Here is a 144,179-nt window from a genome sequence, read left to right on the forward strand (position 1 = left end):
CCCCGTGTTCCCTTCTGCTGGGGGCAGCCCCCGGGACCTAACCCACCCTGGGGGCATAGTTGAGACGGGCGACGGAGCCCAACACGCTTTGTGGTCGGTCCACTGAGGGGTCAAAGGTCACATACTTTCAGGGGGGCATATCTCGGCCCCTAGGTGGCCGATTTGCACACTTTATGACTCTTCCTGCTCCTGGTGGCGCTCCCGAGCCACTGGGAGCACTCTCCTTTGCCCTCCAGGTCTCTGAGAGGGGGATTCAGCAGGGAGCTGTCTTCACTGGCTCCCTGTGCCAGCCTTTTGCCTGCTCTCCTCCTGGGCCTCTCTTCTCCCTGCGCAGAGGCCCCTGCTCCTGCGCACTGGTCCTGGACTCTTCTCCTGGTGCCGTTCAGGATCCTGGGGGCAGTCAGGGGGCTCCTCCTTCCAACTGCCTATTGCGCCTGGCTCTAGCACCTTCTGCCTCAGCAGACCACACCCCAGAGAGAGCTTCTCTTCCTGTGCAAGTTCTTTTTAAGACGTTGGGGAGGGGGCTGCCAGAAGTCTCTTTTTGCCCTATCACACAGCAACACATCACTTCTCTGCCCTTGCTCCCTTCTTCCTGCCCAGCCCTCTGGGTTGGTACAATATGGTGTCATCCAGGGTTGCCTGCCACATGGTCGCTGGAAAAGCCCCTTCCCCCCAGGGCTGCCTCCTCTCTGGTGCAGCCTGGTGCCTGGCACCCAATGATAGCTGCTGATGGATGAGCCTGTAGCCCCACCCATCTTCTCTTCGTGGAGAGGAGGTCTTCGCTCTGGGAAGAAAGGTCATCAATCCGGGCTACTGAGGTCAGCCCCCAGCCAGGGCCTGGTTATTGCTGACTCAGGGTAATATGACAGTTCTGGATGACCCAAAAGCAGTACAAATATGACTTTAGACTCTGCAGAATACTTCTTCTCACACCTGTTACAGTGGACTTTAGTGCCTGTCTGGAATCTGTAGGCTTAAGGAAAGTTTTTCTTGCCATGGACTCCACATCCCCATAGGGGAATAATGAAGTGACAAACACAGTAAAACACACTGCCTTTCCCTGGCATGTTTCTTCCCAGTGTATAAAGCTTATTGCATATCACCAGCCAATTCTGCATAAGTCCTGCCACACCGGTCTATCTGCACCTGCTCCTTGGCTGCGCACGCTAAGAATCTCCCCTGCGCAGCCCCTACAGATGTGCACATGCATGTACACATGTGTCTGCATGTAACCAGCCCTGTGTCCCTTACTCCAGCTGCTGCGCAGTAGCCTAGTCAAGCCAGGGCGACACCAGTAAAATCCCCATGCAGTCTCTTTCATGGTGAGTTCACTGTGGGTGAGTCCCAACTTATGAGCCTCCCCCACAGCAAAAGCTCAATAATTAGGTGCTCAAAAAGCATAAAATCTGGGCGGCCCATAGTGTCAGAACCACCTTCTAACAAGGGCCCGAAATGAAATTATGAAAATGTGGAATTGTCTTCTGCGCTTTTATTTGTGATATAGTCAGTTTCAGACATCGCTGGATTTACTATTCGCTTACATGACACACCGGATGAAGTATTTGTAAAGCACACATTCGCCTGTGGATATCTTGGCATTGAACAACAGACCATTACTGCTACCCAGCTTCCTCAAGAGGATGAAACACTGACTGTACCCAAAACAATTCATACTCCTGACCATGAGGTATGTACACTTCAAAAGTGGCTTTCAATGAAGCTTCAAATTGACTTAGGTTTATACCTACATTATTTAGTGTATAGGAGGCAAATATGTGATCAAACACCAGTTTCAGGGCTGTGACATTAGCAGATTTTCGTCCATGGTAGCCTTGACCAGCAGGCTCTGCATACCTTGGATACTAGTAGATCACATCAGCATTGTGCCTTCATTGACTTAACAGCTGCCACTGATGTGGTTATTAGCCCCGGGATGAGAGTTAAAAATGCACATGAGAGTGCTCCACCATGTCTCATTCACTTCATCCATGAGATTCATAGCAATGCATGGGTAAGGGGAAGGCAAAAAACAGGTTCTCTACCCTCGGCCAAATGTCTTTTGTAAACACACAAAGCAATAAAACACGATTTTATAAGAACAATGGAGGCTAACATTATGCCAGCAACTGAACTACTTTGGTTTGTCCCCAAATTCTTTCTGCTAGCATGAAACGTGTGGTTTTTAATAGTCTGCTTTTAAATTCATAAAGGGAGTACTGACAGGCCGATTTCTTAATTTGAGCTGATGGTTGCTGGCGGGTCCCACTCAGTAGCAGCCCATGGAGGGAGTTCCGCAGGTGGGTGGTGCGGGGTAGTAAATTTCGGCTCATGGCCGACCGGAATAATGTAAATAAATAAATAAATAAATAAAATGAACTTCATTGCGCGCACTGAAACACATTTGGTGTTTCAGTGTGCGCAATGAAATTTATTTTATTTATTTATTTCTTTACATTACTCCGGTCTGCGGTAAGCCGGAGTTTACTACCACCAACCCTGCCCCTCCACCACCCCGCCCCTCTGCCCCACCGAACTCCCTCCACGGGCCGCTACTGGTGCCAATGGCATTCTATTTTGGGGACTGCCACATATTGTTCATCATTAGACTTCAACCCAGAGCAAGAAAGAGAAAAACTCAAACAAGGGGGAAAGAGGGAGTAAGGGGACAACAGACAATTAGTCAAAAACAAAGCAGGGATGTAAAAGAACCTAAGAGAGTGAGAAAAATGTCCAGGGAGTTTCTGGAAGTGGATACAATCATGAGGTGTGTTACACCTGGCACCATTGGCGTGTGTCTCCCTCCATTTTTACTGTTGCCTCATGATTTTTTTGCTGGTGTTAGATGCTTTGGGCACTGTGCCACTGCCATTCTGTGCCACAATGCAACTGCTCCCTATTGTACATTGATGTATTAATCAGTGGTTCCATGCTTGGCTATTTTGGTTTACTTGTCAGACCCTAGTCGAGGGCACTAAGTGTGCCAGGGCGTGTAATCCAAATGCTGCTGGTGGGCCTGCAGCACTGGCTGTGCCACCCACAGAAGCAGCCTTGTAAAATGTGTCTAAGGTCTGCCATTGCAGATCCTGCGTGCAGTCTGGTATTGTCATGCTGACTGGGCAAGTGCACCCACTTGCCAGTCCCTAAACCTTCCCTTTTCTTCATATCAGTCACCCCTATGGTAGGCTCAAGGGCAGGGTGCATTGTAAGTATAAGGTAGGACAAGCCCTGATGTTTGTGGCATGTCCTAATAGTGAATTACAGCCATTTTCATTTTTCACTATTACAAGGCTACCTGTTCTTCATAGGCCAGAATGGGCTGTTAGAGTTATTACATTTTATAATCCTAACTGTCTCAGAGAACATGGTAGAAATTCGAATTTAGTATGCCTGGACTCAGGATAATAAAATACATCTTTTAGTAAAGTTTATTTTAATATTCTGTGTTTGCAAATACCACCTTTAGAAAGAAGGTATTTGCTTGTCTAACCATTCAAACCTTCCTCTGCTAGTTTGTGTATTCCTATGTCTGGTTTTGAGAGTGACAGGGCTGGGGAATTCAAGGAGACAGGCTGGGTCACCCAGTGGTGAATTGAGAGATCTGCATCTAGATGGGAGGGAGGAGTTGCACCTGAACCTTGAATAGGGCTGTGCCTCCCTTCCACAATGCTGGCTCCACCCCCTGGGGAGCGTCTGATGTCTCTGCCCTGCACACTGAAAGAAGAGAAGGAGTCCTGTAAACAAAGTGCTCCAGGACTGTACTTGCCTTCCACAAGGCTGGCTCCACCTCCTGTGGGGCGTCTGATGTGCATGCCCTGCACTGCGAAAGGAAAGGTGAAGTCTGGTAAACAGAGTGCTTCAGAACTGGTTAGGACTGTGCAAATACCCCTCTCCCCTCAGAGAACAAAGGATTTTGGGATATAAATATTGGGACCCTGATCCCATGAAATTAGATCACTTTGGACTACAAGAAGAAACCTTTACTGAGGAGAGGAACCTGAAGAAACTGGGGAGAGACTATTCCCAAGCTGAAGTGCTGCTTGGGGGATTGGCCTACAGTGGTTGCCTTACTGCCAAAGGAAGGAGAAAGGAACTTTGTGTACTTTGCTTTCAACTTGTGAAGGATCTCCAAGGACTTGGAAAAGAGTTTGCCTGCTGCTGAAGTCTCAGGGACAACAGACTTCACCCCCAGCTCCCCAGAGTTCTTGTGGAAGAGCCTGCTGCTGTTCTGGGCCTTCTGAGGAACTGCGTGTCACAAGGAGCTGGAAGCGCGACTCAATGAGAAGAAGCGTGTCGCCGTCGCTGTGCCTGCCGTCGCAACTCCGAAGGAGGGTGTTGCCGTCGCTGTGCCTGCCGTCACAACTCCGAAGCAGGAGGGTGTCACCGCTGAAACTGTCGCACTGCACCGCATCGACCAAGAGCACGTCACATCCCCGAGAAGCACGCCGCCATCGGAGCTGCTGCCACCGCATCTTGGATGTCGCTGCTGTAGTTCTCGCGTCGAGCGGAAGTTTCACGCATCGTAGAGAAGAGCGTCGCCGCTGGAACTGTTGCCGTCGCATCGTAAGGGTGTCGCCACTGCAGTCCATGCATCAAACCGAGAGCTTCTCGCATCCCCGAGGAGCGTGCCGCATCTGGAAGATCTTCACGTCTTTATTTCTTTGCACTTGACTTTGCCGCATTTCCCATCGCTGCGACATTGCTTGTTGTGGAAGCGCAACGCAACTTAAGGTACATTGACGCAGAGTGTCGCATCTAAGAACTGAACTGAACTAAGCTTAAATCTATCATCTTAAAGTAATCATAGTGTGTACTTTTGTCGTTTACGGTCTTGTGGTAACTCTATATATAGTTTACCTATTTTTGATATAAAACCTGTGGGGTGTCCATTTGTAGTCTTGTCACTGGGTGTTCACAACTGCTTAACTTACAACGCCTCTGAAGTAAGCCTTGACTGCTCACGCCACGCAGCCTAGAGGGTAAGCAGGGGTTATTTTAGGAGTGTAATCCCCTTGTCCTGACTAGAGGAGAGGGTCCCTATTTGTCACAAGCACCTACCTGTGCCAACTAGAGACCCCCCAAATCTAACAAGGTGGAATCAAGACGATGCAGCCTCAGCAACCCTGACATCTGATAACACAGGCTGGGAGCTTCTGGAAAAAAAATGTTGGGTCACAGGGTGTATTATTTTACAAATTACACACTGTACGGGACGGTGAGTTGGGACTCATAGCTGTGTCCAGTGGTTAATTTGAGCCGGTGGATGCAGGCGGGCGCACCAGCTCTCATTTTTGAGTACTGAGACTTATTTTCAATCATAGGGGGCAGATTTACAAGAAACTGATTCATCTCTGTGTCATAGCAGAGATGCATCAGTTTACTTGCGTCACTCCAAAAACCCCTTGTGCCACCATGAATGCGTAAAGGTAACGCATTGCTCGAGTCGAGTCGCAAGCACGATGCAACTCCAGCAATGCTCAGGAACGCCTATTCCTTTTGTGCTCCGTCACTCCTTATGCCTGCTTCAAGCAGGTGTAAGGTTTTGACGCAGTGGCGTCGTAGAAGTGGCACAGAGAAATCATGTAGATATCACTGCATCACTATTACGAGATTTACTTGCATTGGAACGCCCACCCTGCATACATTATACATGACGCAGGTATAATGTGGTGCAGGGATTTACAACGTGATGCATCTCCCTATATGCGTCACGTTGTAAATGTGTCGCAACATGGCACATTGATTACGTCGCCGCTGCGTCACAAAAGCGACGCCGCAGTGGTGTAAAAGTGTTGCAAGGAGCTTGTAAATCTGCCCCATGGTGCTTAGACTAAGAACAAGAGGAAAAAAAGATCAAAAAGGGGAAAGAAGAAGAAAGAGAATAACTGGAAACAATGAGAAAGAGAGAAAGCCGGTATGAAAAACAGCCTGAAAGATTAAGTTAAAGGGGCAATGAGAAAGAGGGTGGTGGAAGAAAGAGGCAGGACATGGAATGAAGACTAGTCATCATTGGTATTCGTCAACCCTGACATTCAGCAGCAACTGCCACAGGCTCCTTTGAGAAACATTGGGCATCATCACTTACTATTTTACATATTAAGCACTGACAGGCGCCATTTGGGAACAAAACGTGTAATGCTCTTTCTTTGTTTCATTTCCTTTCAGTACTTGATGGGACATGCAGGCAGCACTGCTCATGCAACTGACGCAACGCAGAGATGAAAGCCCTGAAGATTAAGGGAAATGTTTCCTCTTTAGAAAGTAATACAATGCAGAGGCCGAGGCACGTCCCTGCAGTCCTGGGCACGCGTACTCTCCATAAAATAACAATTTATTGTATTTTAAAGGCGCCCACGGCATGGATTGCCAATACATCTTTAGAGTTTTAAAGCACGCATTGCCAATGTAATCTACTGTATGTTAATCAAATGTAATGTAATTAAACAATAATGCAAATGGGCAGAGTGTTCCTGGTAGATAATGACTGTGTGGAAGAGGTAAGGATTTTGTGTTACAGCTGAGTGCCCTTCACAAAGTCAGTCATTAAGACGTAGGAAATCATTCCTCTAAAACAGCTGAAAGCAGTGTTCTCATTCTTCATATTGAAAGATGCAGTCAATTTTCCGCATTCTGCGCCAGCCGCGCCATCAGACCCCAACAACAGCAGACAAGGGATTATTAAGCAGTGAGTGAACTGTAAAAATGTCTTGTATGATAGTTCTGTGCAGGAGTAAGTAAACAGCAGAGTACTAAGTGTGATGCATTTCTACTTTTGTTCACAAGGCGTTACATAGGCTTGTTCAATAAATATAAAGCTAGACATGCAAGTTCAAGATAGATCTTCTTTCTCCTGTCCCATATTTTCTGATACCATTTTTTACTTTAACACCTCTCATTTCCATCAGATCCTTGGGTCGCACCTAAAATTCACCGATTGTGTAAAATACTGGTCAGAAGATGTGTCAGATGGTTAGTTTTTATTCTGTCTACATTGAGTAAATGTTTCCAACCTGAGGGACATCTATTTTCAATCGTAGCATTGCCAAATTGACTTCTAAAACATGATTTGAGTTGCCTTTTATCATATCACCAAAAGAGCAGCTCTTTGGTCCTCGAATAAATCAACCATTTACGGTGTGTATTCTATTTATTATCTGGGTAAAACAAACTTAACATAATATGATTTATTTGAAGGGTTCAGTTATGTTCAGAAATTAAGGATCATCAGATTCAGTCTTTGTATTGAGAGCTGTGGGAGGCTTGGTAAGGACTGCCCTTCAAGCTTTGGCTTTGTTAGCTTTGTAAGATTAAAATGTAAACTCTGAAATACCTTTTCATTTATTATTAAAATTTAGCATTTATCAGTCATGCATAAAGGTATACATTGGTGTGACAATATATCATTCACTGATTTATAGAATTCAATCCATAGTAATCTAATTTGAATGTCTGATGAAATTGCGGAACCTTTTAATAGACCTTTTAGAGGATACTTAATGTATATGCTTACATGGATTTTACTAACTGGAAATAACCCTACACTCATAAATAAATAGAGGTAAAACAATAACTGCAGGACAGCCAAAAATGTCAGTATAGCCGAAGATGAATTTTACAACTGCCTTTGTTGGATCACCTGTGGGCAAATCTTGCTTCCTGGTTATGCACTCTTTGCAAGTTTTACTCCAATTTTAATGGGAAGCCATTATAAACCAAATTAAAATAGACCATTATTGCCATTGCTAGACATCAGTCCAGTTTCACTTCACATTTCGTTAGTAGATTGATAGGAATTTACTCAAATGGAAATCTATAATTGTTCGGTCTTCTATTTTTTCATTTTTTTCCGTAGCTTTTCTTAAGTCATCCTCAACTAACAAATAACCAAATTTAAAATGCTTGCTGAATGTGTTCTTATTTATTACATCTATAATTTCGGAAGCGTTTTACACCGCTCAAAAAAAATCCTGTACTTCATGAATGGGTTGAGACACTACATTCATGACTCACATCTGGATTCATGCTTTAGATATCATTTAAACATGCTGCTAGTGGTGTTAGTAAGATTTATATTCAAGAACTAACCCGTTTTAAATTTCTGGTGCATGCACCTAGTTCAATATATGCCAAGTCCCTGCATCAAGCCTGAGGACACGTTAGCTCACTCAGAGTTCTTTAGATTTTATTCACTTGTGTCTTCCGTTGAAAATGTTCATGAACTGCATTAACCTAGCAATTGGTTAATCAAGAACTAAAGTGGCTCGCTTCAGACATCAAGGTAATTTTATAATACCATAAAATGATATTCCTTGTATAATAATGAGACTGTTTCGTACCAGTTTCAAAGATTATCATTCTTTGAATGAGTAACAATGAAAATCCCACAGCAACTCTATCATACCAGCTGTTTTTCCTTTGTCCTGAGGTTTGATTTCAGGTTTCCCTTTTATGTTCTGTTTGTTAGGCCCTATACCACAAAGCATTTTTCAAATTGCCTAACAGGTTCCCCTCATGAATACTATTAATGTAACTAGAGATTGTGTCTCCTCACCCTGTTCTTTGGAGAGAGTAGCTTTATGTAATGTATGTGTCTGGTTTGTGCAATCATGATTGTAAACTTTGTAACATATCCGCACAGAAGATAGTCCCCAATTGCCTTCAGTACCCCAGTTATTGAAGTTGATCTGAGCTGATAATTATTATTGTGTGAAATGGCGAGGGCAAAGAGAAAGATGGCAGCTGTATAAAGAGAAACAAAAATAGCAGCCCCATGCCTCATTTCTGCCGACTATCTCCCTTTTCTCCAAGACCTAACTGCTGGGTATACATGGGGTTTCTCAACAGAGCATGGCCTTAGATATTGTACATAGCCAGCTGCATTCAGCCACTGTGCAGCCTCTGTAGAGGCAAATACATGTGCTTCCAAAAGACACTCTGATGAAGGAAACTGCCAATATCTGCACAGTATCATAAAAGGAAAGCATGTACGGAGCTTTACTGACAGTGTCCTGTTGCCCAACTGTCGTGATATGAACATATGAGATAAAGCTCTTCTCCTGCTAGATGAAAAAATATATTTAATGGGCTTCTTAGAGTACAGCACCTAGAAGACGTCTCCTTTCGCACCAGATACTAGAAGAAGGATGCCTGAAGTAACAAACATCGTAAAGTGCAGGTGAGTTGAATGGTGCACCAATTGTTAGTTTTTATATCACTGAACCAGCTTTTGAGCGTAGACGTCCCACATCCAATTGAATTGTGCACTAGCCATATTGAGTGGGGGATGTGTGCCCCCCAAGTAGAGTTCATTGGCCAGACTTTAGTTCTACCCTTCTGCCATTGAGTTCAGAGGCACTAATATGGAATCTCTAGCACCTTAGTATGAACTGATCACCACTAACCATAAAGTGGAAAATATGTCCATCTTTCCTACACTTTCCCGAAATATGAGGCACTTTGGGGTATATGTACAAGCCCCTATCGCCACCACAATGTCACTTTTATTAAAGTTGTGGTGGCAATAGGAGCTGCACCATATTTGCAAGGCAACGTTAAGCCACTTAACGTGGCTTAATGCTGCCTTGTAAATAGGGTCCACTTTCATGCTATGGTTAGCGTGAAAGGGGTGGGCAGTGGGTGTTGCGGTGGGCGTTCCACAGCAACACCCATTGATTTTTACGCTGCACCCTATGTACAAGGTTGGCGTACATAGGTGGCTGTGCCAAAATTAAGACCAGGATAACCTGGTCTTAAGTTTGCGAAACAAGAAGATATCCATTATATTTCCTCGTTTTTGCTTTTTCCATGTGTGCTGGCTTGTGCAGCACACATGGAAAAAGCTAAATTTGATGGATTGTTTATGTACAGGAAGATCCCCCTTCCTGTACATAAACAATCTAAAAACAAAATGCCATTTTGTGACTTTGATGTGTGCTGCATGAAGCAGCACACATGAAAGTGACAAAATAGCATTTCAGGATTGTTTATGTGCAGGAAGGGACACCTTCCTACACATAAACAATCCTCCCGTGCACGTAAACACCTTTGCATCATGGTGCAAGGGTGCCTTGGCAGTGTAACGCCATGGCAGGGGGAAACGCAAGCTGCACCATATCCTTGTAAATATGGCGCAGCCTTACGTTTCAGAGGTGGTGGAGAGAGGCGTTAAGCCAGGAAGGCTAATGTCTCCGTCACTTCTTTGTACATATCCCCCTTTGTTTGTTTTCGTGATATTTCAACTTTTGCCACCAAAATTCTTAGCTTTATCTAGATTTCAATATTAACAATCGCTAAGACCACGAATGTTACATGTTTGTGAACCTGATAAAATGTAACCTTTATTTTGGCCCACATTTTGCAGTCTTCTATTTTAACCCCTTCCCTGCTGCCATCTGCCGTTGGACGTCGCTGGTGCTGCGAACATCCAACGGCGGACGCAGCCCCGCCCACTCTTTAAAAACGCAGCACTGCCGCGAAAAAATGCCCGCGGCTAACGGGTTGAAGTACAGTGTTCATGAATGGATAGTAATCAAGAATTATATGTTTGCAAAGGTTGGCTGAATCTTCTAACCATCGTTTATCTGAACCGTATTATGCTTTTTAAGTTCACAAACAAAGTACTGCACTTACATTCGAAGCTTGGAGTTATTACAGTATTACTTTATTTACCTTTGAATTGTGTGATTACCACTGTGTAAACTGTGCCTTTTCTGTACATGTATTTTCAGATGTTATTAAAGTGTTGTGACTTTGCATAATTTTTCAACTCTGGCTGGGATCAATCTTTATTGCTGCTGAGACAATTGTGTTGGGTCCTGTAATTCACTGCCTTACAACCTTCTTTGAACCAAGCCTTAACTGCTAATTCACAGCTAGCGAAATGAAAAGCAAGGCGTGTGGGGCTAACTTTCCATCACAAAGAATACAGCATCCTGTATAGAAAGAATACGAGTTTGCTATACCTGAGGTTTTCTGCAATAATGAGTCAAGCATAAAGCTATTAATGACAGCATTAACTTAAATTCTTGTGCTGAGGGTGTTGCCTCCCCTTGGGGAAATTAATAGTTGTTATGACCAAGTGGAATGAGGGGAAAATATCTATTCGTACCTGGAGCAATAAATCCTACCTCAATGAGCAGACACACAAGACAAATGTCCACTTTTTCAAAGTGCCTGCTTCAGACTTTGACTAAGCAGAGAAGGCAGGCAAACAATAGTAATTCATTACAGGTTTTTTTGTTGTCTGCACCAATCTTAGTGTACCATTCAGGTTTCTAATAAAGATCACTAATTGCCAGCTGTTGGGGCACAGGTTGATAAATAGTGGAAGAGGGTGAAGGCCTCTGACTTTGCCCGAGGTCAGCTTAAGCTCCCACAAAATTAAGCAGTCATGGCACCTACAAGAAAATACCGGTACTCTCTGTCCAACTATTCAGAATGTCTAGCACAACATCTGTAAATCAGTCCTGATGCTCTGATAGCCTGATATATTCACAGACTCTTCGTCCGGTATAAGGCTACAGTTTTCAGTGAAATACAGGCTTCTCATCCACTTGCTTCAGGACCACAGTAAACGTCTAGTCCTGATTGGAACTGTTATTTTTCTAAAAGGCACTCTGCTCCTGAGTAGTTCTTCCTAGCCTTGGGGAGAGTTAGGCCACAGCAGTAGCACTTCTGCATCATTCCTGGGTCCCTCATTTTCTTGACAGACAAGCAGCAGACTGTTAGAAATGGGGGTCTACAGATGGCAGCGGAATACACCTTGTCCAAGTAGGGACCCTTCCTTCTACTAGTCAGGATAAGGGGATTACACACTCAAGATGACCCCTGCTCACCCCCTTGGTAGCTTGGTAGGAGCATTCAGGCCTATCTCAGAGGCAATGTGTAGAGTATTTGTATATAACACACACAGTAACACAGTGAAAACACTACAAATGGACACAACACCAGTTAAGAAAAATAACTAATCTTTATCTAACAAAAACAAAACCAAAACGACAAAAATCCAACATACAGAGTTGAAAATATGACTTTCTTAAGGTCTATAGAACTCTATGGATGCGGTGTTTTTGCACAAAATACCTTAGATGCGTCAAAATCCACAAGAAAAAACAGCCACAGAGGAGGACAGCGTGGGAAACACAGTTATGTGTCAGTTCGTGCATGCCTTCGGAAGCGATGCAACAGTCCTGCTGCATGCAGGAGAAGTGTTGAGTCGAATACGGACTGTAAGGGGGAGAGATGCGTAAAAATCCAAGACTGTTCCGGCCTTTGGGTGATGAGTCTGAAAACTTGGCCAACAGGTGCAATGAGTGGAAATCCGGTAGCGCTGGAGGGCAATGCAATGATGGCAAACAGACACTGCGTTGATTTCTTCAGTCGCATGCCGAAGATGCACTGATTCTTTCAGCTGCACAGCAGGGCCTGCGTCAAAGTCAGTGCGGGTGTCTGGGACTTTTGAGACATGGTGCGCTGAACTCGGGCTGTTGCGATTACTTCAGCTGTGCATAGGTGCTTCATTGATTTCTGTGGCTGCACGGCAGCGGTGCGTGGAAACTTTTCCTGCACATTGTGCTGCCTCAGAAAAACAGGCGATAGAAGGGCAAGGTGTCGGTTTAGACGACATTTGTAGCTTTATGCAGCAGGAACACCATCCATGAGCCCAATATTCGAATTAGCACCACCTGGTAGGCCAAAACTCTCAGCAGTGGAGTTCTCGGATGCTGCAGGTAAAGTCTTTGATGGCCCTGGGACTTCTTAACATGAGTCCAGTCTTTTTCCTCTTCAAATCAGAAGCAGCAACTACACGCCAGCCCAGCAAAGCAACACACAGCAAAGGGGGCAATACTCCTTCTTACAGCTCTTCAGCACTTCCCCTTGGCAAAGTCTCCTCTTGATCGAGAAGTGTTCTTAAAGACTATGGTTTTAGGGTCAATACTTATACCCTTTTTGGCTTTTGAAGTAGGCATTCTTCAAAAGATTGTCTTTGTAGCACACAAGTTCTTTCCTTGCTATGTTGTGGCTCCAGACACACTCCAGGGGGTAGAGGCATGATTTGGGCGAGGCCAGGCACAGCCCTATTCAGGTGTCAGTGACAACTTCTCCCACCATTCTATCTCAGAAAGGCCCATCAGCCTGGTGATGGGCTATCAGGATATGCATGGCACACCTCAAATCAATTTGTGTGAGTGTCTAGAGTGAATGCACAAACAAGTCTCTGTCAGACTAAACCAGGTGTTGATTTTATAGGCAGGCAGAGTCACAGGATGGTTAAAGAAGAAAATGCATTTTCAAACATACAATTTAAAAACCATCTTTACTACAACATATGCTTTTAAATTCTGAGCCCAGATAGCCCAAACTCCAACTTTCAAGCAGCTGTTCACAATGGAAAGTTAAACTTGTAAAATGTTAAAAGGTTGCTCCAATGATAGCCTAAGGGAGAGCTAGTACTTGCAATAGTGAAAAACGGAATTGCCAGTATTTCACTTTCAGGACATGTAAAACACACCAGTACATGCCCTACCTTTCACATACACAACACCATGTCCATGGGGGTATGTTGAGCCTACCTTAAGGGTTCCCTACATGTAGAAAAAGGGAAGGTTTGGGCTTGGCAAGTGGGTACACTTTCCAGGTCGACATGGCAGTTTAAAACTGCACTCACAGACAATACAATGGCAAGCCTTAGACAAATTTACAGGGCTACTCATATGGGTGGCACAACCGGTGCTGCAGGCCCCTTTTGTACCACTTTGTTTTCCATAAATTGGCAGGGTATGCTCAGACGTGTGTCCCTTGCTCACTTTGCCACTGGATTCAAGCAAGCCGGGCTGAAGACGGCTGAAATGCCAGAAACCGGTCCTCGTATGCTTGTTTCCGGTCCAGGGAAGGCATGGCTTGGCAGTTCGGGCTGGACTGTTCCCATGAGGCACAGGGTCAGACTGATTTGCATATGGCCATGTCTGAACTGGGGTGGCAGAGTGGGACAAAGAACGGTGATGGATTAAACCCAGATTTGTTGACTGGGTGTGAGTGTTTGATTGGTTCAGATGCTCCGTCCATCACCACCCCCTTTTGTACCACTTTGTTCGCCATAAGTTGGCAGGGTATGCTCAGACGTGAGTCCCTTGCTCACTTTGCCACTGGATTCAAGCAAGCCGGGCTGAAGATGGCTGAAATGTCAGAAACCGGTCCTCGGAAGCTTGTTTCCGGTCCAGGGAAGGCATGGCTTGGCAGTTTGGACTGGACTGTTCCCATGAGGCACAGGGTCAGACTGATTTGCATATGGCCATGTCTGAACTGGGGTGGCAGAGTGGGCCAAAGAACAGTGATGGATTAAACCCACATCTGTTGACTGGGTGTGAGTGTTTGATTAGTTTAGATGCTCCGTCCATCACCACCCCCTTTTGTACCACTTTGCAGGCCCATTAGTAACATTTGATTTACAGGCTCTGGGCACACAGTGCTCTTTGCTGGGTCCTTCCAGTAAATCAAATATGCCAATCATGGATAACCAATCAATCAATCAATCAATCATGGTGTTGTAAAGCTCACTACTCACCCTTTAGGGTCTCAAGGCACTGGGGGGGGATGCAGTTCCTCAAGGGTCAACTGAAGAGCCAGGTCTTGAGGTCTTTCCTGAACTGGAGCAGAGTGGTACTTTGCTGGAGGTGCAGGTCATTCCAGGTCTTGGCTGCGAGGTAGGAAAAGGACTTTCCACCCACTCTGTTCCTGTAGAAGCATGGGATTGTGGCCTGGGCGAGGTTGGCTGAGCTTCTGTTTCTGTTGAAGGCATGGAAGGAGAGACGGGTGTTGAGGTATTATGGTCAGATGTTGTGGAGGGCCTAACAAATGTTTGTGAGCAGCTTGAAAGTTATCCTTCTCTCGACGGGGAGCCAGTGCAGATCGCAGAGGTGTTGGTTGATGTGGTTGTGCCAGGGGATGTCAAGGATTAGTCTGGCTGTGGTGTGCTGGGCGGTCTCGAGTTTGCGGAGGAGTTTTTTGTTCATTCCGTCATAGAGGGTGTTGCCATAGTCTAGTCTGCTGGTGATTAGGGCGTGTGTGACCGCTTTTCTGGATTCAGCGGGGATCCATATGAATGTTTTATGGACTATGCAGAGGGTGTGGAACAGGCTGAGGAGACAGTGTTGATCTGGTGATTCATAGTGAGCTATGAGTCCAGTATGATGCTGAGATTCCGTGCATTGTTAGTCAGGGAGGGTGAGATACCGAGAGCGGGGGCCACCCGGTGTTGTCCAAAGCTAAAGGGGAGGAGCCCAGGATGAGAACTTCTGTTTGTTCTGAGTTGAGTTTCAGGCAACTGTTCTTCATCGAGGTTGCAATGGCTTTCATCCCTTCTTGGAAGTTGTGCCTGGTGATGTTGGGTTCTTTGGTGAGGGATAGGATGAACTTGGTGTCATCGGCGTAGGAGACGATGTTGAGTCTGTGGTTTCTGACGATGGTGGTGAGCGGGGCCACCTAGATGTTGAAGAGGGTGGGTCTGAAGGAGGATCCTTGGGGTACTCCACATCTGCTCTTTGTTAGTAATGATAGGTAGGGTGGTGGTCTAACTCTCTGTGTTCTGCCTGTAAAGAATGAGCGTATCCAGTCTAGGGCCTTTCTTTGGATGCCAGCTACCTGGAGTCTGGTGGCTAGTGTGCAGTAGTAGACAATGCTGAAGGCTGCTGATAGGTCCAGGATGATAAGGGCTGCCATTTGGCCTCGGTCGAGGAAGGCACAGATATTGTCAGTGGTGGTGAGGAGGACAGTCTTGGTTCTGTGATTGCTGCAGAATCTGGATTGGGAGCTGTCTAGCATGTTGTTGGCTTCAATGAAGTATGTTAGCTGGGTGGTGATGGCCTTTTCAATGACTTTGGCTGTGAATGGAAGCAGCGAGATGGGCCTCAAGCTCTCGAAGTCCTATGGGTCTGCAGAGGGTTTCTTGAGGAGGGGATTGACTTAGGCGTGCTTCCAGTCATCAGGGAATGAGGCAATCTCAAGGGAGCAGTTGATCGTTCAACGTAGCTCATATACTATGGCTGTGGTAGCCCTGTAGAAGATGTGGGGCAAACAGGGGTCTGAGGATGCTCCTGAGTGGATGCTCTTCATGCTCTTTAAGGTCTCTTCTGTCATGAGCGGGGTCCAGGTGAGTAGGGTCTGTTAGGTGGTGTCGTTGGGGATAGGGGTTGAGGTGGTGCAGAGATGTTGATCATCGAAATTGTCATAGAGTGTCTTGATCTTGAGGTGAAAGAAGGAGCTGAGTCTATGACGCACAACTTTGTATAATCCTAAGAAGAACACTCTTGCGAAACATTAATTTGATTGAAGTGTATGCAATTGTTGTTACCAAAAGGCACATTGGATATACAAACTGTAGTGATAAATCTGAAGTCAGTCCCCCTTTTCTGTTGTTTTAATTATGCTGGTCATAATTGTTTATTGATTGCGTTTTATTTTGGTGAATTTTAAGTCATTGTATTGTGTAGCACAGTAATTCTATTATGTACGGGGTTTCTTGTGTTTTTTATCTTAACATGTCTTTTTTTAAGAAATTATGATTGTTATACATAATTTAGGTGTGTAGTATTGTTAAATATAGTGTTTTCTGATTAGTGTTCCAGGGAACTTTTTAATTTTTGATTTGGAGCTGAGTCTGTTGCAGAGGTCTTAGGAGGCTCGGACATCTGTTGTTTTGCTGTCTGGTTTGGCGAATTCATGTATGATGGAGAAAGGTTCTTTGGAGTTGTGGGCATTGGAGAGGATTCTGCCTTGGAGGAAGCTCTTCTTTGTAGCCTTGATGAGTTGGTGGTGTGAAAAGAGAAAGCGAGATAGTGGTGGATACACAGTCGCACTTCAAAGCCTCACAGAAAACTGGGCTGGTATGTACAATTTATCTTTACAACACAGTGTACATTTGGTGCCTCTCAGGGTCAGATACCCCACTACCAAGGTATCAGTAATACAAGCAACAAAAGTGACTTGTAGAGTGGAAATAACAAAAGAAAACCCCAACACTCCTAAAGTTTCACATAAACTCAAATATGGTACATTATTTTACACCACCAAACACTAGGATGACAAAAGATTCTTTCTTATTCAGGAAACCATGAAATGTATTCCATAAATCATTCATTTATGGATTTGTTTGTGATAACATAGAAGGAAAAAACAAGGGACTGGCACATGGATATTGCACAATACATTCATACAACAACATTTTGGTGAAATATATAATGGTCCAGTCCTTGTCGTGAGGAAAACCGATCCAGCCAACACGCATTTCATCTCCACCGTGACTTTCTCAAGGCTTCTTAGTTAGTCCTGTCGATGTTGGAAATTTCAGGGGCTCGAAAGTCACAAAACAGATCCTCTTGCAAAGGCAATCAATATTTAAAAGATGAAGTTTCATGTCATCCTTCCAATTCAGTCCAAAGATGAGAAATGTTGCCTCCGGCGAGCTCTTAAAACATGTGCACTTAACTTCAAAAAATTCCTTTTCGCGTAGTCGAAACATTATTCATATTTGAAATAGTGATCAGAAGTTAGAACATAATGGTTCATTCCTTCTTTTCCTATTCCATTTTCAATAAAGGAATTTGTCCTCCAAGATAAGGATGTAAAAACAGTAACCTCACTGATCCCCTGTGACATGGTCAGACAGTGTTCAGATGATTAGGGCACTGTGATAAGACCCTCAAAGTTTCTTGTGTAACCTCCGTAACCTGCTCCTCCACTAAAAGCTGCCGCCACCTTTATGTTCTTTAAGGTGTCTTCTGTCATGAGCGGGATCCAGGTGAGTAGGGTCTGTTAGGTGGCATCGTTGGGGATGGGAGTTGAGGTGGTGCAGAGGTCTTGATCTTCGAAAATGCCATAGAATGTCTTGATCTTGAAGTGAAAGAAGGAGCTGAGTCTGTTGCAGAAGTCTTGGGAGGGTCAGATGTCTGTTGTTTTGCTGTCTGGTTTGGCAAATTCCTGGAGAGGATTCTGTCTTGGAGGAAGCTCTTCTTTGTAGCCTTGATGAGTTGGTGGTGTGCTGTGGTGGCTGTTCTGTAGGCGGTGCGTGTTTCTTGGGTTTTGCTGTTTCTCCAAGTCTTTTCAAGTCGTCGGCAGGAGCGCTTGGATTCTTGGAGTACTGTTGTGTCACCTTCTAGTTTTCCAGAGGGGGGTGAGTGTGTTGGCGCAGGTAGTGATCCATCGGTGGAGTTTGCTTGCTGCAGTGTTGGTGTCTCACATTGTTGGGGGTGGACTGCTGGTGAGGGCAGATGTGAGGTGTTCTTCTCTGACTTTGTTACAGCTTCTGCGTGGAAGGCATCACGTGTGCTTGTGTGTGGTGGGTTTTCTGAAGGAGAAATGGATTCAGTGGTGGTCAGTCTAGGGAATTTCTGTGGTGTGGCTGAAGAAGACAATGTTTCCTCATGCAACAATGAGGTCAAGTGTGTGTACTGTTGTGTGAGTTGGGGCAGAGACAAGTTGCTTCGGTCCTATGTTGGTGGCGTTCTCTAGGAGGGCGGCGGTGTTGGGGTTGTTGTGGTTGTCCATGTCGAAGTTCAGGCCTCTAAGTAGTATGTAGTCTGCAGAGGTGAGGGCGTGAGGTCATACGAGGTCAGCGATGATGTTGGTGAACGGAGCACGGGGGTTAGGCGGTTGGTAGCCAGGGTTCAGAGTGTAAATTTGGGGTTGGTCTGGATCTGGAAGTGGATATGTTCCATGGTGGGTGAGGCATCGTCAGGGTCGGTGGTTGTCATGTGGAGGGAGTTTTTGAGGATGATGGCAATGCCTCCTCCAAGGCTGTTGGGGCGGTCTTTCCTCAGGGTCTTGTATCCATCAGGGATGGCGGTTGCGATGTCAGGTGCGGAGCTGGCATTGGTCCAGGTCTCTTTGAGGAAGTCAACATCTGGTGTGTGAGGAGGTCCAGTTTTCTACGGTGTGTCTGTGCAGGAAGCGCACATTGAGGAGGATGCAGTTCAGTGATTTGTGTGTGCTGTCATTGGGTGGGCTGGGGGCTATTCTTGGGGTCTGGAGGTAGGTGAGGGTGCAGCAGCAGTATTGCATGAGATCGCTCCTTGGGTTTTGCTCTGCGGCAAGAGTTGGTAGTTGTTGCTCTGTCCGAGAGTGGAAGGTGCTGGGGTCGTATTGGCGGTGGGTCGGGGGACCAGGGTCTCTGAGGCTGGTCGCAGTCGGGTCATGGACAGGCCCGCACGGGCTTGGCTTTGGCATGCAAACTGCACACCCGCTGTGTGTGGCCATGCAGGGGCCGCTATTAAGTAGGGGTCAGGGGGAGGGTGGTCAGTTGGGAAGTGGGAGCCGCACTCTGGGGGGGGCACAGGGAAGCAGCTGTGGAGAGCATGGGAAAAAGATCAGAAAATAGAAACACAGAAAGAGAAAAAAGCTAAACAGAAGGAGCAAAAGAGAAAGGGCAAAGCAAAAGAGAAAGAGCAAAACAACGCAAGCAGAAATAGAAAAACGGGCACAGAAAGCAGAGCTAAATATCAGAAGAGCAGAGTGCTCTTCCACTAGACCACTAGGGCTGAGGTGCAGGCAGGAGCCTGTGGGTAGAGGAGGGCCTTGAACACCTACCTGGCACTGAGCTCGGGCTCAGGGGGCAGTCCCTCAACAGTGAAGTTATGCAGGAGGAGAGCAGTGACACTGACCAGGAAGGTCAATGGTCTTGCTCTTCTTGCCATGCAGCAGCTGCCATTGAGTAAGGCTCGGGGGAGGGCAGTCAGCTGGGAGGCGGGAGAAACTTGCTGGGGGGGAGGGACTGCGGTGCCCGCAGTACCGGGGAGCTCAGGACAAGGATCAGAAAATAGAAGAAAAAAAAGAGAACAAAGTATAATGGAAGGAGCAAAAGCAAAAGAGAAAGGGCAAAGCAGAAGGGAAAGAGCAACACAGAGCGAGCAGAAAGAGAAAAGAGAAATATGGGCACAGAAAGCAGAGCAGAATAGCAGAAGAGCAGAGTGCTCTTCCACTAGACCAACGGGGATGAGGAGCAGGCAGGAGCCTGTGGGTGGAGGAGGGCCTTGAACACCTACCTAGCATGGAGCTCGGGCTCAGAGGGCAGTACCTCAATGGTCGAGCTGCACGGGGGAGAGCAATGACACTGACCAATCACAACTACCATTTACACAGACAGCATATGCACTTTAGCACTGATTAGCAATGGTAAAGTGCCCAGGGTCCTAGAGGCAACAAAAACAGGTCAGAAAAAAATAGGCGGAAGAAGGCAAAAAGTTTGCGGATCACCTTGCAAAGTGCTAGCTTCATCACATACTAGTGTTGCTAGCCTGAGAATGTAGTTCAGCACTGGTGAGTCAAAAAGAAGAAGGTTTCACTCAGTACTTCCTCAGGAGACCAGATTACACTATCCAGTCTCAACTTGTCTTTCCAGGTCACATCAGAATTTTGATTTCCAGATGGTGATAGTTCCAATTTACAGGGATAACTCAACTCTGATTGATAGCAACCCCAAGCCTGTTTTTACATAAATCCTGTGTTTTCCCCTCCCAGAATTTGCAACAATTCATGCAGTTTTTGACAAACACGGTTTGAGGAAGTACCCTTCCTGTTCTCAACATGACAGATGGGCTCCCTGAGAACACCCCATTGCCTGCCTTTTTAAATTAAATACCTATTTAAAACATCCAGTCAAACAGGCCACCGTGCTATCATGAAGTGTCGGTTCATCTATGAGAAGACCTGTTTCAAAGGAGCTTTCCTATAGTGTTTCTGATTTGACAGTTGAAGCCTGACTTTGTGTCACTCAGCTATCCACCTGTCTATTAGAAATCCCCTTTGTCTCCAGTCAGAGTACTAATTATGCAACACTTCAGATGTTTGTGCCAGTGCTCTGGGCTGGGGAACATCTATTTACACCTAATGTTGTAGGTTCCTCCAAGGACAAAACTAGTTTCGGACATACTAAAAAAAACAGAATATAACAAGACTCTGGAAATCATGTTTGTGACACTTCTACTAAAGATCTCAGTTCACCTTTAAATTTTACTATGTTGTGATAAAGAAAAACCTGTGCCTGCCTATGCAGTTGTAGCATTATGGGATTGCTACTACTACTGCTGTGTGGATGTTAGCATAATGCCCATGATTCACTTCTTCTCATCTAATATACAAGGTTCAAACTTGACTAGGAGGTGTGTTGATTCAGATGGAGACAGAGCCCGGTCCATTAAATTAGAGTTACTCTAGTTGGTGGGAAACCTTTTATAGATCACTCGTATTTTTTTTCTCAAAAATATCTGCCAAAGGATCACAGAGTTGCTGAGAGGCTGGAGTGCTCAGGAAACATGTATGAGGATTGGCCACCATTCACAGAAGCTACACAGAAAATGACTACTGAAGGCCACAACAAGACCTTTGTCAGCCTCGATATCTCTGACATCCGCAACTAGGACTCAAGGTCAGCATAGTCAGGGTCAGTGGTCCTTAATAGGCTACCTGGGTCCAGCGTAGCCGTAGTCCTATTGGGCAACTTACGCGTCCTCTCTATCCCTACCGAGAACTTAAGTCCCTGATCCATCATCACAGCTAGACTGAAATATACCTGTCACCTAGAGAATTTCCCTATCGACACAGGCGCTCTTACCAGGAGATCAGGCCAACTCAAACTCCCAAACCCGGGCCCAGAGAAACCCCTCTAAGCATGCCCCTCCCCCTCTGCTCCCCTCCTCCCGAGAAGCAAGCCTCCTGTCTCTTCAACCTCCTTCCCCCTTCTGACCTGACTACACTCTCTCCTCTACACGACATTCCATCCTATTTCACATTGGAGAGAACCCGCCTCCCTCACAATACAGAAAAATGCCACCGGACACGCAATTGGCTTCTGCCCCTCAAACACCAAACTATCTGAGTCCCCATGGGCCGAACTCATTCACTATCAAATTCCCCCCAACCTCTCTAGTAAAGCGAAGAAACTCTTCAAATATAGATTGCTCAGACAACATCCCGAGACACTATTTGTAGACACTTACCTTTGCTCCTCTAAAGGGCATATAAAAATGGAATTCATTTTCCACACTGAAAGACCTGACATCTGGTCCATCATTTTCAACACACATCTCATCATCTCCAAAACCACCATTACATCCCCCAGCTGCAAATTGACGACCTCTCTATCGAATCACCAGTCGTTGAGTGGCAAAATCTCCTTAACCATCTTCGCTAATGGCACAGTCCTGATACTGGCTAAGAGCGCTCACCTTGAAGTCTTTGACTCCCTCTTCCTCTCATTAAAAGAGGACCCAGGGTACACCTTACGAACAGGACCGACCTCATCCCTCCCCCTAGTGAGCCTTTCACGACAGGGGAGGCAGCTGACCCCTCTCTCATCTGCTACGAGATCCCCCTCCCCACCATCTTGAGACTTCTACTGTAACTCTGTACCCCCGAATAACGATCTCTCCCCTATGGTAGATGACCCGCCCCCCTCCCTTCCCCTACTGATTCCAGAATCGAGAATTACCCTCTAGCTCAACCCCACACAGCCCCCCTGTCCTCATGCCACGCGAGAACCGACACCTGTCACGAGGCAGCACCCCCTCTGCCCATGAGCCCTCCATTAATCAAACCAGGCAGCTCCTCCTCCAATAACCATCAGGACCGGGCCACACACCCCTCCTTTAACCCTTTCGCTGCGGCAGCAATTCCGCCGCAGCGCTAAGGGGCGGGGGGGCGCGCGGTGCTCCAAAGCTTGTGACGGAACCGCTCCACCACACCCCTTGGGTGGGCTGTGCTTGTGACGGAGCGGTTCCGTCACGGACCTGCCCGCACAATAGAACGCGCCGCGCAGACGCGAAATCAGCGCCGCGCAGGCGCGGCGAGAGGGCCGTGACGGAACCGCTCCGTCACCAGCACAGCCCACCCGAGGGGTGTGATGGAGCGGTTCCGTCACAAGCGTGGGAGGGGGTAACAACCATCTGGACAGGGATCCACCCCCTGCTCAAAGGGCAATGCTACCCCAGACACCCTCCCTCCTTGGACCCTCCCCCCCACACAAGGGCATTGCTGCCCTAGATACCCTCCCTCCCTCCTTGGATAACATGATGCAACGATTCATCCTCCTAGAAACTCAGCTTGAAATCCTGATCCGAGGCCTGAACGAAACTCTATCCAACTTGACCTTGTTCGAAAGCCCACACAGCCACCCACGAGCTATCTAGTCTCACCCAAACCAATCAAGGCAAGATTCCACCCTCTAGCGAGCCTCATGGTTCCCCCAGACCCAGACTCTGGTCCAACAGAAAAGGGAATGATAATTGTTACAGAAGAGCATCTACCTGACTTTCCCCATAGGAAGTGGCTCAACTAGCCTCATCCTACGACCCCCCTGGCGAATTCCTCCCCCAAATCCTTGATCCAAGTAATTACGGGATTTAGAAATGAACACCCCTCTTGGAGAGTCCCCAGACCCCAAGCCCACCTAGCCTTCCTACCTAGAGCCCAAGACACTGAGAACAAGAACAAAGAAGGCCCCCCGTCAACTGCATGCTCCTGAACTGCAGATCAGCCTCTAAACATGAAACCGAACTAGCAGAAGCCGTCCTCTCCCTTGATATAGACATAGCTTTCATAACGGAGACCTGGCTCAATAATCTCTCCTACCCTAGCATGGACATGCTGGTGTGTCCCGGATTCACAATGATCAACAAAGACAGGCAATTAAAAGGGGTGGGGGCATAGCAATCATCCACAAGAACAACATCTCCATCACGGAAACCATCAGGACAGCTCCTTTGAATAACTCTCAGTCATCATCAAAACACACAACACCCGGCCTACACTCTGCCATCTTCTATACCACCCCCCAGGCAAATCCTCAGAATTCGGGGTTCACCTTGCCAACCTGATTGCCCATTGCGCATTTGGCAACTCTTACAACATAATTCCGGGAGATCTCAATCTAAGATGGAACGAAACAAAAAACCTGCTCATTCAAACACTAAACAGCCTATTACTAGAAAACAATCAGACCCAAAACTGCTCAGAAGAAACTCATCATAGAGGAGCAATCCTCAACACAATTGTAGCCGAAAGCAATGCAATCTCCATCAACCACATCCTCCCCGTTGACTGGTCCAATCACCACATAGTTCTTTTTCACATCAACCATGCGATCTTGTCCAATCTAATCCTCAAGCAAGACCCCCCCAAACGGGCCAGGAACACAGCCCAGAACCCTCGAGCTGACCTAGAAGAAAGAATTAGCTCGCTCCTTCCCAACACCACTGACCATCTCTCATCTACCGAACTCACCTCTCTCTACAACTCCAATTTGACACGCACCCTGGATCACCTTGCCCCCATGAAACTAAAAAAATCCAGGAACATTCCCTCCAGATCATGGTTCTCCTCTGACATCAATGAGGAAAGAAGACAGCTAAGAGCCGCAGAAAGAATTTGGAGGAACAATCCCTCCGCCCTCCATGGTGATCAACTCCAAGTAGCCCACAGGATGTACAAAAAGCACATTAAGAACACAAAGACAGCTTTCTTCTGCTCTGCGCTAGATACCGCAAAAAACGTCCCAAAGAGCTTTTCAACATCATCAGGAATCAAACCTCTAAAACTATACCCTCCTCAATACAGGCATCCAAAGAACGTTGCGACAACTTCACCATCTTTTTGATGACAAAATCACCAAGATAGATCTCTCACTTGGCTCAAATCTCATCCCCTCCACCGAGATCAAATCGACAGAAACTCTTGTTAGCACCTCCTTAAACCCCCCAATCATTGGTCCTCCTTAATTTTCATCCAGGAAGCAGAGATAGTCAACTAATCTCTAATGCTATACCCTCATCCCATGCACTGGATCAGCTTCCCCCTCACCTGGCCAAAGACCTGAAGCTCGTCCTAGCCCCACTATGGTGCAGGATCATTAACAGCTCATTGTGCTCTGGAATCGTACCTGAATGCCTCAAAGTAGGCCATGTCACGCCACTGCTGAAAAAGCCAGGGCTAGACACTTAGGATCTGAATAACTTCAGAGCTGTATCGAACCTACCTCTTTTGTCCAAGATCTTGGAAAGATGTGTACTCCCTCAGTTGACCCAACACTTGGATGACATCAATCTTCTAGATCCCGATCAATTGGGCTTTAGAAAAGGCTGCAGTACCGAATCCGCAATCCTCAATTTCATAGACGATCTACTCAAGTCACTTGACTCGGATCAATGCTGCCTTCTCATCCTCCTAGATTTATCGGCCGCATTTGATACAGTTGACCACAAATTGCTCATCAAGGTTTTACAAGATAGGGCCAGTCTTCAGGAGACAGTCCTCAACTGGTTCTCTTCCTTTCTCCACAACCGTTCACAAAGAATAAAAATTAAAAACTTTGAGTCCGACCTCCACCCTGTCACCAGGGGTGTTCCACAAGGGTCAGTGCTCTCCCCTCAGCTTTTCAACATTTACATTGAACCCCTCACCTCTCTACTCAGGAATTCCAACACCCCCTTTCACTTATATGCAGACGACACGCATCTCTATCTGGAAACCACTTCAATTGACGACATCCAAAAACTTAACACCACGCTCAAGGAGATTCAACACTGGCTCACAAGTAATCACCTGAAACTCAACCAAGAGAAAATGGAAATACTCCTCATCTCCAACAAAGACGAAAACCTCCAAATCGAAGACTGCCTCAAAGCCATTGACACCCTCAATGGTAACCTCACCTTAGCGGATTTGGTAAAATCTCTAGGGATCACCCTCGACCCAAAACTGGACATGAAGAAACACATTACAAGATCCGCTAAAAGTGCCTTTCTCAATCTGAAACTACTATACAAAATAAAACCCTTCCTCCCACCCAAGGACCTTCAACAAGCCACCAAGCACTGTTGCTCTCCAGAATAGACTACAGGATTGCTGCCCTGACAGGGACAGCAAAATCTCACCTCGCCCCCCTGAAGACAACCTTTAATGCAGCTGCCAGAATGGTTACGGGAACTAAGAAATTCGAACACATCTCTCCCGCTCTCAGAGAACTTAAATGGCTCCCAGTTGAGTTGCTAGCCAGCTTTATAACAGCCTGTCTCACTCACAAAGCTCTGCACACAGGCAAATGGGAATACCTGGCTGCCAAACTCAAAAAGGCCTGCCAGTCTAGAAACCTCTGGAGCTCCAACTCTTTACTACTCATCCCGCTAAAAACTCGCAAGCAGAAAACCGCAATCAAATCATTTGCTGGAAACGCACCAACAATCTGGAACTCCACCACTCCCCCCATCAGAACAACCCCTCATTTCCAAAATTCAAGACACTAATCAAAGCCCTCTTCTTCGACCGCTCTCGAACGAACAGATAGAGCCAAGGAAGTTCCTTAGCCGAAGCTCCACCTTACCTTTATCTGTGACCGATACCACTGATTCAGATCAAGAAAACATTCTGTGTACCAACTAATTGGACAATGAATAGGCTTGGATGATCGTCTGGTTGGTCTTGCTCCCTCCTCCCCTTTGCCCCAACGCAATCCCTCATGCTCTGTTAATTTCCCGTACGGTCTATTTGCACCTAATTGTATATGCTGTAAAGCGCTCTGATACCCCTGGGTCCAGTCAGCGCTATATAAAACTCCTAAAATAAAGAAATAAAACACATTGATAAAGTCTTTGAGTACTCTATAGAGCTCTCTAGATGAATTACTGCCCTTCTCACTTTTATTTGAAATTAAGGCTTTCCTGGTCTTCCTGATAACTAAGTGCATGGTACCTTGTAAGAGTTTATATATTTCCTGCCCTATCCTCAGATGATTTAGAATGTCATCATCATATTTCCCACTTTTTGCAAGCCAATTTCGTATCGCAAAGTTCCATGGAAAACGATGGCGCATGGGGTCTGGAAGTGATGAACTTGACCTGTTAAATGGGGCTGTTTGATCAAAAGCGACTTAAGAGCATGATTATAGGTAGCCAGGGCAGAATTAACATCTGAACCCAGATCTCCAGCTGCCAGGACAAATGATTTAGAAAACGCCTCAGATAAGAGATTGTTCCAGGCTCTGTGAGCATTTTTCATTTCTTTGTTAGGTTCTCCCTGTGACTGATAGCTTTCTCCTGAACCATTTTTTTTTAAGTTGGAGGGCATTGCCTGTGCTTATGGATCGAGGCTCTTTTCAAAGTTTTTCCAGGCCCAGCTCGATCAATGCACTTTTATTCGAACCCAGCCATTTAATTTAACTCACCGTATTCGTTTTTTTAACATCCTGCAGGTCCTCCTGAAATGGGACAGTTTATAGGTGCTCAATATGTGAATCTTACTCAGCAGGGGTCTTAGTGCTGTCAAAGTCGATATTTTGAGGATACCGAGGTCCAGGCGCAGTGGGATCAGTAGCATCCCCTTCCCCAGACCAACAAGAGCTGTGAAAAAGGAGTTTTTCACCACTGTCAGGGAGATGGTATTGCACAGTTTCACTTCAGACTTGGCTGAAAAGCCAAATATGCATTTTGAAGACGTCCAGCTGGCATACTTTTGTGGTAGTACATATGCAATGAGTGTGTTTTTTAGTAGCCTCTCAATGGCAGCATTCTAGGTCCACAAATAAAAGACAATCTTGAGGGAAACTGAGAAAAAGTGGATCCCTACACCAGTTATCAGTTATTGTGCTGTGGAATGGAAGTACAAACAGTTCTGGCGGGTAAAGGAATTGTAAATAATGTTTTTCATTAAAGATTAGGGGCCAGATGTAGGTAATTCCGATTTATCTACTCTTAAATACCGAATCATACCGATTCGGTATTTCAGAGTAGGTAAAGTGGAAGTAGGCAGATGTAGGTAATTTTAATTACACAATTACCGATTCTGTAAGATTCGATATTTACCGATTCTGTAAATACCGAATCGGTATTTCCCACTGATTCCTATGGGCCTTGAAGCCCATAGGAATCAATGGGAAATACCGATTCTGTATTTACAGAATCGGTAAATACTGAATCCTGGCAAGGGGAACGGGGTGTCACTTTGACACCCTGTAGCACCCCAATTGCAGGCTTGTGTGCCATGTGGCCGTTACCGACCGGTATTAGGGCTCCTACATCTGGCCCTAAGTACTTGGAGGGCCTACAAGTGAACCCATTCAACATCTGAGGAACTTCTCCTGACTCAAGTAACACCAATCAGTGAAGAAAATAATAACTTAAACCCACTGACACAACAAAAACATCATATTATGTCTAAAAAATGTTTCCTTTCATATATCAAAACATATATATATATTAACATTACATTAACGCACAGCTGCTCCATCCGTGGGAGGTTGCACCGGTTTGTCAACGAAGGAGGTCTGTGAGACTGCCAACTGGTTGCAGTTGTTTTCCAGCGTGAGGGATTCTCGAATTGGGGGAGCGATTACGAGGACCTGAGGCCCACTGGAGGGCTGTTAAGAATTGTGAAAATGTGGTCAGTTTGAATTGTTGACGGAAAATGGACCCCACCGAAGAGGAAGAATTGGGACTTCTACTCCCAGCATGCTGTTCACCAGAAAGCGGGTTCTAAAGGATAATATATGTGGCAGTTCAGTACTGTGTTTCCGACTTGTTCACCCTATGATTAAGGTGCCTGTGGCACTGAAACACATCAGGGACTTCAATTGATTGGGTCACGTAATCGCTTCCTGAATAAAAGACTCTGTTGAACCAATCCTTTGCGGAGTGCACTTCTAAAGCTTGGAGGTTGTATATATGTTTTCATATTTCTCTTTGCAACAATGGTATCCGTTAGATATACACTATGATATCTCAGCACCCAGCATAGATTCACTCACTGTGGGGAGTGTTTCTTGTTTGTCTTGATTAGTTAACCTCCTTCAATAGTAGTCCCTTTGGCCCAAGTGGAACTTCATTTGTTTTTTAATTTAGAGTGTGATCAGCAGCAGCACCTCTCTTGCCTGCTGTCCTCTTGCATCTTTTCAGGAGGTTAACTGATCAAGACAAAAAAAAAACTCCCTACAGCAAGTCAACCCACAGCTGGGTGCTGAACTATCATGACATATATATAAGGGACACCATTCTGGACATGTCGCATTTGTCTTTCTTTCAATACATTTAAGGATGTTCTTTGTTGTGTTTTAGTTCTGAGGAAGACCCAACATGATGTACAGTCAATAACACTTGATCACAGGATCAAAACCTCAAGACATCACGTGTTTTCCAAGTCCGCTATCCTTGGAAATATGTGATGAAGATATAAGGATACACTGAACAAAACTTGTTTTGAACATTTTGATTATATGTGGTTCCATGGTCCCATGTCTGAGTATGAAATCACTGGTAGATTTTTATTTTCACTCTGTATATGTTACTGTTCTTTATGCAGCCATTGAAAAGAGAAATATGAAGAAAAAAATAAATACATATATGTATATATATATATATATATTTATATATGTATGTTTTGATATATGGATAATAATATATTTAACACATAATTTGATGTTTGTGTTGTGTCGTTGGGTTTAAGGTATTATTTTCATCAAAAATTGGTATTATTTGAGTCAGGAGAATTTTCCCAGATGTTGAATGGGTTCACTTATAGGCCCTTCTAGTATTTAATGAATAACATTATTTACAATTCCTTTACCCAACATAATTGTTTGCAGCTCATAACTGTATGTCCACGTTCTGAGGGACGCAGGCTAGTCCCATTATATTTAATGCTAGAATGGAAGTAGACATTGCATGCAAACATATTCTACTGCTTTTAAATGATGGATTGTGCTCTTGTGCTTCATTATGAAAATTTCCAAGTTCACATCGAAAATTGAACATTGAATTATTTTTTTTGCTTTACTCTCATGAATATTTCAGAACTATCCTCATGAGACACTATTTATTTTGTACTATACCTGCAAAACATACATAGTGTGGGATTGAACCAACGTAATTTTTTTGGCTGATACACATTGCAGCTGATCAATTATGTCACATGAAAGACAACTCAGTCCACTAGCACGTTGTGCAAGTGTTAAATAGCCTCAAATTGTGAATGCTAATTATTTCACATTATCAAAATCTAAATTCTTCAGCCAGATGTATTTTAAGCGAATAATATATGTTTCCTCCTGACAAACATACATTAGCAAACATATTATCAAAAATATTTTTTACAAATATATTGTTTGCTGTAAGTCTTGCCTGAGGCATGAGCATCCATAGTTGAATGTTTCTTAATAAATATGTTCAACTGAATCACTTTTGAATGTTTTGGCATCAACTGGCCTTGAAAAGAATTGTAGATAAAACCTAAATCCAAGTACAACCTTTGTTTTAACTTAACAGAAATCATTTCTACAATTCGAAACCAATATTTGAAAACACGGTACTACTCATCATCTCATGTTGTGTACAGTATTTCTTATGCAGATAGCTTAATAAATATCTACCGTGGTGATCAACATGGCCTTAAGACGTTTTAGGACATATGAAGGCTGCATTCTTTCTTTCACAATCGCCTGACTGGGGACTGGGAGCTGCTGTAAATATGTTGAACTCAAGCCATCTCCCTACGCCTCACTCCTCTCCCGCTTACTCCTTCGCTCTATCCCCTCTCTTTTTCCTCTTTCTCTCGCTCTCCTTAAGCACTTGCCGTGCCAGCAGTATTTAACCCGTGATAGTGTATAGAAAGGCTCTCTGTCTTCAAAAACCCGCCTCCAATGGCTCCACTCCTCCAGGGAATTTCCCGAAGGGCACTTCGGCCCTGATCGTCATTTTGAAACTGAATTGGTTGCTAGAAAGTCCAAACCGGACTTTAAAGCTGAAGTACTCAAACTGCAAAATAAAAGCAACAATATACAGTAGGCATATCCATAAAGTCATGAAGCATTAAGACTGATGTGTTATGCTTTCTGAAATAAAAATAAAAAGTGACAGGGAGAACGGTGCGTAGGCAATACTGCCAAAGGTGGTTCGAACGCAACACAGAGCTTCTGCCTATGAACATCTTTGAGCATTAGATATTTAAATTTCTTCTAGCTCAAAATCTCGTGTACATAATTTGCAGCTATTTTGACAGCAAATTATCAGCAGGGTGTGTAGGATTCTCGATTTCATTTGAACAGTTCAAATCTTCAAGCTCGTTGCCTGAAGGGACCCACTGCAGTGTCAATTTTCTTGCTGGCAGGTAGCTGCACAGGGCAGTAATCTTTTCTATGAATAAAAGCATATTTGTACTTCTGCTTCTTGTGGTAATTTGCGTTTGTGCTCCCCCACACTGAGAACTTTCAGGCATAATTTGAGTTCCTGAAAGGCCTTACTAATACAGTGAATCTTCACAGGTAGGTGGGTCAGCTCCAACATTATACAGTGAATTTGGGCTTTTAGAAAACATGGATCCGAAACAAGCAGTCAACGCTTTGCTGAAAATGTATTATCATTTGTGTTTTTCGTTAGCAGCCTTCCACCCAAGGGGCAGATTTACAAGCCCATTGCGCCACTTTTAACATGGGAAAAGTGACACAAAAGTGGCGCAAGGGGCTTGTAAATCTGCCCCCAAGTGCCTTCTTCTCAAATCATATAATCCTTTATGAAAGATCGTACATGTGACGTCTTAGGGGAGTTCTACAATGCTTGTACACATTCAGAATATAACACACTTGCTTATGGGCTTTATTCTGGAAGCTGGAAATGCTTCTGCATGATTTTCCTAGGATGAGTGTAAGAAAATGGATGACTGGTTGAGTAAGGTGAAACTTTACTCAAGCAGCAATCACAATCGTTGTTGGGTGAAATCACAAGCAAATTCCAAATTGACCTGTGCTTAACCATCTGGTAGCTTGGTACAAAGCAGTCAGGCTTAAATTAGAGGCAGTGTGAAAAGTATTTATGCTGCAAACAGAAATAAAGGTAAAACACAACACAAGAAAAATACCACAGCAATGTAGAAGAATAGAGAAGAATCTAATAAATAAGTTGACACCAAAATGACAAACATCCTATTTGTAGAACAGGAGATATACAGTTTTAAAGATTTAAGTGAAAATAGCGCATAAAAGCACAAAGTGCCACTCTGGGCAATTTGGTCATGAGAGCCAAGGAGAAAATCACACATTCAGGCCAACTGCAATGGAGCATGGGTTAGATACAGGGCAGACTAGTCCCGCTGAAAGAGTTACGTTCTCAGTCCAAAATCTTCTTGTCATCGTGGGCAGTCGGGTCGGAGCTTCACTGCGGGTGTCGATACTGTGTATGAAGATTTCAGTTGCTGGAACTTTGAATTTGCGGCTGGCGTGGGGTGGCAAATCTTGGTGCGAACAAGCTCATTTGTGTTTGGGAAGAACTCAAGAACTTTAGGGAAGCTGATGTGTGCTACATCAATGGTTCAGGGTCTGAGGGGAATCACTTGAGAGGAGTCAGAAGCCACTCCAGCAGTGGCCAACAGGGATCAGGCAGGCCCATTTGCAGGTCCAGGTGCAGCTCCAATGGTCCTTCTCAGCAAGCAGGACAGCACCCAGTAGAGCAGCAGAGTAGCCGGTCAGCAGAGCGGCAGTCCTTCTAGCAGCAATGCAGCACAGCAGTCTTTCTTCTGTAGTATCTATAGTATCCACAGGTCCAAGAGAGTGCTGAAGAGCTGGTGTTTGAGGTCCAATATTTATACCTGGTGCATCCTTTGAAGTGGGAGAAGCTTGAAGGGTTTTCCTAGAGGATTTGCAATCCTCTGTGTGAAGGCAGGACACAGCCTATTCAGAGTCTGTGCCCAACTAGACCCTCTCATCCTGCCAGTGATGGCCCATCCAGGTACAGTTAAGCTCTTTGTGGTGTGTGGCTGTCTAGGAAGAATGTACAAAGTCCAACTGCCCACTACACCCAATCATGTGATTCAGAGACCGGTTGCAGACACTAAATGGCTATGGCAGGAAAATGCCAACTTTCTAAAAGTGTCATTTACAAATTATAATAAAAAATCTGACTTCAACCTTATAAGATGATTTTTCATTACAATTCCAAAGACACCAAACATGAACTGTTCACCTCTTCTCATTTGAAATTTATAGCATACTAAATGGAATAGGGTAACTCCAATGTTATACTATGGGAGAAGCAGGCCTTGCAGTAGTGAAAAATGAATTAAATAGTTTTTCACTACCTAGACAGGTAAAACTTAAAAATACATGTTCTACTTTTTCAATGCAATACACCCTGCCATGTGGGCTGTTTAGGGCCTACCCAAGCAGTGACTGATATGTAAGAGAAAGGCAGGTTTGAGCCTGGCAAAATGTTTATTTTGACAGGTCAAAATGGTAGTTTAAAACTGTGCACTTAGGCTCCAATGCAGGACGGAGACAGGTTTGCAAGGCTACTTAAGTTGGTGGCACAATCAGTGATGCAGGCCCACTAATAGCATTTCATGTTAACCCCCTGGGCACATGTAGTACCACTTCAGTAGGGTCATACAGGTAAATTAAATGTGCCAATTGGTATAAGCCAATTGCACCATTTCTAGAGGAGAGAGCATGATCATTTTAAAGTGTGCAGAGTCCTGTAAGCCAAAAAATGGGGTTCAGAAAACCGGAAGGTGAAGGCAAAAAAGTTTGGAGAGGACACTGCAGAAAGGACCAAGTCCCACACTGGGCCATAACAGTACTGCTGTCACAACATGAAGGAGGATGTGATGGGCTAAAATAGAACTCTAATAACACAGTCTTGCATGCCTTGTGTACTCTGTTCTGTGAGGATGGGAATCCTAGCTTGGTGCTTGTTAGGTAGGTGAGAGATGGCACCAGTCATAAGTGTAGAATGTAGTGCCTTTCTCTAATTACCACTCAGTGTTAGACACCATTAAAGAGCAAGAATACAGATCAAGAAGTAGGATAAGGGCAGTGTTCTAGGTAGGTCAGGAAAGGTGGAAGTGTGCTAAAATGGGTGTGGTTTGAGAAGCATTAACATTAGACATGACCTCTGTAATTAATACATGTGAATTAGCACCCGTTGTTTATTAAATTCCTATATGAGGTATCACTAGACAAAGAATACTCAAAATTAGCAAAATAATAAAAGTTTATATAACACCTTTAACCAAGGCCAAAAGTATTACAAAATTAACAAGTCATGTTTAAACGTAAGTGGTGTGCATGAGTTATTTAGTTGCAATGAAATAGTGCCTTAGGAGATGAAATACCAACGGTAAACCACAGCAGCCTCTTGTCTGTTAGTCCCTGTGTCACAAAAGCGACTTATGCTGACATTTCAACAATAGCGTATGGCAGGGAGGAAGGTAGTGACTGACAGAAGTAGAGGGCTCCATGGGCCCTAGTCCAGTGTCGATTTTTTTCTTCCTTTGTCAGCGACCAGCCAACTTTTAATACTGCTTAAGCTAACACAAAGTGAAAGAAAGGATACAATTCAACACACACTACTGTACAATGAACACACATAGTGATATACTGTAGATACCGTTGAGGTCACAGAAAGCTAGTGTGAATATATATATGTATATGTAGAGTAGAGACTAGGGTCTTACCTTATTGGGATATTAGTCAAGGCCAGCCGCGGCCGGTAGTGGGAGTACCGGCCGGGCGGTGACGTGGGGAGGGGGAGGGGCAGGGTGGGGGCTAGTAATGTATGGAATCCGGACCTTTACAGGTAAGTAAACATAAAAATAAATAAAATGAATTTCGTTGCATGTGTTCATTTGTTACACCTCAACTGGAAAACAGCTAACTGCAAAAACACATCAAGGCAGGCTGTGTCTTACAACCTTCCCACATCAATAAATCGAATGTGAACCTTATCACCAAATCAAAATTAGCAACTAAAGAGGGCACAGAACACCACAGTGTAGCTGATATCAGGTTGGAGGAAGAGATAATGTGTTTAAGGCCCAGAATGAACTGGGCTTGTTACTTGTTCAAGAAAGAATTCTGTTCGGGGTGCACCATGTTTAAATGTGGCAAACATCTAGCCCACAGATATCTAAAGAACAAACCATTCGTTCCCCCCCACAAACCGAGTCAGATCAGCAAATGTTTCATGCTAATCTCATGAACCTTAACAGCGGAGGGAGCAGAGCCTTATCATCTTATGGCCTAAATTTGGAAATGCTCTGTCTCATATGTTAACGGATACTGTATTCTTGCCTTTCTTCAGAAAAGGGCTGAACACACATTTTTTTAGGTGACTGTTGATGACGGGTGCCTAGAGAACCTTGTGGGTAGTGGGAGCGTTATAAATGTTCTCATTCACATATTAATCGGTTTTTTTCCCAAATCACAAAATGAATGTTCTTTCGCCGTCATACTCCTGAAAAGCCCTGGTTCCAATATGTGAAGTTTTACCTTAAAAAACAATTGACGCTATTTATAGGAACCAGGCCTAACCGTAGAGCCCATAATGGGTGCTGCCATGTGAAAAAGCCTGCTCTGCCTCTTTAGGTACATTTTAAGGATGTTAAAGCTGGCTTGTCTTTACAAGCTATATTTATGTGATAAAAAGACGTATGTCAAATAATTGCTAAAATATTTACACGTAAAACAGAAGACAGACGTTATCTAAGTCCTGTGTTTTTGCTTACATTATTTCCTCTTGATTTTTTAGAGTCCACCCAAATGTATTCATGTAGTGCATTTGTACCGTCACATCAAATAGGAAAATGTAAAGTTCAACAATCAATTATTAAAAGACCTGGTAGTCTATATTTGTTCATGATAATAAAATATTAACTTCGTCTAGACAGTAAGACTTTTTAAGAACGATTGAGAAACAGTTAAGAGCTGTGGTTGTCCGTTCTAATTTGGCGTCTGCTGAGGCCACAAGACAAGACATCAGTTAAGAGTTGATGACTTTGATACCACTTATAGTGCAATTCCATTAATAAGGTAACTTCAGTGGTTTGTGAAGCGCTTGTTAGTTTGTTGTGGTCAATTTCCTACTAAAGACATGTGTTTGAAAGAACTTCGTTAAATACTACACCCCTCAAATCTTCTTTCTGACGAACAGTATCTATTATGAAGCCCTCCGCCCTTCTTTACTTTTGGAGAATCGCTTTCAATATGCATTGTATCTTTAAATTAGATTCAACTTAATTTTCGATTTCTAATATGAGGGATATTATTTGGTTATATATGAAATAGTAATGGGCAGTTGTCAACAATCAATTTGATGATGATGGTAAACTGACACTACAAAGCCATTTCACATTTGGAAATTAACTGACTTACGGGTGCAAATTCATGTTTTTATTTGTGAAAAAATGAATTGGTTGTAGTAAGGTAATTACTTTAAAAGTATAGATTACATCTGAGTGCTGTATAATTACCTAGGAGTAATATGCTTCCTTGAGCAGGGAGTAGACATTTGAGAGTGAGAATTCCCTGTAAGGTCAACACAACCCCTCAACCTTTTAAGATTGTGAGTATTCAGAAACCCTTTGCGCCATTTTCCTACATGGAAATAATGAAGATGTAGTCCTGTAAACAACAGGGAAAGAAAACTGTGAAGGGCACAGCTTTTCAGGAATGCTTCAAGAAACCTTATTAATTAAAAAAAAACAGTCCGAAATGTACTCTAAAAGCAGGCAAAAATCTACATGATTAAATTTACGACTGTGTTATGACAATCAGGCATACCATGTTATTCTGTAAAATATGACAGTTTGAGGAAGCAGTAGATTAATGCGTGCATTTGTTGTACATTAGTAATTTTCCGTAGGATTTTGCCAACTCCGGGCTGTGCTTGGAGCACGGAGTCTTGGCAAAACTCAGCCAACCGCCACATGGTGGAGTTTTCCTTACACGCGGCTCACGAACGTTAAGTTGGTGGGTGCGAGTGAGAATTTGCATCCCCTAGTGCGATGTTCAAGTGCTAGAACACCTCCTCAAGAGATTTCTCCATGCGGGCGGTTGCAGCAGGTGGCTTCCATTCGCAATGAGAAAGCTGATGCTCGAGTAGGAAATCTACATGAGCAGCAGAAAGAAATAGATCCCTCTGGAATGCCGTGTGGCGCTATTCACGCTAATTTAACAGCACAGAACAACCTCCCAGCACTGAAAATCAGTGCGAGCAGCATGATGTGCCAAAATTACATAGGTCGGCCAACTCCGCTGAGTTTTTAGGTAATTCTGCTGATTACGTGGAGTAACTTTCACCAACCCCTAATCTGAACTTGGACACTGAGAAAGGCTCCCTTCAGTTGTTTTCTCCAGGCTCTTCTTCATTTCCAGGGGTTTATGTTGAAAGACCTCCTCTGGTGTTCAGGATTATTTCATGAGAGAGTATGACCCAGATTTACAAAAGTCTCACGCAGCACAGCAGCCAAAAATGCTGCCCTGTGTGAGAAGAAGATATCGGGAGAGCAGCATAGAGCCTGACCCGATGTCAGTTCAAACTCGCTATGAAGCGGGAGTGAAGCATAACATGTTCCTTCATAAATAATCCCTAATTGATTTCTTTCCATGTAACTAAATGTCAGATGATGCACATGCTTCCAGTTGTCAATGATTAAGGATCTCCCTAACATAGTACATGGAAAAATAAATGTAATTTCATAAAGATCTGGTGCATTCAAATTCCTGAAATATCCTACTAGTGCCAATTTAGAGAGTTGAGTCAGGTTGATATGTAGTCCCATCAACAAATTTAATAAATTGAAAGACACTGTTCCAAAACACAGAAAGACTAAGGGCCTCATGCTGAAGAATGCTGAAAATTGGTAGTCCTTTTTCCATTAAACCCACAATTAACTGCTCTATTTAGAGTCAGGAAACCCATTGGGATACCATAAGTAGAGTCTCTTCTGTCTCTACCATTAGTAACCTCTGACCAAGTGGTCCTTCCACCACAAGACCACTAATTTAAATTGGTGACCAGCTCAGATTTTTGAGGACAGCACTGCTGTCAATGATTTTCCCTTCCCATCCCCACCATGAAAATCATTGCAGAAGCATGACAGAAATGAACAGAAATAATACTAAATAGCCTCCAAGCACATGATAAATCTTCAGTGTACTTTGTATTCACAGAAAACATTCTTCCACTCAACAGATTAATTCTTTAAAATGGCACCCAATCTGCAGATTTTTATTGTGTGAAGCAGCTACCATGAAACTAGCTACCTTCACAGCATAGAGATCCCTAAATGTAGTGGTTGTTCCTTCACTAAGGTGGTGTAGGTCATGGCTTCCACCTACCTGGCAAACTGGATAGGAATCAACTATGTTCTAAATAAGGCCCCAATAGTTATCAAAAACATACATGCCCAAGACCATGTCATTGTGACACATCTCTAACATTTAATATTTTACAAATGCTATGTGTATGCAATGGTGTATTCGTAAGCATAAATATGCTATAGTATTAAATTCTGTGAACGTTTGATCCCACTGGTATCTGATGTCTTTTGGTATATATAAATGTCAGAAATTATGAAAATGTGTTCCTGGAAAGAAATCTAAAAAGCGAATGATATTCTATATATGATATGTTAAACTAGGTCCTTGATGCCCTTTGCAGCTTTAACACTCCCCTCAGTATGTGTGGATCATCATTACAATGTAAAATTAAAGTAGTGTGTGGCACACTGTAATTCGTTATGGGTTGCTTTGTGTAAAGATTAGTCTGTCTTGTTGTTTTGGGTGCTAGTGGGTGTCTCCCTCTGACCCTCTGCAAGGGTAGAAGCTACCAATCGGGAAGATCTATTAACTCCTCATGAAAGAGAAACGACTAGCAATAGACCAGTTTTCGTGACAAAATATTCGACCAAAAGTTACCAGGTGAAAAAAATGATATTGAAAAACTGGCCCATGATAAAGAATTAACCGGATTTTAATGGTATCTTCAACTCTACACCATTGTTAGCATATCAATGTTCTAGGAACATCAAGGACCTATTAGAGGCCACACCCCAACAGAAATGAGTCAGATATAAAGGAACCAGACCGTGCCTGAATTGCCTTCACTCCAACAATATCATTCAAGGTAACACTCTAAATCATCCCACAACGAGCAAAAGCATTAAATTATTCACAAATGCAAACTGCGACACGAAGAATCTTGAATACTTACTCAAACCCCCGTGTGGGCTTCCATACATAGGAAAGACAGAAAGAAAAATGAAAGTTCGAATGACAGAACATAAGAGTACAATAAGAAACCAAGTCATGAAAGTACCAGTAGCGGCACACTTCACCATCCAAAAGCACAACATAAGTCAGTTGAGATTCCAGATTTTAGAGGTTGTCCCGGTGAAACAGGGTACAGACAATAGGAAAAAACTTTTGCAATGTGAAATGTATTGGATTAAAAAATTGGATTCCTGTCACCCGAAGGGACTCAATGAACGTATGGAATACAGCTGTTTTCTGTAACCATTTACCAAATCTTAAACATGTTTAAAACGATTGTTTCCATTACTTTATGAACATTATTTTAGGATGGTTTTATCATTCAGTCACAAACACGTATTTAATTTACCTCAAGCATGCCACTAGTATTTTTGTTATTACCAATTGTAACACCGGTAACACCGTTTTTTCCCTTCAGGGAATTCACAACACTCATATACCGCAAAAACACATTCTTTTAAATTGCATGAATCCCATATAAGGATGGCCACCCTTTAGAGCTTAATTTCCTGTTCATTCTTAGTAGAAGGCAATGTTCTTTACACATGAGGCACTTCGAATAGGGAGGAACAGCCATCACTAGACATTACAAGATGGCCAAAAACTTTTGTCTGTTGTAAATTTCCCTCAGGAGACCCATCAACATTTAGCGCGAACGTTTGATGTCATCCGACATCAGTGTGAATACACACAGGACTTGCTACCGCATATGGGATTTAGGACTTGAAAGATTTTTGGCGTTTTCATGCGGGTAAGACAAGATCTTTGTCGGCTTTTTACCTTGATGGAAACAGTACGCGATGTTTTGCACCTTATTAAAGTCACTTCCTTTGCATCCAACTTCATTTGCGAGCACACATTAATATGCGGCGCACGCCACTTTTTTTTTTTAAATACACTTGTAGCTTTGAGTTTGCACTTTACTCACGAGAACACAGTGACGTTTGTTCACGATTCCGATATTATAACTAAACGCGTAGACAACGTGCCTTTCCGTTTGCCCTTCAGAAAATAACCCTCACCTGCACAGTCAGAAATGTTAGGTTTCCATGAGCACTTGTTCTCTTCTCGGGAGCACTGACTCACATTAATTGACAACATTACTAAGCAGAAAGTACTGCATTCTGGATGTGCACAAGGAACACCCTCACCCTTGCATTTGCAACTTATGCACTAAACCACCACATCACCTTTGTTTTCACAGCTTGTCTCCCTTGATTTTGAGTCAGGTCGTGGGACAGTAAACATTCTTGGATTACAACATTGTGTTTTTTCCCATTTTTTTCCCTGAAGAAGGGCCTATTCCCAAAATGCATAGAGATGTAAAATGCACTAGTACACAAGGACCCTAATGTACTGATGTGGAATGTAATTTCAAGATGAAATGTGGCAAAATTTACTTTGGATGAAACCATTGTGACGTAACAATGAAGACGATGATGTATTAAATCATAAGACAATTGAACTTGGAAGCAAATTAAGTCTACTGTATTCATTCTACAAAGCATACTTACTTTGGATTACCACTAGAGACAGTGCCCCAAAGGAGTGCTAGATGGGAACACTGCTATTAATTTAACAGTGCAAATTTCAGATCATCATTACTACACAGGCACTTTGTCTTGCAACCAACAGGTACACAACTCTGTGCGAGAAGAAAGCTAATGTGAACACCGAATGTCTAGAATATATATATTTTTTGATCAGATAAAAACAATTATAAATAATATATTATATAAATATAATATATTAAACATATCACATACACAAAGTAAGAAAACATATCATACACATGACCACAAAAGAAAGGGAGGATTTTTTTTAAGACAAATCAATCTGTCTTTTAAAATATCCACCTCTATCATACATATCATACATTCTTTTTATTGCTCATATACGGATATCCAGTGTTGGGAGGTTGTGTCACATTTATTTGTCAATGCGTTCCAGTGGGATTTGTTTATATTTTCACCTTTTTAAGGGCTATATGATAGGCATATATATGAATATATTCGTATATATATGAAGGAACTCAACCGTCTTTCTATCGATTCTGAGAGTGGTTTCATCTGTAAATGAAGCATCAGTTCATGTGGAGGGAAAACATGCTCTATTTTCAAAATGTGTTTATATGCTACATGTCAAAGGCCTGATTTCATGTAGGTTGAAACCTCAACAGTGAGGCAAATCCAAATACTTCAGGGTGGTCCTATTTATATCGGAATTATTACAAAAATATTGTAGCTCAATCCTCATAAGTGTGTTTATTCTCACACCGATGTGTTTCAATTCTTGTTAATTCTCCCCAGCTGTAATCATCATTTTACACTACAATCTAGTTAGGCTCATTTATCTAGTTAAACATCTTCTATATAGAGGAAGACTTCAGTGTATCTATGTGACCCTTCAGCTACAATTGGGGCTGTTAAATTTTCATTTGGAGGATTCTCTGTTTGAGAGCATGCTTCTCAAATGTGACATCCTGCCGGTGTTCGAACACAAGAGAGTCGTGGGTGTCAGTCCTTTGTCTAACCAGGCCTTTTATCTTTTGTATTAGATTCTGCCAGTGGCAGGGGCGTATACCTAGACCTTTGGTGGACCATGGCAGTCCCTGTGTTTGCCGCCCCACAACGGCCACAGGTAAGAGCAGGGGGGTGCTGGCGATTCCTGCGTTTGCCACCCTGTGACAGGAACAGGGGGGCTGCTTTGAAAACACGTGCTGCCCGGGGCGGACTGGTCCCCCTGCCCCCCTCATGCTATGCCACTGGCCAGTGAGGTTATTAAGTAAAGAAGCTGTTGTTCCTGGGAAAAAGTTTCAGATCACTGGGGAGTAAAGCCAGACAGTAGACGTTCACCACCAAATTTAAATTTGGTGCTTACAAGGCAGACAGTAACAATAATTCTAAAAGCCATTCTTGTGACATAGAGAAAAATGCATTTCTATTGCTTCCAATTATTATATGTCACCAGCAGGTCATATTTATGTCATTAGATGCCCAAGTTAGAAAAGCAAGTTTTTAACACTCCACAGTTAACATGCATAAGGTTGCTGCACCCTCAAAGAGAACATCATTTTAATCTCATAGTCATTTATCTGGAACTTGCTGCCTTAACACCCATTGACAGCTGAAGCACCTAATCTCAACTTGAGTACTTAAAATAAAAATAGGCTCAGATTGCAATCCCACAATCAGGCATTGTCTCTTATGTCGCAGGGCTGTTGTTCAGCCCACGTTTTATGTTTTGCCCCATGTGTGAGTGGTAACACCATGCTCAGGCACAAATGGGATATTAGAATTTCGTACCAGATGTGCAATGTGTGCGCACATATGGCAGACTTACAGAAACGTTAAACAGTAAAAATGCATTTAGCTAAAGGTGCATTTCGGCTCAAAGGCCAAACAACACCAGTAATACAGCTAAAAACCAATTGATAGAACTATACAAATATGGCCTTTTCTGTACTCTAGAGCTGGAGGAGCCAGTACATTACAAAGACAAAAAAGTAGATCTACTTGACTACTCCACTGGGCTTTGCCACGTGTAGATATGTTGATAATCAGTGTTACAGCTGCTGAAAATGACTTTATAAAGGGGCCCGTGTTAGCCAACACCTCCTAGAAACTGCTCTATGCATTACAGTGACTTATGAAAGGGCCAGTCTACTGCAGCATGAACAATGTATAGCTATAACTTTGCGCCTATGGTGTTACAGGAAGCCACCAATTATACAGCGAACATATTAACTAATAGTTTTTAAAATTTGGCATTGATTTTCTTGTATATTTAAAATGAATGCGTTCATCAGTTATGTTGTCCTGTAACTGATTAGGACTAACAATAACGTCATCGAATTAAACACTCATGGACAAGCCTGTAACTCCTAGGGCGCATAGGGCTTTATTAAGATGGCGGTCATGTCGGGATCAGGACTGGGCAACAGGTAATACCATCCTACCACCGTGTAGGCAGTTGGAAACATGCTTTTTGCCATTGAGGCTTGTGCTGCGGGCAGGAATAGAGCTGCACAAGCTCCAATGGCAAAACGCTTGTTTACAAATATCCCTGCACCGTGTGCCAGGCACCCTGCATGGGTGTTTGGGGGGCAGCATGTGTGCTCCCTGGGCCCCATAGTGGAGCACCGGAGGGTAGCAAAGCCCTGCTATGGGCCCCCAAAGTCCCTTTCTGACAGTTTTTCTATGGCAGTCGAACAGCCATGTACAGGCTGTCGGAAAGGGACATCATAATCCCTATGGCAGTGTCAGAGCAGGCACCGCCTCTATTGGAGGGAATTTGATCCAACCGATGGTCTGACGGGCTCCTTGACCCATCAGAAGCATCGATCAGTCCCTCTGACCGATGAGGTCCGACCGACTGCATCATAATAAGGCAGTTGGACCGCTCTGCTGTACGTCGGTGGGACCGCCACCATTGGCCGGTCAGTGGTGGTCTCACCAACATCCTAATCATCCCTTTATTTATGAAACAATTGAATCATTGCATGGACATCACACGGAAGGGCATTACAAGTTACTATTAAAGGCCTGATGTTGCTTTGAAGGCAGAATCCAGATTTCTTCTTTTTTCTTCTGAATGAGGTGGTTAGCATGCATGTTCCACCTTTGCTGCCATAAGCGCTGGAAATGAGCATTACCATTACCCAATTTCATTCTATTCAAATTACCAACCTCAGAAGGATAGAAGGCTTAGTCGTCCTAGACTAGATTGAAACTCATGACCAGCGATGATACAAACTTTACTGGCCACCTAATGGCACATGGTAGAACCAGGGCATCCCTGTGAAATAAACGAGTATCTGACATAGCGGTTGAACACATGATTTCCTTTTCATATTGTCATTTAACGTACATGCACATTTATCCACTAATGGGAATATCATCAAAATATACATTCATAGTGAATAGTTATGGAGTGCTGATGATGAGGCATTCTGAAATCAGAAACCCGCTGCTTTACAGATATATGAGAGGTAGAAAGAATATAATTCCATAATAGGTTCCTTTGTTTTAGCTTCAATAGTTTCCATTAAATGAAGCATAGCGTGTACATCAACTGTGTAGTACTGTGTACTTTGTCCCTTACTTCAATTCAATGAGACAATCACAGTGAAAGTATTATAATTGTGGAAAGAATGTAGTTTATCTCTCAGTAAATTAAATGCATGGTTGTCACAATGATAATAAAACATCAGGCAAGATAAAGTCATGACTGCCCTTCTCAGGCCAATGCTTTTCCAGTGCTTCCATCATTTCACAATTCACTGTGACAGGTATTAAAAGAGCTGCTGCTGTCACACGACAGGTGTTTGGAGGAATGATTTAAGAAAATATTCGCAGTCTCCCAGCAGCACAAAAAGACACTTTGATGCCTGCGTGGTGAGTCAGTCGGTGCATAAGCACTCCATGCGGTCAACAATTAATGCAGGATTGCAAAAAGACATTACAATTTATATTTAATACCATCAGTACATTTCCTTCCTTAGGAACAGTAAAATTGTCTTTTCATTAAATAAAATACATTAAAAGTTTGGATAGTCCTACTGATGATAATACCAAGCAAATAAAAATTAAACAATCAGTTGTTGATTCCTACTGTAGAAGGAAGTTCACTTTTGAAAGTTATTTTTTCATATCAGCATTTACATATAAATAACGCTTGTTTTCAACAGACAATTTTCAATTACAGAAATTAGGGCTAGAGTGATATTAAAAAGCAGGAAATGGTTATTACACTAAGAAAAGATGATGGCAAACATTTTACATGTAGCAATTACATTAAAAGGAGGAAGAAAACATCCCTATGACACTTAACATTTCATAGGTGGTTCTTTTACAGCCTCTGGCTTGCACCAGTTCATCACACCTGTGCCATGCCATGTTTTAAGGGGTGGTAGAATGTGTATTTGAGCGGTTTATCATCAAGGCTCAGATCTTGCAGAAAAAAACACCAAATGCATCTCACTCTTACTGAGGCTTTGCGTGGACTGAAGTAGTGCAAGTTCTATCTCTTTTTTAGTTCGGAGGGCCTTATTCATACAGCCACTTCTAGGTGTCATTTGTTCATGCATAAATAGCTTCCTTCAGAGGTACTGTAAATTCACAATTAGGTGTTTGTACTTGTAAATTGATTTACTAATTATTCACTTAATGGCACAATATCACGTCTGAGTAAATTTCCTTCCAGGAGTGGGTGGGTGGCTGGGCACTCCATGGTGGCTATGGCTTCAAAAGGTAGAGAATACTCAACATATGCAACAATGTGGGTATCCACAAATCTGTCCATGTCGAATTCCACCCTGGAAACACTTGCAAAGGAGTGTGTTCACCCACTGATTCATCAATACACCTTGGTATATGTAATTAATACTCATAAACATTTTAAAAAACCCTTACAGTCACTGGATGATGTCATCCGTGATGTCACTGGCCATGTCATGAGTGATGAAATATGTGAGGCCATAAGCAGTGCATTGTAGGGACGTGAGTTATAGTCACGACAGCTTCAACCCGATGACCGCCTCGACAACCACCGCCTCCATGGACACCTCCCGCACCAACCGACTGCTCTCCTGGACCAGCACCAACGACGAGGACACCTGCAAGATCATGAACACCATCCACTCCGGATCACCGTTAGACCCATGTCCTCACCACATCTTTACCAGAGCCAGCACAACCATCACATCCCATCTCCGGAAAGCAATCAACATCCCCTTCGAGACAGCAAGCTTCCCAGAAAGCTGGAAGCATGCAGAGATCAACGCCTTACTCAAGAAACCCAAGGCGGACCCCAAAAACCTCAAGAACGTCCGATCCATCTCCCTGCTCCCATTTCCAGCGAAAGTCACCAAGAAAATGATCAACAAACAACTGACCTGCTACATCGAGGAGAACAACATCTTGGACCCAAGCCAGTCCGGGTTTTGCAGCAACCACAGCACCGAAACCACCCTCATCTCCGCCACCAACGACATCAGGACTTTGCTGGACAATGGAGAAACAGCCCCTCCTAGACCTGTCAGCCGCCTTTGACACGGTCTGCCACTGCACTCTACGAACACACCTTCACGACGCCGGAATCCAAGAGAAGGCCCTGGATTAGACCACATCCTGCCTCTCCGGCAGAACTCAGAGTGTCCGCCTCCCACCCTTCTGATCCAAGGCCACCGAGATCATCTGTGGCGTACCCCAGGGCTCATCCCTCAGCCCGACGCTGTTCAACATCTACATGGCACCCCTCGCCCACGTCGCCCGACAGCATGACCTCAACATTATCTCCTACGCCAATGACACACAGTTGATCCTCTCCCTCACCAATGACCCTCACACCGCCAAAACCAACCTCCACGAAGGAATGAAGGCCATTGCTGAATGGATGAAGAACAGCCGTCTGAAACTGAACTCGGACAAGACGGAGGTCCTCATCCTCGGCTCCTCCCAGTCTGCCTGGAACGACTCCTGGTGGCCGATCACACTGGGAACAGCCCCGACACCCACCGACCACGCACGCAACCTAGGGGTCATCCTCGACTGCACCCTCTCCATGACTAAGCCGGTCAACGCCGTCTCCTCATCATGCTTCAACACCCTCCGAATGCTCCGCAGGATCTTCAAGTGGATCCCCACCGAAACGAGAAGAACAGTCATACAGGCCCTCGTCACCAGCAGACTGGACTACTGCAACGCCCTCTACGCCGGAACCTCGGCCAAGCTCCTGAAATGGCTACAACGCATCAAGAACGCCTCTGCACGTCTGATCCTCGACATCCCCCGCCGAAGCCAAATCACACTCCACCTGAGAGACCTTCACTGGCTCCCCGTCAACAAGAGGATAATCTTCAAGCTCCTCATCCATGCACACAAAGCTCTCCATAACACCGGACCAGCCTACCTTAACAGACAACTCTGCTTCTACACCCCCACCCGCCAGCTCCGCTCCGCCGACATCGCCCTCGCCACAATCCCCCGCATCCGAAGAATGACCTACGGCAGCAGATCCTTCTCCTACCTCGCCGCCAAGACCTGGAGCACCCTTCCCACCAACCTACGGCAGACCCAAGACCTACTGGCCTTCCGAAGACTCCTCAAGACCTGGCTCTTCGATCGCTAGCAGCACCCCCCTTGAGACCCTAGCGGGTATGTAGTGCGCCCTATAAGTGAACTGATTGATGGATTGATAGTTAGCCCAGGTTACTATAATTGCTGAAATTTGTCTAGATTTGTATGTACGAAAGTCTAACTATAACATCCCTGTAACCTTTGTTTTTTTCAGTGAATCTCTAATGTTTTTAAAATTCTATTTCCTAACTATAACAGTCCTGTAACCTTTGTTTTTTTTTAAGTGAATTTTTACATTTTTTTTTTATGACCTAATCATATTGTCTGGAGTAGGCCTAGAAAATCTAATGAAGAATACCTTTGCAGAACTGATCTGGATTTTTCCTCACACTGTCTTAGTGTGTTCTAATATATAGATAACAAAGACAAAAATGGAAGTGGTCAAATCAATTCGTCCACAGATTGACACAGCCAGGAAACATGTTAATAAAACTGTTTCTGCTTTCCTCAGAGAACATGGTATGGTCTCTATCTATAACAACAATCTGCGTTTTGACATGCATGGAATATATAGAAGTGTTGGAGTTCACTTTACAAACACAGGGAACAGGGTGTTTCTATGCAACCTGAAACTCTACATACAGTCTTATCTGTAACAGTCTGATACACACTCTGAAGATAAATGCTCTTGTCAGAGACACCAAAGAGCCCAAAGTATTGTTCATGTTCTTGTTAAATAATTTTTAGTAAGAATTGTTGTTAACTTTGCGACAATGTTGTGATGATCACGATCGATCATGTTGCAAAATTGCAAAGCAAAAGCAGGCATTCAACAACCACATTACATTTTCTTAACTTAAACAATGTATTCTAACATTATAATACACAAATCACTGCTTTAAAAACATTTTTACACATATTTTTATAGTATGTTTTTTAAGAAACTGTAAACCCTACTTCCCGTTTTCATGACTACAACGAGAGTCGCGATTACTCCAGTACCTGCGACGTTCAAGCCTTTTTTATTGTGTGCAAAAATGCACACAATTTTCTGTATTTTAGACACTAGGGTTTTATTACTGCACTGTTGAAAGTCATATTTTTGAAGGGACTGTGTATAAAAACAACCTTTTAAACCAGTTTCTTTTTTTGCGGTGATGCCGGTTATCGCAATGATATCAAAAGCCCTAGTCACCGTAAATACGTCACAAAATGACAAAACAAATGCAGGCATTCAATAGCCACCACTATATTCAAAACATTTAACTGCAAAATAGATTATAACCAACACACTAAACATATTACTAACTAAATAACTTCATAACAGCATGTACAACTCCCATATTATCTCTATAACACAGGGAATAACCTTTTCAGTGTAGTCTATGACTGCATGCATCACTGTATCACTAAGTCTCCCATTCCCTGTATAAGTATTTGAGAGGATCTGTGAGACAGTGCATCAGTCTATCAATATTTTGTAACGAAATGTGGGACTGCCTCAGTACATCTATGAGTGGGTGCATCAGTGTCACAGTGAGGCTGTGATTGGTTGTGCAAGTCTCTCATTCAATCTGTGAGTAGGTGCAAGTGTGCCTTTGTGTATTTGTAAGTAAGTATATAACTGTCTTACTGGATCTGTGAGTGGATACATGAGTGTCTAAGTGGCTGACTGAGTGGGTGGTGAGAGAGTGCATGAGTGTCTAAGTGGATCTGAGAGTGAGTGCATAAGTCTCTCAGAGGGTCTATGACTGGCAGGGTCAGTGTCTGAGTAGTTCTGTCAGTGGGTGTGGTTCTGTGAGTGGATACATGAGTCTGAGTGTATAAATGACTGGGTACAGACGTCTTAGAGTGGGTCTTTGAGTGGCTGTGTGAGTGACTGTATGGGTGTGTGAGTGTCTAAGTGGATCTGTGAGTGGATCTGTGAGTGAATGTATTAGTATCTGAGTGGATCTGTGAGTAGGTGTATGAGTGTCTCAATGGGTCTGTGAGTGAGAGCATAAGTCTCTGAGTGTATACACGACTGGGTGCATATGTCTTAGAGTGGGTCTATGAGTGGCTGTGTGAGTGACTGTATGGATGTGTGAGTGTCTAAGTGGGTCTGTGAGTGGATGTATCAGTGTCTGAGTGGATCTGTGAGTGGGTGTATGAGTGGCTCAATGGGTCTGTGAGTGAGAGCATAAGTCTTTAAGTGGGTGAGTGAAGGGGTGGGTGCATGCATGAGTGTCTAAGTGGGTCTGTGACTGAGAGGCCCAGTGTCTGGATGAGTCTGTGAGTGGATACATGAGCCTTGACTGGGTAAATGAGTGGGTGCATGTATGTCTGACTGAGTTAGTGAGTGGATGTCTGAGTTTCTGAGTGACTCAGTCCATAAGTCTCTGAGAGAGTCTGTGACTAAGTGTGGGAGTGACTGTATGGTTGTGTGAGTAGCTGAATGTGTCTATGTTGATCTGTAAGTGGGTGCATGAGTTTCTCAGTGTGTCTGTGAGAACATACGTGAGTATGTGAATTGGTCGGTAAGTGGGTGCATGAGTCTCTGAGTGTGACTGTACATGGGTGCATAAATATCTGAGTGAGTTTGTGAGTGGGTGCATAAGTACCTGAATATCTACCCCCCCACCCTGCCCCTTCCCTTCCCCACATCACCGCCTGGCAGGTATTCCCACTACTGACCGCTGCTGCTTGGAATATATATAAAACATATTTAAACTTTACAGAAACACATAGGGCCCGATGTAGGTAGGAATCATTTACCGATTTTTAATTACCGAATTTTACCGATTCGGTAATTAAGAATCGGTAAATATGAAGGGTGGACATGTAGGTCCATCCAGATGTTTTGTTTACCGAATCGGTAAAATTCTGTATTTACCGAATCGGTAAATACCGACCGGTAATGCTCCATTCATTCCTATGGGCTTTGAATCCCATAGGAATGAATGGGGCATTACCGGTCGGTATTTACCGAATCGGTAAATACCGATTTTGACAAGGGTGCAGGGGGTGTCACTTTGACACCCTCTAGCACCCCCAAAAAAGGTTCGGGGGGCATGTGGCAGGCATACCTGCCCTAAGGGCAGGTCTGCCTGTCATATGGCACAGGTGTGCATGCACACATGTGCATGCACACCTGAATCGGTATTTTAACATCAAATTGAATTTGATGCTAAAATACCGAATCGGTAAGGCTTGTGGGACTCAGAAGAGTCCCACCTACATACCAAATTTACCTAATCGGTAGAAATACCAATTCGGTATTTTACAGATTCGGTAAATTTACCGTTCGGTAAATTTACCGATTCTGTAAAATATGTGTCCCTACATACCAAAGCTCAAATACCGGTCGGTAACGGCCGAAAATACCGATTTTCGGCCGTTACCGACCGACCTACATCGGGCCCATAGTCACTGGATGATGTCATAAGTGAGGTCATTTGAGATGTCTTCAGTGATGTCACTGTCCATGTCATGAATGATGTAATATGTGACGTCATGAGCAGTTCATTGCTGGTGCATGAGTTATAGTTAGCTGAACTAACTATAACAGCCGAATTTCTATGGTTTTGTAAGAGTGAAGTGTCCAGCTCACTATAACGTCCCTGAAACCTATGGTTTTTTCAGTGAATTTCTAAGGTTTTTTAAATGCTAATTTCTAACTATGACATCTCTATTAAGTCCCCTTGAATCCTGAAGGTCCCTGGTGGCCAAGTAGCCCACCAGGTACAACCAGTCAGCACCACAGACCTGAGCTTCAGAGAGGTGTTCTGAGGCCACTCCCCTTTTTACACTACAATACAAACATGGCTTCTGACACACTGCTGCTCAGAGGATGAAGTCCACTTGTGTCTTGAGGTCCTCAGGACACAAGAGGACCTCATCGCCCCACCAGCAGTGCACCAGAAGCTGAGTTTGCAGAGTGGTGTAAAAATGGGTGTGGTCTCTCAGCACCTCTCTGCAACACAGCCCTGTGGCATTTACAAGAGGTACCTGGTGGACTAGTTGGCCCCAAGGACCCTCAGGATTGAAGGGGAATGAATCCCCCAACTTCAAACGCGCCACAGGGTGAGTTGGCACTGTGGTGCTAGGAAGGGGGGCAGGCCTGATGTAACAAGTGTGCAAACGCGCCCTGTGGTGCCTTTTAAGTTGGATGAATAAGTCTACTTGAATCCTGAGGGTCCCTGAGGGCCATCAAGCCCACCAGCTACCTCCAGTAAGAGTCACAGGGCTGCGTTGCAGAGTGGTAGAAAAAGGGGGCATGGCCTTGGACCACCACTCTGCAACGCAGGTCCCTAGCGCTTACTGGGGGTTCCTATATAGGTACACACACACATATATATATATATATATATATATATATATATATATATATATATATATATATATATATATATATATATATATATATATATATATTCACTGAAAAAACCATAGGTTTCCCACCAGTTATAGTTAGGAATTAGCATTTAAAAAACCTATTAAATTCACTGAAAAAACCATAGGTTTCACACCAGTTATAGTTAGCTGGAAATTTTACTGGCATAAAACCAATAAAATTCCCACGTTATAGTTAGTTGGACTCACTATAACTTGCGCGTACAATGCACTGCTGATGACGTCACATATTACATCACTCATGACATGGTCAGTGACATCACTCATGACATCACTGAGTGTATGTGTGTGTGTTGGGGGGTGAGGTGTGTGTGTGAGTGTGGGTGTGTGGGATATGGGTGTGGGTGTGGATGTGTAAGGTGTCGGTGTGGGGGTGTGGGGTGTTTGGGTGTGGGTGGAGGTGTGCGTGTGTGAGGTGTGTGTGGGGAGTGTGTGGGGGTGGGGGTGTGGGGTTGTGTGTGTGTGGGTGTGTGTGGGACGTACTTGTAGGTACCTAAAACAGCCACAGAACCCAAAAGCTCTTTTCAGAGCTACTCTTCCTGTAATGATTATTTTACACTATTTTTCACCAAAGTACGCTCCCCAGTACACTCCCCGGTGCTCGTACCGGGCGCTCCCCCCGCGAAAATCGAAAAAAAAAAAAAAAAAATTTTCACCCGCGGGACCCTTTTATGGCCCCCACATCAAACCTACGGGGTCAGGGGGGGTCTACCCTGCCCCCTTATGGTCATTTCCCCCTTTGTTTTTGTCACCTCTTGTGTCTCGATCCTACCGAGACACAAGATGGCGGCCCCTGTGGACTGTTTCGAATGTTTACAGACACCCGAGAGCCAATCTGCTTTCCGTGCGCAAGTCGCATAGCGCGCCCGGTGCGCGTACCGGGGCGCGGCTATAGATATATAATTTTTTTTTAACCTAAATTACTCAAAATCCACTGGAGCACATATCTTGAGACATAGCAAAGGCACATCGGGCTACCAGTCCCTACAATTTTGCCAAGTTTGGTGGGAATCCATTCAGCCGTTCGAGCTGAAAGTGAGTTCGACCGCCCTATGGAAATTAACATGGGGAAAACACGTTTTGGGACCCCCCTTTTATCTCGGCCCCCGCTTGACAAATGCCCCCCAAACTTTCAGGGAAGGAGCGGAGCGCCGCGAGGCAAAGTTGAGTAAAATTTCAGGCAGATTCCTCCACCGGCGCCAAAGTTATTCCAAATAGAATGTTACGATTTCCCTATGGAAATCAATCCTAACTATAACTACCTACTGGCGACCGCCAGTAGGTAATATATATATATATATAGATATATATATATCACACACAACAGGTTACCCATAAGGAGACGCCGCACGCTGAGAAGTTTTCTGCTTTTTAATGGCGAACCACAGCGCGGCAGTGATGAAGGCTCTTCACATCTTATTCATTACCCAACGCGTTTCAAGCAACTCTCTGCTCTTGTTCACGGGTAAAACAGGTGAGTTAAACACATACACACATGTGTCTTTCACCGGTAAAACACGTGAGTATACCACATACACACATGTGTCTTTCACACCTTTAATTACCCAGGCAGTACCTATACACTCCAGCAATCACCCTGTCACTCCTCATGCACTCCACCAGTCAGCCATCCAGCAGCATGTACTAATCCAAACACTGCGCCATAACTCAAACACTTATAAATTCACCTAGGCACTCCCTTTGCAGTACTCTAATCATTGAGTCAGTACCCAAGTACTCATACAATGACCCAGGTCTTAGCACATAGACTGCTACAAACCCCTATCTACTACAAATGCAGTCCTCTAACCACTTACATACTTGTCTTTCACAACTTCAATTCCCCAGTCAGTATCCATACACTCCGGCAAACACTTTGTCAATTCCCATGCACCCCTCCAGTCAGCCATCACCACCATGTACTAATCCAAATACAGTGCCAAAACCCAAACATTTGTAAATTCACCCAGGCACTGTCCTTGCAGTACTCTAATCATTCTTTCAGTACCAAAGTACTCATGCAGTGACCCAGGCCTTAACACATGTACTACTTCAAACCCCTCTCGAATATGCATGTAGTCCTCTAACCACCTACACACTTGTCTTTCACACTTTCAATTACCTAGGCGATACCTATATACTCCAGCAAACGCCCTGTCACTCCCTATGCACTCCTCCATTCAGCCATCCAGCACCATGTACTAATCAAAACACTGCGCCAAAACCCAATCACATATAAATTCGCCCAGGCACTCTCCTTGCAGTACTCTAATCATTCACTAACTACCCAAGTACTCACACAATGACCCGGGCATTAACATATGCACTGCTACAAATCCCTGTCCACTATGCATGCAGTCCTCTAAACACCTACACACTTGTCTTTCACACCTTCAACTACCCAGGCGGTACCTATACACTCCGGCAAACGCCCGGTCACTCCCCATGCACTCCTCCAGTCAGCCATCCAGCACCATGTACTAATCCAAACACTGCACCAACACCCAAAAACATATAAATTCACCCAGGCACTCTCCTTTCAGTACTCTAATCATTCTTTCAGTACCCAAATTTTCATGCAGTGATCCAGGCCTTAACACATGCACTGCTACCAACCCCTGTCCACTATGCATGCAGTCCTCTCACCACCTACACACTTGTATTTCACACCTTCAATTCCCCTGTCAGTATGCATACACATCGGCAAACGCCCGGTCACTCCCCATGCACTCCTCCCGTCATCCATCCAGCAACATGTACTAATCCAAACACTGCACCAAAACCCAAACACAAATAAATTCACTCAGGCACTCTCCTTACAGTACTCTAATCATTCTTTCAGTACCCAAGTACTCATGCAGTGATCCAGGCCTTAACACATGCACTGCTAAAAACCCCTGTCCACTACGTATGCACGCAGTCCTCTAACCACCTACACACTTGTCTTTCACACCTTCAATTACCCAGGCAGTACCTATACACTCCAGCAATCACCCTGTCACTCCCAATGCACTTCTCATCAGCCATCCAGCACCATATATTAATCCAAACACTACGCCAAAACCCAATAACTTATAAATTCACCCAAGCACTCTCCTTGCAGTACTCTAATCATTCAGTCAGTACCCAAGTACTCATGCAGTGACCCACTTGCTCTTTTCTACTCTTCTCCTGCCTCTTTCTGCACCCCTGTTGCTTTATTTTGCGCTTTCCATGCTTCTTTCTGTACCTCTCTTGCTTCTTTCTGCACCACGTTGTCTTTTTGTATACCTCTTCTGCCTCTTTCTTCACTTTTCTTGCCTTTTTCTGCATCTCTCTTCCCTCATTCTGCATGTCTGTTGCCTCTTTCTGCACCTCATTTGCTTCTTTGTGCACCCCTGTTGTCTCTTTCAGCACTCATCTTCTCTCTTTCTGTACCTTTCATGCCTATTTTTACATCTCACTTGCCTCAATCTGCACTTTTCTTGCTTCTTTCTACACCTCTGTTGCTTCTTTCAGCCATTTTTTTGCCTCCTTCTGCCCCTCTTAGTTAGAGGTAGTTTTAATCCTCTTGCCCTAATATGTACTAGGGTCATACAGGGGAGGTCATGCCAATCACAGGGAAACCCCAACCCATAGCGTACCCTAGTGTATGTAGGTGTTTTCACTGTATTGTAAGTGTCTTTCAGCATAGCACTGGCTCCGGACCTAGTTAGTCAGTCAGTTATCGCCAGTACCCGTCAGCAAAAAGTTGGGGGCACAGGATGACTTTGCAACAAGGCCTCTTTCTGGACTTCTGTTTCCTCTTTCTGCATTTCTTTTGCTTCTTTCTGCACCTGTCTTCCTCTTTCTGCACATGTCCTATCTTTGTAGTTTGAAATTAGCATTTAAAAAAAACTTTGAAATTCACTAAAAAAAATACAGGTTTCAGGGAAGTTATAGTTAGAAATTAGCATTTAAAAAGCCTTTGAAATTCACTGAAAAAACATAGGTTTCAGGGACATTATAGTTAGAAATAAGCATTTACAAAACCTTAGAAATTCACTGAAAAAACACAGGTTTCAGGGATGTTATAGTTATTTGGACATTTTACTCGAAATTCGGCCGTTATAGTTAGTTCAGGTAACTATAACTCGTTCCCCATCAAGCACTGCTGATGACGTCACATATTACATCATTCATGACATGGTCAGTGACATCACTGATGACATCTCACATAACATCATGGATAACATCACTGATGACATCATCCACGTGATAATCTGATGCACCTCCTCATACCCGAAAATAATCTTTGATACGCCCACTCTAAAATACAGACCACCATTTTTGAAATGGTACACACACTAATACCAGTTAGTGCATACCCACTCAATAATTCCAAGATCTACACACATCCACTCATTCACCCATACATGCAGTCATCCATCAATACAGTACTATTATATGCACTCGCATATCTATACAGACACTCACACACCGCCACTCATCCATAGAGTTACTCACACACCTAGTCAGTCATGCAAAGAATCGATCACACTCCCATTTACTCACATATACAGTTATACACACAGCACCTCACTTATTCAAACATATGCTAACACATACTTACACTCTTATACAATAACTAACACACGCACGCACTCATCCATACAGCCACTCTCACAATCACTCACTCTCACATATAGTCATTTATTTACTTCAACAGCCACATATACTGCCTTCACATATGCAGTTATTTTTTGCAAAGTTTTATATAGTGCTGGCTAGACCCGGAGGTATCAGAGCGCTTTACATAAGGATCAGCGAGTTACAGGGTACATAGTTATATCAGTTGGATCAGCGACTTACCGGTCACATAGTTACAACAGTTTGAATCAAAGAAACAGAGGGAGGAGGAGGGGGAGGGAAGGAGACACGAACGGGGAGATGAGGAATACAATGCCAGATGACCGGCTGGGTAGGTGACGGCCAAGGGGCTAGACTCCTCTATAGCTACATAGGATGGCTCCACCGGCATCGGCCAAGGTTGCTCAGGCTCCGCAGTAGGTATCTACATCAGTTGAATCAGTGAGTTACAGGATACATAGTTACATCAGTTAGAATCCAGAGAATCACAGAGGAGGGAGGAGGGGGAGGAGATCGAATGGGGAGACGAGTAAAACAATGTCAGATGTCAGGCTGGGTAGGTGACAGCCAAGGGGCCAGACTCCTCTATAGCTGCATAGGACAGCTCCACCGGACATCGGCCAAGGTTGCTCAGGCTCTGCAGTAGGTATCGACATCCGTTAAATCCGCAGGTAAGTACAAAACAGTATCCCTTTCTTCCCATGGGGCATCGTCCAAGATCAGACTCATTAGAGGACGCAAGGAGAGAACGAAGAAGGTGGAAAAGGAAATGGCTACCTGTAGAAGGGTGATGTAGAATCTTCTTGCTCGGGGGGGGGGTTAGGTGCAACCACAAGGCACCAGGCACACAGGAGGTAGATGGGACGCTGTGCAAGCCATATGGGATCCTGCTGAGACATTGCATCAAATGCTGCTAGAGAGACCAAGTCAGGTAAGGTATGACCTCAACATGTGCTGTCACCGGTGGAGCTGTAATGCATGTGTTGTGAGGTCTGGGGCCATACCCCACTGTCCCTCTGTTCCCCTCATTGGTGTGTAGCTTTTGTTATTTTACCTTTAGGGAGAGGATTGAAATGCCCTTGATTTTCCTTCTGGGCCCAGTCTTGTAGTTGCTCCATCCCTCTTTATTATCTACTTTGCATGCTGTCTCTGGCACTCGCGGAGTTATTGAACCCTGTGGTTGTCTCAAATGGCCGCCATTTTGAGGTCAGGCAAGTCGCTGGGGGCTTTCTTATTCGTTCAGATGCCGCTGGGGAGCCCTGGTCCTGTAGTCCCCTATGCTCCCAGTGACAATGCTCACCAATTGGCTCCTTTCCGTTGTTGTGCTCCGCTCTACGAGGCTCCACTCTGACCAAATAGGGAGGCTGCAGGTTAATTCACGCTGATGTGAGGCAACGCAGGGGAGTCAGAAAGTACAACATCAGCAGTGAGATACTACCAGACGTACCACTGAGGCATCCATTCACTCACCAACACACCCATACACACACTCATCCACCTATATACCCTTCACAGATGCACTCTTGAACCCATATACCCAGTGAATCACCCACTCACAGATCAATGCACGGAGTCACACCTCCAATACACCCACACAGACTCTCAGGTACCCATACAGATACTCAGACAACCAATCAATAACCCATATATAGAACCTCATTTAGCTACTCACCAACCCATGCCACCGCTTACACACCAACTGACAAACTAAACTGTGTGAATATCTGTATCAGTCACTTACCCATGCATTCAGTAAGACGTCACTTACCCATGCATTCAGTAAGACACATTTAATCACTCACTTATACAGTCAGTCACGCACCTACTAAATCATCCATTCACTTATACACCCACTCATTCTTCAATACACCTTGGAATATATATATATATATATATATATATATATTACACGCTGGATCCTGACCGCCAAAGATGACGGTAACAACAGGCGTGGACCTCGTCTTCGATCAAGTGTTTAGTTAAATCGTAAACACTCAAAAAGCCACAACACAAGAGTCATTGCCAGCAATCCATTTAATTGCGTTTAAAGTGCAAGAGCGAGTGCCCTCCCTGACGCGTTTCGCTCCGCAGGCGGAGCTTGATCACATGACGCGTCAGGAGTAGGACGTGCATTAAATTAAAATTAAAAGCCCAAGCGCCTAAAGAAACAGGACGCAAAGGTTGCAATAAAGCAAAAAGGTAAACAATTTGTGGTTCAAATAATGATGCCATTTGAATTGTGTTTTTTCATGTATGTACAAGGGGACAGAAATAAGAGCATAGTGCTCACATGTCATGTCAAGCACTGGACGTTGCATAAATCAGTAGAATGAATAATTATAGGGAGTAAAAAACAAGTTATTCATTAAACTTATCAACCTAAGGACTATGAGATGAAGATATAAAAGAATGTGCAGCACAACTGATACATCACAAATGGAAATAAAAACAGTGTGTTTAAACAATCAAATGCAAGTGCATCCGAAACATTCTATTTATCCTCAGTCACAAAAGAACTGATTATATTTTCACTGGGCAAAGTTATTGACAACCCCCTGTCAAAAACAACAATATAAGTCAAGTGACGAGAAAAGTGCCTTAGTGCTAAAGTGCAAGTGCTTTAAAATCGATTCCATAATCCAATGAAATACATTTTACTAGCTGCGGAAGTCCTGATTTGAAAACTATAAATATAAACAAGAAAGATACAGTATAAACACTTCAAAATATCACGCCCTATTGTTAGATCAGGAGACAGAATCATTACGCGAAATGTCAAAAACTAGAAACAGAAATTACTCTTTTCACAAGTAGCAAGGTCGGATACAAACAAATTATAGAAAATGATGTAATTCATCAAAAGCATTGAGCCCATTAGGGGCCCGGGTATCAAGCAACAAAATGAAAAATGCCTCTTTTTGGCGAAGCAATTTTTCGCGATCACCATCTCTACCTGGATTGGCTACGGAACACAACAGAGTGTATTTAAGATCTTTTAGTTTCTTGTCGTGTACCGCTTTGAAGTGGCGAGCCACCGGGTAATTCATATCTGAGTTAACTATAGCTCGGATGTGCTGCAGAATACGCTGGTGTGCAGGAAGTTTTGTACTCCCAATATATGACAAAGAACATGTGCAGGTCAGCTGGTATACTACATAATCGCTGCGACAAGTCAAATGTTCTCTTATTGGGATCAACCTGTCATTAAAAGCTGATGTATAATGAGTCCCATTCACAGCAAATGTGCAAGCACGGCACGAGGTGCACCTAAAGAAGCCAGATTTGTTCAGCCAATTAATTTTAGGGGGCAATTCCGGTTGGGTTCTATCAAGTGCATCTTTCATAGAGGGAGCCCTCCTAAAAGTTACGGCTGGTAATTTAGGTAAGAATGGAGCTAGGATAACATCAGTTAATACAATTGGCCACTCCGATCGAATGATGTTGCTGATCTTTGATGACTGTGAGCAAAAGGTGGTAATGAATCGAACAGAGCCTTGTTCAGTAGATTCTGAAATCTCCCTAATTTTTGGGATGAAAAGATCATCCCGAGAGCGAGCACGTACCTTAATCATTGCCTGATCTAGAACGGCTCTGCTGTAGCCACGGCTAAGGAATCTAGACCGTGATTCCATTAAACATTGATCTAAAATGTCGGGGCTGCTACAGATACGTTTAATCCGAATAAATTCACCCAAAGGTATGCTATTGATGGTATGAAGTGGATGAGCACTGCGGGCATGCAAGATGGAATTACCCGCAGTGCTTTTTCTATGGAGTTTAGTCTGTACGGTGTCATGGTCAATGTAAACCTGGACATCTAAGAATTCAGCCGCATCAGATGTGATATTGGCAGTAAACCTTAGATTTCTGTCATTGACATTAATATCACTGACGAATGACGCTGCTTGTTCCTTTGTACCTCGCCAAATGATGAAAATATCATCAATAAAGCGCCAGTAATGCACTAGATGAGGGAGCCAATGTGCATGGGTGACCCCAAGAACATGCCTCTCCCACCAGCCAACGTGAAGACAAGAATAGCTGGGGGAGAAGCATGAACCCATGGCCACCCCGCGTTCCTGGTGGTAGAATTCTTTTCCAAATTGGAAATAGTTGTTAAAGAGGCATATCCGTATCATTTCCACAAGCATGAGGTTATGATCTCTAAATCCTGCCTCACGTCCATCCAGAAAATATTTGACTGCCTCAAGGCCCTGGTCTTGGTTGATGCTGGTATACAATGCCTCAATATCCATCACCAGGAAACAAAAATCAGGACACCAAGTGATATGACTGACCTTAACCAAAAAATCTGTAGTGTCTTTCAAAAAAGAGGGGAGAGAAAACATATGTGATTGGAGAAAAAAATCAACATATTTAGAAATGTTCTCATTCATGCTACCCTGAGCAGAAATAATAGGACGGCCCGGGACAGGAACGGTGCATTTATGAATTTTGGGTAACAAATAAAACAGTGGAGTGATGGGATGTAAAACATTCAAAAACTTAGATTCTTCCTTTGTTAGTAAGCCATTTCTAAACCAGAGATTGATGTTTTTTCTCGTATTTTCATGACTCTTTAACATCACAAATTTAGTGCATTTTGTGTAACAAAAGGGATCACACAGTTGCCTGTTCGCTTCAGTGATATAATCTGTTTTAGCCCATAACACTGTGTTAACCCCCTTGTCGGCACTTTTCACTATAACCATGTCATTACCCTGAATTCTCTTCACAAGTTTGGTATATTGTGTATTGTTAAAATCAACCTGTTTTTTCTTTTTTAGCACTGTTCTGTTAAGGGACTTCAATTCTGTTATAATCCTATCACTAAAGACATCTAATGCGTCTTTAGGCATCAAGGGCAAGAAAGTGGATTTACCACGAAAGGTGGTAGGAGGAGAGCAGTTCACCTTGATAGCTTGGCTTACTGTCAAGTCAGTTTGCGTATTAATTTCGTTATCAAGGGACAATAACGCCTGTAGACCCTGCAGATGTTTCACCTGAAGAGATTCGGCTTTGGGTGTTACAACATCAGATTCAGCACATGGTATTACATTATCAGGATGCAACAAAAATATTTTTTGCAATTTGATTTTCCTGATAAATTTAAAAACATCAATTTGTGCTTGAACATAAGAAAAGTCATTGGATGGACAATACGACAGTCCTAAAGAGAGGAGTTGTTCTTCCGCCCCAGATAATGTCAAATCTGTCAGGTTTATCACTGTGTTGTCTTGCTCGCTGGTTAGTTGTTCCAATTCTTGCGAGTTTTGCCTCGCCTTCCACCTCTTTTTGGCAATACGTTTCCTGCAGCGTCGTTTTTGACTGACACTTTGTCTGCTTGGGGAGGAGTATTCCGTGAGCGCAGAGAGTACCTCCGGTCCTCGCTGACAAAATTTAATTCGTCAACCACAGAGAATTTAGTTAAGTCAATTGAAGTTGCATCAGAACGTGGTAGACTGTCTTCAGAGCCACTGAAAGACGCTACTGATAAATTGTCCTGATTTGTCATGGTAGGGCCCAAGTTTGCCCCTGGATCAGTAGTGGTAGTTGTTTGCTGTTGAGTAGACATGGCTTTGCGCTTGTAGGAATCGTACTTGCGTGAAAAAGTAAAAATACGACCTGTCGCATAGTCCTCTTTGTCGCTGGCAAACTTATTGATTTTACGTTCTTGAATAGTTTGCTCCAGCTTAGCGAGCCTTTGATCGATTTCCTTACGGGCATTCGCTATTAAATCAGTGTCACCTGACGTCTCCAAAAGTGCATTGGTTTTCGCAATTTCAATTAACAATGATTCTCTGTCAGAGTGGGCAAATTCGGTCAGGATTAATAGCATATTCCGCGATGATTGAAGACTATTTTCTGCCCATCTCTGAAGCATTTTGGGGTCCGGGTTTTCATAAGTAGGAACAATCATTACTCTTAATCCCCGGGGCACACGATTTACTTCAAGGTATTTATCCAGTGATTTCTTTTCCCACCACTTAGAAAGTTCACTACGGAGCAATTTCTCCAGAGTCTTTAGTAAATCTTTGGTACTGTTGCTCGCGTTTGAAGTGCGGCTTTCTTGAGAAGTTGTAGATTTTCCAGTAGGTAAGTTTTCATACAGGGCTTCCGCCGCCATTTCCCTACTCCTGAGTGCGTCGGTGGACAACATAATTGCAATTTATTGTAACGGTCAAATATGCCGCTGGACTGCTATTTTGGCTGTTGTGGCTACAAAAAATATATATGATTGTTCTTTCAAGTATACAAATAATTAGCCCAAAACCTGCCTTACTCGTTAAAGATTGCTGGTACGCGCAAACACTTCCTTACCGGAAAATGGTCCGAAACGCCGAGTGAAGCCAGCCGACTCACTCAGCTACGAAACACACCTCCGGGTCAGGAACTGCTCAACGCCGGCCAGTCCGATAATCCAGTGGTTCCCAAACTTTTTTGACCCACGGCTCCCTTGACCCAATGGCTGTTGGCCGCGGCTCCCCGTTATGTTACTTTTTGATTCGGGTGGGCGGGATGTAAGCCCAGCCTCGGCTCAGTACCTAGAAGCAGTTAGCAACGATGCTGGCTTCAAGCAGGACTATAAAACACTGGCACAAAGAAGTGAGTTATGTGCACCTGGCAGTTATTAGCCACCCTGTAACAATGATTAGAGACAGACAAAAGGACAAGCCCTGTCTAGAAACTTCTTCACCTTGAACAACAAACTGCAGTCCCACCTTTGCCCCTAACATCCACTGAACAGCAGTGTTCCAGAAGAACTTATCAGCATCACTTTACTAACAGGGCTTTCATTTAATTTCTCAACGGGTGCCCGGTCTCCATTTTCCTTCACATCAATGTCTGTGTCTCAGCATTCCAGCCACAATCCATACATCCCACTGTCCGCAAAAGCTTTATCAACCCTCTATCGAAATTTACATGGTGAAAATTGCAATGGATGTGATAATTACCAAAACAGTAGTTTGCACAGGGATCTGAAAAGAACAGCCCACTCGTACAAGGCCCGTTATTCTGGCACACACCAGAAACGTATTTGTCTCTTGTGAATAGGGTTTATCACTGAGTTATGTGGACCTTTAGGCGCAACAGAGGTTTGGTGAGAATATGTTTTCAGACTGATTACTGACGTCATCAAGGAGATGGCCAATGAAGTCGTTTGGCGCAAGCACAGTTTTCCCCTTTCCTCTACTAACTATGGGGCAGATTTACAAGCCCCTTGCGCCTCTTTTACGCTGCCGTTGCGCCACTTTTGTGACGCAGCGGTGGCGCAAAATATGCGCCATGGTGCGGGTTATTCTAAATCTGCACCTTATACTTTCCCTTAGCAGCGCCAGTCTCCACTATCTGCGAATTTATAACTAACGTTAATGCATCAAAGTGCCTCATGTTTGTGCAGTATTTATTTTTTGGCTCATTCATTAAAAATGCATTCGGAGAAATGGGTAAAGTGTTCAGGACTTCAGGACATCTGAGTGAGGGCTCTCACCTGGTTGGTAGGTCACTGGCTCAAGGGGGGATTCACACTTCAGGGGTGCCAGTGGGAAACGGCCATTGGAATCAAAGGGCTTCAGCCATCGCCCCAGCCCCCACCGCCCCCTTGTGTGTGTCAGCCCGGGATGAGACAGCTTCCCGGGCACACACACACAGCTGCACCGAGCACTTCCCAGGTCTTTAAAAGACCATTTGTTTGTTAATGAGGCTTTGATGCCCCCCCCCGCCCCCCCTGCTTAGAGCTCCTGCAGCTCCACTCTGCCTTTTGCGTGAAGAATCCGTTCTCTGCCGCCAATCCTAAATCCTGTAAAGATAAGTCTGATGAACCTCTGTCAATCAGTGCTGGCACAGTTTTGAAGTCCCAGTCCGAGCACGTTCTTGCCGCAGCGCCTAAAGAAAGCTGTCGTCCCGCACTGGTTCTCGGGGCAGCAGAGAGTCAATGTACACACTTCACACATTAAATCTCCTTCAGAGCATACTTTCTTTTCCATGTTCCCAAGACGTGCGCGGCGCCCCTTGCAAGTTCTAACGGCGCACCGGGGCGCCGCGGCGCACAGTTTGGGAACCACTGCGATAATCCAATGAGTGAGTAGGCAGGGGGCACGGTATAAAGTACTTTGTTCAAGCCCAATTTCCAAACACCAAGGCGTTTAAAGTTTGCAGAAACACTGTGCCTCAAACAATGGGCGGGTCCACGAAGCCGGAAGCAAACCAACTCCGGTGAAGAAATTACACGCTGAATCCTGACCGCCAAAGATGACGGTAACAACAGGCGTGGACCTCGTCTTCGATCAAGTGTTTAGTTAAATCGTAAACACACAAAAAGCCACAACACAAGAGTCTTTGCCAGCAATCCATTTAATTGCGTTTAAAGTGCAAGTTATATATATATATTAACTTTACAAAAACACACGTTTACGGGATGATGTCATCAGTGATGACATTTGAGATAGCATCAGTGATGTCATCAGTGATGTCACTGACCATGTCATGATGTCATGAATGATGTAATATGTGACATCATCAGCAGTGCATTGCAGGGATGTGAGTTATAGTTAGCTGAACTAACTATAACGGCCACATTTCTCTGGTTTTGTATGAGTAACATGTCCAACTAACTTTACCATCCCTGAAACCTGTGCTTTTTTCAGTGAATAAATATATATAATTGAATGTGACTTGCCCTACTATTTTGATTATTATCTTTCCTATGGTATCCTTTATGGATGTGTTTTCTGTTTATTTCTATTAAGAGGGTGTATGTTAAAATTAAAATTACATGACACACATTTTCGACCTAAAAACCTTCAAGGACCTCATTATGAGGAATTCTAAGGTAGAGGTGTTAATTCCAAACGAGTGGAACTAACATTACTGAGGTGTCCCATTAACACCAGGCTGCAGATTAAGCAGGAATTCAATGTTGAAATCTGAAAAGCTACACATTAATTAAAAATCACTATGGGACTCTTTATTTCACGGTCTGATTTCCCTGCAAATGCTCATTCTTCCACAAGGTTTCTCCCAAGGTTTTCAGGTGATTTTATTAGCTGAAACTAGGCTACCGCTGCAATCTCTCTCACTATAAGGCCTATGTGTCAGCGTGGCACATGCTCTCTGTGAGTTAATTTTTTGGTGGCAAAGAGGCTTTGAGCTACTTCTTCTTTATGGAAAACTGAACAATGTGATTGTCTCAGCTGAAGTTGACAAAATGTTTTAGTTTAAAAATAATTTATAGCTGGGGCCACAGGGACAAATCTCTGCACAGTATCTTCTCCAGTGTTGCAATCTTTATGCCCCGTCTCCGTTTCAGGCACTGCATTGTGAGGGCTCAGTCTTCCTTAAGAGATGTCATCTGTATGCACTTATTGCAACTAGTGCATCTAGTTTAAGGGTGTATATCTGCAGACATGTGAATTTACCTACACTTTTCAATGTGGAGTAAGGCAGTCTGACAGCAGGTAAAATAAATTGCATACTGTGGCCTTAAGCCAAAACATAAACAATGGAACACCAGTGACAAAAGTGTACACTACTAAATAAAACATTATGGCATAACCTCAAAAGTACATAGCTAATTCCTAAGAGAAATGAAAGTGTGGGTTCTGTAAAGTGAAAGAAAAAACATGACTCAGCCCAGTGATTATTTTCTGTCATGTCAAGAGTGTCAAATGTGTGTGGCAGTATGAAAGCAGTCCCTGGATGTGGTATGCCATAAACATTGTTTTTAATTATTATTTACAAAACATGGTTCAATTGGAGTAAGCAGTAGAAAATCTGCGTGAAGGGTATGTGTTGTTATTACCTGAAACTCAAAGGGGTGTTTACCATGTAACATGCACTGTTGAGGGTCAAAGAAAAATTATCTTATGTCACCTCCATTGTTGGGCTCAGATTGGCTCAGAGATAATAAGCCATGGCTTCTTTAACGCCTTAACTGCGGCGGTTTCCCGCCGCGGTGCAGGCGTTCTGAAGAGTGGGAGGGGCTGTCGGCCAACGTCCGACGGCAGCACGCAAGGGGTTAAAGTTGATTGCGCAGTACATTTTTCTTGGCTTTCCTATTGTCAAGTGGATGATTTAAAAAAGAAGAAAAAATGTAAAAACAGTAACAATAAGTTCAGCTTGCTTCTGTATTGGGCCTTGTATATTCTGTTACTAACCTGGACTGTTTTCTAGAAACACACATCCATTTCTGTTTCTGAGTGCATTCCAAGTATTAGAGAGTGCTGCATTCATTTATGAAGAAATCTGTAAAATAGAGTCTGAAATTTCTGTTTGCAGTTCATCTAATGAGCCTCTTGTGATTTTAGAAATACTGAGCACATCTTATTTTCAGTTTGACCTCATTTAATTGTAATCTTCTTGCCAGAAATGTCCGAACATTATCAAATGTAAAAAGATACCTTTTGCAAGCTCACATTTCTTTATAAACCTAGGCAGTAGGCACAAAACTGTGGTGGGAAGCGGTGCCATATTGATTTCCTGAAGTAATCAATTACAGTTCAACACAAAATGCCTGAAGCTACAGAAAAGTTGTGCTGCACAACGAGCCAATTTTAAGGTTCTCATTTTTGGGAGCCAGAATTATTTTCTCCATTCAGATATTTCCTTGGAGCAAGAGAGGGAAAAACACAGAAAGCCGAAAGATGGAGGAAGAGAAAGATGGAAAAACCGTCACAAAGTGAGAAAGCAGGTACTAACAAGAATGTGATAAAGCGGCAGGAAGTGTATGGCTGTAATTGAAGATGCCTGAAGTGGACAGAAGGCTACGTAGCCTTTGTATTGTGTGCTCTAACATTTAATACTGCTAGCCACAGGTTTCTGAGCAGCGCTTGGGCAACTGCATTTAATATATTACAAATTAGGTGAATTTTATTTGCAAACAAAAAACAGTTTTATTAAAATGTGCAAAAGCCTATGTTTAAATTTGTAGTAAATAATCATACTTAAATGTTATGGGCCTAAATGTAAATAAAATAAGTGCTGATTTAAGTTAGCCTAACTGTAGATGCCATGTTATCTGAAAATAATTCATTAACATTTAAACGCTTAATCCTTCATTTCAATTGTTGTTCGCACAAGATGTATTTCTTCTCTTTGCAGCGGTATACAGACATAATATCGACCACAAAAATATCGAGGTAGCTAAATATCGAGTTTAAAATATCTAGTAGACAGAATATAGATAAGACAGAATATAGACTACAAAAATATCGAATAGAATGACAATAATATCGAATCAAAAATATAGAATGGACAGAATATCGAATGGACAGAATATAGACAACAAAAATATCGAGGGACAGGATATAGACTGCAAAAATATCTAATTTAAGTAAGTAAGTAAGTACATTTATGTTATTTAATTTTTGCGTAATATAATTCTGGAGCGGGTTGAGGGTTTATAGGGGAATAGGGTGGGAAGTAATTTAATTATAATTAATTAAATATTGTAATTTATTGGTATTTATTTACAATTAATTGTTAATTAATTTTTAAATGGCAATTAATTAAAATATAATTGGTAATTAATTTGTATTAATTGATAATTATGTTAATTTTATTCATTTATTTTCTGGAGCGGGTTGTGGGTTTATAGGGGAATAGGGTGGGAAGTAATTTAATTATAATTAATTAAATATTTTTATTTATTTATTGGTATTTATTTAAAAATAATTGTTAATTAATTTTTAATTGGTAATTAATTAAATTATAATTGGTAATTACATTTTTTAATTGATTAATTGATAATTATGTTAATTTTATTTATTTATTTTCTGGATCGGGTTGTGGGTTTATAGGGGAATAGGGTGGGAAGTAATTTAATTATAATTAATTAAATATGTTAAATTATTTATTGCTACTTATTTACAATTAATTGTTATTTAATTTTTTAATTGGTGTTTAATTAATATATAATTGGTAATTAATTTGTATTAATTTATTAATTGATAATTCTGTGAATTTTATTTATTTAAGGTTTGTAGTACGTTGTGGGTTTATAGGGGAATTGGGTGTGAAGTCATTTAATTGTAATTAATTGAAAAATGTAATATATAAATTGGTATTTATTTAGAATTAATTGTTAATTATTTTTTAATTTTTTAATAATTTATTGTTATTGGTAAATATTTTGTATTCATAGATAATTATTTTTTAGTAATTAAATTCATTTTATTATTTTTAATTGACTAATTATTATAATATCTTAAATTGGGAATTCATTTTAAATAATTTGTAATTGGTAATAATATTTAATTTATTTTTAATTATATATGAAGTATTTACTTTCCCTACTGTTGCTCTATTTGGAGTGGGAATAGTAATTTTTACCTTCCTGCTATCCAACGCTTTCCCTACTGTTGCACTCACTGAAGTGGGAATAGTAATGTTTTCCCCTACGCTATCCAACGCTTACCCTACTGTTGCACTCTGGAGTTGGAAAAGTAATTTTTACTCCTACGCTATCTAACGCTTTCCCTACTGTTGCACTCTCTGGAGTGGGAATAGTAATTTTTTACCCCTACGCTATCCAACGCTTTCCCTACTGTTGCACTCACTGGAGTGGGAATAGTAATTTTTACCTCTACGCTATCTAACGCTTACCTTACTGTTGCATTCTCTGGATTGGGAATAGTAATTTTTATCCTCCCGCTATCCAACGCTTTCCCTACTGTTGCATTCTCTGGAGTGGGAATAGTTATTTTTACCCCTACGCTATCCAACGCTTTCCCTACTGTTGCACTCTCTGGAGTGGGAATAGTAATTTTTACTTCTACGCTATCCAATGCTTTCCCTACTGTTGCACTCTTTGGAGTGGGAATAGTAATTTTTACCTTCCCGGTATCCAATGCTTTCCCTACTGTTGCACTCACTGGAGTGGGAATTGGAAATTTTATGCCTACGCTATCCAACGTTTTCCCTACTGTTGCACTCACTGGAGTTGGAATAGTAATTTTTACCCCTACGCTATCCAAGGCTTTCCCTACTGTTGCACTTTCTGGAGTGGGAATAGTAATTTTTACCCTTCCGCTATCCAACGCTTTCCCTACTGTTGCACTCACTGGAGTGGGAATAGTAATTTTTACCCCTACGCTATCCAACGCTTTCCCTACTGTTGCACTTATTGGAGTGGGAATAGTAATTTTTACCCCTACGCTATCCAACGCTTTCCCTACTGTTGCACTCTCTGGAGTGGGAATAGTAATTTTTACCCCTACGCTATCCAACGCTTTCCTTACAGTTGCACTCACTGGAGTGGGAATAGTCATTTTTACCCCTACGCTATCCAACGCTTTCCCTACTGTTGCACTCACTGGAGTGGGAATAGTAATTTTTACCCCTACGCTATCCAACGCTTTCCATACTGTTGCACTCACTGGAGTGGGAATAGTAAATTTAACACTCTCGCTATCGTATGGTAAATATATTGTATATTTTTTATTAATACTATGTTTATGGCAGTTCGAGACTAAGCACTCACCTGGCAGCCTGGTGACCTCAAGCCCACTTGGGATTTATTGAAGTTGTACATTGAATAGCAGCGCGCTTACTACTTCATCGCCCAGAAGGCCTTGCTGTTAGGCCACACCCAAGCGAACAGGCGATTACATAGACTGCACTTGCAATAGCGCTGCTGCTTACAAACAACAAACGCCACTGAAGAAGAGAGCACAAGCTCTTGAAACGCGTCTGGCATGAACATTGAAGTGACTACCTGTCCGGGTTTGCTGGTCCAATACTGCCATTAAACAGCGTGTATAGAAAATCCTGTGGCTGACCTTTGAATGAGAAATCCTGTAATTGCTGGATGAAGAAGCGGCTGGTTCTCGGTCACAAAGGAAGCCCACTGCTGCCAACGGGTCCTTGTGAGACGCTTTTTGAGGGTCGAACATTAAGGAAGGATTAGAACCGGCGTCATTGCAGGGTGATGGCCGCTCATCTCACAATGGCAGTTCGAGACTAAGCACTCACCTGGCAGCCTGGTGACCTCAAGCCCACTTGGGATTTATTGAAGTTGTACACTGAATAGCAGCGCGCTTACTACTACATCGCCCAGAAGGCCTTGCTGTTAGGCCACGCCCAAGCAAACAGGCGATTACATAGACTGCACTTGCAATAGCGCTGCTGCTTACAAACAATGAACGCCATTGAAGAAGAGAGCACAAGCTCTTGAAACGCGTCTGGCATGAACATTGAAGTGACTACCTGTCCGGGTTTGCTGTTCCAATACTGCCATTAAACAGCGTGTATAGAAAATCCTGTGGCTGACCTTTGAATGAGAAATCCTGTAATTGCTGGATATATGTATATATATATATTCACTGAAAAAACCATAGGTTATAGACCATATATAGTTAGGAATTAGCATTTATAAAACCTTATTTTACTGACACAAAACCATTGAAATTCGCATATATAGTTAGTTGCACTAACTATATATTTCGCGCACCCGCAATCCACTGCTGATGATGTCACATATTACATCATTCATGACATGGTCAGTGACATCACTGATGACATCACTGATGACATCTCAAATGACATCACTGATGACATCACTGATATCAACATCCAGTGTCTGTATGTTTCTGTAAAGTTTAAATATGTCTTACATATTGAAGAATGAGTGGATGTATAAGTGTCTGGATGAAGGATTTAGTAGGTGCATGACTGACTGTATGAGTGAGTGATTAAATGTGTCTCACTGAGTGCCTGGGTTAGTGACTAAACTGTCTTAATTTGTGCATCATTATGTCTGTTGTTTTGTAAACTGCTGCATGTGTTGATCAGTAGCTATATGAGTAACTATATGGGTTATTGATTGGTTGCCCAAGTATTTGTATGGGAGACTGAGTGTGTGTGTGGGTGGTTGGGAGGTGTATGACTCTGTGCATAGATGTGTGACCAGTTGATTCACTAGATGTATGGGTTCAAAAGTGCATGTGGAAACAGCTGTATGGGTGGTTGACTGTGTGCATGAGTGTATTGGTGAGTGAATGGATATCTCAGTGCTACATGTCAAAGTAAGAACATATGTAAAACACAGTATATTAGAGAGTTGACATATATAAATAACTGTGCATAAGAGCCAGTGAATGTGTGAGTGGCTGTATGGATCATTCTGAAATTGTATCAGGGATTGTATAAGAGAGTAAATATGTGTTAGTATCTGTTTGAATAAGTAAGGTGTGTATAACTGTATAGTTGAGGAAATGGAGGTGTGATTGATTCTTTGCATGACTGACTAGGTGTGTGAGTAACTCCATGGATGAGTGACACTCTGTGAGTGTCTGTTTACACTGAGTGTATATAAGGTTATATTAGAGTCTGAAGAAGTTCATCGTATTATCACATGAATGATGTCATCAGTGATGTGATCAGTCATGTCAAATGAGATGTCATCAGTGATGTCATCAGTGATGTCATTTGAGATGTCATCAGTGATGTCATCAGTGATGTCACTGACCATGTCATGAATGATGTAATATGTGACATCATCAGCAGTGGATTGCGGGTGCGCGAAATATATAGTTTGTGCAACTAACTATATATGCGAATTTCAATGGTTTTGTGTCAGTAAAATAAGGTTTTATAAATGCTAATTCCTAACTATATATGTTCTATAACCTATGGTTTTTTCAGTGAATTTTCAAGGTTTTGTAAATGCTAATTCCTAACTATATATGGTCTATAACCTATGGTTTTTTCAGTGAATTTCAATAGTTTTTTAATAGCAAATATTAAAAGCTGTTAAATGTATTCTTTTTTTAAAGGAAAAATATATTTTATACGTATTTAATATAATTTTTTTTATGTATATATATATATTTATTTATTTATTTTTTGTTTCGCTACCGGTCCGCGCACCGGGTAGCTTCCCGTTAGCTCAATTTGGTGCCGCGACCCGGTCCGCGAACCGGTAAACATTCCGTTAGCGCAACTGCCGCGTTAGAAAACAACATTGTGACGCGTCGCGTAAGCGCGACGTATCGCGTTGCCGCGTAATGCGTCTTATGACGCGCCGCGTTAGCGAAAATTTATAAATTTAATTTTTTTTTGTCCTATATGGGCCTCCTAAGACCCCCTCAGAAAACCTAGAGGGTCAGGGAGTGCCAACCGTGCCCCCTTATACCCATTCCCAACGTTGTTTGTCCGACATTTTCTGACTCAAATCTACCGAAACACAAACTGGAGGACTCCCGTAGCGCTTCCGGTACGCGTACCGGGGCGCGCACCGGGAAGCGCTCCAAAAAAAATAATAAAAGATAATTTACATAAAAACCACTGGAGACACTTTCACCAAATATAGAATAGGCAATACTACATACCAGTCCCTACCATTTTCCCAAATTTGGTGGAATTCCATTCAGCCATTTGGCCTGTAGCCCTGTCTAAATATCCTGAGGTAAATTACATAACAAAAACATATCTGAAGTGTTAAAATTGACAACCAATTAAAATGTTACTTTCATTTTCTATTTTTTTTTCCTGACATTTGATTGGTTATGTACATGAATATAAATGAAAAATGAGAGGGAAACACAGCCATTTTGACTACTACTTCCTGAAGTGCATTTGAAAAGGATTTTCACTGAGAACTTCAACTGCTTTCTCAAAGGTAAGTTGTTATTTTGGAAAGTGAAGTATGTTGTGCACTTTAAGGTAATTTGGAAAACATTTTCTGATAGTTATATACTATCCCTCTGTAATAGTTATAGATTGAGATAGGCTTCTCTTTTATAGTTATGGATGGAGTTAGACTTGTCTTGTATAATTATGAATTTACTTAGGCTTTATCACATACACTTTTTTATATTTCTACTTCCAGCCTGATACCATACACTGCCCAAACATAACTTCACTGTTAAAAAAATCAAAACTACCTGTCTGAACTTAAACCCAACAGTGCCCTATATCTACTGATATATTTTTTTTAATGCAATTTACAGCAAGAAAATGGAAGGAGAACAGAATATTTCTTTCGAAATTGTTCTGGAGAACAACCCTGAAGAAATTATTGATGAGAATGATGACTTTGATTTTATGGATGAGTCACTGGACCATGAATTAGTTCAGTTTGTGGAAGCAATAGAATCACAGAATGAAAATGAGGACATTCCAGACAATATATTGTTAGAAGTTTTATTACATTTTGAAAAAGGAATCAGAAAAATAAATTTATATTTAATAATCAAAAATTGTTTGAGACATTATTCATTATTATATGTAATTCATAAACTATTACCAAATTGATTATAATATAAAGTCAGACTTATAGTATACTGTGCAACGTATTTGTGTTACATAGTAATTTTGCTCATAGTTACTTCCTTTCTCCCACTATATTATCTCCAATGTGTATTTGACATCTCTTTTTCATCTCCTGCCTCCATGTTGTTTCTGCTTCCCTGACAGACCATGGTATAGATTCCATATACATACCACACTAACTTCTATAACTACATGCAAATTATCTATAGAGGAAACGGTGTACATTGAATTTAAGACACTGCATTGGTACCTACATGTTGGTACTTAAATCACCCACACAACACAACAACTCTATTCAGAGATACCCTACCTCTAAGCACTTTAAATTATTATTTTAGTGTTTCACTGAGTTTTCCCCATGTGTGGGGGTGGGGGAGGTGTGTGGGGGGATGTGCGGGGGGTGTCTGTGAGGTGTGTATGTGTGTGTCTGTGTGTCTAGGGGGGATGAGGTGTATAGGTGTGTGGGGTATATGGATGTGGGTGGGGATATTGGTATGTAAGGTGTGTGTGTGGGTGTGGGTGTGTGGGGTGTTTGAGTGTAGGTGGGAGTGTGGGTGTGTGAGGTGTGTGTGGGGTGTGTGAGGGTGTGGGAGGTATGTGTTTAGGATGTGTATATATGTATGAGATGTGTGGATGTGTCTGTGAGTTCTCTCTGTGTGTGTTGGGGGGGAGATGTGTGTGTGGGATGTGTGTGGTGTGTCTGTGAGATATTTGTGTGTATGTGCATGTGTGTGTGTCTGTGGTGGAAGGGGGTGAGGTGTGTGTTTGAGTGTGGGTGTGTGGGATGTGGGTGTAGCTGTGGATGTGTAAGGTGTCGATGTGGGGGTGTGTGGTGTTTGACTGTGGGTGGAAGTGTGCATGTGTGAAGTGTGTGTGGGGAGTGTGTGGGTGTGTGAGTGTGGAGTTGTGTGCATGTGGGTGTGTGTGGGACACACTTGTAGGTACCTTAAACAGCCACAGAACCCAAAAGCTCTTTTCAGAGCTACCCTACATGTAATCACTCAAAATGATTATTTTAGACTATTATTTTCACTATTTTTCACCTAAGTACGCTCCCTCGTACGCTCCCCGGTGCGCGTACTGGGCGCTCCCCCCGCGAAAATTGAAAAAAAAAATATACATTGTCCCACGGGACCCTTTTATGGCCCCCACATCAAACCAAGGGGGTCAGGGGGGGTCTACCCTGCCCCCTTTTGCTCATTTCCCCCTTTGATTTTTGCCACCTCTTGTATCTCAATCCTACCGAGACACAAGATGGCGGCCGCTGCTGACTGTTTCGAATGTTTACAGACACCCGAGAACCAATCAGCTTGCCGTGCGCAAGTCGCGTGGCGCGCCCGGAGCGCTCCCCGGTACGCGTACCGGGGAGCGCTTACAGATATATAAATTTTTTTAAACCTAAATTACTCAAAATCCACTGGAGCACATATCTTGAGACATAGCAAAGGCACATCGGGCTACCAGTCCCTACAATTTTGCCAAGTTTGGTGAAAATCCATTCAGCCGTTGGAGCTAAAACTGCGACAGACCGCCCTATGGAAATTAACATGTGGAAAACATGTTTTGGGACCCCCCTTTTATCTCAGCCCCCGCTTGACGAATCCCCCCCAAACTTTCAGGGATGGAGCGGAGAGCCACGAGGCAAAGTTGCTGAAATATTCAGCCTGATTGCTAAACCGGCGCCAAAGTTATTTCAAATAGAATGTTGCGATTTCCCTATGGAAATCGATCCTAACTATATATACCTACTGGCGACCGCCAGTAGGTAATATATATATATATATATGTGTATGTATTTAAAAAAAAAAGTTTTTTATTTATATTAAATATTTATTTATTTTAATGTTATTAAAGTATTTTAAGTATGTTTAAGTTAGTTATATTTATTATTTCATTAATTTAAAATTACTTTTAACTATTTAAAAAATTCGATATATTGACTATCTATATTTTTGTAGGTCTATATTTTTGATTCAATATTTTTGTACTTATCTGTTTGAAGATAGAAAGTCGATATTTTGGCATTCTATATTTTTTACTCGATATTTTTGTGGGTCTATATTTTTGCCATCGATATTCTTTCAGTGATCCCTTTGCAGCTGATGCAACTTTCTAGAAGCCTTCTTTGAGCTAGTGAAAAGGCACTTGTTTTGTTTTGACAATTGATGGTATGGTTCTCACAGGGAGGCGAGGAGGCAACAGGCAAAATGAGTCATGAGGACAGACTGGACCACAGAATGCGAACTATCTAACTTTTCAAGGTTTATAATCTAAAGTCTATTGTTTAAGAGGAAGAAGATGGGAAGTTTTACTGTTCCCAGAAGTTTACTGAAAATCTATTGGACAAGACAGAAGACTAAATAAAGTAATGTTGCAACATAGAATATTGTGTGTTTATATTAGTATGTGTTCCTAGAGCAGCAGTTGGATTCCCTACCCGACTCTCTGACAGGAGGCTCATCTTTGAGTTTCTGATACTTCTCCTCATGGGAGGTTGCTGCAGTGGTGGCTGGTGATATTTAAAAGTGGTGAGGCGTAAAAGTTGTGGTGGAGAGCAGTGCGGTGAGCAAGCGCAGCGTCGGAGCCCGAATGGCATAAGGGGGTTCTGGAGGTTTCTTCTCCCGGGAAAATTTAGTAAAACAAGTGGGCAAATGGTGCATTTTTAAGCACATTTGAGAAAGCAAGAAACGTAATGAAGCAATTGTGAAAGTATAGTTTTTACATCAATAAAGAGATGTCATATAAAAATATACGTATCTGCTTTTGCAGTTTAACCACAGAACTTCATAACAGGATTCGAGATAACATTGCTGACTACCTCACAGATGTATTTATCGATTCACCTTTAGAAATAAATGTACTGGGGAAATACAATCTATTGTGATTTGTTGGATTGGACATAGTGAGACAGCAAGGAATACACATTAAAAAGGTAGTAGGGCACCCTACAAGGCACTGTACGTCTCATTGAGAGAAAGGGAAGTGGGGCCTCCTGGACTGGGACTTCCTTTCAGCCCAAGGTAATGGTGCCATCCCACCATGGAATATGTGTTTGTTTATGCCCAGACAAATGGCTTGTATTTTATTGCTCCTTGCATTTGAAAGCCCCTGCTTTCATCAAACCACTTTACAAAGGCTGCAAGCTATTTGCCTGACCATAAACAGACACATCATGCATACTTTTATTGACATGGGGGAGATACGCACTGGATTGGAGACGCGAGGGTGGGTTTGTGGAATAAACACAGACTTAGTATTTTGTGTACTTGGAGGTGGCAGAAAATCAGTAAGGAAACATTAATGGTTAATCTACAATAATTTGGGAATATTGCTCCTAATACCAGTGTCACAACGTAAGAATCCTACATTGCCCATACTTCCTGATGACAACAGCACATTCATGAATACATTTTAGAAGTTATAAACAATACATTCAAAAACTATTTTGAGTTTCCTCTCGGGGTAAAGGAAATGTATGTGCTTTCAGTAAATACATGTCATTCTTTCAATTACCTTTGTAATGGAGTACAAAATGCCCAGAGACCAACCCCCAGATTCATCAAAGTCCTTTTTTGCGAGTCCTTAATAGCGATGTTTAAGGATTCGCTATTAAAGACTCGCAAAACGGGATGCATGTAGAAATCGCAATATTTTTTGCGATTTCTACTGCTTCCTTATTTGCGATTCGGTAATTGCTAATCGCAAATAAGGAATGGCTTTCCCATTCATTCCTATGGGCCTAAAGGCCCATAGGAATGAATGGGGAGTCATTCCTTATTTGCGATTAGCAATTAGCGAATCGCAAATAAGGAAGACATTTCAAGGGTGCCAGGGTGTCCAAAGGACACCCTGTAGCACCCCTGAAATGGTCATGTACACTGGTGTTGCGCACACACATGTCCAAAGGACATGTGTGTGTGCAACACACAACTTAGAAAAATGCACTTTTCTAAGTTTTCGCTATTTACCACGTAGTTAGGCTTCGCGGTAAATAGCGGCCACAGATTGCGAATTCGCAAATTTAAAATTGTTCATGAATTTCATTTAAGGAATCTCAAATTGAGATTCCTTAAATGCAATTATTCGCAATTTAGCGATTTCTAGATTTGCGATTTTTGCATTTGGGATGATGAATCCCAAATGCAAAAATAGCGCTCGCAAAGGGCCAGATTCTCAGAATCTGGCCCTTTGCGAGCCGATTTTGCTTTGATGAATCTGGCTGCAAATGCTGAATGTAGGACGGTCGATTTGAACAGAGAGTGAAAGTTAAAATGTTGTAAAGCTATTAAACGTGCTACAATAATTTATTGGAGCACATCTATTTGCTTTAAAACATTATAATAATAAGACCTACTGAACAATGCAGATATAGTGAAATAGAAAGAGCATTGGACAGCAAAAGAAACAAAAACATTTGAAGAGCAATAGAAACCAGAAGAAAGGAGAGTTTGGGAGCGAGATCACTGGAGCTGCTAATTTAACAGTTGCCACTAATGAACACAATCAACAACAACGCATTATGTTTTATATGAATTTAATGCACCATGCCCTCTGGGGCTATTCTTTATTTTTTAAATGAAGGGCTCGGCCTCCACCCTGGCCCCTTCCTCTATGTGGCTCTCTCCCAGGCAATGCTCCCACCTATGGCCCTCACATCACCTCCAGATGAGGCATCTATGCTGGGAAGCGTGACTCAGATATGAGTGTGATAAAGCACAACACTCATGACCTGGTGGTGCAGTGGTGCCAGGCAGAATCTTGGAGGGTATTCCCTCCCCCTCTCAGGTTTTCCATTTACCCAGCCACTACCTACAGTTTGAAAAGGCCTTTGACGCGGCACTGGCAGCCACCGGCATATTACAAACATATCCAGGGTGACCCTCGATTTCGCCAGGCTGGTCTCCCAGTCCTAAGTCTGCTGGTCACTGTCTGGGGTTCAAAAAGAACGGGAGTGCAGATGGAGAGCTTTGGCCATAGTGGGTAGACTACTACCTAGGTGCCATCCTGGCTGGCAATCTAGTCCAAATAAATATATTGAACTTCCTGGCACAGGAAGTTCCAATATATTTATTAAGTATGGGCCGAAAATCCGTTCCGCTCGTGGAATTTGTGGATTTTCTGCAATTTCGCGATGCGCGAATCTCGCAAAATTGGCAAAAAATCCGCAAATCCGCTCGCGGGCGGTAATATTTTCTTTTGTTTGCACTAGAAATTTACCCAACGAGGTAGCACTTACTGATTAGCCAGTAGAAAGTACTCCAGTTGAGTAGAGGTATGGCACAACACGTCGGCATCTTCGTGGATAAATATTATTCTGGCATGATGCTCCTGTCACAAAAATTAAACCTCAACAGAAAGCACTTACAGATATAAATAAAGCAGGTGCACGAGTTGAAGCTCAAATTCAGTAACGCATTATAATCAGCCCAAAAAAACTAGTGAGCACAGTTGAGGCTATGCAGGTGTGCTTTCTCCCCAGATCTACCGTCTACAATTAACTGTAATCCTTGATGGAGGTCTTTGCATCCATGAGTTTCTCGAGCGCAATCCCCGTGTTCTTCCTGTGACCAGGAGGCTGCTTTCTCCTCATCTGCTGCTATGATCAGCCTCTGACCCATTATATACAAGAGGCATGTGAACTCGCATAGAAGCCCCGCCCTTTGGCCCCGCCCCACATACACCAGGGTATGCAACATCTTCCTGCCCTTTCCCCCACTGTGATGGACAGCTCACTTGAGGGACCTCGGCGCCTGTCGGCGCGGTGGCAAAGGTACAGACACACGTGGTCACTGGAGACAACTCTTCTGGCCCTTTATGTAGCTGTAGTGTAGGAAAAGCACTATACATTTACCCAACGAGGTAGCACTTACTGATTAGCCAGTAGAGTAGAAACAGACACTACTCTAGTATATAAGTTGTGCAAATCCGCGAGTTCGCAAATTTTTTCACAAACTCGCGGATTTTTTTGCCATTTTGTGAGATTTCGCGGACTGCAAATCCACAAAATTCACCCACACTTAATATTTATTTGGACCAGAAAGTCAGCTGGGATGGCAGTGGGGAACCAAGTTACGGCCTCGGTGTCCTGTTGGTGCAACATACTGTAATTCAGAATCACGTTCATCTGATTCTAGGCAATTTGGGCAATTCACTAGTCCCTGCCAATCGCGAATATCCCCCGGGCCGTTCTTACCAAAAATTAATAGGTCCTTCATGTGTTCAGCAAAGTCATTCTTCACTGTCTACACACTGCTGCTACGGGGGGGACAAAAGAAAGACTCTTAGGGGTCGATTCCGATCCGGTAAAAAGCGCTCCGAATCGTCACACGGAGCGTTTTTTCCCTGTACGAATCGTACCTGTAAACGTCCCGCACGTTCGACGAAGTACGATTCGTACCAGGAGCCGTACTCTGCACGAGTCGTACAAGACACCGTACGACTCTAATCTCCGTACGATTCTCCCTCGGAACCCGCTGTACGCGACATCTGTACGGTTCGCTGTGGTTTTTACGACCCAGCAAGTACGATACGTGTCGGGTACGCACCGTACGACCCTTTTTCTACGGGAGCTGAAAACAGCCGTAAAAGCAGATTTTGCGCCGAAACAGGTACGGAACAGCCCCCCGGGTACGGTGCGTATCCCCCATGATCGCAGGGGTATGCACCATACCCCTGCGATCATAGGGTGTACGAGCCGTACACCCATTGTACGATCGGTGTACGAGCCGTACCCCCATTGTACGATCGGTGTACGAGCCGTACCCCCATTGTACGATCGGTGTACGAGCCGCACCCCATGTACGATCGGTGTACGAGCCGTACCCCCATTGTACGACCGGTGTACGAGCCGTACCGCCATTGTACGATGGGTGTACGAGCCGTACACCCATCGTACAATGGGGGTACGGCTCGTACACCGATCGTATATGGGGTACGACTAGTACACCGATCGTACAATGGCGGTATGGCTCATACACCGATCGTACAATGGGGGTACGGCTCATACACCCCATGATCACAGGGGTACGGTGCATACCCTTGCGATTATGGGGGGTACGGACCGTACGGTGTGTATGTGTTTGTGTGCTTTTCCGTACGACTCACCCTTACCTGACGTGGACCGTACGAATCATGTCCTCATACCCCGGTCCGGATCGTACTCGTCGGGTCGTACGGCATGTGTACGAGTCGTACGGTATGTGTACGAGTCGTACGGTTCACGGTTGCAGCCTTGCAATACGTACGGATCGCGACGATTCGGACGGATTCACGGAATACGGATGGTACTTCGCGACTCGGACGGACGGGTACAATTCGTACGGAGAGGGCTCCGGATACAAATCATACTGAAGTTTTTTTCCCCGAATCGGAATCGACCTTTTAGTATTTTACCCCACAGCCCCAGTGTGTAGAAACACTGCTTACATGATTATCTGTAACGGTAAAGTACATCTAGGCCAGGCCATAAGTATGTAAGAAAGAGAACAAGCCTAGAAGGCGGCAAGTGGCAACAACACCCATTTAATTAAATTAGTAGTAGATGACTAGTTCGTTCTCACAACAAATTCCTGTCTGCGTCGCTGTGATCAATCATCACATTCAAGGAGGCCCAGAGTCTCATTGTCAGAGAGAAAGGGCAGGGCATTCACACAGCATTTGCCAATTATAAATGCCAAGTTGTTCCCTTTTCTCTCCACGCTCCTTGTGTGCCAAAGAGGAGAGGGGGAGAGAGAGGCTGATGCAGTTAGGGCAGTATGGCCAATCACTGCATGACCACACAATAAAGCCATGCAGTGATTGGTGATTATTTTCCAATGCTGTGGATTCGGAAATGCTCAGTCAAACCACTGCACTCTACTCTAAAGCATGCAATCCTGGCGCTGCTGTAGCTGCACCAGTATTGGCCTGAGATGGGCAATTTGACGTGCATTAGGAGGCTTGGGGGCTACGGCTTCAATCCACCTCGGCTCCCTAATTCTACAGACGAGACTGCACAAGGCTGCGCATGTCTGGCTGGCCGTAAAAAGGCACTGTCCCAACCCGGCATGTGCAATTGCCGCATCTCCTCAAAGACAATCATCGACTTAACCCCCACCCCTTCAGCCTGCCTGCTGTCACACGCAAATACTGAAATAGAACTAGCCTGCAGCTGAGACATCAAACTGCTTCAGGCTGAGATTAAGTGGTAATGCTCTCTTTTTTTGTACATGCACTGCCATATGCACAGTTAATTAGGGCCGTGGGGGGCAGAAATGTCAAGGGGGGCAACGCCCAAACGCCCTCATGAAGGAACCGCCATTGGGTTGCTGTACCTATTTTAACTGATGTCTATTGATTTATAGCTGAAAATACTTTCCAGCTTAATATGCAAAGGATTCATGCTTAAGCATTGATTCTCTTTATAGAGTATCTGAACTGACACCTAACCCAATATCATTTCAATTTATTTAGATGAGGGAATTTCCTTTTTGGAACACGCTTGCTGCAGTATTATAATAGTCACTGTTTTATTGACTAATATTCAATGTTACCTTATATTTGAATGTCAATTATTGTATAATGTTAAGTTGTTATGCCAATGCTTAAGAGGCTAACACACTTTTACCAAATAAAGAATAAAATACTAAAATAATCTGAAAATAAACCATTTAACTCATTGACTGTACTGAAAGATATTAATTACTCAACATGTAAATGTATAGATGTAGATTTTTGCATCGAACAAAGTTCCATATGACCAGTGGTGAGGATTATTTCATGATTAGAGCTGAAGATTAAGGTGTAGAAATCTTGCTGATTGCCTACAGATAGGACTCAACTCAAATATTGTTATTTCATGACAAACCAACTCTTCAACTGTAAAAAGTAGCTCACCACAACAAACCCATTTAAGTTATTAAGGAGAGAACATAAAATTTACAGCACCTCTAATTTTTCTATATCAGAGTTTATAGGAAAGTTGTGCCTTATTAGGAACCAAATGTAGTGATGTAGTGATGTATGTAGATTGATGCAATGTGCTCTAAATAAACACAGGTTTGACTTTTAGTAAATTAACCTATCAAAGGTGCAGTAAGTGGATAACTGATGTACATATGTAGTTGTCATTTATAGATGAAAACATATGTTACTTTGCTAAGAATTTTAAAAAGCAGTATGTGAAGTCCTCACTAAAGTAAATTAAATTGTGTAGAAATGGGTTTTCTGGTTGGCTAGGGATTGCACCGAACCCAGGCAGAAACTACCACTCTAGTCAGGGCAAGGGAGTTACACGCTGAAGAGAACACCTGCTCACCCCCTTGGTCAGGCTTATCCCAGAGGCAATGTATAAAGCGTTTGCACAACACATACACAGCAGCAACACACTAGACACACCACAAAAGAAACTCCACACAAGGTTATATCAAAAATAGCCTTTGTATTATCATAAACACATTAGAAACATAATCACACATTTACACTGTGCCAAATAGCACTAGGCAATATTCACAGGGGATTATATACAGGACCAGGCCAATCGGGCCATGGTCTTAACTATCAGAACAGGTAAGTAAATGTAAAACACAACCAGTAACTACTGGTACCATAATGACCTAAGCATTATAACACTAGCATTAGACACCATCCTAAAATATCATATCATGAATTAGGCAATAAATCACATTACGCCCACACCTCATTAACATAGACACATTACCCATTAGGCCTCACCAGCATAAACACATTATGCATAAACATCCTAAACATAAACACATTATGTCATAGGCATCACAAGCATAAATCACGTTACGCATTCACATCAGGGATAAGCATATTATGCAATCATGAAGTTAGGCGTAAAAACATTATGAAACACCCATATAAACCTAACCACCTCTGCGGGCATAACCTTAGGGCCTTGCGCCCTACCAACACACAGGTATCCACAATGACCCCCAGGCCAACTGGCCTTTCAGTGGGGCTCAAGATGCCCTCTGTCCAGAACTGCCAGGGACCTTAATGGGGCCTTCCACAAGGCCCTTTTGCTTCCTATGCAGCCAAAGCAACATGTGCACTGCACTGGGGCCTGAGGTGCTTCTCACCTCTTTTCTGTTGCAAACACAAATGCCCCCAATTCCCACTCCGGGACTTCTGGAGATGATTTGGCCTAATGGTGCAGGAGCCTGCTACGGCGGTGAAGCTGTGCAGGAAAAAGGGGCGTTGGCTCTACTGTGCCTACTAAGTCCCCACAGGGGCTTCTCAATGGCAAATACCCCAACGTCACAGCTGCCCACTGTCTGGCAGGACAGCTGTTGCACAAATGACCACTGGCACCAACTGTGCCTGGGGGAGCACCAACAAATGCCCCCCTTACAGCCCCACTCACCGGAGCTCACTGGTAGATTGTACTGGGGATGCTCAGACGTAAGTCCCAGGCACTCCACACCACTGGAATCAAGCTAGCCGGGCTGATGAGAGGTGTTACCTCGAAACCGGGCCGGTCCTCGGATGCTTGTTTCCGTTCTGGGAAGGACATGGCTTTTGTAGTTCGGACTGGACTGTTCCCATGGGGCACAGGGTCAGCGCTGATTTGCATATCGCCATTGTCTAACCCAGGGTGGTGTGGAGTGGAAAAACGATGGATTTGGGCCCAGATCTTTGGACTGGGGTGAATGTGTGACATTGATCCACATTCTGTCCATCACTGTTGTGTTTGCAATTACCGCTCTAAGTGTACTGGGGATGCTCAGACGTGAGTCCCAGGCACTCCACACCACTGGAATCAAGCTAGCCGGGCTGATGAGAGGTGTTACCTCGAAACCGGGCCGGTCCTCGGATGCTTGTTTCCGTTCTGGGAAGGACATGGCTTTTGTAGTTCGGACTGGACTGTTCCCATGGGGCACAGGGTCAGCGCTGATTTGCATATCGCCATTGTCTAAACCAGGGTGGTGTGGAGTGGAAAAACGATGGATTTGGGCCCAGATCTTTGGACTGGGGTGAATGTGTGACATTGATCCACATTCTGTCCATCACTGTTGTGTTTGCAATTACCGCTCTAAGTGTACTGGGGATGCTCAGACGTGAGTCCCAGGCACTCCACACCACTGGAATCAAGCTAGCCGGGCTGATGAGAGGTGTTACCTCGAAACCGGGCCGGTCCTCGGATGCTTGTTTCCGTTCTGGGAAGGACATGGCTTTTGTAGTTCGGACTGGACTGTTCCCATGGGGCACAGGGTCAGCGCTGATTTGCATATCGCTATTGTCTAACCCAGGGTGGTGTGGAGTGGAAAAACGATGGATTTGGGCCCAGATCATTGGACTGGGGTGAATGTGTGACATTGATCCACATTCTGTCCATCACTGTTGTGTTTGCAATTACCGCTCTAAGTGTACTGGGGATGCTCAGACGTGAGTCCCAGGCACTCCACACCACTGGAATCAAGCTAGCCGGGCTGATGAGAGGTGTTACCTCGAAACCGGGCCGGTCCTCGGATGCTTGTTTCCGTTCTGGGAAGGACATGGCTTTTGTAGTTCGGACTGGACTGTTCCCATGGGGCACAGGGTCAGCACTGATTTGCATATCACCATTGTCTAACCCAGGGTGGTGTGGAGTGGAAAAACGATGGATTTGGGCCCAGATCTTTGGACTGGGGTGAATGTGTGACATTGATCCACATTCTGTCCATCACTGTTGTGTTTGCAATTACCACTGGTAGATTCAGGCACCAACTTCGTGCCTCCACAGTCCCTGCTTCGCCGGGACTTCTTCTGCCTTTGTCCGGTCCCTCTCCTGTCTTCTCTGGACGCCAGTCACCCTGGCAGACTTCCACGCAGCAGGGCACATGCGGTGCTCCCACTAGCACAGGGGGGGGGGCCACTCCCCTCCTCACATGGATTGTTGGGTTGCTGCATTGCTTCGCCTCTTCCCTCACTGGCCGGCTGTCAACTTCCTGGTCTCAGCCCCGCCCAGAGTCAGGTAACCTTGCCTGTCTTCCTGGTCGGCCGTGAGCAGCGGCTTCTTCTCGGGCTGGGCCGCGGCGGTGATCCCTCTTTGGATCTTGGCAGCAACACAGGGTGGACACCCCCTTGTCACTAAAAGCCTCTGGCAGGGTGGGCCCCTGCTCTTTCAAAATGCAACACCATAAGCGGGGTGGGCATCTGCTTTAGGGGCACAAAATGTGTGGTGGACACCCGCCGTAATTAGCACCAAAAGCGGGGTGGGCACCCATTGTGAATAATAGCATAAAGCGGGGTGGGCTCCCTCTCGGTGCGGAAAAAATGTGGGGGAATCCCGACGATGGGGATTCCCTCAGAGGCGATGTGCAGCCCGGTGCTGCAAAGCTCCAGTGCACCTCCAGGGGTGAAATGTCAGCGCTCACAAGGCGCTAAGAGCCAAAGATCCAAGGCAAAGTTCAGGGGCACAGCTGGGTACAGGGAGGCCAGCACACAGGACCCTCCAGCAGGGAGGCAAGTCAGTTCCTCCTGGGCCCCCAGCAGCAGCAAGCCCCTAGCAAGTCCAGGAACAGCACACAAGAACGCTTTAATGGGGTCACAGCCCTTATATTTATATTAGGCATTCCTATGTCTGCCCTGGCACAGGGCTTGGGGGAACAAGCTAAAACTGGTTCAGGGAGGAATTGGAGCACTTTGTTTACCAGACTCCTCTTCCCCTTTGTCAGCTGGAGGCTTGGTGATCAGACAAACCACAGGGGGTGGAGCCAGCATTCACTAAGGCAGGAACAATCCTATTCAGGGACCAGGTACTTCTCCTCCCACTACTCCAAATGTAGATGTCCCATTCAGCCTAGCGCTGACTCACCCTGCCCCTCCTGGAGCCACACATACCACACCAGCCCCTGTCACTCAAAAGCCAGACATGTAATTCACATCAGGCAGGCAGACATATAGCACACAAAACACAGAAAACCCAACTTCTAAAAGTGGCATTTCTAAAATAGTTATAATAAATCTGTGCACACCATTGCGTAGCATTTATTATTACGATTTCAAACATACCAAACTTGACCATGCTGCTCCTCTCACATCCAAAATTACCACTTAAACACTTATCAGGGAATCCCCAATGCATTCCTATGGGAGGGTATCCCCACAGTAGTGAGAAACCAAAATGGCTGTTTGTCACTACCAGAACATGTCACGCACTTAAGGTACATGTCCTATCTTTTACCTACAATGCACCCAGCCCATAGGGCTAGCTAGGGCTGACCTTAGGGGTGACTGGCATGCAGTAAAAGGGGGGGTCACAGACATGGCACACACTTTAGGTGCCACCTCACAGCGGCAGTAACACTGCATGCATAGGCCCTGCAATGGCAGAAGCCTGGGATAGGTTTGAAAGTCTATTTTGGTGGGTGGCACAATCAGCGCTGCAAGCCCACAAGCAGCATTTAATTCACCAGCCCTGGGTATATGAGATACCACTTTACAAGGGAAGGATAGGTAAATAAAATATGCTAAACATATGTAGACCAATATTACCATTATTTAACACAGAGAGCACACACACTTTACACTGGACAGCAGTGCTAAAGTGCCCAGAGTTCTAAAACCACCAACACCATGTCAGAAAAAGGCTAGGAGAAAGGCAAAAAGTTTAGGGATGACCCTGCAAAAAGGGCCAAGTCCAACAAATTGTTTTAATGAAAGACTCACTTTTCCCCTCATCCAGCATTTCTGCTGCTGCTCTATGAAACGTACTATAGTTTGCACAGGAGAGTCTCGGAAATACAATTGCAACATTGAGCACCCGAGGCTATGTGGAATAGTCACAAAAGAAAGGGTATTATCACACAATAGGAAAAGTTGCAAGAGCGCACGACTCGCAGACAATAAAGAGCATATCATTAACCCAACAATGCACAAGCATATGTAAGTATGTGACTAATACAAGTGAAACCTACTTCTAAAGCAAGGGAGTGATAGGCACGTGCGGGGGATTACAGAATTTACAACTTACACATTGGAACTGTGTGACACATAATCAGTTGACTCACATGTTCTCCTTGTAAAGAGCTGATATCATCTGGTGGCACAAAAGATGAGCTGGATACCCCTTCACAGCGTGGGTTTCCACCTCATGTTTGGAAATCCTGTTTAGCCAATGTTCATTAAGTGGTTTGAAACCTGGGCAGGGCATTTGCTTCAGGCTTCAAAACTTTTTTTGTGGTTTTCTTGGGGGTGTGTAGAAGTGCCTCAGATTGATCTCATAACAAAGCCCTGCCCCTCCAAAGTCCCGCCCCCTCCTAACACATGATCAACAATCTTTAGGAGTTGAAACGTCTGGGATTACAGTGCAGTGTGAGAACAAATGTGTGGAGTCTGAAAGATAAAATAGAGAATAGGATGAGGACTGCAGTGAAAGAGGGATTATGAGGATAATGACCGCAGGGCAGCAGGATGTAGAGGAGAGGAGTAGCACTGAAAGGCATAGGGTTGTATCGCAAGATTGACCCACAGTGCACTGCATTTACTCAAATGGAAACCTCCCCAAAAGTACAAATACAACTCTACCATGTAGGCAGATACAAGTATTGTACTGCTAGTGGCTTAAATAAGACACATGAATCTCACATGATGGCCCAACAGCAAAGGTCACAATACTTTTAGCTGTGTACACCACAGGCATTGTTCAACCCATACAAAATAAGGGTGAGAGCGCACTGCCTCACATCCCAGCACTCAGTGTGCCCCAGTGCATTATGGTAAATAAAGTAGTGCATGATAACACTTACTTCAGTGACAGTTTTTAGTTTTTCATCCTTGATGAGACAGCCAGCGCAAGACATGTGTTTGAAAATAGTGGTCGTTCTTCAGTGGAGAACAACACATTGGGCTTTATATACAGGTATGTTGCCATAGGACAGCGTAGCAGGCCTTGCTGTTGCATTGCCCTATAGCAAAAGAAAAGGGCAGGAATGCTCCACATCTATTAGATACATTGCATTCCTGTCCTTTTCCCCCTGCGCCGGAGCACATTGGGCAGCTGTGCGCCAATGTAGGCACCTTTGCACCATGGTACAAGGGTGCCTGCATTGCGGGGATTATTCTTTTTGTGCAGGTAAGGAAACCATCCTGCACAAAAACAATCGCAAGAGGCTCTTTCTTCTTTCTATGTGTGCTGCAGAATGCAAAAACCCATAGAATTGGGAAAAACAAGGTGAAATAAAGATATTCCTCCTTGTTGTGCCTCCCTCATGCCTCCCCTGAGGAGGCATAACTTTTTTGCTGCTGCCTCAGACTTACAAATGCTCGTAAATCTGGGGCAGTGTCAAAAAGCCATGGGTGTTGCTGGGAACGCCCCCAGCATCACCCATGGAATGCCCCTCTCACCCAGTTTTTTGAGTGAGAAGGGGCACATATTTATAAGGCCATGAAAAGCCATGTAGTGTGCCTTTACGTGGCCTTATAAATATGCCAGTGGCACATTTATAAGGCCACCGTAACGTCAAAAAAGTGATGTTCTGGTGGCACAATAGTGCTGGTAGGGCAGCATAAATGAGGCTCACTATTTTAGGGGGGCCGGCAATTCTGCCCCAAGTCTTCTTAGGTCTCAGTACCACTCACTGGGTGCAGGTGCATCAACCAGAGCTCATCTGGGAGCTAAAGGGAGCTTTTTCAAACAAAAAGATGGTGGGAGCACAGTGCCTCACATCCCAGTACTCAGTTTTCCCTAGTGCATTATGGTAAATGCAGTAGTGCATGATAACACTATCTTCAGCGACAGTCTTTAGTTGCATAACAACCCACAAAATACATGCCATCACTAACCCAGTGAACATAGCATTCATATGTGTTCATCGTTGACATCATATGCAGCTCGAGGTAATAGGACACAACCACCATGCTAGACACTAAGGGGCAGGTTTACAAGAAAGTGACGCATCTGTAGAGATGCGTCACTTTCCCTGCGCCACAATACAACGCACCATGGCACAATGATTGACATATGCGTCAGAAATTCTGACACATCTGTTTGGGGCAAAATTCACGCATTTCTGGAGTCATGTTGCAAGCATGACGCAACTCCAGAAATGCATTTTGAGGCCTATTCCCACTGCACTGCGTCACTCCTTACGCATGCTTCAAGCAGGCGTAAGGTTTTGACGCAGTGGCATCCTAGAAGTGACGCAGTGAAATCTTGTAGATTTCACAGCTTCACTTTTACGAGGTTTTCCTGCGTGGGAACAACCACCCTGTATACATTATATCTGACGCAGGTATAATGTGACGCTGGACTTTACAACGTGACTCATCTCCCTAGATGTGTCAAATGCAAATTGGTCGCATTTTTTTCGATGCCACTGCATCACAAAAGTGACGCAACGGAGGCGCAAAAGTGTTGCAAGGCGCTTGTAAATCTGCCCCTAAGACTACAATAACGTGCCAGTGCCCCCATTAGCACTGCACAGGACCAACATGAGATAACATAGAAGTAGACTGCATGTCCATCTGAGATATTGGGCATTGTCATAGCAACATCTATGCTACACCACCAATACTGACACTGACATCAGTTCCAACAACCAAAGCAAAGAGCCAATGAAGTGAGCAGACAAGCAGGTAGATTTCATTCAATCAATCAGTACTGAGTGCTGCTAGTCACCCAGAGGGGTATCCAGGTGCTGCTGAGTTGTGTTGGTTGAAGAGTCAGGTCTTGAGCTCCTTCCTGAAGGTGGTGAGCGCAGGGTGGTGCGTAGGTGGGGATGGATGGAATTCCGGGATCTGGCTGCAAGGTGGGAGAAAGAGGTTCTCCCATTGCGGGAGCGGTGGGTTCATGGAGTGCTTGCGAACCCGCGGTGTGCAGAGCAAAGGTTTCTCGTGGGTAGGTGGAAGGTCATACAGTGTTTCAGGTTGTGGGGTCCAATGCTAAGGAGTGCTTTTTAAGTGCGGGTGAGGAGTTTGAACTTGCATCTATTTTGTAGGGGGAGCCAGTGGAGGTCTTTGAGATGGGTGGAGTTGTGCAAAATTTCGGGAAGGTCAAGTATGAGCCTGGCTACTGTGTTTTGGAAGTGTTTTTTTTTTCATGAGCTCGATGGAGGTGTCTGCGTAGAGTGCGTTGCCATAATCGAGGAAGCTGGTGAAGAGGGCTAGCAAGACTGCTTTCCTTGTGCCTGTGGGGAGCCATCTGAACATCTTTCAGAGTAGGCGTATTGTGTGGAAGCAGGCTGAGGGGACTGTGTTCATCCGAGGTTCCATAGTGAGTCTGTTGTCCAGTATGAAGCCTAGGTTGCCTGTGTGGTCTTTGGGTATGGGTTAGGCCCATGCTCTGAGGGCCACCAGGATTCATTGCAAAGGGTGTTGTCTCTGCCAAAGACCAGACCTTCTGTCTTGTTGGTGTTTAATTGGAGGCAATTTTTTCTCTTCCATTTTGTGAAGTTTTGCATGCTTTTGTGGAAGTTGATTTTTGTCTCTGGGGGTTCGCTGATAGCGAGAGGATGAGCTAGGTGTCATGGGCATAGTTAACAATGTTTGTTGTGGTGTGATTTAAAAAATCTAAATGAGTCTTTATGATAGATAAAATGGGCCATCCACCAAAAGAATTAAGGTCCAATGCAATTTTGTGTGATTGATTGAAAGCACATAAACACTAGTAGAATTTGATGTGCCAGTCAAGAATTGCTTTGCATGGGATAGCTAAGGGCGATACACACCTATGGTGATGAAAAAAGAGCGAGGGTCTGACACCATTGAGGGCTAGCTACCCAGATGGTGAAAAGAAGGTGAATGCAAGGAAGGTCAGCTGCACTCTCTGTCCGCGGATTTTGTCTAGAGGGAGTGACAAAAAATACTCTTGTAGTACGTCGAGTATGTACAAGCACCTCCAGACAATACATCTAAGACATTTTGCATGAGAGCGGATGCACCGTGCACAACAAAATATGCTGCAAGGTGACCAGGGAGCTGGTCCTAGCACTTCAGGAGCGTCAACTACATCATCTCGAGGGCCGGAAATACGCTCAGAATTTGCCAAGCTTAAAACAGCTATGCATAAAATGCAACGCCATACTATGTTATGGTGAACAATCTGTGGGTGCTGTTTGTTCTGCAGCAAGGAACCATCGCTTGTAATTTATATATATATTTTTTTGGGAATGACTTTACAATTCCAAAAGTTAAGACTTTAGCCTGTTGCTTTTTTCAGTTTTCCAAAAACACCAAGAACATTTACAAAATAGTTTACAAAAACACAAAGAAAAATTTAAAAACAAAAAAGAAGGGAAAAAAGAGTTATTTTAAGAACTACCTTATCTGGTTTAAAAAGAGAAATAATGGCATGCTAATGTCTGAATGATTTCTGGAGTATATGCGTAGAGCATGATTTATTGAAAGAGTGCATGGGTAGTGCATGGATATTGTATGAGTGCATCAGTACTGCCTGCATAATTGCACAAGTGTATTTGTAATCCCTTAGTTATTGCATGAGTGGATGGATAATGCCTCGGTGATTGCATTAGCACGTAAGTGGTGGTTGAGTGATTGGAAGAGTGTGAATGAGCAGTGTCTAGGTGGTTAGAGACTGCATGGGTAGTCACATGTGATTGTAGCTTTGCATATGTTAGTGTCTGGGTAATTGCATGAGTACATGGGTAGTGACTGGGTGATTGAGTACTGCAAGGAGAGTGTATGGTGAATTTATAAGTGCTTGGGTATTGGCGGAGAGTTTGGACTAGTACATGGTACTGCCTGGGTGACTGGAGGAGTGCACAGGGAGTAACAGTGTGATTGCTGGACTGCATGGGTACTACCTGGGATAATGAAGGTGTGAATGAGCAGCGTGTAGGTGGTTAGAGGACTGCATAGATAGTGCACATGTGATTGTAGCACTGCATGTGTTTGTGCCTGGGTCATTGCATGAGTACATGGGTAGTGACTGGATGATTAGAGAACTTCAAAGAGAGTGTATGGTGAATTTACAAGTGCTTGGGTATTGGTGGAGTGATTGGATTAGTAGATGGTCCTGGCTGGGTGACTGGAGGAGTGCACAGGAGTAACAGTGTTATTGCTGGAGCGCATGGGCGCTACCTGGGAAAATGAAGGTGTGAATGAGCAGAGTGTAGGTGGTTAGAGGACTGTATGGGTAGTAAACATGTGATTGTAGCACTGCACGTGTTAGTGTCTGGATCATTGCATGAATACATGGGCAGTGACTGGATGATTAGAGTACTGCAAGGAGAGTGTATGGTGAATTTATAAGTGCTTGGGTATTTGATTGGATTAGTACATGGTACTGGTTGGGTAACTACAGGAGTGCACGGGGAGTGACAGTGTGCTTGCTAGAGTGCATGGTTACTACCTGGGAAAATGAAAGTGTGAATGCGCAGTGTGTAGGTGGTTAGAGGACTGCATGGGTAGTGCACATGTGATTGTAGCACTGCATGTGTTAGTGTCTGGGTCATTGCATAAGTACATGGATACTAATTGGATGATTAGAGTACTGCAAGGAGAGTGTATGGTGAATTTCTAAGTGCTTGGGTATTGGTGGAGTGATTGGATTAGTACATAGTACTGGCTGGGTGACTGGAGGACTGTATGGGGAGTAACAGTGTGCTTGCTGGACTGCATGGGTACTACCTGGGAAAAGTAAAGCGTGAATAAGCAGTGTGTAGGTGATTAGAGGACTGAATGGGTAGTGCACATGTGGTTGTAGCACTGCATGAGTTAGAGTCTGGGTCATTGCATGAGTACATGGGTAGTGACTGGATGATAAGCACCTTCGCCGCGGGGCTAATTCCCCTGCGGCGCTGGGGGGATGGGGGGCGCGCAGCGCCACGGTGCTTGTGACGAGCTCCGGTCGTCGGGCTGCAGGGTGGCGCTGTGCTCATGACGACCTGAGCTTGTCATGACTACGCCCCTTTATCGGAACATTCGGCACAGTGGGTGAATTAGTCCTGCATGTGAGCGCCGCGCGTGTCATGATGAGCTCAGCTCTTCATGATCACAGCGCAACAGTGCCTCATGACGAGCTGAGCTCTTCATGAGCATGTAAGGAGTTAGAGTACTGTAAGGAGACTGTATGGTGAATTTATAAGTGCTTGGGTATTGGCGGTGTGATTGGATTAGTACATGGTACTGGCTGGGTGACTGGAGGAGTGCACGGTGAGAAACAGTGAGAATACTGGACTACAGGAGTACTACCTTGGAAAATAAAGGTGTGGATGAGCAGTGTGTAGGTGGTTAGAGGACTGCATGGGTAGTGCACATGTGATTGTAGAACTACATGTGTTAGTGTCTGGGTCATTGCATGAATACATGGGTAGTGACTGGATGATTACAGTACTGCAAGGAGAGTGCATAGTGAATTTATAAGTGTTTGGGTATTGGCAGAGTGTTTGGATTAGTACATGGAATTGGCTGTGTGACAGGAGGAGTGCACCGGAAGTGACGGCGTGATTGCTGGACTGCATGCGTACTACCGGGGGAATTGAAGGAGCAAATGAGACGTGTGTAGGTGGTTAGAGGACTGCATGGGTAGTACACAGGGTTTGTAGCAGTGCATGTGTAAGTGCCTGGCTCATTGCATGAGTACATGGGTGGTGACTGGATGAGTATAGTGGTGCGAGGAGAGTGCATGGTGAATTTATAAGTGCTTGGGTATTGGGTCAGTGATTGGATAAGGACATAAGACTTGCTGGTTGACCAGAGGAATGCATAGGTAGTACCAGGGAGATTACTGGACTGCATAGGTAGTCCTCAAAGGATTGCAGCAGTGCATGTGTTAGTGACTAGGTCATTGCAGGAGTACATAGGTACTGAGTGGATGATTACAGTACAGCAAGGAGAATGCGTGGTGAATGTATAAGTGCTTGGATATTGGTGGAGTGTTTGGATTAGTACATGGCACTGGCTGGGTGACTGGAGGAGTGCACAGGGAGTGACACGGTGATTGCTGGACTGCATGGGTTCCACCAGGGGAATTGAAGGAACAATTGAAAAGTGTGTAGTTGGTTAGAGGACTGCATGGGTAGTACACAGGGATTGTAGCAGTGCATGTGTTAGTACCTGGATTATTGCATGAGTACATGGATAGTGACTGGATGATTAGAGTAGTGTGTGGAGAGTGCTTGATGAATTTATAAGTGCTTTGGTTTTGGTGCAGTGATTGCCTAAGGACATAGGACTGACTGGGTGATTGGACGAGTGCATAGGTAGTACCAGGGATATTACTGGAGTGCATAGTTAGTCCTCGAAGGATTAAATCAATGCATGTGTTAGTGACGGGGTCATTGCATGAGTACATGGGTACTGAGTGGATGATTAGAGTACATCAAAGAGGGTACCTGATTGAATTTATAAGTGCGTGGGTATTAGCAGAGTGATTGGATGTATGTATAGGCATTTATATAGCGCACTACTTACCCGTAGGGTCCCAAGGCGCTTCGACCGCTGCGAAACCCTTCCTGGCTTCCCTGAGAGATGGTCCCTTCATGGGTATCTCCAGGGTGAGACCAGGCATCCCCGGCGGTCTGGTGGGGCCGTTAGTGAAGATGAGGCAAGCTAATGCCCAGAGTTGCCGAGTGTGAACGCTGATCAGAGTGGGCACCGAGGCGAGAGAATTATCGAGTCTGCTGACCCTGGTCCAGAAACCTGCCGCGCCGGGAATCGAACCCTGGTCCCGGGCTGTCCTCTGCTCTCGGGTCTGCCGCCTCTAACCAGTGAGCCACACTACTTCACTGGATTAGTACATGGTACTGGTTGGGTGACATGAGGAGTGCATAGGGAGTGACAGGGTGATTGTTGGTCTGCATGGGTAGTACCTGGGGAATTTAAGATGTGAATGAGCAGTGTCTAGGTGGTTAGAAGACTGTATGGATAGTGCAGAGGTTACTGTAGTAGTGCATGGATAGTGTTTGGATTACTTAATCTTACCTTTACGATAGCAGATATGAAAGTCTTTGAAACAATTTTTGCAGTTGTTTTTTATAATTTAAATTTTAAAAACTTTCAAACTTTAGAATTTTGGTCTGTAAAAAGGAAGAAAAAATACAGTTGTAACATATAATATTATCGTTTAAACTACACAACCTAATTTTACCATTATATAAGATATTCAGTTTACCTTTTTTGCTGTTCTCAGAATCTATTGAATTTCACCATAGGCAGTGATTTCAATGTTGCTCATCATGTAACAGCGGGCAAAAAATATAATCAATAAGATTATTAAAATAAAAAAACAAGTCTGTGTCCAAAATATTTACAACAGGCTCAACTATGTATTCACATTTCCTAATATAAACATCCTCAATAACATTGCATGCAATACAAATATGAAATATATGAAATGTTTATTTCTAAGACAATTTTCTGAATACAATATCAAAGAACAAAAATGATAATTGAATCAGCAATTCTTCATATCTTCCCTATAGTCTAAATGATGTTCTTTAAAACATTTTCAGTGAGAATATCCAAAGTACACTTCTTAATTCAAAGCAATATCTTACCACTAGGCCGAATGATATTCCTGAAATCCTTTCTATTGAAATTATCCTAAATAATCTCATTAATTCATATTGGCATCTTCCCAATAGGCCAAAAGATGTTCTCAGAACTTTGGCATGAAAAATATTAGGTATGAATTTTGTAATTCATTAGGCAACCGATATTTGAAAACCAAATGGGCATCATTTCAATGTGTCCATCCTTTATTGCACTTTAAATAGACAGTGTAGTGTCCAGCTGTTGTAGAAGGTCCATCATGGAAAATAATTGCTACTGTTATGAATGTTCTTCCTGATATTGATAGTTGACTTGCTACAAACTTTTTAATTAAAGTGTCCAATTTTTCCATCTGCTCTACAACGTTGTATCATTAAAATGATATATTGCCCAAATCTTTCTATAAATAATGTTGATAGCATTTCTGATTTGCAGTGACTACACTACATATTTTGATTAGCTGATTCAACTAATTTGTTGAAAGACACTGTTTTACAACCTGGTATTGTCGAATATATGAATCTTTCAGTGTCTATGTTAGTGGTAGAAGTAAATGTACAATTTTCACATTCATTTAATCATCTATAACGAAGTCCAAACAGATTTTCAATTTGTATTCCTTCATCTTCCAATACTGCAAGCATAAACATAAGAAATTACTGAGCATCTTGCTGCACATTCTGTGTAAATTGTGAAGAACCAGAACATATATCCAGAAGATTCCAAATGCCAGAAACACTTTGGATTTTAGTTTTATCAATTCTCAATTTTTCAAAAATAGAATGCAACAAAAAACAATACCTTTTTTCACGATTCCCTGTAATTTGTTGTTGGAGATTTTCTAGAAAAAATACGACGTTCACAACTACATTAGCATAGCAGTTGATACCTGAACTGTTTTCTAACTGATCTCCAACAATCTCTTCAACAGCGTCCTTTTTCTTTTTGTTTGAAATCTCAACATTCTCTTGATTTTTTTCTTCTTTCCAACCTCACTACAGAGTTTCTCATATGTTCCTTTTTGACAAACTACATGCTTTTCATATACAGGATATTCAGCTACGTTGGGAGCATACAGTCTTCTTTACCTATAATACTCTCTTACACAATTTGCATCTGCACTAATCTTTCTCTCATCAAAATCAATCAAATACAACCCAGATAAAGTTCTGACTCAGGACAATCCAACATATGCCATTCCCTATTTAAGCACAGTACTTCCAATGTTTACCAAAGCACTGTCTACACCTTGAGATTTATGAATGGTCTCTGCATATGCTAAAGAAAGAGGAAACTGTTTTCTACAAACATACATGTCTTTAGCAAGCAAAAAACGAACAGAACAACGTCTAATCAGTTTTACCTATTCAATCTGATCAAATTTATTCTTCAAAAATTCATTTCCATCTCTATTTTAATAATTAACAAAATCAACAACTGTTCCCATTGTCCCATTCTCTAAACCGTTTTCCACACCCAAATCACGCCGTAAAATTACCCAACAGTTTTCACATACATATATAAATTATTTTCTAAATCACCAGTCTTTGATATAGATTTTTTCAATGAATCAAATTTTGTTTTTATTTTTTCTGTCAAAAAAATAGTAATTCCTTCATGCTCTATTTTATCAATGGCTTCCATTTTTATTATTTGTTCTTTTTCCAGCTTTAAAAGTTCTTCATTGAATGTAGAACACTCTCGCAGTGTTGACATTAGGCAGATTATATAGGTTTATTTTATCTGATTTTTTTGTATATCATTTCCTGAGCAACATTTTCATTTGGAAACAAGTTTGTAAGTAGCCAACTTTGCAAAGCTTCTTTACCATGTTCTGTCTAAACACCACTTCTTATATCTTGAAGAATGCTTCCATTGTCTTCATCACTTGCCTTTCGCATATTTTTAATAAGTTCTTTGTATTCAAAATATGACCAAATGATCACGTTTCCAATACTTCCCAAGGACTTTCTGGTGTCTTCATGCACAAGTGTTTTAAATACTGGTTGCCCTTTTACAGGGGTAAGTTACAGTAGATCGCCTAAAACGATCACTTGTTTTCCTCCGAATAAGACATCGTATTCTGTTTTTAAAATTTGCTGCATTCTTAAATGCACAAAGGCGAGCATTAAGATTGACACCATGCTCACTTCATCAATAATCAGAAGTTTCATTTTGTTCAGTACTCTTGAGACTTCCAAACAACATCTTCTCCAGAAAGCTTATGATATTCCAACTTGTTTTCATGTTCAACAGGTAGCATTAGTAAGCGATATAATGTAATTTCTTCAATGGTATGTGCTGCTAACCCAGTTGGAGCAGTTACAAAATAAATGTGAATCTGTTGTTTTCTGTAGATAACTTGACAAACATTTAATCAAGAAACTTTTCCCTGTTCCAGCTTGCCCACTGATGTACATAAGAATAGGTTTAAATGATGTACATTGGCAAATATTATTTTCATGCAGTATTTCATGTTCTATCTGTAGTGTAACTTGGTGATATATTTCTTTTTGTTCAGTATTCAGTTGTTGTTCTTGCTTTTTCAAATCAATATTGTCCCGTTGTGCTTGTACATTACTGTTTCCACTTCACTCATTGCTATTACTGCTTCATTTTCAAGAATGGCTTCTCCTAGTGGATATTGAATTTGTGCAGCAGAACTCTGACTATCTTGAGAACTGTCTCTAGCTATTTCAGCTGCAATAGTACTTTCTTGATTAATCTCTTCGTTCAACATTTGGAGATAATTTGGAAAAATTGTACATTCAATGCTATCTTTACATGCATTGAAAGAATCTTCATAGCACTCAAAATCTCCAAGTAATTACATTTCAGCCCACCAAGGTTTGAAGAGTTGCAGAAGAGCTAAATAAAAAACTCTCTTTTATCTGGAGTATCGCAACTGAGTTTCCTTTGATTAATAAGGTTTCCTTTCGCATGTTTTACTAAACATCCTTCACAACCAATTACAGCATATTTTCCTTCATTTATATTTTCTTTAACATTTCTCTTAAAGCTGTAATGTTGTACTACTTCATATAGACATAGCTTTTCCGGGTGTAGGCTTCTATTTGGATAGTACAAATCAAGCATTGTTTTAAGAATATCTGTTCTTTATGGTTCATTTAATGCTAAGTATTCAATTTCTTGTACAGATTTTGAAAACTCGGTTTTGTGTTGCAGCAAGACCTAGATTTATTCAAATGATTTCTCTTGACTTTGAATATAAACTTGCAGATGTCAAGTGACCCGAACATTCATAGGATCCAATTTCTCAATGTGAAAGCATCTTCAAGCTGAAGCTGTACAATTTTTTGCTAAGTGTCTTCTCTTGTGAAATTTCTTCCGACATTTCCTTCAATTCTTTCTTTTCAGATTTAGTTATATATGACGTAACATAGAGAGCAACAGCAATTGAGTTTTCTGCAATATAGTGTATGTCCATATTAGCATTCCACATCGTCAAAATCACTGGATTGTATCATTAATATACTTTGATTCTTCTGTTCTTTTTGTATTATAAGTACATTTTGCTGATTTTCGAGTGATAATATGCCTCACTGCTGACATAAAACTGCTCACTCTTCCTTTAGAAATTACTGGATGAGGAAATCCAAAACGACACTTTGTGTAACATTTTTCCTTTGACTTGTATTTCCGTCGACAATATTTTCCACATCGATGATTTTGAAACCGTAAAACTTGCTGTCTCAAGATGTTTACCTGCTTTTTCTTTTGGTATATTACAGTTAACATGTTGTTCAATGAAAGACAGAACAGTCAGTTCCAAATTTTGGTGCAGTCTTGATCCATAACAGCATAGGAATATGACGTGCACCTCTAGCTTGGTATTCCTTTCTCCAAAAGAAATCAATAACTTCACCAATAGGTGGCTTCTTTTTATTACAGATGAAAGACATCCTAGCTTCAAACCTATGATTAAAATATCTGTACACATTTACAGGATCTAAGGAACACAGTGCTCCAGCTGCCTTCGATTCAATATTTTTTTATATTTGAATTTGCTTGACATAGAAAATCAAGTAAATCATCCCATACGTACTCAGCACAGCTAAGTGTAACAAACCACGTAGGGGTTCCTAAGTTCCTTAACATACAGTTCAGTTCATCATGAGGTCGATACCAATATTAATTAGTACCAGGTTGACATGCCATCAAATTAATTAACTGTGTTTCTAATTGTTCATCTCTTTCTTCAACTTTTTCCATGAATTGCTTTGCAGAAACATCCGAAAAATGAATTCCTGTTTTTAGTATGTGATTCACTGCATATGAAAGTGCAGAGAGGTCACTTTCATATAAAATATGAAACAAATATGGAATACACTGTTGAAATTTTGGATCTTCTGAGTACAAAAGTCGTAAAGTACGATATTCAGAAGCTAGAAGCTGAACTGGTCCTTCATCATATCGCCCACCTTTCCAGTCGGGAACAGTTGTGGAAAACAACGAGCTTCCAAATTTTTTTCCCATACACTCATGGGAGTTCCTTTTGCTTTTTTCATCTGGAACAACTGCATACTGTCTCGTATCACTTCTTTTGAATGCAGAGGGTGTATAGAGTAATGTTCTAAAATGTCTTCTTTTCTGGCAACTCCACTTTTTCTATTTGTCCACTTGTAATGTCTGTTTCATCTGCTAAACTTATTTCTTGATCTTCTACAGTTACAGGTTTATAGTAAATATTGTTTTGCACCAGATATAATGTAGCCTTTTGGACTTTGGTGACATCTACTAACTCTTGCCATATTTCCCTGTTTTAGGCTCCATACCAATTATAGCCTGAAATCGGTGCACAGATTGAATAAGCATGGACTCATATGTATTTAAATATATAGGTTCTGGTTGTGGTGGTGCTTCAGTGATTGGAGAAGTGTAAAGGTAGTGCATAGGCACTGGCTAAGTGATTGGAAGAGTGGATAGATTCTGACAGGGTGATTGGAGGAGTGCAAGGGTAGTGTCTGGGTGATTGAACCAGTGTATAGCTAATCGATTGATGATTGCATGATTACAGAAGTAAAATATGTGGATTAGGGTAATACATAGGTAATGTTTGGTGATTCCATGAGTGCACAGGTAATGTCTTAGGGATTTCAGGAGTGCAAAAGTAGTGTCTGTGTGATTTAGGTAGTGGCTGTGTGACCGAAGGAGTTCAGTGGTATTGCCTGGGTGATTTGCATGAGAACAAGGGTAGTGCCTGGGTGATTGGAGAAATACTGTGTAGTGCTTCAGTGATTGGAGAAGTATAAAGGTAGTGCGTAGGGACTGGCTAAGTGATTGGAAGAGTTCAAAGATTCTGACAGGGGGATTGAAAGAGTGCAAGGGTAGTGTGTGGGTGATTGAACCAGTGTATAGCTAATGCATTGATGAATGTATGATTGAAGAAGTATGTCTGGGGGATTACCCAACTACATACGTAATGCCTAGTGATTCCATGAGTGCCAGGGTAAGAGTACATAAAAACTGCATGAGTGATAATATCCCTACAAACATATCTCAAGCCTCACTTTTGTGCTACTGCTTTACTATTTTACAACTACTTATAATGTTACACCTAGCCAAATAGAAAGCAGGAACCGTTCACATGTCTCTGCTATAAGTCTTACCATATTCTTGAAAACGTGCATAGATATGTCTGTACCACAATACTTATGTACACCTCATAAATTCACAAAACAAACTTCAAATTTGAACCATACACCCAAGATTATGTGACATATTTCACCTGTACCTCTCTAGAGACTTATAAAAACTAGTCTGCTCACAAATACGCTAGGGCGCTCTCACCGCACGTACCTACCACCACGTTGCCCTGCCTCAGTTTTAACTCTCAAACAATTGCTGCGCCCACTAATGACCTTACGCTCCTTAGTATCAATTGTCGCTAGCTCCCTAAACACAGATTAGACATTTTTAATCTTCTTCTTGATGAGCAGCCTGATGCTCTGTTTCTTACGGAAACTTGGATTCACGAAAGTGCCAGACCCGATGTTGCTGCAGCATTACCTTCTAATTACGCTATTGTCCGCAAAGATAGAGTGTCCAAATCGGGTGGGGGATAGCTATTATTTTTAAAAGCTCGCTGCATTGTAGATTTGACTCACTGGACATTCCCAACTGTGAAGCTGCCCTTTTCAAGCTAGCTGTAAATCCCAACTTTACTCTCTCCGGCCAACTAGTCTATCATCTGCCAGGACATCCTACCTCCTGGGCTCAGCCATATTACTCCGCTACTTATGAGTTCAAAAAATGTCTTGCTCTTAGGAGATTTGAATTTACACCTTGATGATCTTTCAAACCCCATTTGTAGTAATTTTATCTCCAATTTGGCCGCTATGAATATTAATTTACTCAATTCCGGTGCTACTCACTAAGCAGGCCATCTGCTAGATCATATTTTTTCGAGCCTTACCCATCTCCACTGTGCACCGGCCACCCCCATCTGCTGATCTGACCATTTTCTATCTAAATTCAGACTCACTCTCCCCACCTCATGTACTTCATCTTTCCCTTTTCTTAAAATCCCAAAACGGGACTGGAAAAAATTAGATTCAAACACTTTAAACTTTCTGTTGTGCTCTAATGTTCCATCTTCTAATCCCTCGGTTGACGTGATGTCCACCAATGTTCACAATTGGCTTTCTAACGCAATTGATTCCTGCCTTCCCTTCTCTAATAAACATTTTAACAACCATCGACTTCCAGCCCCTTGGTTTAATGACACCTTAAAATCTGAAAAAGCCAAATGCAAAGTGCTGGAACGGCGCTGGAGGAAAGATTATGCTCTGGAATCCAGGAACACTTACACTAAGGCTAGGAAATATTACCACAATCTTTGTAATACAGTTAGAGCAAGTTTCATCTCTAAAACCATTTCGGATGCTGCCAATTGCCCTAAAACTCTTTTCGGACTAGTGAAAGAACTGTCTGGATCTGCAACTATTGCAAAGCCTCTACCTCTCAACAAACGTCAATGTGACGATCTTGCTTGCTTTTTTCTGGACAAAATCGAACAAATAAACTTAGAAATCACTAACTCCCATGCTAGTAGGCACATGTTACAGAAATCCATAATTTTATCCCAGAACAGTGACCATGAGGTCACCTCCCACTTGGAGCTCTCTACTGAGTCTAACTTATGTTCCTCCTATTTAGATTCTTGGCCTCTTCTAAATATGGTCTCCCATAAAAACATACTAGATAATGTCAAGTATGGCTCCCCTAAAGACCCTCTCCCAATTTCAATACTAAAACAACTGGATACTTCCCATCAACATATCATCTTAAACACTCTTAACTCCTCTTTAAGTGAATCTATAGTTCCCACTCAGTGGAAACATGCTATGGTGACACCTCTCTTAAAAAAAACATTCAGAAAAGGGGGTGGTGATGAACAGAGTGTCTGAATTAAGCAGACCACTCTTACCCAGTCCAAAGATCAGGGCTTGATCCATCACCGTTATTTAGCTCACTGCCCCATCCCAGCTCAGAACCTGGCTATATGCAAATTAGTCTGTCCCTGGCCCAGTGCATCATGGGAACAGGGCAGACCAAACTACCAAGCCAATTCTTCACCAGAAAGGATACAAGCTACCGGGGACCGGTTTCTGGCATTTCAGCCTCGTCGCCCCGGCTTGCTTGAATCCTGATGGAGCAGTGAGCAAGGGACTCATGTCTGAGTATATCCTGCCACACCTATAGTGGCCAAAAACGATTCAGAAAAGGGGGTGGTGATGAACAGAGTGTCTGAATTAAGCAGACCACTCTTACCCAGTCCAAAGATCAGGGCTTGATCCATCACCGTTATTTAGCTCACTGCCCCATCCCAGCTCAGAACCTGGCTATATGCAAATTAGTCTGTCCCTGGTCCAGTGCATCATGGGAACAGGGCAGACCAAACTACCAAGCCAATTCTTCACCAGAAAGGATACAAGCTACCGGGGACCGGTTTCTGGCATTTCAGCCTCGTCGGCCCGGCTTGCTTGAATCCTGATGGAGCAGTGAGCAAGGGACTCATGTCTGAGTATACCCTGCCATACCTATAGTGGCCAAAAACGATTCAGAAAAGGGGGTGGTGATGATCAGAGTGTCTGAATTAAGCAGACCACTCTTACCCAGTCCAAAGATCAGGGCTTGATCCATCACCGTTATTTAGCTCACTGCCCCATCCCAGCTCAGAACCTGGCTATATGCAAATTAGTCTGTCCCAGGCCCAGTGCATCATGGGAAAAGGGCAGACCAAACTACCAAGCCAATTCTTCACCAGAAAGGATACAAGCTACCGGGGACCGGTTTCTGGCATTTCAGCCTCGTCGGCCCGGCTTGCTTGAATCCTGATGGAGCAGTGAGCAAGGGACTCATGTCTGAGTATACCCTGCCACACCTATAGTGGCCAAAAACAATTCAGAAAAGGGGGTGGTGATGAACAGAGTGTCTGAATTAAGCAGACCACTCTTACCCAGTCCAAAGATCAAGGCTTGATCCATCACTGTTATTTAGCTCACTGCCCCATCCCAGCTCAGAACCTGGCTATATGCAAATTAGTCTGTCCCTGGCCCAGTGCATCATGGGAACAGGGCAGATCAAACTACCAAGCCAATTCTTCACCAGAAAGGATACAAGCTACCGGGGACCGGTTTCTGTCATTTCAGCCTCGTCGGCCCGGCTTGCTTGAATCCTGATGGAGCAGTGAGCAAGGGACTCATGTCTGAGTATACCCTGCCACACCTATAGTGGCCAAAAACGATTCAGAAAAGGGGGTGGTGATGAACAGAGTGTCTGAATTAAGCAGACCACTCTTACCCAGTCCAAAGATCAGGGCTTGATCCATCACCGTTATTTAGCTCACTGCCCCATCCCAGCTCAGAACCTGGCTATATGCAAATTAGTCTGTCACTGGCCCAGTGCATCATGGGAACAGGGCAGACCAAACTACCAAGCCAATTCTTCACCAGAAAGGATACAAGCTACCGGGGACCGGTTTCTGGCATTTCAGCCTCGTCGGCCCGGCTTGCTTGAATCCTGATGGAGCAGTGAGCAAGGGACTCATGTCTGAGTATACCCTGCCACACCTATAGTGGCCAAAAACGATTCGGAAAAGGGGGTGGTGATGAACAGAGTGTCTGAATTAAGCGGACCACTCTTACCCAGTCCAAAGATCAGGGCTTGATCCATCACCGTTATTTAGCTCACTGCCCCATCCCAGCTCAGAACCTGGCTATATGCAAATTAGTCTGTCCCTGGCCCAGTGCATCATGGGAACAGGGCAGACCAAACTACCAAGCCAATTCTTCACCAGAAAGGATACAAGCTACCGGGGACCGGTTTCTGGCATTTCAGCCTCGTCGGCCCGGCTTGCTTGAATCCTGATGGAGCAGTGAGCAAGGGACTCATGTCTGAGTATACCCTGCCACACATATAGTGGCCAAAAACGATTCAGAAAAGGGGGTAGTGATGAACAGAGTGTCTGAATTAAGCAGACCACTCTTACCCAGTCCAAAGATCAGGGCTTGATCCATCACCGTTATTTAGCTCACTGCCCCATCCCAGCTCAGAACCTGGCTATATGCAAATTAGTCTGTCCCTGGCCCAGTGCATCATTGGAACAGGGCAGACCAAACTACCAAGCCAATTCTTCACCAGAAAGGATACAAGCTACCGGGGACCGGTTTCTGGCATTTCAGCCTCGTCGGCCCGGCTTTCTTGAATCCTGATGGAGCAGTGAGCAAGGGACTCATGTCTGAGTATACCCTGCCACACCTATAGTGGCCAAAAACGATTCAGAAAAGGGGGTGGTGATGAACAGAGTGTCTGAATTAAGCAGACCACTCTTACCCAGTCCAAAGATCAGGGCTTGATCCATCACCGTTATTTAGCTCACTGCCCCATCCCAGCTCAGAACCTGACTATATGCAAATTAGTCTGTCCCTGGCCCAGTGCATCATGGGAACAGGGCAGACCAAACTACCAAGCCAATTCTTCACCAGAAAGGATACAAGCTACCGGGGACCGGTTTCTGGCATTTCAGCCTCGTCGGCCCGGCTTGCTTGAATCCTGATGGAGCAGTGAGCAAGGAACTCATGTCTGAGTATACCCTGCCACACCTATAGTGGCCACAAACGATTCAGAAAAGGGGGTGGTGATGAACAGAGTGTCTGAATTAAGCAGACCACTCTTACCCAGTCCAAAGATCAGGGCTTGATCCATCACCGTTATTTAGCTCACTGCCCCATCCCAGCTCAGAACCTGGCTATATGCAAATTAGTCTGTCCCTGGCCCAGTGCATCATGGGAACAGGGCAGACCAAACTACCAAGCCAATTCTTCACCAGAAAGGATACAAGCTACCGGGGACCGGTTTCTGGCATTTCAGCCTCGTCGGCCCGGCTTGCTTGAATCCTGATGGAGCAGTGAGCAAGGGACTCATGTCTGAGTATACCCTGCCACACCTCTAGTGGCCACAAACGATTCAGAAAAGGGGGTGGTGATGAACAGAGTGTCTGAATTAAGCATACCACTCTTACCCAGTCCAAAGATCAGGGCTTGATCCATCACCGTTATTTAGCTCACTGCCCCATCCCAGCTCAGAACCTGGCTATATGCAAATTAGTCTGTCCCTGGCCCAGTGCATCATGGGAACAGGGCAGACCAAACTACCAAGCCAATTCTTCACCAGAAAGGATACAAGCTACCGGGGACCGGTTTCTGGTATTTCAGCCTCGTCGGCAAGGCTTGCTTGAATCCTGATGGAGCAGTGAGCAAGGGACTCATGTCTGAGTATACCCTGCCACACCTATAGTGGCCAAAAACGATTCAGAATAGGGGTGGTGATGAACAGAGTGTCTGAATTAAGCAGACCACTCTTACCCAGTCCAAAGATCAGGGCTTGATCCATCACCGTTATTTAGCTCACTGCCCCATCCCAGCTCAGAACCTGGCTATATGCAAATTAGTCTGTCCCTGGCCCAGTGCATCATGGGAACAGGGCAGACCAAACTACCAAGCCAATTCTTCACCAGAAAGGATACAAGCTACCGGGGACCGGTTTCTGGCATTTCAGCCTCGTCGGCCCGGCTTGCTTGAATCCTGATGGAGCAGTGAGTAAGGGACTCATGTCTGAGTATACCCTGCCACACCTATAGTGGCCAAAAACAATTCAGAAAAGGGGGTGGTGATGAACAGAGTGTCTGAATTAAGCAGACCACTCTTACCCAGTCCAAAGATCAGGGCTTGATCCATCACCGTTATTTAGCTCACTGCCCCATCCCAGCTCAGAACCTGGCTATATGCAAATTAGTCTGTCCCTGGCCCAGTGCATCATGGGAACAGGGCAGACCAAACTACCAAGCCAATTCTTCACCAGAAAGGATACAAGCTACAGGGGACCGGTTTCTGGCATTTCAGCCTCGTCGGCCCGGCTTGCTTGAATCCTGATGGAGCAGTGAGCAAGGGACTCATGTCTGAGTATACCCTGCCACACCTATAGTGGCCAAAAACGATTCAGAAAAGGGGGTGGTGATGAACAGATTGTCTGAATTAAGCAGACCACTCTTACCCAGTCCAAAGATCAGGGCTTGATCCATCACCGTTATTTAGCTCACTGCCCCATCCCAGCTCAGAACCTGGCTATATGCAAATTAGTCTGTCCCTGGCCCAGTTCATCATGGGAACAGGGCAGACCAAACTACCAAGCCAATTCTTCACCAGAAAGGATACAAGCTACCGGGGACCGGTGTCTGGCATTTCAGCCTCGTCGGGCCGGCTTGCTTGAATCCTGATGCAGCAGTGAGCAAGGGACTCATGTCTGAGTATACCCTGCCACACCTATAGTGGCCAAAAACGATTCAGAAAAAGGGGTGGTGATGAACAGAGTGTCTGAATTAAGCAGACCACTCTTACCCAGTCCAAAGATCAGGGCTTGATCCATCACCGTTATTTAGCTCACTGCCCCATCCCAGCTCAGAACCTGGCTATATGCAAATTAGTCTGTCCCTGGCCCAGTGCATCATGGGAACAGGGCAGACCAAACTACCAAGCCAATTCTTCACCAGAAAGGATACAAGCTACAGGGGACCGGTTTCTGGCATTTCAGCCTCGTCGGCCCGGCTTGCTTGAATCCTGATGGAGCAGTGAGCAAGGGACTCATGTCTGAGTATACCCTGCCACACCTATAGTGGCCAAAAACGATTCAGAAAAGGGGGTGTTGATGAACAGAGTGTCTGAATTAAGCAGACCACTCTTACCCAGTCCAAATATCAGGGCTTGATCCATCACCGTTATTTAGCTCACTGCCCCATCCCAGCTCAGAACCTGGCTATATGCAAATTAGTCTGTCCCTGGCCCAGTGCATCATGGGAACAGGGCAGACCAAACTACCAAGCCAATTCTTCACCAGAAAGGATACAAGCTACCAGGGACCGGTTTCTGGCATTTCAGCCTCGTCGGCCTGGCTTGCTTGAATCCTGATGGAGCAGTGAGCAAGGGACTCATGTCTGAGTATACTCTGCCACACCTATAGTGGCCAAAAACGATTCAGAAAAGGGGGTGGTGATGAACAGAGTGTCTGAATTAAGCAGACCACTCTTACCCAGTCCAAAGATCAGGGCTTGATCCATCACCCTTATTTAGCTCACTGCCCCATCCCAGCTGAACTGGGTAAGAGTGGTCTGCTTAATTCAGGCACTCTGTTCATCACCACCCCCTTTTCTGAATCATTTTGTCCACCATAAGCGTGGAAGGGTATACTCAGATGTGAGTCCCTTGCTCATTGCACCATCAGGATTCAAGCAAGCCGGGCCGACGACGCCTGAAATGGCAGAAACCGGTCCCCGGAAGCTTGTTTCCTTCCCAGTACAAGAATTGGCTTGGTAGTTTGGTTTGCCCTGTTCCCATCATGCACTGGGACAGGAACAGACTAATTTGCATATAGCCAAGTTCTGAGCTGGGATGGTGCAGTGAGCTAAAAAACGGTGATGGATCAAGTCCTGATCTTTGGACTGGGTAAGAGTGGTCTGCTTAATTCAGGCACTCTGTTCATCACCACCCCCTTTTCTGAATCATTTTGTCCACCATAAGCGTGGAAGGGTATACTCAGATGTGAGTCCCTTGCTCATTGCACCATCAGGATTCAAGCAAGCCGGGCCGACGACGCCTGAAATGGCAGAAACCGGTCCCCGGAAGCTCGTTTCCTTCCCAGTACAAGAATTGGCTTGGTAGTTTGGTTTGCCCTGTTCCCATCATGCACTGGGACAGGAACAGACTAATTTGCATATAGCCAAGTTCTGAGCTGGGATGGTGCAGTGAGCTAAAAAACGGTGATGGATCAAGCCCTGATCTTTGGACTGGGTAAGAGTGGTCTGCTTAATTCAGGCACTCTGTTCATCACCACCCCCTTTTCTGAATCATTTTGTCCACCATAAACGTGGAAGGGTATACTCAGATGTGAGTCCCTTGCTCATTGCACCATCAGGATTCAAGCAAGCCGGGCCGACGACACCTGAAATGGCAGAAACCGGTCCCCGGAAGCTTGTTTCCTTCCCAGTACAAGAATTGGCTTGGTAGTTTGGTTTGCCCTGTTCCCATCATGCACTGGGACAGGAACAGACTAATTTGCATATAGCCAAGTTCTGAGCTGGGATGGTGCAGTGAGCTAAAACACGGTGATGGATTAAGCCCTGATCTTTGGACTGGGTAAGAGTGGTCTGCTTAATTCAGGCACTCTGTTCATCACCACCCCCTTTTCTGAATCATTTTGTCCACCATAAACGTGGAAGGGTATACTCAGATGTGAGTCCCTTGCTCATTGCACCATCAGGATTCAAGCAAGCCGGGCCGACGACACCTGAAATGGCAGAAACCGGTCCCCGGAAGCTTGTTTCCTTCCCAGTACAAGAATTGGCTTGGTAGTTTGGTTTGCCCTGTTCCCATCATGCACTGGGACAGGAACAGACTAATTTGCATATAGCCAAGTTCTGAGCTGGGATGGTGCAGTGAGCTAAAACACGGTGATGGATTAAGCCCTGATCTTTGGACTGGGTAAGAGTGGTCTGCTTAATTCAGGCACTCTGTTCATCACCACCCCCTTTTCTGAATCATTTTGTCCACCATAAGCGTGGAAGGGTATACTCAGATGTGAGTCCCTTGCTCATTGCACCATCAGGATTCAAGCAAGCCGGGCCGACGACGCCTGAAATGGCAGAAACCGGTCCCCGGAAGCTTGTTTCCTTCCCAGTACAAGAATTGGCTTGGTAGTTTGGTTTGCCCTGTTCCCATCATCCACTGGGACAGGAACAGACTAATTTGCATATAGCCAAGTTCTGAGCTGGGATGGTGCAGTGAGCTAAAAAACGGTGATGGATCAAGCCCTGATCTTTGGACTGGGTAAGAGTGGTCTGCTTAATTCAGGCACTCTGTTCATCACCACCCCCTTTTCTGAATCATTTTGTCCACCATAAACGTGGAAGGGTATACTCAGATGTGAGTCCCTTGCTCATTGCACCATCAGGATTCAAGCAAGCCGGGCCGATGACACCTGAAATGGCAGAAACCGGTCCCCGGAAGCTTGTTTCCTTCCCAGTACAAGAATTGGCTTGGTAGTTTGGTTTGCCCTGTTCCCATCATGCACTGGGACAGGAACAGACTAATTTGCATATAGCCAAGTTCTGAGCTGGGATGGTACAGTGAGCTAAAAAACGGTGATGGATTAAGCCCTGATCTTTGGACTGGGTAAGAGTGGTCTGCTTAATTCAGGCACTCTGTTCATCACCACCCCCTTTTCTGAATCATTTTGTCCACCATAAGCGTGGAAGGGTATACTCAGATGTGAGTCCCTTGCTCATTGCACCATCAGGATTCAAGCAAGCCGGGCCGACGACGCCTGAAATGGCAGAAACCGGTCCCCGGAAGCTTGTTTCCTTCCCAGTACAAGAATTTGCTTGGTAGTTTGGTTTGCCCTGTTCCCATCATGCACTGGGACAGGAACAGACTAATTGGCATATAGCCAAGTTCTGAGCAGGGATGGTGCAGTGAGATAAAAAACGGTGATGGATCAAGCCCTGATCTTTGGACTGGGTAAGAGTGGTCTGCTTAATTCAGGCACTCTGTTCATCACCACCCCCTTTTCTGAATCATTTTGTCCACCATAAGCGTGGAAGGGTATACTCAGATGTGAGTCCCTTGCTCATTGCACCATCAGGATTCAAGCAAGCCGGGCCGACGACGCCTGAAATGGCAGAAACCGGTCCCCGGAAGCTTGTTTCCTTCCCAGTACAAGAATTGGCTTGGTAGTTTGGTTTGCCCTGTTCCCATCATGCACTGGGACAGGAACAGACTAATTTGCATATAGCCAAGTTCTGAGCTGGGATGGTGCAGTGAGCTAAAAAACGGTGATGGATCAAGCCCCGATCTTTGGACTGGGTAAGAGTGGTCTGCTTAATTCAGGCACTCTGTTCATCACCACCCCCTTTTCTGAATCATTTTGTCCACCATAAGCGTGGAAGGGTATACTCAGATGTGAGTCCCTTGCTCATTGCACCATCAGGATTCAAGCAAGCCGGGCCGACGACGCCTGAAATGGCAGAAACCGGTCCCCGGAAGCTTGTTTCCTTCCCAGTACAAGAATTGGCTTGGTAGTTTGGTTTGCCCTGTTCCCATCATGCACTGGGACAGGAACAGACTAATTTGCATATAGCCAAGTTCTGAGCTGGGATGGTGCAGTGAGCTAAAAAACGGTGATGGATCAAGCCCTGATCTTTGGAGTGGGTAAGAGTGGTCTGCTTAATTCAGGCACTCTGTTCATCACCACCCCCTTTTCTGAATCATTTTGTCCACCATAAGCGTGGAAGGGTATACTCTTTGTTTGTATAAGCTTTATTCGAGACAATTCTCATAAAAGCACATAGAATTTAAAACAATTACACAATAATACATGATTACAGGTAAAAAAAAATTGTTAAACATAGAGTGCAGCTCATACAATGTTTGCATACGAAAAAACCATTTGTGAAAATAATATTACATAAATCGTAATTAAAAGAAATACCTGATTACCTAATTCCCCCCAGAGACCGTCGTCTAATTGCCCAGGCCCAGCCCAGGTATTTGGCTACCCCTATGACTATCGAATCCTGAGTTGTTGTACATAAGATTCTTAAAGCCACAGCGCTGTCACGTGTCCCCAGATTTTTACATACCGGCGTGAGCCATTTTCTCCTCGGTTTTGAGTAAGCTTGACATACAAATAGGAAATGGCCTATGCTCTCCTCGGCATTTTCACATGCTGGACATAAGTTATTGGTCGGTCTGTACCAGCCAGCTGTCATTTTCTTCACGGGGATAGATCCAGATCTTAACTGAAAGACGAGTTTCCTGTCCATTGGTACCGTGATGTTATCCCAGTAGTTTTCTAGGGCAGGAAAGATTTTTATCTCCAGGAAACGACCAGACATAGAGTCGGCCCTGGTGTCTTTCAGCAGCTTGCCACCCACCCAATCCCAATATTGTTCTTTGAGGGCTTCTTTACTAGGGAAGATCTCTCCCACAGGGTTATTCCAAAGATTTGAAAACCCTAAGTTAACTAGCATGGACTTCAGATGTTTTAGCCATTTTATCTTGTGGAAGATATCTTCCTGAATTATCCATAGAAAACCCTCCGCATATTGTCTTATTTCTGGAGTCGTCCAAAGGCGTCTCCAGTAAAGAACTGGGCGCAATCGGGCTCTGTCGGCAATAGAACGCCTACCCAGCTCCAGAAACAGTGGGGTTAAGGGGGTGCTCTGTGGGAGTCCTGTGATCCCTCGCAAAAACTTGTTCTCAGAAATCTGTAGAGCCGCAAGACTATCCCAAGCCCATAACTCCGCGCCATATAATGTGGCACCCAAGACCTTCGCGTCATACACCATAAGTGCGGGTTTTATAGGCTTTGTCTTAGATTTACGGTGTTCACCCCTTAAAGCACCTGAGAGCTGCTGATGTTTTAAGACCACTTTATCCACATGATGCGTCCAGCCAGTGCCCTCTGCGATCTGTACTCCCAGGTACGTGAATTCTGCGACAGTATCTAACCTGCTGTTATTTAAGGTTACCTTAGGGTAATTCCTACGACCTGGGGAGAAGGCCATTAATTTTGTTTTTCCCACGTTCACTTCTAACCCATGTTCAGTGCAAAAAGCATCGAAAATGTTTAGTGCACGTTGTAGCCCCATAGGAGTCTTGGACAAGATAAGAGTGTCGTCAGCGAACATCAGGATCGGAACCCTGGTGTCCGCTGACGACGGGGCGTCTACACTAGCCCTCAACATTCTCTCAACAATCCCGTTAATAAATAACGAGAAAAGTAAAGGGGCCATGGAACAGCCTTGCCGGACGCCCCTTTCCACTGGAAAATCCGTGGTTGTCTCCCCGCTTCCACCCCGCTGGACTCTTGCAAAGTTGGATTCGTGCAATCGCATGATTAGTGTAAGCAGATCTGCAGGAATCCCCATCTTTTGCAAAACCAGCCATAACTTAAACCGGGGGACTAGGTCGAATGCCGCCCGCAGGTCGACAAACGCGACATACAGGCAGCCCCTTCCCAGTACAACAGTCTTCCACCGCAATATGGTGAAGCGGAAGACCTGGTCAATGGTACTGGTTGCTCGCCTGAATCCAGCTTGGTATGGAGAAAGGGCGTTGTTATCATCAACCCAGTCCATAAGCTGGTTTGTTACCATTCTCCCAACTACCTTCTGCATGGTAGCTATTAAGCTTATAGGCCTATAATTAGCAGGCAGTGAACGGTCACCCTTCTTGTGTATGGGGATAATGGTTGCGCCTTTCCAGAGGTCTGGGACCACTTCCCCCTTCGCTAGGGCATTTGCTACAAGGAAGGTATACCTCGCCCATCTAGTCACATCGTATTTAAAAATATCAGGGGGAATCCCGTCTGGCCCTGGCGCCCTCCCACATTTCGCGGTACTAATGGCAATTTCCGCTTCTCTAAGGGAAAACAAATCATCGGTTGCATAAACTGGTATTATACTGTCCGCCACCACAGGATGGTTGACTTCAGCATACTGTGGTCTGAAGTAATCCACCCAAGCATCTTCTGCTACATTGTTGTCTGGCTTCGCAGGGCCAGCTCCTCTGCCCCACTTAATAATTTTCCAAAATGTCCTGGAATCTTTGTTACCTGAAGCCTCTTTTAATTCGGCCCAATGGTCTTCATCCCATTTCTTTTTAGCTCGATGGATGGCCCTTTTGTACAGTTTCCTATTCTCTATTACTGCAGCACGGTCCCTATTCCTTATGGCTTGTCCCAGTTCAAGTCGTGCCAATCTACATTGACTATCAAACCACCTTCCCACATCTTTAGCTTTCTTCCCTTTCCTGTTTTTGATGAAGAAACATGGTCTTAGGAGGGAGAATAACTTGTTGTGGATTTCGGAGATACCACTATCCCCTGGAACCACTGGAACCGCTGCTTCCATCGCGGAAATTGCACTATCAACCACACTATTGATATAGGTCATAGTAGCCTCATTTGCCAATACCTTTGGCCATTTTAACCTGCGTTCGTCGTTACTCATGACCGGGATGTCATCATTTGTTTCAAAAGAGTTTCCCACACCAGCGTTCCACCACCTATGAGTCACACAGAGGGGGTTGTGATCACTTTCATCCCGAGGCCTAATAGTCATGTCAACAACCCCCTTCCACAGCTGGAGACTACACAATATTTAGTCAATTCTGCTCCTGCTGGTACCGTTATCAAAAGTGTAGCCGCCCTCCTTGTCCCCCGGTGTCCTCCCGTTAAGTGCTCTTAAACCGTGTTCCATACAAATTCCATTCAATAATAAAATCTCTTTTGTCCATCTCTTAACAGGTTTTAAACATAGAGAGGGTACCCCCCAGAGATTGTCCTCTTCATTCCCCAGGGGGTCATTTGTACAGTCCAAGGGTTCAAAAGTCCTGTTGAGGTCTCCTGCTATTATCATCATACTTTCTTGGGACTTGGCCTCAATGGCAGCAGATAACAGCTCTATTGTGGGTGAGTTAGTTACATTGTTACCTCTCGCATAGACATTATACAAATCTATTGGTGGACCCTTGCCTGTGGAGATTCTTAATACTTGTAAATCACTACTTCCCAGGTCCAACATTTTGATGTTAATGTGCAAATCCTGTTTGACCCATACAGTGAGGCCTCCCTTTGGCCGCCCTCTTCCACCCTTTTGTGCTGGTATACAATAGTTTAAATAACCAAAACAAAAAAGGGGATCGCAAGCCCAGGTTTCTTGAAAACAGCAGATATCATACCCACTTATATAGTTCACCCAGGATTGGGAATCCAACTTACTGCCCAACCCCGCAACATTCCAGGATAAAAGCGTGCCAATGCTAGCCACAGAACCATCAAGAGTGTTGGTGTTTGGAAATGCTTGAGGTGTCATTTCAGTAGAATTAATCGGCCTTTCCCGATCATCTATGGGATCTACAATCGTGTTAACTGTCATTGAGGGTGGTGTCGTAACATTGGTGTTTAAAGTTCCCAATCTAGAACCACCTTCTTCAGCCAAACTCCCCGTCTCAATATTATTAACCGTTAGGTTTGTAACTATAGTTTCAACACAAACATCACAAACCCCTTTTGGCTCGTTATTATTCCCACATTTCCTAACTGTGCTGGTTTGTCAATATCCCCGTCCAGGGTCCTGCCATCCTACATGAGAGTTGTAATTTATGTATGTGGTATGGTTATGACCAACTGGAGGAGGTGGTAAAGAATTGGCTGGCCATGATACAGTAGGGAGGATTAGGGGTTCATTGAGCAAGCTAGTCATTACGCTAGCTGGTCGGGGGTAAAAAAAGGTAAGGTCCACAATTCCAATACCTCCCTTGTTTGTTCCCCATCCCTGCCTAGTTATCCATCCCGCCACCCTTGGATCTTGGAAATTAACCACTATACAGTCCCCACCCAAGGTTTTCGGTGTGTATCCCATCCAGTCTATTCTCCTTACCCCTATGATTAACCCGTCGATGTCACCAGGCAGAGGACGATTTTCCTTTAACCAGTGCATGATCTTGTTTTTAAGCGTCTGGAAAGTTTCTCTCTGTCCTGAGGGTAATGGTGGGACATTTATAAGAACTGCTACGTAGGGGAAGGAATCTGGAGTGAGATTAATCGGGGGTTTTCTGTGAGGTGGCTTTACCAAGGGAGGTGGGATTGATTTAGGAACTTGGGGGACGGGTTGGGAGGCAGGCTTCAACGCCTGTTGTTTATTTTTTGATTGGGTCGGTACTAGAGTTTTATCTACCAGCGGGCATACATTAGCCCTATTCCCTCCCGCCAGAATGTTTGAGGCTATCTGTATGTTATTAGTTGCTTTTGCAATTGTTAGTGCTTTGTCCACTTGGGGACAAGCTGTAGCCTCAGCACTCTTAGTGATTGGAGGATTTTGTATCTGGGGTATTGTGGACTGTGTGGGGTGCATAGTGGTCTGCTGAGATGGAACAGAACCAACTTTCGCACTGTCAGATCTATCTGCGGGTTTTACAGTTGTTTTGGCTGTAAGATTGCTTTGCTTGGGAGGTAAAGGAGAGTTATTTTGGGGCCTTCTTCCCTTATCCTGGGTAACGGGGTTACTAAGGACCTGAGACTTTGTACTTGAATCCACCCCAGTGTTCGCTTTAATCAGCGATTTTGTGGAGTAGAAATTGTCTAATGTTGTCTGCTCGAAATGATTTAGCCTATCTGTAAGCTTGGCAATTCTATCCTCAATAGGGGTAAGCAATGATCTAAGTAATTTTTCCAACTCAGGGAGCACATTTACAAGTGATAACACATTTTCATTATTTGGTACAGTGGAGTCAGTACAAGAGTTGTCTTCTGTGTCTTGGCTGTCCAAAGGGGCAAGATTGGTGTGTGAGACACTTTCTGTACTTTGAGTTTCTTCAGTGACGACCTCTCCAATATTCACGGATTTGTGTAGCTTCCTGTGCTTTTGAGGGGGTTTGGCCACCATTTTACATTTTCTTACTGGGGCTGGTCTTTTCCTTTTAGACCCAAGGTTAGGTTGGGCCGATGTAACCTGAGCACCAGAATCAGGGAGCGATGTCGATTGGATATTACTCCCACAAGGATTATTCAATTCTGTCACAACGTCCTTGTTTGTTATTTGTGCTTGGCCCTCAAAGTGTTCGTTTGCTAAAGGGAGGTTCACTGATGATAAAGGGGTTACCAGGGTGGGGTACGCTAGAGTTGGAAGCTTATCCATAGAATTCTTAAGTAATTCTATTGATAATCTACGCTCTGCGCGCCTCTCTGCCAGGGATAGCTCCTTGTCAATTGACAATGAACGATTAAAAAAGAATTTATCTAGGGGGCCAATTGCTGGTGGACCAGACTCAACCGGGGGAGTTATCAAGTGGCTAGTAGCAGAACTTGTCGATGTAGACATTGCCATAGTCATCACCAATCAAAACCAACGTATCAATGTCACTTACTGGAGAAGATACTATGGGTCGTTGGTAAGGGGGGTGGCCCAGCCCGGCCTCCTGAGGCCCCGGACGGCCACAGACGGTCCCGCCCTTGTCCCGGGCTTCTCCCGGCGCCCTCCCGCGCGCTCCCGCGCAGCGGGTATGTCCACTCCTCTTTGTAGGTGAGCTTGAGTCACCAAGGGGGCGGGGCCGGCAGGGAGAGGAGCCCAGCTGGGAACGGGTGCGCGGGGACTCCTGGTCCGTGGAGTCCACCCGCTGTTCCCTCGCAGCCCTGCCGGTCACCAGGTGATGCCCCTTTCAATCGATCAACAGCCGCTGTAACCGCGAAGCGGGACCCGCGCAGCGGCTCAGCAGGCTGGATCACAGGATGTCCGAGGTAAGTGGCGTGGCTTCCAGAAAACAACAAATCCGCCGATGAAAGGGCAGGGAGCCTCTTAAGCCCTTCAGTGATGGGGGCGGGGCCGGCAGGGAGAGGAGCCCAGCTGGGAACGGGCGCGCGGGGACTCCTGGTCTGTGGAGTCCACCCGCTGTTCCCTCGCAGCCCTGCCGGTCACCAGGTGATGCCCCTTTCAATCGATCAACAGCCGCTGTAACCGCGAAGCGGGACCCGCGCAGCGGGTCCGGCGAGCAGCAGCGGCTCAGCAGGCTGGATCACAGGATGTCCGAGGTAAGTGGCGTGGCTTCCAGAAAACAACAAATCCGCCGATGAAAGGGCAGGGAGCCTCTTAAGCCCTTCAGTGATGGGGGCGGGGCCGGCAGGGAGAGGAGCCCAGCTGGGAACGGGCGCGCGGGGACTCCTGGTCCGTGGAGTCCACCCGCTGTTCCCTCGCAGCCCTGCCGGTCACCAGGTGATGCCCCTTTCAATCGATCAACAGCCGCTGTAACCGCGAAGCGGGACCCGCGCAGCGGGTCCGGCGAGCAGCAGCGGCTCAGCAGGCTGGATCACAGGATGTCCGAGGTAAGTGGCGTGGCTTCCAGAAAACAACAAATCCCTCAGATGTGAGTCCCTTGCTCATTGCACCATCAGGATTCAAGCAAGCCGGGCCGACGACGCCTGAAATGGCAAAAACCGGTCCCCGGAAGCTTGTTTCCTTCCCAGTACAAGAATTGGCTTGGTAGTTTGGTTTGCCCTGTTCCCATCATGCACTGGGACAGGAACAGACTAATTTGCATATAGCCAAGTTCTGAGCTGGGATGGTGCAGTGAGCTAAAAAACGGTGATGGATCAAGCCCTGATCTTAGGACTGGGTAAGAGTGGTCTGCTGAATTCAGGCACTCTGTTCATCACCACCCCCTTTTCTGAATCATTAAAAAAAAACATGGCTGACCCAGCTATTCTTTCTAACTACCGGCCCATTTCCCTCCTGCCCGCTATTTCTAAAATTCTCGAGAGACACATTCATTTCCACCTTCCACGGTTCACCGAATCAAATAACATCTTACACCCCTCTCAATCTGGCTTCCGAACTGGTTTTTCCAATGAGTCTACTCTGTTGGGAGTCATAGCGAGATTACGACATAATCTAGATGCTGGAGAGACAGTAGCGCTCATATTGTTAGACCTCAGTGCAGCGTTCGATACGATCTCTCACTCCATTCTAATTACGACACTGCGTTCTCTTGGTATTCGCGGCTCTGCCCTAGATTGGATTATTTCCTTTCTGGACAACCGCTCTTTCCAAATCTTTTCTGCCACAGCCAGCTCATCCACCTTTTCATCACCTTACGGGGTACCTCAGGGCTCTATTTTAAGCACTTTGTTCTTTAACCTGTATGTCAGGCCTTTAGCTGACATAGTTGAACAAGCTGGCCTGACACTTTTCACCTATGCCGATGACTCCCAGGTTATCTTCTCTCTTTCCAACTCCGACCCCTGTAGTCCATCTCTCCTTCAGCAGGGCCTCGGTGATATTGCTAAATGAATGAATAACAACTACCTCAAGCTGAATGGTGATAAAACCGAGGTCCTGATCCTGGGAAGGAGGAAAGATCTCTGGGGTCCACAACATTGGCCAGCTGAAATGGGTGTCCTCCCGCAACCCGTTAGCCACGTCCGAAACTTGGGCATAATTATTGACGACGCCTTGACAATGCATCATCAAGCAACCAATGTTTCAGCAGTATGCTTTAGCATCCTAAAATGGCTTCGGAAGATCATCTGGATGCTGCACAAAAAACTGTTGTTCATGCCCTTATCTCCTCACGGTTGGACTATGGGAATGTCTTGTACCTGGGTTCTAACAAGGCTGGGATCCGCAGGCTGCAGCTGGACCAGAATTCCGCTGCTAGACTGCTTTTCAGAGTTCCTAGAACCTCTTCCATCTCCGGGTCTCTCCGTGACTTACATTGGTTCAGGGTGGAGAACCGTATTAAGTTCAAAGCCCTGAGCTACATGTTTAAGATTAAACACGGTTCGGCCCTTCAATACTTACAATCCCTGTCTGTCCTTATGTTCCCACTCGTCACCTGAGATCGGCCACTCTTGGCAATTTCAAGGTACCTAGGTTCAAACTCACCAGAATGGGCGGAAGATCTTTTTCTTATCTCGGCCCGACCCTCTGGAACACTCTTCCCCTGACTATCGGTCATGAAACTGTTTAAACCCGTTTTCGCAGAGCTATTAAGACCTGGCTATTCGACCAGTAATTGTTATTCCACCTCCGCTTCGATCTGCATCTAGTCTGCTATGGCGCCGGGAAACCCTTTTTGGGTAGCTGTTGCGCCCTATATATGTAAATAATAAATAAATAAATAAATACCTTAACTAAACATATGCAAGTAAAGACATACTTCACAGACAAGTTCATGCACACCTTAACACTTGTCAGACTGCTCTTCCAATTTGAAAGCAACACCTAAAATTATGCATTATACTACAAATGTACAAGTGGTTGGAGAAGCCTAACGGTAGTGCATCGGCACTGCCTAAGTGATAGGAGGAGTGCATAGATCCTGACAGGGTGATTGGAGGACTGCACGGGAAGTGCCTGAGTGATTAAACCAGTGTATAGCTAATGCATTGATGATTACATGATTGCAGAGGTAATATCTGGGGATTGGACGAATACATAGGTAATGCCTGGTGATTCCATGACTGCACATGTAATGGCTGGGGGATTTCAGCAGTGCAAAAGTAGTGTCAGGGTGATTTTATAAATGCTTAGGTAGTGGCTGTGTGATCGAAGGACTTCAGTAGTAGTGGTGGGTGATCGAAGGAGTGCAGTGGTACTCTCTGGGTGATTGAATGACAACAAGGGTAGTGCCTGGGTGATTGGAGAAATACTATAGTAGTGCTTCAGTGATTTGAGAGTTATAAAGGTAGTGCATAGTCACTGTCTAAGTGATTAGAAGAGTGCAGACATCCTGACAGGGTGATTGTAGGAGTGCAAGGGTAGTGTGTGGGTGATTGAACCAGTGTATAGCTAATGAATTGATGAATGTATGATTAAAGAAGTATGTCTGGGGGATTACACGACTACATGCGCAATGCCTAATGATTCCATGAGTGCCAGGGTAATGTCTGGCAGATTTTAGGAGTACATACAAACTGCTTGAGTGATAATATCTCATCAAACATATCTCAAACCTCACTTTTGTGCTGCTGATTTACCATTCTACAACTACCTATAATGTTACACCTAGCCAAATAGAAAGCAAGAACCGTTCACATGTCTCTGCTATACGTCTTACCATATTCCTAAAAACATGCATGAATATGTCTGTACCACATACTATGTACACCTGATAAATTCAGAGAACATACTTCACATTTGAACCAAACACCAAATATTATGTGGCATATTTCATCTGTACCTCTCAAGAGACTTATAATAACTAGTCTAATCACAAATACCTTAACTCAACATATGCACTTCCAATTTGAAAGCGACACCTAAAATTATGTGGTATCCTACAAATGTACATATACACTCACTGAAACAAAGTACCATAATTAGTAATCCATATTGCAAATAATACTATACAGAATCTATATTAAACAACAAACTAAAATAAACATTTCTACATTTAATAATATATGTCAAATTTCAAAGTTCATGATTTATATTTCACCTTTAAAAACAAAGCTAATACATAATACACCTCACAAATGTATGACTTACCTTCCAAATTGATTTGTATAATATAAAATATCAGAAACTCAGAATGGATTTTCTTATGCACACAATCAATGTATAGAACTTCTCCAAAAAATCAAAACCAGTAATGGCAAAGTTTCCCTCTCTTTGTCCACACATATACAAGTAAACAACAAATCACCTTGTTTCCCGGATTATTTCAAATTCTAAAACATATTTCTATTGGTTACACATATCAACCCTTGCCAACTGACTTCTAAATGAACCCAAACTACTTCTGAAATTATTGGGAGTCGTGACTCCACCATGCACCATGAGCGATGGCACCGCAAATCAATAAGGGAGTTCAAAAATCTATTACAAATAATGTTACCACTTTTTTTCAATAACACACAACTTCTAAAGATAGCACTGACTTGGGAAATCTCACTATAATAACTTTACCTTTCGAACATTTTTTACAAACCAATAAGAAACATGCTTTTTAAAGACAAAAACATGTACCCTATTTTTCACTGTACAATGTTCTTAAACAGACAATAATTTCTCTTCTTTTTTAAAAACTGCATCTTGTCCACCATTTTCTATACCACTCATTCTACCAACTGCCTACTTCAGCTACAGACATCTTTACAGTGCATCCAGATTTCCCTTCAAGATGCTTAGAGTGTGGATTGTGGAACACAGCTATGTTTTCTGATGCAAAAGGTATGCTGAACACAGAGGTATTGACAAAGATCTAGCTTTGCAAAATGTGAACAATAAATGGATTGGACAAAGAGGATTAAAGTGGCACTAATTGATGCCTTTGGTTAAAACCTTTTTACATCTCAACCCCCTGACCTCATGATTGTGCACCGTGGTGGCAATGACCTAGTCACATTGACTGGGTAGGGTCTGGAAAAGCTACTGAAGGACACCTTTGCAGAATTGATGTTGCTTTTCCCCCAAACTGTCTTTGTATACTCTAACATATGCCAAAGGGAGAAATGGAAGTGGTCCAATCAATTCTGTCCGCAGATTGAGAAAGCTAGAAAAAATGACAATAAAACTGTTTCTGGTTATCTTAGAGACCACTCTTACCCAGTCCAAAGATCAGGGCTTGATCCATCACCGTTATTTAGCTCACTGCCCCATCCCAGCTCAGAACCTGGCTATATGCAAGTTAGTCTGTCCCTGGCCCAGTGCATCATGGGAACAGGGCAGACCAAACTACCAAGCCAATTCTTCACCAGAAAGGATACAAGCTACCGGGGACCGGTTTCTGGCATTTCAGCCTCGTCGGCCCGGCTTGCTTGAATCCTGATGGAGCAGTGAGCAAGGGACTCATGTCTGAGTATACCCTGCCACACCTATAGTGGCCAAAAACGATTCAGAAAAGGGGGTGGTGATGAACAGAGTGTCTGAATTAAGCAGACCACTCTTACCCAGTCCAAAGATCAGGGCTTGATCCATCACCGTTATTTAGCTCACTGCCCCATCCCAGCTCAGAACCTGGCTATATGCAAATTAGTCTGTCCCTGGCCCAGTGCATCATGGGAACAGGGCAGACCAAACTACCAAGCCAATTCTTCACCAGAAAGAATACAAGCTACCGGGGACCGGTTTCTGGTATTTCAGCCTCGTCGGCCCGGCTTGCTTGAATCCTGATGGAGCAGTGAGCAAGGGACTCATGTCTGAGTATACCCTGCCACACCTATAGTGGCCAAAAACGATTCAGAATAGGGGGTGGTGATGAACAGAGTGTCTGAATTAAGCAGACCACTCTTACCCAGTCCAAAGATCAGGGCTTGATCCATCACCGTTATTTAGTTCACTGCCCCATCCCAGCTCAGAACCTGGCTATATGCAAATTAGTCTGTCCCTGGCCCAGTGCATCATGGGAACAGGGCAGACCAAACTACCAAGCTAATTCTTCACCAGAAAGGATACAAGCTACCGGGGACCGGTTTCTGGCATTTCAGCCTCGTCGGCCTGGCTTGCTTGAATCCTGATGGAGCAGTGAGCAAGGGACTCATGTCTGAGTATACCCTGCCACACCTTTAGTGGCCAAAAACGATTCAGAAAAGGGGGTGGTGATGAACAGAGTGTCTGAATTAAGCAGACCACTCTTACCCAGTCCAAAGATCAGGGCTTGATCCATCACCGTTATTTAGCTCACTGCCCCATCCCAGCTCAGAACCTGGCTATATGCAAATTAGTCTGTCCCTGGCCCAGTGCATCATGGGAACAGGGCAGACCAAACTACCAAGCCAATTCTTCACCAGAAAGGATACAAGCTACAGGGGACCGGTTTCTGGCATTTCAGCCTCGTCGGCCCGGCTTGCTTGAATCCTGATGGAGCAGTGAGCAAGGGACTCATGTCTGAGTATACCCTGCCACACCTATAGTGGCCAAAAACGATTCAGAAAAGGGGGTGGTGATGAACAGAGTGTCTGAATTAAGCAGACCACTCTTACCCAGTCCAAAGATCAGGGCTTGATCCATCACCGTTATTTAGCTCACTGCCCCATCCCAGCTCAGAACCTGGCTATATGCAAATTAGTCTGTCCCTGGCCCAGTGCATCATGGGAACAGGGCAGACTAAACTACCAAGCCAATTCTTCACCAGAAAGGATACAAGCTACCGGGGACCGGTTTCTGGCATTTCAGCCTCGTCGGGCCGGCTTGCTTGAATCCTGATGGAGCAGTGAGCAAGGGACTCATGTCTGAGTATACCCTGCCACACCTATAGTGGCCAAAAACGATTCAGAAAAGGGGGTGGTGATGAACAGAGTGTCTGAATTAAGCAGACCACTCTTACCCAGTCCAAAGATCAGGGCTTGATCCATCACCGTTATTTAGCTCACTGCCCCATCCCAGCTCAGAACCTGGCTATATGCAAATTAGTCTGTCACTGGCCCAGTGCATCATGGGAACAGGGCCATTGAACCAAACACCAAATATTATGTGGCATATTTCATCTGTGCCTCTCAAGAGACTTATAATAACTAGTCTAATCACAAATACCTTAACTCAACATATGCACTTCCAATTTGAAAGCGACACCTAAAATTATGTGGTATCCTACAAATGTACATATACACTCACTGAAACAAAGTACCATAATTAGTAATCCATATTGCAAATAATACTATACAGAATCTATATTAAACAACAAACTAAAATAAACATTTCTACATTTAATAATATATGTCAAATTTCAAAGTTCATGATTTATATTTCACCTTTAAAAACAAAGCTAATACATAATACACCTCACAAATGTATGACTTACCTTCCAAATTGATTTGTAGAATATAAAATATCAGAAACTCAGAATGGATTTTCTTATGCACACAATCAATGTATAGAACTTCTCCAGCAAATCAAAACCAGTAATGGCAAAGTTTCCCTCTCTTTGTCCACACATATACATGTAAACAACAAATCACCTTGTTTCCCGGATTATTTCAAATTCTAAAACATATTTCTATTGGTTACACATATCAACCCTTGCCAACTGACTTCTAAATGAACCCAAACTACTTCTGAAATTATTGGGAGTCGTGACTCCACCATGCACCATGAGCGATGGCACCGCAAATCAATAAGGGAGTTCAAAAATCTATTACAAATAATGTTACCACTTTTTTTCAATAACACACAACTTCTAAAGATAGCACTGACTTGGGAAATCTCACTATAATAACTTTACCTTTCGAACATTTTTTACAAACCAATAAGAAACATGCTTTTTAAAGACAGAAACATGTACCCTATTTTTCACTGTACAATGTTCTTAAACAGACAATAATTTCTCTTCTTTTTTAAAAACTGCATCTTGTCCACCATTTTCTATACCACTCATTCTACCAACTGCCTACTTCAGCTACAGACATCTTTACAGTGCATCCAGATTTCCCTTCAAGATGCTTAGAGTGTGGATTGTGGAACACAGCTATGTTTTCTGATGCAAAAGGTATGCTGAACACAGAGGTATTGACAAAGATCTAGCTTTGCAAAATGTGAACAATAAATGGATTGGACAAAGAGGATTAAAGTGGCACTAATTGATGCCTTTGGTTAAAACCTTTTTACATCTCAACCCCCTGACCTCATGATTGTGCACCGTGGTGGCAATGACCTAGTCACATTGACTGGGTAGGGTCTGGAAAAGCTACTGAAGGACACCTTTGCAGAATTGATGTTGCTTTTCCCCCAAACTGTCTTTGTATACTCTAACATATGCCAAAGGGAGAAATGGAAGTGGTCCAATCAATTCTGTCCGCAGATTGAGAAAGCTAGAAAAAATGACAATAAAGCTGTTTCTGGTTATCTTAGAGACCATATCATGGGCTCTATATACAACAACAATCTGCGTTTTGATATGGATGGCATCTACAGGAGTGATGGCGTGCAATTACCAGATAAGGGAAACAGAGTCCTTCTCAACAACCTAAGGCTCTGCATCGGCACTTACATGTAGCTACAAAAATCTCTCAATAAAAACAAGGGCTCTTTTTAGAGCCACCCAATAACCCAACATATAACTTAGCTTTTGAAAAATGCGACTTCAGGAGCCGCACTCTCATCGCGTTCACACTGTGGGCTGCACTAAGAACCTCGCACCCATCGTGTCAACAGTAGGGGGCCGCGCTAAGAGCCGCGCACATATCGTGTTACACTGTGGGCTGGCTGAGAGCTGTGCGCCAATCATGTTCACACTAGGGGGCCGCGCTGAGAGCCATGCTCCCATTGCGTTCACACTGTGGGCTGCACTGAGAACCGCACACCCGTTGCATTAACAGTAGGGGCCGCACTGAGAGCCACGCACCTATAGCGTTAACTCATGTGGGCCGCGCTGAGAGCTGCGCATCCATCGCGTTTACACTAGGGGGCCGAGCTGAGAGCAGCGCACCCATTTTGTTCACACTAGGGGGCCGTGCTGAGTGCCGCACACCCATCGCGTTCCCACTAGGGGACGTGCTGACAGCCGCACACCCATCACGTTCACACTGTGGGCTGCACTGAGAACCGCACACCCGTTGCATTAACAGCAGGGGCCGCGCTGAGGGCCACGCACCTATCGCGTTCACACATGTGGGCCGCGCTGAGAGCTCTGCACCCATTGCGTTCACACTAGGGGGCCGAGCTGCGAGCAGCGCACCCATCTTTTTCACACTAGGGGGCAATGCTGAGAGCCACTCACCCATCGCGTTCCCACTAGGGGACGCGCTGAGAGCCGCACACCCATCGTGTTCACACTAGGGGGCTGCGCTGAGAGCCGTGCTAGGATCGTGACTCCAATTCTTTTTTTTTAAACCGTCCAATTTCATTAATTTACATTCGCCTCGGGACCCCATCCCCCAAGGCAAGCCCACATCTACATATTTTTGGGGGGAACGAAGAGGGGTTGCATGCCCCAGGGCCTGGCCTCATGTTGGGGACCATGGGGGAAGCACCAATGCACCCACGGTCCCGCCATCTCCCCACCTCCTGTGGGAGAAGGCATTGCTTTTGAGCAAGGGGAGCTTCATCTTACTCAAAAGCAATCCATTTGCTTTGTTGAAGCGAGAGCAGGCTTTCCTTCTCTTGCTTCAACTAAGCAAACCAAGGTTTGCTATTACAGGGCAGGAGGCGTGCTCCCGCCCTGTCATAGCATACAGCAATGTCGTGGGGGTGGGCACCCCAGAACATTGCAGGAGCTGGCCCTGCGGGGTGGTGGTCCCCAGGGCCATCAATGGCTCCAAGGGAGGGTCACGTGGCCCCCCTCCCAAAATATCTAAAGCCCCAGGGAGGTGGTGGTCCCCGGGGCACAGGGGTCCCTAACAGACCCCCAAATTTAAATATTAAGTGGCCAGGGAAGTAGTGGTCCCCGGGGCTTTGTGGGGGGGTTTGAGCACCCCCACTCTAATTTTTATTTATAGCCACGGGAATGTTGTGGTCCCCGGGGCTGTGGGGGCCCATATGAAACCCCGCAAATTAATTTGGGAGTGCAACCAGGACCTGGCCCGACCGGGGCTTTTTTAAAACGAAGCGCAGGAGCCAACGCTTCATTTAAAAAAAATAATTTTAGCGGAATTTGCGACCCCAGCGCGATTTCTGCAACAATTACAAAAAAAATGCTTTCTTTTGCCCTAGGGGTCCTTGTGGGACCCCCGTTGAGCAGTCCTAGGGGGTCAGGGTGTTTCTACCCTGTCCCCTTTTCTTTTTTTGTAATCTTTTATCTACTGTTTTCTTGTGACTCGGTTCTACCAAGTCACAAGATGGCTGCCAACACTTCCTGGTTTCGAGTGTTGGCAGCCAATTAGAATGAAGCTCGTGGTCGGGAGAGTTCACGAACCCACTGCACTCCTAGATATCAAAACTTTCATTTTTTCAATCAATTTCTCAGCAACTACTAAACAGATTTACACCAATCGCTTTCTGAACCAAGCACTACCTTTTTGCCAAATGTGGTGCAAATCCCTTCAGTAGTTCGGTCTGTACCCTTGACTAAATTTTCCTATGGAAATTAGATGTTGAAACTTTTATTTTTCGAATTTCTCAACAACTACTGAACAGATTTACACCATTTAAAATAAGGTCGCTTTCTGAACCAAGTGCTACCTTTTTGCCAAATTTGGTGTAATTCCGTTCAGCAGTTCGGGCTGTAGCCTTGGCTAAAGATTCCTATGGAAATTAACATTGCGAAAACACTTTTAGGGACCCCCCTTTTTTCTCAGCCCCCGCTTGACGAATCACCCCCAAACTATCAGGATAGGAGCTGGCCTGGATAGACCTTTTTTTGGAGAATTTTGGAAACATTGGTCAAACTACGCCAAAGTTATTAACAAACTAAAAAATGCATTTCCTATGGAAACTAAGTACTAACTATAACTACCTACTGGGGTCCGCCAGTAGGAGATATATATATATATATATATATATATATATATATATATATATATATATATATATATATATATATATGTATATATATATATATATATATATATATATATATATATATATATATATATATATATATATATATATCAATAGACCACTCTTCACGCCGCTTACCATATATATATATATATCTCCCGCTCCACTCCAAAAGGAGGGACCAGCACTCGTGTTGGGTTTATCCTCGTAAGGGATTTATTGCGCACACACAATTATAACAAACAGATGCGTTTCGGCGTGAGCTTTCTAATGTCAACGGGCGCCATTTTTGATGTCATATTTCTATAGAACTCATTTCATTGAAAGTGTAGAAGGACTGTGTGATGTCATTTGGTTGGTTTTCTTTCAATAAAAAAGAATTTAAAAAAAGAAAGTGTAGAAGGACAATCACATTTACTTATTTTTTTAGGTGCTATCTTTAAATGTGCGAATTCTTTGTTAAAACATAAGACAACGTATTAATTCATCATACGCACTACTTCATGCAAATTTGTAAGCGCACATAATTCATTGTTATCAAAATTTGATCATCACTTTATCAACAATTGTCGCCATATTGCAAATTCAGCCTAAATGCCTAAACAATATCAGGCGTCATTTTAATATGTATACCCAATCTGAGTTCATTTATGTGTATATCATAATTCCACTTATTACGCCCTGTATAGGCATTAGCTTCTCAGGTTGAGTAAAAATATTCCACCTTATTGCTAATTCACTTGCAAGTGGCAAATTACTCTCTACAGTTCACGGTTCCATCTATATGCATCAGCTATCAAGCCCTGTATGGGCCACCCTGTGCTGTGCTGTCCATGCCTGTTCCCCAATGACATCTCTTCCCTTCCAAATATGCAAACCATAAATGTATCGTTAGCTCCTCTTCAATTTTTGAGGCCTTCTGGTGACTTAGTTTGCAGGTCTATTATATATTGCGATTCCAATCGCCTCAATTGTTTCTCCCTATCACCTCCTTTAACATCCCTAGGCACATGATTGAAACAGAAATATTTTAGAAGTGCCCTGTTGCTATTGTGATGGCTCGCAAAATATCATGCAACTGGATAGTTCACATCATTATTGTTTATCGCTAAGCATGGGCATAAAATCCGTTCCGCTCGCGGATTTTGCGGATTTTCGGCAAATTCGCAATCCGCGAACTCTCGCGAACTTGCCGAAAATTCGTAAATCCGTGCGAAGCGGATTTTTTGCTTAGTCGCACTTGCCAACTAGAATACTATACAATTTCGCGGGAGTAAACACTTGCGAACACGTAGATGTGACGGGCAGCGACAATCTCGCAATTGCGAGATTGCAAAATTTGCAATTTCGAACAAGAAATCCACCAGCAGGCAGCATAAACCTTGAAAATTATGATTTTTATCAGAATAACTCCTCAGGTTGACATTTGCCTGCACTTTATTTTTGCAAGGAGTCCATTTTGGGGGGGGGGGTGGGAGGAAGGAAGTGCCCCACAGTCTCCACCTTCCTCTTCCTGTCCAGCAGGCTCCTCCCAGTGCTTTCTTCATGTGCTGGTTACTTTGATTTGGATCTTGACCTGGAAGGATTACTTTTTGTGGATGCTGCTGGATATTTGGATTTTTGCAAAACTGAAAGCACTCAGCAGGTGCAAAAGTTCAATCTTATCATTAGTAACCATTCCCTGTAGTGCCTGGAAGGATTACTTTTTGTGGATGCTGCTGGATATTTGGATTTTTGCAAAACTGAAAGCACTCAGCAGGTGCAAAAGTTCAATCTTATCATTAGTACCATTCCCTGTAGTGCTTCCTGAGGGGCCCCTTCAGAGTTCAGTTGCCTACTTGCAACTATTCTATGACCCTGCTCTGACCCTCACAGCAGGCTCAGAGAATAGCTACAAGTATAAAACAAAGGTCCTGTTAAAAAAATTACACTGCAACAGAAAGCAATTACAGATAAGGAAGCAGGTGCCAGCCTGGAAGTTCAAATTCAGTGACACATTAATCAGCCCCTAATTCATTCATGTCAGTTGAGGCAGGGCAAGTGTGCTTTTCCCGCCATAATCTACAGTGATGAACTAGAGGGTGGCATGGGTGAGCCAGAGGGTGGCATGGGTGAGCCAGAGGGTGGCAGTGGTGAAACAGAGGGTGGCAGTGGTGAAACAGAGGGTGCTGTGATGAACCAGACGTAGAAACAACATGGACGCGACCGTTGCTACCCGACAAGTAAGTTCGCGTTTTAAAACTGGTAAAAAACCCTTGCGAAATGGCAGAAACACTTGTGAACACAAAAAAAAAGGAATCCGCAAAATTCGCGAGAGTACGCGGATTTTGCGGATTGCGAATCCGTAAATACGCAATTTCGCTGATTGCCAATTCGCAAATTCCGCCCATGCTTATTTATCGACCTGTGTTGTTCTAAAATGTGTGTTTTGACAGGATGTATAGTGCTGCCCATGTAGCGTAGGTCACATGGGCAGACCAAGCAATAGACCACATATGATAAGGTACAGGTCATGAATTTCATTATCCTCTTCTCCTTCCTAAGACCCTTGATCTGATATGAAATAATTTTTCTGTTGTTAGTGCAGGCCTTATATTTCCCACATGGGAAAAACCATGGAGATATTACAGACTGGAGTGTTGTTTTACTATCGGTAGATGGCTTTCAACTAAATGGTCTTTTATAGACCACAATCTCCTGAATGTCATTCCTGGATGAGAAGTCAGATCTTTCCCTATAACTCCATCTGATTTTAAAATTCTCCATTTCCTTTGCAAAATGGCTCTTATCTTGTTCACGGCATTGGGGTAACTTGTAATCATTCTAAAGTTACTCGTCACTCCTTCTTTCTTTGGTCTGTGTTCTTCCTGAAGTAATTCTACCCTCTTTTTCTGCAACTTTCCTCCATGCTATCTTCACGGTATTTTGTGGGTACCCCCTTACTTTAAAACGTTCTTATACTTTCTTCCGTTGCCTGTTGATAATCACACTTCCTCCAGCTGTTTCTTTTGATTCCCACCAACTCTCCATAAGGGATGCTTTTTACAAGATTCATCGGATGACTGCTGCACCCATGCAGGACAGAATTGCCTGCCGTGGTTTTTCTATACAGAGCTGTATGAATCATAATGGAACTTTCAAATACCCTTAAGTCAAGAAAATTCACCTGGGTGGTACTCATCTCCCCAGTGAACTTCAGATTTATGCAGTTATGGTTGAGGCAGGAAATATATATTGATTAGCTGATTTTTGTGACCCTCTCCAAATTATGAAGAGGTCATCAATATATGTCCTCCAACAGATAATTCTGTCTACCGATTCATCCATAATGTCGGCCCAGGCGTGTATCTCTATTCCTGGAAGATAAAGACGATCCCTGAAATACCTAGAACACAGTGATATGCTATTGGAATTCAATGCCTTCTGTTTAAATAATAACATCTTTATCTTCCAGGAACAGAGATACAATCAGATACAGTGCACACGGATGGGCACCTGCTTCGCCCCCAGCTACTCAACCTTGTTCATGGGCAGGTGTGAGAAGCGGATGGCCTGGGCCGACATTATGGATGAAAGGGTAGACAGAATTGGAGGAGATATATTGATGACCTCTTCAGTGGTTACAACAGGAGCAGGGACATCTGTGTGCACATTTGTTTACCTTGCTTCAGGGATTCACCAACTAGGGTTACCTCCAACTAAATATGGTGACTATTTGCTCAATTCCTTTCATATCAGTTAAAAAATACCATAATCCTACATCAATAAGAACATAGTCTATGACACTAATAGAAGTTTCTCTCTTAAATGTTGGTGCTCTGTCAGGATCAGAAATGGCACGTCCATTACAGGCTCTTAATCCTCCATTAATTGTTAGTAGGGCTACTTTAAATGTAATCAAAGAGAGATTTCTTTTAGGTGGCCTTGACAACAAAGGAATGCCCCAGTATTAATCCTTCTCTTCCGTAATCTCACTTATGAGAGGGGAGGGTTCATAGGGAGTATTATTTAAATGACTATGATACCTGATAGGATATTGTCAACAACGCCACCAGTTTATCCGTGAATTCAGTGCTAACCTGGTCATGGACATGGTCCTTGCAATACTTGCAGTTGCTAGTGGCTGTCAGATTAAACGACTGCAGTTATATAACCAGGTGATGTGTGGAGGCAAAACCTCTGTGTGTATTTGCACAACACCTGCTTATATTGCAGGCGATACTCGACTATATGCATAAGTGGCATTCTGGGCTGCTTTACAGGAGCATGAGCCCTAAAGCTCCCTCAACCAAAGACTAAGAAATGGAAACAACTGCAGATTCGTTTTCAGAAGTTATCACTTATGGTGTATGACTCCATGTGAGATGTCAGCAGGCTGAGATCATGCCTTGAAAACCTTCACCTGTTTCTCTTGTTTCTCTTGTAAATTCTATACTCTAAGTTGCCCTCAGCAATCCAGCCCGCTTGGATCCTGAAGTGATCTTTAAAAGACTGAGATGCATTCCTTAGCCTGCAGGAACATGGTGGAGGAAGTTTACAATTTGAGGAGAAATGGATATTGAGGCAGGTAATGTATTTAGACTTCCATCAACATGTGCTTGGCTAATCATCCAAGCGTGATGAAAATACCATGTTTTGAGGGTTTGTCTTTTAGAAATATTAAATGTAATGGCCTGTCTGCCATGCAATGCCATGTCAGATCATCCTTCACCTTTTATGATCTTTTCTTACATGGTAGGTGGAACAACTTCACTGAAAAGGCAGCTGAAATGCCAGCCACCTTTCAATATTCTGGGCTTGTGATGGATAGACTGCTGAACCAGAAATTATGTAGCCAACCAGCCAAACCATAAATGAGTCCTTTAGTTCACAGAATGCTGCCAGATCTATCTTAAAAAAAATCCAAATAATGTGTATTGTTCCTATAAAGCTCTAAAGATGGGGAATTTTAATGCAAAAACAATGTCATTTCCTGGAGGCTCCATTCAGAAATGCTAACTGACAGATGTATACTTTTATTCTTCGCTGATTTAATTAAACAAGAAGAAATGTATTCATTTAATTATTTTGAACTTTTTATTGACTTTTACTTCTTAGTACGGTTTGTGATTTGGTGTGATATAGGATTGCAGCTAGTAAATTGACCAGCTCCTGCCCGACTCCTTTGTCTTTGATGCTATCCTTAATTGCTTTGTTGTCCACAAGTCAATGTTTTTAATTTTCTTGCACTACACTGATTCATGCCGACCTTTGGACTCAAACTACTCCATAGTTTTATATTAATCAATGAATCACACCCCTTTTTCATTTTAATAAGGAACATTAATATAAGTACTGGTTTCTGAAACCATTTTTGCTTCAATCTCAAGAAGGATGTGAAGACGATCTCAAGTACTAAGGATTTGTGGAGCATAAAGGTATGACGGCACGCTGATGAATGGTCAAGGTTTATAAGTGTGTTATTCTAGCTGATTTAGGCGTAACCTCTCAGAACATCTCTTGGTACAAATTCCCAAATATGAAGAGAAATCCTATTTTGCTAGGAATGGACAACATTTTCATATGTAATCATCACACATAGATCTGTCAATAAACTTAAGTAATGTATTCATCTTTACCAACATTTTGAAATTGTATTCTCTGTCATTCGCTCAAGACAACAATAGAAGATGTTGTGTGACTTTTGTCCTGAAATTTAAAAAAAACCCTGAGAAATGTAAATAAGACTGTATCAGGAAATGCCACACATAGAAATCTTAAACCTTGTCTCCATTACTCTGATCCATCCATATGTTGGCGTGTACTCACTTGCCTCCTATATCCCCCTACGAGCAGGATCTAGCATTTTCTACATAGAAAGTTGCATGCTGAACACATGATGCTCACTGTACGTAAAGGCAAAATATATTTTGCTATTTTGATAGCCACAGAGTGGCAGAGTTGGCCACAGGATAATGTAACTAAGCACTTTCCAAACACGTCCGTATGGGGTAATGTACCATGGGCCAAAATTTCTGATGCAGGTACCAGGGTGAAAGCAGAATGGGATATTTTGGGTGCTGGCTGGTGATGGTGCTTGTGCACTGACGACAGTAAGGTTGGCCACCAGGAAGAGATTATGGGTCTCATTACGATGTTGTCCAGAAAGCATTCCGACCGACTCTGTTTTGGAATGGTTTCCGACCGACTCAGATTCGGGGAGTCTGACTGACCCTTTATGATGTTTCCGGACACCGTTCGGTCGAACTCCCATTGACTTCAATGCAAGCCTGTTTTACCTCTGACGACACAGGCTCCCATTGAAAAAACTTGTGGTTGCGGAAAGCCTTGCACCCTGTCGTGGGCATTCCCACTGTGCCTGCCACACTGTGAATAGTTGGAACAAGGTGTCCCCTGGGTACACTCACGGCCTCCAACCAGAGGCCTCCGGGTGACAGGATGCCTACTACGGGTTCCCAAAGTCAGATTCCGACAGCCGATCAGTGTCGGACAGAACAATTCGGGAAGGCTGTCTGAATCCAACATCGTAATCGCTTGGTTGGAAACGTGGTCCGTAGAGACGTACGAGTCTCCGAATGCCGTTTGGATGCGAGTCGGAACCGAGTCAGACATTCCGAACCGTTCCCAACCATCGTAAACAGTCTGATACTGATTTGGACGTACTGAAAGCCATTCTGAACTTTTCCGGCTGACGGTGCACAGTCAAAATATCGAGTTTGAAATATCGACCTACAAAAATATCGAGTTGGAAATATCTAAGGTACAGAATATCGAGGTCAAGAATATCGTTGGACAGAATATCGACCATAATTTTTTTTATATCTATGTAAGTAATATTGAAGTTACTAATATCGATATTTGTATTATTGTTATGTATTTTATTATGTATGTGTAATATATTTTTTGTTAAGTATTTTACTTGTTTTAAATTATATGTGTATTATTTTTATATATTAACAATGTAAATTTTATGTTTTAGTACCAGAGCGGGTTGTGGGTTTATAGGGGAATAGGGTGGGAAGTAAATTAAATATACTAAATTAATTATTAATTTTTAGGAATTATAAATTAATTGTAATTAATTTTTGTGTTTATTTCTGTAGCGGGTTGTGGGTTTATAGGGGAATTGCGTGGGTAATAATTTAATTTTAATTAATTATGATTTATTTGTATTTATTGCTATGGATAATAACTTTATTTTTAATTAATTATTAATTGGCAATAAATATTTTAATTGATAATTAATATTTTTAATTGGTAATTCATGTTTTTAATTGGCAAAAAATGTTTTCATTGGTAAATATGTTTTTAATTGGTAATTCATTTTGTTAATTGGCAATTACTATTCTTAATTGATAATTAATTTGTATTTATTGGAAAATATTTTTAATTGATTGGTAATCAATGTTTCAGAAAAAGTATTATTTGGTATAAAAAATAATTGTATTGTTTAATATTTTTTAATTGTGAATTAATTTTAAATAATTCATATTTTTTTGTAATGAAAAATATTTTATTGTCCAATATTTATTTGGTGACTAATATTTAATAATTAATATTTATTGGTATGTATTGTTAATTTATTGTTAATTATTCAATTGTAATTATGTTTTTAATAAATGGGAATTTGTAAATGATGTAGAGTTATTAAAACATTGAATTATTTATTATTTTAAATACAAAAGTTATTTATAACTATGTTATATTTAAATTCTATGCTATCCAACGTTATCCCTACTGTAGCACCCTCTGGAGCTGGAATAGTACTTTTTACCCCCACGCTATCCAACATTTTCCCCACTGTAGCACCTTCTGGAGTTGGAATAGTAATTTTTACCCCTACACTATCCAACGCTTCCCTACTGTTGCACCCTCTGGAGTTCGAATAGTAATTTTTACCACTACGCTATCCAACGCTTTCCCTACTGTTGCACCCTCTGGAGTTGGAATAGTAATTTTTACCCCTACGCTATCCAACACTTTCCCTACTGTAGCACCCTCTGGAGTTGGAATAGTATTTTACCCCTACGCTATCCAATGCTTTCCCTACTTTTGTCCCCTCTGGAGTTGGAATAGTAATTTGTACCCCTACGCTATCCAACGCTTTCCCTACTCTTCCCCCTATGGAGTTGGAATAGTAATTTTTACCCCTACGCTATCCAACGCTTTCCCTACTGTTGCCCTCTCTGGAGTTGGAATAGTAATTCTAACCCCTACTCTATCCAATGCTTTCCCTACTGTAGCACTCTCTGGAGCTGGAGTGGTAATTTTTACCCCCACGCTATCCAACATTTTCCCTACTGTTGCACCCCCTGGAGTTTGAATAGTAATTTTTACCCCTACGCTATCCAACGATTTCCCTCCTGTTGCCCTCTCTGGAGATGGAATATTATTTTTTACCCTTACGCTATCCAACGCTTTCCCTACTGTAGCACCCTCTGGAGTTGGAATATTATTTTTTACCCCTACACTATCCAACGCTTTCCCTACTGTTGCACCCTCTGGAGTTGGATTAGTAATTTTAACCCCTACGCTATCCAACGCTTTCCCTACTGTTGCCCCGTCTGGAGTTGGAATAGTAATTTTTACCCCTATGCTATCCAATGCTTTCCCTACTGTTGCATTTTCTGAAGTAGGAATAGTAATTTTAAGTGTTACGCTATCCAATGTTATCATTACTGTAGTTTTTTTGGGACTTTGAATAGTAGTTTTATTTATTTAGCTATTTCATAATTTTTATTATTATTTTTGATAATCTAGTATATTATTAATTGTAAAAATATTGAAAGTATATTTAATTTTGTTTAATTTATTAAATATAATTATTTACTTTTTATTTATGTTATTGTTTTATGTGTGTAGATGTATTTTTAATTTATAATACTTGTTACTAATTTATAAGTTATTAACATAATTATTAACATTTATTATTAACTAAGTATATATTATAATTTTTATGTATATGTTTAATTATTGTTATAATATTGTATATGTATTATTTATTAATTTAAAAAAAATTATTAAATATTTTTAACTATGTTTATTTGGTTTATAACTATTATTTACTTTATTTTACACTTTTTTTATTAAAAAAACAACAATATTTTAATTACGATATTTTTGACATGTATATTTTGGTTTCGATATTTTTGTACTTACCATGTTGTATATAGGCTGTCGATATTCTTGTCTCCGATATTCCAACGTCGATTTTTTTGTAGATCGATATTTTTTCAATCGATATTGTGTCAGTGATCCCCGGCCGACATCGTAATCACCCCTATGTGGTATAATACAGTTAGATAAGTCAACAGAAGCCACGACAAGGAGGCAATATTACTACATGAATAACATAAGATGGCAGGTGAAATTATGCTGTCAGGAGTGGGTGCATTGCATCAGTTACAAAGCACCATGGAAATGTAAATGAGGGAAGCATGCCAAACAGTGAGTTCACACATAATCGTCCCGGACAAGATGTTGGAAGTATCATAGAAAAGACTGATGCCAATGGTCCACATGAGTGCTGCCAGGAATTTGCATAATGCTGCTTAGTAACTTACGGGGAGATGTCATCATTTTGTCAAATACATCCACTAAATAACGATCTGTAGAAACAAATTCCTGCCCTTTGTGTGTCTTTTATTTTCACTATTGAGACCTTATATACTTGTTCTTGTGATGCTCCTGGCTCATTGTCCCCAGGTGTATCAGCTGCCATCCTTTAGCATATATGGCTGTGGAAATTTCCTGTATAAGAGAACATCCATTTAGTTGCTATGTCTGCCCTCCCAATCCTTCCTATGTCTATGTTATACGTAGAAGCATAATAATGGTAGCATTGGCAGCTAAGGCTCAAGGTATGAAGCAGAGGGTTGGAGTATGTCCAGTAGCATTCGCTAGAAGGTTCGACAAGGTTCTCTCTACTCACTTCACTACTCAAGTACATATTGTTCATGTATAGTACTTATTTGATAAAGATACACACCTGTTCCAATGTGGCGCTCCTGTGTTTAGTGCCATATCCAGAACCCTTGTGTTGCAGCAGGGCCATGCCCACCCTGCGATAATGGTTATGGCATGGTTTGTGCTGGGCCAACCATAATTGGAATTAGCTGCCATAGATGTAGGTCCCCTGCTTTCGGTGGTTGTTCTTGGCTCTGTATTCACACTAATCTCTCAATCTGGCATCATATAGGATGTTAGACCTGTTGTATTGGCTTTGCTCTCTGTTGCTTTATGGGTGCAATAATCCATGACTGCAGTGGGTATCTACTGATAGAAGTGGTTAGAGTATGGCGTAGATATGCTTAGTGGTGTTTAACATGGGTATAGAGGTGTTTTGTGTTTTTTGGTTATTTGAGTGGCTTGTTGAGCAAGATACATATCACCTGTCATTGTTTGTATTTTTCCTGATATGCAGGTGTCATCAAGCGTGTCTGCATAATGCTTGGAATCCGGAAAGTGTTTCATGTATGTGGTCAACCATGGGCTGTCAAGAGATACCAAATGCTTATGGAGACTGGTGAATCTCTCATAGTAGCACCACATGAACGGTAACTTGTGGTTATTCATAATGGCTATATAGGTACCATTGATACCCTTTATCCCCAAGGGAGTAACTTATTTGAACGTTATACCTGCTGAGGTGTCTGGTATAAAATTACAGTTTGTGCAACTTTGGTCATGAACATAACAGGGTTTACTATGCAGCTTTGCAGACAGATGGGTATGAGATGCTGAGTGTGTCTCCTGTGACTTGGGTAGAGACCCAGGGCATTTTTATAAAACTTTCACGCAGCACAATGCAGCAACAAATGTTGCTACGCTGCATGAAAGAGGAAGGACCGGAATGTGTCATATCTATCAAGATATGGCATATTCCTGTCCTCTGCCTGCGCTTTCACACAATTAGCTGCATTGCACCAATGCAGGCACCCTTGCATCATTCACAGAGGCATTTCCCTCTTTCTATGTGTGCTGCAGAATTCAGCACACTTACAAAGAGGAAAAAACAAGGAGAAAAAAGATATTTCCCCTTGTTACGTCTCACACAGGGAGGCATAGCATTTTGATGCATTCCCTGGTCTACTACTAATGTTAAATCTGGGAATGCTCCAAAATACATGTGTGGATGTATTGGAACACCCACGCTTCACCCATGGAATATCTCCCAAGGGCAGAGTAACGCAAGGCAGCGATTTGCGCTGCCTTTTACTACTCCAGATTTATCAAGCCATGCAGGGCCGCACAAGATGGCCTTTTGTGGCTTGGTAAATCTTAGGTTATGCAAGGTTGAGACAAAACCTTGATAAATCTGGCCCACAGTGTTATGGTATTCAAATGTACATAGCAGCTTCTTGTCTGGTTTCTTGGTATATGGAGTTTTTTAGGTCTCGCCTATGTAGTACACATGCGCTGTATAGGAAAAAGACCTTTAGCCATCGCTTTTACAGGCAAATAAGTGCACGCGTTGTATTGCTATGAATGGCAACACGTGCACGTTTGGCGATTCCTTTGCGGGAGCAAGCTTTCAAAAAGATGTTAGTAAGTAAAAGAAGGTTCCTGCTCACTCCCTCAAGGGAAACAGGTGCCGGCCCCCTCCTCTCTCTCCTCCCCCTGCTGCCTCCTGTCAGTGCGATGCACGCTTGTTTTTACTTTGCACTTATCTATTCACCCTGTTGAGATCTGCAAAATGTTCCATTCTTATTGGACTGTTCAGTGATTGGGAGTGATTCTGCTGTTCTCCATACATGTCAATGCCTGTGTGATCTTGGTATGTTCTCCTAAATCAAAGGCTGCAAGCTCTTCATTGTTCATTCCATTCCAGTTTATGTCGAGCTCAAAGATTCTCGGTTTGCAAACTACAAATAAACATTGCACTTATTTCAAGCCAAGTTGGGGTGTTTTCTCCTTTTTAAGACAATACAGGAAGCAGTGTTATCTTGCCTGGAGATCTCTGGCCGGCGACACCTCTTTAAGGAACTGCAGTCTGTTGATCGCAAAAATTCAAAAGATGGCACATACAAAAAAATGATCTCCTTGTACACAAACTAAGATTATACAGCTCTCATTGTGCGAACAGTGCACCTTGTGTTTTGTAAAACATGTTTGAGTGTTTAGCAACACACGTCAGGATTAGGAGGGTGCATTGTAAAAATGGCTCTGCATCCCAAAGAGAAAAGAACCCACTGCTCTGTCATGATGGGCAAATTGGCCTGCGTCTACCAATGTCAATTTGAGTAAAACATCTACAGCCTTCCTTGAACAGCAAGACATTGTGTTGGAGCATGTTTACAACACACTGAGCACCGAAGGTGTAACTGGCTAAGCATGCGCTAAAACTTTGGTTTGCACAGCGCCAAACACGACTCAGCCACGCGTTGCTGCGCAAACGAGAGCAGGCGGTGTCTGCGTGAGTGTTTCTTACTCTGAGCACAACCTGCAGAACAATGTCTCTGCAATGACAACTGCCCTGGGGTACATCACGCAACGCAAGTAATTTTCATGAGAATTATACCTAGTGCATCGTAGCTAGAAATATCACACAGTGTTCTTTTCTAAGCATTGCAGGTCGCGCTACTTCACCTGGCGTTAGTTGGCCCGGCCTGGCCTGGCCTGGCCTAGGATGAAAGCCTGGAGGTGGTGTGCACTTCCACGCCACATTACGCCTGCTCTGCATGGATTATCAGGGGTTACATGTCCTTTAGTATGGTTTTTGTTACTTAAATTCATGCAAGCCTCAGGCAACAATGCAGTAAATCTTGGCCATAGGATTTACATGTTCATAACAGATCTGCTCAGGCTCCCTGCAGGGGCATGTCCGCTCGTGCCAAGGGCCTGTGTGATTCTCACACCATTGTGCAGCGCAGGCCATGTGTGCGGCGGCGGCACACATCCGCCGCTAAGTGCCCCAAGTGGTTGGCGTCCCTCTTGGAGTGAGGTGGGGGGATTCCTTCACACTAGCATGCACCACGCACTCAGGTGGGTTCATTTACAAGCATCACAGGGGACTTGTGATGAGATTCCGGGACGGAGGGAGGCGGGAGGGGGCGAATAAAAGAAGAGCAGTGAACACCAACGCACGGACTCTTGACGCTCCGCACGCGCTGCCAGTTAAGGCTCAGCCCACCCTTGGCTAAAGATTTGACTTTTGCAAAATTGCAACCAATAGCTTGTGAAGAGGATTTGGCGTTGAATGTAAAGGAGTGCACATTTCAGGTTTTATTTTTACAGCATCTAATACTCAGCCATGTTCTAATTTTTTTTCAAAAACACATTTTATTGAATACAAGCATTACAGTGCATAGTCAGATAGAGCACTATCCACTACCCAATTGTTAAAAAATAGGGCGCACATCCTTTAGGAAACCAAATCAAGTGTTACACCACCGTGCAGCTCCTTTGGGGGCGCGCCACATGCATTATTCAGACATCCGATCAATTAGTACTGTCATGATATATCCTTTCACAGTCAGATTGAAGGAAAACAAAATGGAACAAAACACCAACCACCCCCCCCACCTCCTCCCCCCTCCAGGCTCATGTATTACAAAGATGCATGACATTACATTTATCTGATTTAACATCGTCCCTCTAGGTGCAGCTGCATGTACCAAATAAGAACATTCCTGGCCAATAAAGTGTCCCATGTACTTTGCCCAACTTATGCGCTAGAGAAATGATCAAAGTATCTCCCTCGAGGCAGTTGCTCCAAGGGCGCAGGGCTCTATTCTCCCGAGACCACTGCCACAGCAATTAGAAAGCGCAAGCAGGCAGAGTCCTTTTATACGAACAGACCACGCCACCAGAGAGCAAAATCAAACAAGCCAGTTAGCCCGCCCACCCCTCACCCGCCCTCCCAGCCCAGAATGCGCTAACAACCACCGAGTGCAGACCACAGACCACTATAGGATCACTCATTGAAGACAACACACAGAAGCGAACCAGCCTCTTAATCTCTCCCCTTGCCCCGCACCACCCAGGAGAACCCGTACATAGAAGTACCCGCCCCTACTTGCTGCCCCTCCCTTATCAGCCCCCAAGGGGATCATTAGACTCACCCGGGGGGTCTAGCCACAACCCTCTATAATCCGCCCACCTCTTCCATATTTTATAATGCTTCCGTGGGCATCCACCGGCGACGTAAATGGGTTGTTCTAACCCCATGTTAAAATCGAGACCATTCCTCCAGGCAGATAGTGGGGGGCCCCGGTCATTCTTCCAGCCCCTTGCGATATCACGTTTTGCCAGGGTGAGCCCCAAAAGCAACAGATGCTGTTTGTAGGCGTTGCCACCAATCCCATCCATCACATGGAGAAGCGCCAACCGCGGGGTGCGTGGGAGCGTCCATCCCAACACCTCTGACAAGCAGGAAAATACCCCCCGCCAGAAGCGGTCCAAGGCGGTGCAGGACCATACCATGTGGAGAAAGGTACCCTCCTCCTGACCGCATCTAAGGCATTCTGGGGAGGCGATCAGACCCGCCCGCTACAGCCTGACCTGAGTAAAGTAGACACAATGTAAAAATTTAAACTGAATGAGCCGCAAACGCATGGCTATCGCGGCCCGCTAGGGCCTCCCTCCAATCCTCTTCATCAAGAGCGCCTACATCCTCGTCCCACCTTCCTCTCAGCTTATCCAGCTTCGAGGCACTGTGGGTGACCAGGGACTGGTAGATCCTCGAAATCTTCTTAGTCTCTAAATCCCCCATGAAGACCCTGGCTTCCAGAGGGCTAAACTCCGGGAGCACGTCAATGCCCTCCAAGCTAGGGGAAAGGGCATGGCGTAGCTGTAAGTAGCGAAAGAATTGAGATCGAGGCATGTGGAATTCTCTCTGCAGGTCCGTGAAGGACTTGAGCATCCCATTCTGCACCACTTCACCCAGGGTTGAGACCCCTATGGCATCCCAGTCCCGAAAACGCCCGTTATGCCACAACGGAGTTTCATCCGTCAGCTTATTCCACCACCCAATGCGCTTCAAGGACTGTCGCCAGATATTGAAGACCAGCTTTGTGGCCGGCGGAAGTTCCCTTCGCAGTGGTGACGAATACAAAACCGTGTGTAGGGTGTATGGCTCCATCAAGAGCCACTCCAGCGCGTATGCTGGATCCCCCCTGTCCCCATACCACCACTCATTCAAGATCAGGAGATGGGAGGCCTGGTAATAAGAGAGGATATCCGAGGTCGCCAGTCCTCCATAGTATGTGGACAGGAAGCACGTACGGATTGCAACTCTGACTGCTTTCCCCCCCACAGAAACTGTCCCAGCGCAGAGTTTACCTGTGAAAATCATCTAGGCGCAGTCGGATGAGGGTGGTTCTGCAAGTGGTAGAGCAACAGCGGGACCGTGACCATTTTAAAAATTGCCGAGCGGCCATAAATCGTTAAAGGCATACGGGACCAGAGCGTCATATCCGATCGCGTGCGCTCCAGACCGGTGCCAAGTTCCTCTCCCATGATACCACGGGTAGGTCCGTCAGGAACACCCCAAGGTATTTGAGCCCTCAAGCCGCCCTCTTCAGCGTAGAGGCCCACGGCCCCACCGTCCCGGGATCTCCCAGTATCCACAATGTGGACTTCCGGGAGTTCATATACAGCCCGGAGGACACGCCAAAGATTCTCATGACCTCCAGAATTCTCGGTCCCGACTTGTTCAAATTAGTCCAAAAAAAGAGGATGTCGTCAGCGTACAACGCAATTCTATCGGAGGTTCCCGGAGCCCACTCGAATCCCTCCAATTGCACGTCTATACGCACCCACGCCGCCAAAGGCTCCATAGCCAGGGCGAATAGGTACGGGGATAGGGGGCATCCCTGCCTTGTAC

The sequence above is a fragment of the Lissotriton helveticus genome, chromosome 7 (assembly GCF_964261635.1).
Source record: "Lissotriton helveticus chromosome 7, aLisHel1.1, whole genome shotgun sequence".
NCBI lineage: Eukaryota > Metazoa > Chordata > Amphibia > Caudata > Salamandridae > Lissotriton > Lissotriton helveticus.